Here is a 144,179-nt window from a genome sequence, read left to right as displayed (position 1 = left end):
ACAGAATCTGCCATTCCCTGTGAGTTCTTACCAATTCTCGTTGCAAATATTTATCAATATTCTGACAGTAAATTAGAAAACAAAATTGAACCTCCTTGCAATTCCTGCAGCAATTTACACAGCATATGCTCTCCTGTCAGGCTCACAAGCTGAACCGATATCCTACTCCTGGCACGCCATCTAGTTTCCTCCGCAGTTCTGACTAGAAATCTACCCAGAATAGACCCACCCCCTTGGGGACCTCTATCTCTCTCTGGTATTCAACATAAACTGGGAATGTCCAGAATCCCAGCTCTGTGCAAAAGCGGAGCAGCCTGCAGAAAGCCACTAGGCTGCCCTGGCTGCCCTGCTGCCCAGCTGTATCCTGCAGCAAGCCATTAGGCTGCCCTGGCTGGGACAGCAGCTGTGAGGAGCTAAAGCCCCCGTCTCTGGCCCAGGCTCAGTGTGTGTGCTGTGAGCATGCTCCTGAATATCCCTTGTTCCTACTTGTCTTTGAGACAGCCGACTAACTCTTGAGACTACAGTGTCTGGCACTATTTTAAAAATAGCTAACAAATAGATAGCATTTTTCTATTATAATAAATAGTTTTCTTGTATTTTTTTTGGTGTAGCCTTCAATCAGTTCTAGTTTCCTACGATGTTTTGTTGTCTCATTGACACTTACACATTTAGTCTCTTTACAGTTTCAGTTTAAAGCCAAAATGTATGAACAGCCTATGCTGGTCTTCCTCATTGTGAGCTGTTTCTTCTCTTAGGATACATCTAAAAATGAATAATCCATTTGTTTTTAAAAGTGCTAAAATTATTTCCTTATACAGCAGAAGAATAGTGAAAGAATGTTCTGGTGTTAAAAGCTTGGAATGCAATAAGATTTCATAGTGCATTATATAAAGTACTGAATACTTTTATGAAGATAACAGCATTCACTAATTATTGAGAGGCTGGTTTTGAACTACTGACCTGCAAGATAAAAAGAAGATGGGATCATTCTCTGGAGATACGTAATGTACTGTCTAGTTTTTAATGTAAAAAAAATTATTGATCCTTGGAAGAAGATCCTGCATGTTTAATTGTTTTGGGAGATTTATTTTGTTTTAGTTACTTATTTATTTTGGAGTGGAGAGGACTAGAGTCAGGTGAGACTAATTGCGGCAAATAAGATCATGGTCATAACAAGAATGTTCATAATAACTGAATTTTACTGATATTACAAAGTTTCTGATGGGTCAGTTTTCTCTGAGTTGCATTATAATGCTCTGCTGAGTATGACTTGAAACTGCTGAAGCTATGATGGAGTATAAAAGACATTTTTAAAATAAGTATTGAATAGATAGTCTAAAAGGAGTTGTAGAAGTAGAGTTTGCAGTCAAATCTGAGGTGAAGGCTAGAATAAGAAAGGAGATGTGTGTGTTTTTATAGGGGTCTTTTAGGGCTAGATCTGACTGCAATTTCTGTATTGATTACTTCCACAGTGAGCTTCAGTAAAGAAACAGAAATGGCAGAGAGTTTTGAAGAAACAACAGATATTTCACAGTCATGGAGAGGAGCTAGTATCATCATGAACAAACAAAGTAATTGTTGTTGAACAAAGTGTTTTCAGCAAAACGTGAAAAGGTGGATGGATTTTCAATTGTCAGTAAATAATGGGTCATACCCTTGCATTTTTTTCATCCTGAAACATGGACATTGTAAGGTATCTTTCTTTTGGATAGTAAGCTGTAAGATTATAAATATTGATCATATGACTAGAGAAAGAAGTAAATGTTCTAACACAGTTTGTGTGATCTTTTTGCTGTTGTTTCTGACAGTGCTTAGATCAATTACAATTTTACAAGAATTATTCATCATCTATCACAACAGTAAGTTGGACTATGACTTTGTTTTATGTCCTTAGATATCTGAGGCAATGCTGAATAGTGTCTGATGGCAAAGAGTTCTTTCTGTAGCAATCAATCGAGAATGAGGAGGTGGTCTTGGAAGTGATTCCTTTACTCCATGATTGCAGTGTTTTACCCTTTTCCATTCACAGTGAGAAAAACTGTGACTTGAGAAAGTCATGCCTCAGACTAAGAATCAAGTCCTTTTACTCTGTCTTAGCTTGCACTGTGTTCTTTCTCTGTCTACAATTCAAATGTTTTTCTATATTTTATCTCAATCACTTATTTTTTTGGATCAAGGAAATTCATGTACATGTACTCCAGCACAAGGCAATCTGCTCACCTACCTTCATGCTGAATTTAAAACTGCCTATTTAGTACTTTAGTGCTACATGTTTTCATGCATGCAGTCTGCCATCATTTGTATTTTCTCAGGGTACCCATGCCCCCACCTCTCACTAAGGAGCTGTCATTTCTCTTCCTCGTCCCTCAGACTTGTCCTGACATTCTGAAGAGCTCTGTTTTCTTAAAACAAACAAACAAACAAACAAACAAACAAACAAACAAGCAGATTCCCATCTGACTCAGGTCCACGAATGAAGACAGTGCTCTAATTTTGTAACTATTTGGCATTCTTTGTGATTTTAATTGCTTTCTAGGTATGCTTGTACAGGCACTTCAGAATATGTTAATTTCCTTAAAGAAGAATGTAAAGCATATCTGTTTTTGTGTCTTTCACAGTACTAAAAGTACATAAAGAGGTACTGCAAGCTATTTGTCAAGGCAAGAGTTACTGATACCAACATCTCACTACATCAAACTTACTACATTTATAATTAAAACCACTGTAGAGACCTGTCTATCTCAGGGGCTGACCCTGCCCAGAACTGGTTGATGAATGAGAAATTGTGAAATTAAAGCATCTCAGTATCCAGAGTGGGATAAAATCCCCTTGTCAAAAGGGCACTGAGAGAAGACACACCTTTCCCTGGGGAGCCCTCCAGCCTAATGCTCCCTATTCCTGGAACGCTCTCTGCCCCTCTGCCATCACTTCCTTTTATCACAGCATAATTAAAGATTAATTAGGAAAAAGAGACAGATTGAAAGGGAGTACAAATCTGTGGCTATGCAGTCAGACACTCACTGGGGAGTGACTGAAGGTACTTTTAAGTCCTATTTATGTACTTTGTTCAGTAACTGTTCTTGAGAAAGTGTTGGGAGTCCAATTTTTCATTTCATTTTTACTCCAAATTTTCACTTAAATGAATGCTGAATGCTATACAGGAGATATCAAATCGTGTTTGTCCTGTACTGAAAGATGTCCAGTCATCAGAAGCAGCCCTGGTGGAGGAGAAGGTGCTGATCCCCACCCCGGAGGTGTGCATGGCACCCTCAGTAAACCAGGCAGCTGTGAGCACAGATTTAAAAATAAGCACTTCTGTGCAGGTCAGAAAGCAGAAGGAAGTGGAATATAGAGGTGGAGGCATGCCTTTCTCTTCCAACATGAGACCCATCGCATCACATGGGGCAGAGTCCCTCACTGCTGTTTTGCTCTCTCACTGGCTCTGGCAGGAATGGGGCTTGTTCGTAGCAGTACTAAAGGAAACTCCAACACACTGGAACACTTGCATGGGTTACAGTGGAGTCTGGCCTGGGGATCTGAGCACATCAGTCTGTCAAAACTAAAGGATGATCTGCAGAACTGGCACCCGTGACACTGGTGCATTTCCAAGGTAAGGTGCCAGCTCAATGGTACTTTCAGGCTAAGTAGTTAATACTTTTCTAACACTTAAATACAGGACATCTCAATTCCTTGGATCATACCAGGTTCATTAGCTAACATTTGATTGTTATGTACCTCCTTGTGTGTTCTCTAAAAAACTCTACAATAATAAGTTAAGAAAAAATAGTCTTTCATTGCATCGAGACAGGCAAATACTTTGTTGTCATTGTGAATCTCATCAAAACCACAGCGTGTTTTATTTAGTTTTATACTGTTCATTTTCGTTCTCATTCAGAGATAGCTAGATTTAGATTTAGATTTAGTATCACTCCAGGATTTTGTTATTTTATCTAAGGAAAAAATGGTAAAGGACTAGCATGATAGTTTTTATTCCTTTAATTAAGATTTTCTTCTATGAAGTAGAGCAATAAATTCTTACACCTGACATATAATTGTCTGAAATAAAATCTTACCTATGCTTTTATTGATTTAACAATTCTTGGAGTAAAAATATACCTATATATACAATTTTGCACACCTCCCACACTTAAGCTTCTGTAGGAGCTGCATATGTTGTACAAGTCAGCATTTTCTCTTTATTTTTATGCGTGCAGTTTGTGATCGGATTATACCCCTTTAAGGCTTGGCAATTATTTCAATAGTGGTCTCTTCTAGTTGCAGTTTTCCTTTCAAATGACACTTTTCCTTCTTGAGGCTTGTTAGAAATACCAGAAAGGTGTAGAGGCAAAAGTGTTATAAACCAAAACAGATGGCATTTCAGTTTCAGAGGATATAGTGCAGTTTGAACGTAATGTTAATTGTCTTGTAACCCAGTGCATGCATTTCATATGCTATGTTGAAAATCAGCCAGATGCTTCCAGGAGGAAGGATTTTAATGCCATTTAGGAAGGTATCAGAAAAGTAACATACAAATAACAGAATAGTTGGAGAGGTTGATCAGGGCTAATATCAGGACTTTGGGCTAGCTGCTGCTTTTGAAGACATCCAGTCTTTTCCAATGACTGTATTTAGTCATTTAAAAGTACTTAAATACTTGAAAAGAGTATTACCTCCAAGAAGGTAACAAGTCCAGCTGAAGTGTTACTACACCAAGCACACAGCTTGGGGAACAAACAGAAGGAGCTGGAAAGCAATGTGTTACTGGAAAACTACGATGTCGTTGCCAGCGCTGACACCTTGTGGTTTTAACACAACTGGAAAGAATGGACAGGTGAAGAAGGAGGGAAGGAGGTGATTCCATCTGAATCAAGAAAGGAATGCAGTGTGAAGAGCTATCGCTGAAGAATGGCCCTGAGCAAGTCAGAATGCTATGGGTAAGAGTTAGAGACAGAGGCAAAAAAGGAAGCCTTGTGATTGGTGTTTGCTACTGCTTGTCTGATCAAGCAGAACTTTTGATGAAGCCTTCTTCCACCAGGTACAGGATCTTTAAAGATGCTTTCCTTATGGCACATGAGCTCTCCATTCTCAGGTGGAGGAAATCATGAAAGGAAGGTAAAAGACTGGCATGACTGAACCAAGCCCTGCTGGTCAAACTGTATAACAAAAAAAAAAAAAAAAAAAAAAAAAGGATAAATGAATGCACAGGCAGTGGAAGCATGGATTTAACTGGAAATAGTATAGGGATGCTGCTAGGTTGTGTAGGGACGGGATCAGGAAGGCCAAGGCCTAACTGAAACTGGACTTGGCAAGGTGTGCAAAGAATGAAAAGAAAGGCTTCTGTAGGCACATCAACCGGAAAAGGAAAGTCCAGAAGGGCGTACCCCCTAGGTGAGCAATATAAGCAGTCTTGTAATAACAGAAAGGAGAAGGCTGAGGTACTCAACAACTTTTTTGCCTCAGTCTTCATGAGCAACTGCTCTACACACAGTGAATGGTTCAGAAGGTGGGAACTGGGGAAGTGATGCCCCTTGCACTGTAAGCAAAGATCAGGTTCACGGCTGACTGAGGAACCTGAAAGTCTATGGGTCCTGATGAAGTGCATCCCAGAGTCCTGAGTGAATCGGCTGACGTAGTCGCCAAGCCATTCTCAGTGATATTGGAAAAGCTGTGGGCACGTGAAGTCCCTGGTGATAAGAGAAAAAGGCCATGTCACACACATTTTTAAGAAGGGTAGAAAGGATGACCCAAGGAACTACTGACCGGTCAGCCTTACCTCTGTGCTGGGGAAGATCATGGAGCAGATCATCCTGGAAGCTATGCAAAGGCACATAGATGAGAGGAAGGTGATATGGGATAACCAGTGTAGCTTCTCCAAGGGCAGGTCTTGACAGACCAACCTTGTTGCTTTTTTCTGATGTATAACTGCATCAGTAGACAAGGGAAGAGCCACTGCTGCCATCTATCTGGACTTCAACAAAGCCTTCAAAATGATCTCTCATATCCTTCTCTCCAGTTTGAAAGATATAAATTTGATGGGTGGAGTGTTAGACGAACAAGGAACTGGTTACAATATCGTACCCAGAGAGTGGTGGCCAATGGCTCAATGTCCAGATGGAAATCAGTATCAAGAGGTGTTCCTTGCGGTTCAGTACTGGGACTGATGTTCTTCAGAATCTTGATTGATTATATCAACAGTGAGATTGAGCGTACCCTCAGCAAATCTGTGAATGACACCAAGATGTGGGCTGTGGTCAACATACCTGAGGGACGGAATGCCATCCAGAGAGATCTAGGCAGATTTGAGCAGTGGGCCCAGGTGAACTGCTTGAAGTTTGACAAATCCAACTGCAAAGTCTTGCACCTAGGTAGTGGCAACCTCCACCAATACAAGCTGTATGTAAAGATAGAATGCAGCTCTTCTGAAAACAGTCTGGGGGTACCAGTGGATGGCAAGCTGGACATGCAGCATGCCCTTCCAGCCCAGAAAGCTAACCATATCCTGGGCTACATCAAAAGAAGTGTGGTACCAGGTTAAGGGAGCTGATCCTGCCCTTCTACTCTATGCTGGCGAGATCTCACCTGGAATACTGCATTCAGATGTGAACTCCTCAGTACAAGAGAGATGTAGATCTATTGGAGCTCAACCAGAGGAGGGCCACAAAAATGGTGCGAGGGATGGAACATATTCCCTACAAGGACAGGCTGAGGCAGATGGGGCTGTTCAGCTTGGAGAAGAGAAGGCTCCAGAGAGACCTGATAGCAGCCTTTCAGTATCTGAAGAGGGGCTGGAAGTAAGGGGACAAAATCTTTAGCAGGGTCTGGTGTGACAGGACAACAGCAAATGGTTTCAGACTAAAAGAGGGGAGATTTAGGTTGGATATAAAGAAGTTTTTTACTATAAAAGTAGAAAAGCACTGGAATAGGTTGCTCAGAGTGGTGGTGGATGCCCTGTCTCTGGAGACATTAAAGGTTAGGATGGACCAGGCTCTAAGCAACCTGATCCAGCTGGGGATGTCACTTTGCAGCAACTAGATGATCTTTAAGGGTCTTTTCCAACTCTATATTCTATAATTCTATCATTTAGAATTCTCACATAACTTGACAGCCCAGAGTAATTCCAATACTGAAACATCAGGATACTAAGAGTTGAGCTAGTGCATACCTCCCAAGCATAGCTTCAGCATTGTTGTGTTTTACCAGAAAAAAAACAAACAAACAACAAAAAAAGCTGCTTGTAATTCATTTTGGAGAAGGAATAAAGTATATGCTATTGTGACAAATTCACTAACTTTGGTGAGCTGATTACTTGGCATAATGAGTTGTATTTTCAGATAATATGATGATAATAGAGTTGAGATTCCAATTTCCTGAACAGATATGAAAGCATGTTAATATAACCTTAGAGGCAAAATCTGTGTCTTCAAGGTAAAACAATAAACAAGCAAGCTACCCTTGTTTACAATTTTGTGTGCTCTAACTACTTTCTGATCTGGCTTTTCCTTTGCACTCTTTCCCTTCTTTTTTCTGACATCACATTCATTTTTCATTCTTTCCTTAAGACTGTTTTGCTAAATTGCATGCAACAGACGCTATCGACCTTATATGAAACAGAAGGTGCTGGTGATAATCTTGCACGTACTTCTAAATTGGATAAAGGGTTTCCATCTTTTTATAGCTCTCCCTTGCAGTATTATTAAGTAGAAGTAATAAAAAGTAATAAAAAGTAGAATTAAGAAGATATCACAATGCAGTACAGTACAATTTGTATATATGGGTGGCTGTTTATTAACCAGAAGATGATAGTTTAATAGAAATACCTCCTACCTGGTTTTGCTTAAACAAGTGTTCATGTTTCCTCAGAAACCCAAAAGTGATTTTTCTCTTCTTCAGAATGAAAAATAACTGTATTAATCTAATTCAGAAAAAAAAATCGCTCATATTATGAAAACATAAGCTAGTATTGCCTTAGAATGAAAGCTATATGACATGAATTTAATGAATTTGAAAATATATTTGGAAAAAAAGTTATCACAGGTATTTACTTGCATTGAGCTATTTAACCATAATATTTTTGAAAGATATATATTTGAAACACTATCATATGAATTGCAACATTGGACTATAGCATCAAGGTTAAACTATGATTGTGGTAAAAGAGGATCGGAATCCATCTGGTCCTATATCCTATACAGGATCCATAGGAGAGAATTGCGTCCATAACCTCAAAGCACTGTGTTTCAGTTCTGTGAATATGTTATATATATATATAATATATATAATATATAATATATATATATATATAATAATATAATATATTAATAATAATATATATTATAATATATATTATAATATATGTATACATATGATTATATGCCTCTCAATGAAGATGTCACTGCGTTTTTGTTTCCCCCTCCTTCCTGATTTTGATGGAAATGTCTTTGCACAGCAGAGTTTAAGCCATCTGTACAACTGCTTGCAGAGCTTAGAGCTTGGCTGATAACAGGAAGGAGAACAGTAAGGAGCTTAAGAAACTGCAGGCAATGGCAAGCAGAAATGAGAAGGTGGTCAGGGTGCACCTACAGCTCACCTGGAGGCTCTGAGGAAGTTGTGGTTATCTCTGGATTTTTGTCACTTGTTGGACAGGGGAGGTAGGTTTCAGAGCACATGTACACTCTTTGGTAGGACAGACAACTCACCTCTGATTATTGGAGAAGCTAAGGGATGTACAGAAGCCTTATTTTCTGCAATCAGCTGTCCCCCGCCTTCTTTGAATGCTGCAATATTTGCTATGTTCTCTTACCAATAACAATAATCAGTACAGTGAGACAAAACGATTTGGAAGAAATTATTTTGAACTCAGCTTCGGCTACAGAATCATAATTGCTTAGAATAATAGTAATTTTTTAAAAAGTCTAATGAGAGGCAGCTTTTTAGTTAAAACCAAACCTTCCACTTCTGTTGTCCTTATATACTTAGCACACTTCCTTTCCTGCTCACTTCTTATTTTATACATCTTAGCTATTGCTTTCCCAAGACCTGAGTCCCACCTGTCTTCCAGAAAATTGCAAACAAAACAAAACTGCACAGATTGACTTAATAGGCAGTTGTAGAACACAAAGAATCTGTATAACCAAAAGGCAGCTTTCAAATAACCAAAATTTTTTGTACATGAGAATGTACAGAGCATCAGCTGTCTAAATGAACAGTTCTGGTTATATACAGTTAGAGGGCAGTGGTACACACCCTACACAGTTCCTTTCTCACTTGGCTGTGTATTATTTGTTATGATCTCAGAGAAAATAAGACAGCAAGGTGGGATTTAGCAAATCTTATCACTGTAAATCATTTTTATATTGTGTAGCATGAAGTTACAAAGAATATATCCCTTTTATCTCTGTTATTTTTGGAGATATATCTGGAAGTAAATGCACAAAATCTTTTAGAAAAGCCACAAGGCCACATACTATATTTTATTCTTTGAACTCACTGGAAGAAACCTGATTCCATATAACTGATACGCAATTATTATGAGTACAAAATATTTCAGGATATGTGGATTGACAAAAAAAGCAAAAAAAAAGCAAAAAAAAAAAAGCTTAATACAGCATCAGACAAAGAGTAAATACAAGGATATAGGTCTCCACACTCATTTCTTGCTGAAGAATTAGGAATGCTACATTACTTTCTGAAGAGGTAATGCAGCCATTGGATAATACATCATTTTAAATTGTGAAAGGATTTAATGGACCATATGCTACAAAAGGAAATGAATTTCTGAACTTGTGATCAAAAGCTTCTATGCCTTCTTTTTTTTTTTTTTTTTTTTTTTTTTTTTTTTTTTTTTGCTGCTGCTTTTTTTCTGAATTCTATTTCTCATAAGTATTGTTTAAAATAATTTATTGGGTAGTATCCTGCTGCTTCTCCCTTTCTAAGAGGACAGAAGTGATGATCTGAACAAGGACTGCTTCTGTGGTTTATACAGTCAGGGAGCTTGCCTTGGCCAAAATGCTGATGCTTATTTAGATAGAAGGGTCACCATGAGAAGACAACTACTTTACTTGGGGCTCTGTTCTCACACACCAGTTTTGAGGCTGCCATTTGGAACATATGAGCCAGCAGTGTGTCCTGATGGTCAAGAAGGCCAATGCTGAGGCGCATTAAAAAGAGCCTCACCTGGAGTACTGTGTCCTGTTCTGGGCTCCCCAGCGCAAAAAGACAGATCTCCTGGAGAGAGTCCAGCAGAAGGCCACAAAAATTATAAAGGGCCTGAAGAATATTCTCTCTGAGGAAAGGCTGAGCAACCTGGCTGTTCAGCCTTGAGAAGACTGACAGGGCATCTTATTAATTGCTATAAATACCTAAGAGAGGCAAAGGGATGAGGCCAGACGCTTTTCAGCAGTGAGTGGCAATAGTACAAGGGGAAAGGCCACAAACTAAAGCATAGAAAGCTCCTCAAAATGTGCACGAGAACTTCTTCACAGTGAGGGTAACGGAGCACTGGAACAGGCTGCTCAGAGGGGCTGTGGAATTTCCTCTGGAGACATTCAAGACCAACCTGGATGCCTACCTGTGCAGCCTGCTGTATGGAGCCTGCTTTGCAGGGGGTTGGACTTGATGATCTCTGGCAGTCCCTTCCAGCCCCTACAATTCTGTGATTCTGTGATATTCTTTCTTGCTCAGTTTGTGTCCTTACAATGGGGCAACTGCCCACCCTGTAGATCTGAGCCAATCTCATCATCACTGGAGTGAATGAGGTAATTACATCACAGTATTTGGCCTTCTGTTCTCTAAGACTCCATTTTGTGATGAATTTTTGTGTCTTATATGCAGAGTTTCATGTAGTAAAGCTCAACTGGCATTCTTTCTGTACTTCAGTAGCTTTATGTTTTAGAACATAAGGTTTATATACCTGTACAAGGGGTACTTAGACTATTTGACTCTAATCAGTATATAGGCGACCAGATTCAAGCTTGAGAAACTTCTCAGAGTAGCTGCAATCTATCAGCAGGGTCTGCTGTGGTCCTGCCCTCTCTCCTGAACCAACAATATGCTAGAACTAGTTAATATGCTCTAATAAGACACAATTCTCTTGAAATTGCTTTTTCTAGATACTTGATTTTTTGTTTCATTCTCTGAACAAGCTCATTATGGGATTGCACAATATCTATGCTGGTCTAAGAAAGGCGTGTCAATCACAACCCGAACTAGAAAGTAAGTGGACTGTGGAAGAATGAACTTAATTTCTGAAATTTCAGCTTTATTCTGGGGGTGGAAAAGTGGTGGGAAATAAAGGAGACATATCTTCAGTATCCACAGAACAGTACTGTCCAGCGGCTGTTATTTGACTTCACAAAGAAACATGTATTCAATTTATTTTGACCCTAGACTGCTAATTTAGAAACTTGGCCTTAGATAATTCTAATGATTGTCAATTAAATATTTTTCTCAGAGACAAGTATTTCAGAGCTCCAGAGACACTCAAACTACACATTATTTTCTTGGAAACTCCTCTTAGGTGAGTGTCACAGTGATACACAAACAATTGATCTTTCTGTTAAGCAACAAAAATGCCTACTAAGGGAGGTCTTGAATTATTTATTCTTGTTAATTGCATTGATAGATTCTTTATTCCCAGCTGAAAATAATATTCTCCTTCACTGAGTAATGTGGTTAGTGCATTCATTCCAGAAATAGGAAAGTTGAACTGAGCTCCTTTCTCTTCAGGAGACTTAGATATTACACCTCTAAACAGAGTGCCCTAAATACACTGCTATCAGATGAGTGCTGTCACTCTGTGCTTGTAAAGCTATTTCTCTTTGACTAATCCATAAGTTAGTTTAGGAAAAGCCTGTTCACAGGTCTCATTGAAAGGGCTTTAAATTAGGGTGGAAGGGCACAGGAGATAAAACCAAGTTTGCTAGAAATCAGCCTAGGGACAGAATTCCAGGGCTGGGAGTGAGACTGATAGCCTGGCTGAGCTGTATCTGTACTAATGCATGCAGCATGGGAGCTAGAAGCCACTGTGCAGCAGGAAAAATATGACAATCACCAGCTCCAAAACACGGTGGGATCATCCTCACAACTGCAGTGCTACAAATGGATGGCTATAAACTCTTCAGAAGAGATGGGGATAGGCAACGAAGGAAGGGCAGTGGCTCTCTATGTTAGGGAGAGTTTTGGTGTTGTAGATCTCAGCACTGGTAGTAACAATGTCAGGTACTTATGGGTAAGGATCTGGGGAAGGTCAGTAAGGCTGACATCCTGGTTGGAGTCTGTTACAGACCATCCAAGCAGGATGAATAGAACAGATAAAGCATTCTGTGACTAACTGGCAGAAGTTACATAATCACCAGCCCTTGTTCTTATGGAGGACTTCAACTTTCCTGATGTTTGCTGGAAACACAGTATAGCAGAGAGAAAGCAGTACGGGAGGTTCCTGGAGCGTGTGGCAGATAACTTCCTGACACAGCAGCTGAGAGAGCATACCAGAGGAGTTGTCCCATTAGATCCACTGTTTACAAACAGAGAAGGAAGGGTGAGAGATGTGGTCGTTAGAAGCCATCTTGGGCATAGCAACAGTAAAATGGTTGAGTTCTCAATTCTTGGTCAACTCAGGAAGTTCGGGGGGTGGGGTGGAGGGGAGGTCCACAAAACTGCTACCTTAGACTGTTCAGAACATTGTCTGGGAGAGTCCCTCTGGAGGCAGTCCTAAAGGGCAAAAGGCTGGGCAGGCATAGGAACAGGCCATCCCTTTGTGCCATAAGACAGTGGGAAGAAGGCCTGGATGAGCAGGGAGCTTTTACTGAGATTTGGGGAAAAAAAAGTTTACCACCTTTGGAAGAAGGGGCAGGTAACTCAGGGAGAGTACAGGGATGTTGCTATGAAATGCAGAGAGATTAACAGTTGAAACCCAGCAAGAACTTAATCTGGCCTCTACTCAGAGAATGGTAGTGAATAGAGTGATGCCAACTGGCGATCAGTCATGAGTGGTGTTCCCCAGGGTTCAGTACGGGGGCCTCTCCTATTTAATGTCTTTATTTATCTGGGCAAAGGAATTGAGTGCATCCTCACTAAGTTTGCAGATGACACTGAGTTGGGAGGAAACATTGATCTGCTGGAGCATGGGAAGGCCCTAAAGAGGGATCTGGACAGGCTGTATAGCTGGGCCCAGTCCAATCGTATGAGCTTCAAGAAGTCCAAGTGCTGGATCGTGCACTTTGGTCACAGCAACTCCATGGTTGGAAAAGTGGAAAAGGATCTGGGGGTATTAGTTGGAAGCTGATGAACACGAGCCAGCAGTGTGCACAGGTGGCCAAGAAAGCTAATGGCATCCTTGCTTTTATCAGAAATACTGTAGTCAGCAGGACTAGATAAATTATTTTCCCCCACTGGTGAAGTTGCACCTGAGATACTGTGTTCAAATTTGGGCTCCTCACTACAAGAAAACACTGAGTGCCTCAGTGTACAAAGAGGGGCAATGAAGCTGCATGTCTTATGAGGAATGACTGAGGGAACTGCTATTATTTAGTCTGGAGAAGAGAAAGCTCAGGAGAGACTTTATTTGTCTCCACAATGACCAGAAAAGAGGTTGCAGAGAGGTGAGAGTTGGTCTCTTCTCCCAGATAACTAGTGATACCTGGCAATAAATTCAGAGTCTTTAGTGATTAATTCAGAATCTCTAGAAAGCTGAAATTCTGTCCAGGGAAAGTTGTTTTTTTTTCTAGATAGGCAGGATATCTGGCACCTAAAAGTGGAGTCTTAGCATTCCACAAGCTACACAGAAGGTACACTGTGCCCTGTTAGGGTTGACAGTATAGGCACCATAACAAAGTTGATGTGCTGTTTAGAAACTTAGTCAACAGCCAATTTTTTGAAAATAACTTCTTGACTAATTATGAGACCTGGCTGAAGTAACACAGGAGAATTTGCCTGGATAATGCCTTACAATGGAACCCCATGACCACCAAAGACCCCTTGCAAAAACCTCACATTAACACAGCACTTTGTAGTATTAGATTAAATTTTAATATATATAGCAGTTCTTGGAATATGCAGAAACTGCACAAATTACATGAATATTCATGTGATGTGTATACATTCGTATTATTTAGCTCCTGGATGTACATATTAGGAAGAGAGATCTCCAGAGTACCCAGTGCTATAGTAAAATAATGTCAGCTTTATAACATGTCATTCAGGTGGTTGAGCTTCATTCCCAGATTTTGATAACAATAAGAGCAATAATGGCTTTAAGTTGCACTAGGGGAGGTTCAGGTCAAATATTAGGAAAAAAATTTATTTGAAAGAGTCCTCAAGCATTGGAACAGACTGTCCAGGGAGGTGGTGGAGTCTTGATCTCTGGAGGAGTTTCAGAAGTGTGTAGATGTGGCTCTGAAGGACATAATTTAGCAGGCATGGTAGTAATGCATTGAAGGTTGGACTTGATGATCTTAAAGGCCTTTTTCAATGTTAATGATTCTATGATTCTAACTACTCTCCCTTCATATGTAACTCAAATGAAGGCTCTGTTCCATGCAAGGCAGGAACAAATTAAACTTAATTTCTAGTAAGTATCCTAACTAGTGGCTGGATTAATTTTCTGGAGTGAGGTGCTCTTTTTGAAGCTGTTTCAGCTGCTAGAAAATATTTCAGTAAAGGCAAAGTGGTGAAACAAACAATCCACAGTCTCCTCAGGCCTTGTAAGACAGTGAATAGAGTGTTTCTTCAAAGTGTAGTTTTGTTCTTTTTCTTTTTTTTTTTCCTAAAATGAGTGTCCCCAAATGAAACTTTTTTATTTGAAGCTGAAAAGAACAATTCTTTGTTGTATGGACCAGAATTTCTTGTCTTCTATCTCAGTGACATTAAAAAAAAAAAAAAAAAAAAAAAAAAGTTTAGCTTAATACAATCCAAATATGATTTTCCTTTTTCTTTGACACAGCAGCATGAATTGCATTTTAAAGGACCTCAGAATGCTGAACAGCTTTGCCCTATCACTTCTAGGAATACGTATGTCACACCTCTGTTATTTAGAAATATTTATGTGAAACATCAGTGTGAATACAGCCATCCTGTATTGCTTGAAAGTGCTTCAGTCTAATCACAGCTTAACCAATTACAATACTTCGTCTATAAGTGTGGAACTTCTGTTACACGATATCCTGTTTATTTCTTGGTTGTGTAAAAAGAAGAGTTTTAAGGATCAAATGTAAATATTAATATATGTACAAAAATTATCACGGCTACATACTGATACCATCCAATAAAAGTCTTTGTGAATATTTTGAAAAGAGGCAAATATAAGTAATAGGATAATAGCCAAATTATAAGGGATTTGTGAATGTCTCCATGAATATTTTTTCCTAATATTTGCCCATTTCTTCTCTTGTGCCTAAGTTTACCAAAGTACATAAATCAGTATTGAGCATTTTAGGGCTCTATCCAGCTGCATTTTTCTTTCAGCATTCTCTTTCTAGTATAAAATATTTTGCCAAGAGCTGTATCCATGTAGTTTGCAGAATTTAGATAATTATGTGGGAAGAACAAAAAACTAATTAAAAGAAATGAAAATAGGGTTTCTAAGTATAGAACACTCTGTAGCTGCATAGAAAATCACCAGGACACAACAACAACTATGGTATATCTTCTTATCTAAGATCTTATCATTGTTTTGCACAACAAAACACTATGGAGCATCTCTGTAAAACTGAAATAGTTTAACTGCCATAGTAATTATTGGTTTAGGGAAACTGCAAATGTATAAATAAAAATTTGTTGAAATACTATCAACTAATTATTTTACTAGAAGTTTATTTCCAACTTTGAAATAATTCCGAAGATATGAGTGTTGTCCTTGTGATTTTCATGAATTTGGAAGAAAAAAAGAAGACCATTAGACATTAAATAATATATAGAAAAACTTATAATAACAAATGTTCCCATCTGGAAATCTGTAGTAATGACCTAGTTATAATTGTGACTGTTTTTCTATTCTATTCTATTCCTATAGAGGAATGTTAGTCATGTAACATTCTGTTTGTCTGTTTATCTATTTGTCTGTTTATGCTATTTTATATTGCTCCCAAACTTTTTATTTATTTATTTATTTATTTTTACATTTGTTTCTTTATTAATTTTGTGATTTTAAACAAACGTGGCATCCCTCTTAGATCAGTTAGAGGACTTGCTCAAGAGAGAGGGTATCATTATCTTACTTTTAGCATATAACCTTATCTTGCTGCATGTTTTGTATATCAGAGAAGGAAAAGAGAAGAAAATACCACTGTGAGAGCTCACGCGCTTACGTCAAAAGAGAATTTTCTCACAAAGAGAATTCTGAATATTTTCAATAATGATGGTAAATTATTTTGACATTGTTTTCAAGAAGACTTATTCACAGTACTTACCTAAATAATATTACCAGAAATATATAGGAATAATACTGTTAGAATTATGTTATCAGACTAAGTGGAGCTTCACCAGGCTTATAGACAGTGCCTCTTTTTGTGTATGCTTCAAATAAATATATGGGTTTTAACAGTCAGAGTAAGGATGGATCACAGACAACTAAGACCTGTGCTTAAAAAATAATTCATTTCTTCATTTTAATTCATAACTTGTCTTGCTCACCTCATTGTGACTACTTATGCTGAAAGCTTAGATGAAATTTGTAAAAGCAAGATCTGACTGAATTCATAATTTCAGCAAAGGAAATCTTTGCAGAAATATATCTTCAATATAAACTGTTAATAAGCGTTGACTTTTTTTTTTCTTCTTTTTTGTAAGAAGCAAGAATACTGACATGATCTTTAAGAAATCAAGTTAAGTATTTGACTGTGCTTTTTCTTCCCAGTAAAAGAAATCTTACTTCTTTTCTTCCAGTTATTTCAGGATGCTTTTTCATGAACTCCTCTCATTTTTTCTTCCCTTCCTTCCCTTACTCAATACCTTCACCAGCTGTAGATTTACTTTTCTATAGGAGTACTGCACACTTTCTCTTACATTTGATCTTTGTCTTTGATGGGGCATCAGGTTTTCTTTCACTGACACTTGTTCTGTTTCATCCATTTCCTGTCTTGTAGACAGTTAGCAGTATACTCATTGGACATCAGAAGCTGATAATCTGCTGAAAAGAATTGAGAAAACAATATGTAATTTTAGAAGGAACGACGTCTAGTTGAGATGTTGCAAGCAAGCTTTTATACATTAACTGTACAAAGTGCCTCAAAATACATGTAAAGGAGTTGATTTGTTTCTACTGTTATTCTGATAGTTCAGATTTATGGCTCTAAAATCACAGAATCACAGAACTGTAGGGGCTGGAAGGGACCTACAGAGATCATCAAGTCCAACCCCCTGCAAAGCAGGCTCCCTACAGCAGGCTGCACAGGTAGGCATCCAGGTGGGTCTTGAATGTCTCCAGAGAAGGGAGTCTCCACAGCCCCCCTGGGCAGCTTGTTTCAGTGCTCTGTCATCCTCATTGTGAATCAGTTATTACATACATTTGTGCAGAACTTTCTGTGCTTTAGTTTGTGGCTATTTCCCCTTGTCATGTTGTCACACACCACTGAAAAGTCTGGCCTCGTCCCTTGCCTCCCACGCCTTAGATATTTATTAACACTGATCAGATCCCCTCTCAGTCTTCTTTTCTCAGCAGACCCAGATTACTCATCCCTTCCTCAGATGGGAGATGCTCCAGGCTCTTTGCTGGACTGTCTCCAGCAGATCTCTGTCTTTTTTGTACCCCGGAGCCCAGAACTGGACACAGTACTTTAGGTGAGGCCTGACCAGGGCAGAATAGCGAGGGAGGATCACCTCCCTCAACCTGCTGGCCACATGCCTTTTAATGCACCCTATGATCCATGATCCTTCTTGAAGGACAAAACTGTTCTTTGTCTCAAAGCATGCTTTGTGAGGCCTTCCGGTGATAAGACTATAACAGACAACTAAAAATTTAAAAAGTTTCCTGGCTGTCTTCCATCCCCCACGGTGACGAGTTCCTGAAATCAACGGATGTATTATGAACCATGCTCGGACCCATGGTGGTGACTGTCTCTCTCTTGCTCTCTGCAAAGACTCCTTGCTTTTATTTCCTCTCTCTTTTCTTTTGCCCTTCTTTCCTTCTCCATCTCCCTAAATGACTAGAATTTGTAATAAAATGGTCAGGCTAACATTTGACTCGTGTCTTAATCTTGCTGCCGGATATACATATACTAAAAAAACTCCTCTCCCTCCTATAAATTGGAGCAAGACACCTTCTTGGCCACCAAGATACACTGCTGGCTTATGACCAACCTGCTGTCCATCAGGTCCCCCTCTGTAGAGCTTCTCACCAGCAGGTCATGTCCCAGTCTGTACTGATTGTTTTAGAGTAACAATTTTTTAATGGTTCTAGTTTCTTTGGGAGACAAGAAAGGCAGCGGATTTTTATTAGTTTAGACTATGTAGTTACTTGGTTTTTAGTTAAGTTTTAGCTTAGTTTAGTTTAATTTTTAGTTTAGTTTAGTTTTTAGTAGTGACTTCTGTGTTCTGGATACTGTTGTTTCCTACAGGGTTAGAGTACCAGGGAAATAAGGCAAAAGGCTGACTTAATCACAAATAATCATGAACATGGCTTGCGAACAAATTATCTGGATGAATACCGAAATGTATGATGAATGGTATTAATATTGTACATATTTGGTTGGATTTCATATTACCTAAAGAGATAAAGAAAACACTATAGAATGTATTCTCTTGTACATATTTAATGTTAAATACAATGTTTGAGCTATTATTTATGAAGAATAAAACCTACTCTGGCTCCTGACAGGTTATGCAACTATTTTGCCAGGCATAAAAGATGACTTATAAACAGATAAAAAAACCAATCTGCTTTTTTGACCACTGATGTTCTGTATACAGTACTGTGGGAAAGTGACTAAAGACAACACCCATGCAGAATTTGAAAGCTAGGCTGTTGTGTGCAAGCTGGGGATGCCTTTGGTAAGAGATGCACACACTCATTAATTTTTGTAAATGTCACTTTCTTTTATGTTTAGTTCCTTAAGATTAAAGAGTGCTTTGGTTTAGGAAAACTAACTGAACATTGCATTAACCCCTGGTCCCAGTCTTCTGAATAGATGAAATGCAAGCACCCAAATCTAATTACTTCTGTGGGTTTCAGCACAGTTGGGCAGCAGTAGCCAAGCAAATGGTTACAAGAAGCAATGTAAATGGCAACAGCATGAAACTCTGTGTGTGCTAATTTCCCCATTCTTGTCCTCTCATTTAGAGTTAGGTCAGAGATCAAAACAGTACACCACAGGTCACAGTAAGAATGAGACATGGTCTACTGATGGAATTAGTCTAATTTCTACAGGCTAATATCACAAGGTATTGAGTTCTTCTCACCCTATCAGTTTCAGCTGAACTGAGAGTACTTTGCAACTCCTTTTAAGTTTCGGTTACAAGTTCTTGGTTAACATGAGGCACCAGTTGGTGACAATTGAGGTTTGTATAGCAGGAGAACATCAGATGGTGACATGATGAATCATATTTACTGTTGCAGAAAATGAACTATATGGAATATTTTTAGAAAGGTAAGTATTTTGCAGTTTGATTACTTCTGGCAGGGCAGTTTGCAATTAAGAAATTGCAATCTGGATATAGGCAACAAAGCATTTTTTTAACAATGCATCTGCTCACTAATTGAGAATTTTGCCAGGTAGTAAGTTCAGCTGTAGTAAATGACGCCAGTTATCCTATGGATTTTAGGAATAGTCTGTGTACCCTAGAGCTATTCTGTAAATATTACTGCCTATGACTAAATGTGAATAGGGAGAGAGCTGCTTCTGTGCTGCTGGCTCAGTAAATGAAGGCATTTTTCTGGAGTGCATTAAAAGGCATGTGGCCAGCAGGTCAAGGGAGGTGATCCTCCCCCTCTACTCTGCCCTGGTCAGGCCTCACCTAAAGTACCGTGTCCAGTTCTGGGCTCATAGGTACAAAAAAAGACAGGGATTTCCTGTGAGGAGTCCAGAGGAGGGCCACAAAGATGATAAAGGGCCTGGAGCATCTCCCCTATGTGGAAAGGTTGAGCAATCTGGGTCTGTTCAGCCTTGAGAAAAGAAGACTGAGAAGGGACCTGATCCAGGTCTATAAATATCTGAGGTGGGGGAGGCAAAGAGACAAGGCCAGACTCCTTTCAGCAATGTGTGGAGACAGGACAAGGGGGAAATAGCCACAAACTGAAGCATAGGAAGCATAAGAACTGCTTCACAGTGAGGGTGACGGAGCACTGGAACAGGCTGCCCAGAGGGGCTGTGGAGTTCCCTCTGGAGACATTCAAGACCCACCTGGATGCCTACCTGTGCAGCCTGCTGTAGGGAGCCTGCTTTGCAGGGGGTTGGACTCACTGATGTTTGTAGGTCCCTTCCAGCCCCTACAGTTCTGTGATTCTGTGATTAAAGTTCTTGGAAAGGGAATGTAGAATAGTTGTAATGCTGGAAAGGCAGCATGGTGCACAGCCAAGTGAGAAATGGATTTGAAATTCTGCCTCTCCTCTGGGTGTCTATCTGCATCTGAGCCTCTTGACCCTGATTTGGAAACCAGTTCTTAAGCTCAGTCAGGATGGTGTACTTTCGGGACTTATTGCTGTTTAAGTTGAGGGCATAGATGGTTACAGTTAATTATGTTATTGTCAGTTTATGAGAACAAATTCACAACTCTTGTCTCCTTGAGCAGTATTCTAGCTACTGCGCTACTGAGTAATCAAGAAGAAGGCCTTTTTACTTGCTGTACACAGCACTGTCTGTGTGTAGGCAGATGTGTCTACAATTCATTAAAACAATGGTGATGCTGGCAAGAGGCAACTCACTGCAAGAACTGGCAGGACGTACAGGGTTCCCTTTCTGGATTTGCTTGTGATTAACATAAAATAATGAATAAAAGGTTTAGAAATATTCCTGCGTGCGTTTATTGTAAAATTTTGTATCTATAGACAAAACACCATTTTAGCTCTCTTCTTTCATCTGCTCATGAAGTGACCTGCTAAGGGGCACTCCTGTTCACCTATTGATGGCATATTTAAATGAATGTAATGACACATTTAAAAGGAAAAAAAAAAATCTTAATGGTGTAAGAGTTAATGAGGAAAGGGAAAAGGAACAGGAGAAATGAGGGTTACTGGCAGACACTGAAAAATGGGATTACATTAGTGAAGGAGGAAAAGCAAGTTAAAACCATCAACAGAAAGACCAATGATAGGAACTATAATAAACTGTGGTGCTATTTGGGACTCTGATTGCATTATTTATTTAACATTACTGAGGCCATTTATCATGCCATCAGCAATAGCTTTAGCTATTATGGGTTTCAGTGACAACTAAAATGATGAGTACTTGGTCTTTGATTGAAAGTTAGAGGATGCTAACAGCAATCCATACATCTGTGTGTAACATCTGTATATCCTTTTGTTTGAGATAGTTCTTGCTGCTGTTTAAAATGGATTGGAAAAAAAAAAAAAAAAACAAACTACTTTTGAAATTCCAACACATTTAAAATACAAGCCTCAGTACTTTGGAACATGACTGTGATGCTTTCTTACCCCCTCCATTGCTACTCCAGAACAAAATATCATAAAATCACGGAATGGTTTGGGTTAGAAGGGACTTTAAGGATCACTCTGTTTCAACCCAGGCTGTTTCAACCCCTTGCTGTTTCAACCTCTTGCCTCCCACCAGATCAGGTTGCCCAGAGCCCAATTCAACTCAGCCTTGAACACCTCCAGGGATTGGGCATCCACAACTTCTCTGGGCAACCTGTGCCAGTTCCTTACCATCCTTTGAGTAAAGAATTTCCTCCTAACATCTAACTTATATCTCTCTTTTTTCAGTTTGAGACTGTTCTTCCTTGTCCTATCACTATCAGCCTGTGTAAAAAGTTGGTCTCCCTTTTGTTTATAAGCTCCCTTTTGAATACTGAGGGGCTGCTATATATGCTCACCCCAGAACCTTCCCCAAACTGAACAAGCCCAGCTCCCTCAGCCTTTCTTTGCAGGAAAGATGCACCAGACCTCTGGTCATCTTCATGGCCCTCCTCTGGACATGCTCTAACAGCTCCACATCTTTCCTGTACTGAGGGCCCCTGACCTGGACACAATACTCCAGATGGGGCCTCATGAAATGGACAGAGGAGGACAAGCCCCTCCCTCTCCCTGCTGGCCAACACTCTTTTGATTCAGCCCAGAACATAGTTGGCTTTCCAAGCTGCAAGCACGCACTGCTGGCTCATGTCCAGCTTTTCATCCAACGGTACCCACAAGTTCTTCTCCACAGAGCTGCTCTCAAGGAGTTCTCCCCCTAGTATGTACACATACTGGGACTGTCCTGGCCCAAATGCAGCACCTTGAACTTAGCCTTATTCAATCTTATTAGATTCACATGGGCCCACGTTTCAAGCGTCCCTCCAGATGGCTTCCCTTTTTGTATTATATCAACTGCATCATCTGCAAAGTTGCTGAGGGAGCAATCCCTTCAGTCCCACTGTCCAGGTCACTGATAAAGATGCTGAAGAGTCCTGGTCCCAAGACAGACTCCTGGAGGATTTGTCACTGCCCTTCACTTGGACATAGAGCCATTGGTCAAAACTTCATGCCTGTGACCATCCAAACCATTCCTTATTCACTGAAGAGTTCACTCTCCCAATCTGTATCCCTATTCTCTTTGGCTAGAGGAGAAGGTCTAAAACTTGTGATGAACTAGACTGGTGACAGTTTGAGATACTGTTTCATAACTTAATGTAAGACATTACTTCACTTTTCACCATATAAAAATATTTAAAGCTTTAATGTATCATGTATTTGAAATCATGTTATTGATGTTATTTTATCTGGCTTTAAAAAAAAAAAAAAATAGCTATGGCCTTTTATTAATGGACCTGTGCTAAACTACCCCAAATTTTTATCTAGGTAAACACCATACTAATGTCTTCTTCATCCAAGTCATGGCACACTCGGAGTGTTGACCTCATAAGCAAATGTATTAATATTCATTTAACAACTTTATAATATCACCATGATTTGAGTGGCTTCAGATGATTTGAGCACTTCGGATACCCATGGATTGTGGCTATGTAGCGTGGCAGTGTCTATTTGGAAGAGCAGATGAAGGTAATGTACAAGACAGCTGCCTTGAAATCTGTCTAGAAGGGGAACAGGCTTAAAGAGAAGTAAGTGTGAGCTCAGCATTTTCTTGCATATTGCATCAAAATTTTAGATTGAAACTGCTAATATTAGAGTTATGGTGAAAATTACACCAAAGTTCAAAACAAAACAAAGGGTTTTATGCTTTATGGCACTTCTCTGTTGGTGGGAATAACAAAGTTACTCTTATAAATCTCACAACTGAGTGCCTATGTTTCCAGAATTCTGCACACCTACTTATTCCGAAATGTCTGTCATTCTGAGGAAGCTTACTGTAAGGCCAGCACTGAGTTTTTGTGCTGTAAGAGTTAGATGGTATTTTTTTTTACATGTTTCACCTCTCAGAGCTCAGTGTCTGCAGAAATCACTGAGCTTTGCCCTATTGGTGACTGGCAAGTTGTGATTGAAATTGGAGAAAAAGCTCAAGTGTATGTAGAACAGTTCTGGCTGGTGCATGTAGGGTGTTGTTGTTTTGTGTTGTTGTGTTTTGTTTTGGAGGGCTGATGGTGATTTTGTGTTCTGGAGGATTTTGGATTATGTTCAGTATTCCTGCTCTTTGGAACACTCTCCTATATTACGAATACACTACAGCTGCTAAATTATCATACTGCTTTGCATATTGCATACATGGCTAAGTCTTAGTATTTTTATTTTTTCTTAAGATTTATAATGTTTAAATGTAAGACGAACATGATCAGGAAAAAAAAAACTTTTAAAGAAATACTTCGGGGCAGGACAAGGTATCTTAATGCTCACTGATCCATTTCCAACAGCTTTACTAGTAAGTGGAAAATTTTTTTGTTTGTTTGTTTTTTGTACTTTTTTGCAAAAAAACAAAAAAGAAATCTTAGTCTAAAGGAGGCAGAACCCATCCATGAAAAGAAATTGGCTGAACTGTGCATTAACCTTTTCAGCCACTGCTCTTATGTTATTTTAATACATTCAGGGTTTGGTTTCTATTTCTCTAGGTCTTTCTGCCATTGTATATTGAAACAATCTTTTCATATAGATATTATACTGATGTAAATTCTCATATTCCCATTTATTTTTTACCTCTATAAACATTATTAGCCTCCTGGGAATGCAAATATAAAATTTTCTTATGTTTCCCTTTTACTTAATTGATGTAATCAGTTCAATATAGCCAAGAGCTAAGCTAAACTTGAGATGGATCTGAAAATGACAAGAATTGATTTTCAATACTGAAAAAGTAATTAGACATACACTGAATTCCCTTAAGCCAAAATCATTACTTTCCAGACCAACTGTCCTATTGTTCATGAAATTACTTGTAAAACTCTTCAGAAAGTTTCTTTGGGAGGGTGATATAATGTACACCGCTGTAGGGATTACAGCACACTTACAGATATCAACTGCAATTGAGGTTAAGTACATGGTCAACAGCCTGACAGTCTTTACAAATTTAAGGATAAATTCTAACTCTAAAAATTCACTCTGATTTTCCAACATGCTCACTTTTCAGTAGTTATATCAATAGAACAGTCTCAATATATAATGTAGCTTGTCCTCACTAGAAGCAACCATCTCTGCAATAGTGGTACTGGAACCAAATTGGTTAAGAATCTTGGAAGTTTAAAGCAACTTCCAATAAATAATAATAATAAACATTTAGCTAACTATATTTCTAGCCCTCTTGTTCTATTCAGTTGATGCTCTGAAACCAGCCACCAGCCATGTTAGTTTTCCAGAAGATTGGAGTGTTTCTCTGTGGATGACTTTTTAATGCACTGTTACCAAGCCTATGAAAATAGTCTGAGGCTTAAAAAGGCAATCAGGAATTATGTTAACTGGTATGATTATGAGAATAACCCTGCAGTCAGAATCAGCTGTAAGTGGAATTGCCAGCATAAATACCCTGTAAAGATCCAATAACCCTCCTCTTATTCCACATCCAAGTGGGAAGGATAACAGAGATCCTTCTCTGCAAGGCTCAGGACAAAAAAGCAAAAAACAAAAAACAAATAAATGAAGTTCTGATTACATTTCTTAATTAAGGTTAAGGAGAAGGCCACAAATATGGCTGCCGAGGTACCAGCTTGGGAGAAAAACTGAAACAGTCAATATCCAGGAAAAACTCTAGAAAAGCATTGCTCGTTGACCATGCTAGCTGAACTTGACAGAATGATAAAGACTCACTGTATTACAGTGACAAGTTCTGTAACCTACCTTGGAAAAGACTTGCTGCAGTACTAGAGAATTTACTGAACAGCATTGAGAAGTAGTCTGGAAATCTCTCTTCAAAGATAAATCATTTTATTAGGGGCGGAGAGTTGTGTGTCACATGGTGCTTTTTTGTGCTCCTTAAACACTACCTGCATTCTCTTATAGTTTCCCTTCTCCCTCCATCAGATAAGAGATCTTAGGAAGACAGGCATAAGTGTGGAATTTTTTATTCTTATTGTAGTCTTTTCACTTAAGAATGAATGAATAGCGAAATTATTATTGTTTGCCTCCCGTGCTTGAAATCAACATGATATATGATTAATACAAAATAACTAGGTAAAATAACTGGGTTCAGTAACACAGAAGCTGTGTGGAGGCGGACGGATACATAAAAGCAATTCGTTGTCAATATGCTTTTGAATTTCGTAATCAAATTTGTTTCCTCTGTGTCGTCGCGCATTTATTCATTAATTATTCAGCTCACACTCCGGCTGATGACAAACGCTGGGTTTGGCAGACCTGACCGTTCCCCGCGCTGTACTGCAGCTACTACCTGCCTCGCAATAGGGCGGGCCGCCGGGCACCGTACTGACAGCCGGAGTCCTTCCCCGAAGCCCTTAGGTCTGAGAGACAGCTTTGCTGAAGGCTGACAGCGGAGGCCGGAGCCGGACGACAGACGCGGCCGTTTGCTCCGTGCCGTGCGGATGGACGCGCAGCCCCGCAGGGCCGGCACGGCTCCCCTCCCCGCTGCCCGCGGTGCCCCTCGGCCGCTGTCGGGCGCGCAGCCCGCGGCGCCCGGCCGCTCTCCCCGCCGCCGGCGCAGCGCGGCGCCGCCCGCTTCCTCCTGCCCGTCGCCGACTCGGCAGCCGCCCCAGCGTTTGCCGTTTGCATTCCTCCGCCTATCGGGAGGAGGCGGAAGCCTTTGCCCCCCCTCCCCCCCTTATCCGGGCTGGGGGGAGCGGGAGGAGAGGCGACGGCCGGAGGCGGCCGGGGCCATCAAACCCTCCGCCGGGCTGCCCCGGCGCGGCTCCGCGCACCCGCCTCTTCCTTCCCGCGCGCCACCTCCGCCGGGGGAGCCGGCGGGGGCTGTACGTGCCGGGTCGGCGGCGAGGGGAGGGTCTGCGGCTCGTCGTTGCTGCGGCAGCGCCGGCCCCGCCGCGCCGCCAGGGACAGGGTGCGGGCGCCGCCGCCACCGGGCTCTGTGCGCTGCTGCTTCGCGGCGATCGCCGCTGCCGGCAGGAGGGGCAGGGATGTGAGCGGCCGGGCCGGGTTGGCCCCCCCTTCCCTTTTTTCTTTTTTTTTTTTTTCTTTTCTCAGGAGGAAAAAAAAATCCCCCAAAAAATCAAGAAAAAAAAAAAAAAAAAAAAAAAAAAAGCCAACCACCCAAACCAGCCGACCAACCCAAAAAAACCCTGAGGGCGTGGGGGGTGGGGGGGGATCCCGTGTCGCCGCCGCCACCCTCCACTGGATCTATTGTCAGGGAAGGAGGAAATTGCCATCCGCCGGCAGCGGCGGCACATCTGGGCGGGCACATCTGGGCATGCAACATCGGCTGCCGGCGCCCGCCTGCTCCGTCCTCCTGCCGGCCGCGCGGATCGCTGCGGGGCGCGGAAAGGCTGCCACTCGCCCGCCGCCGGGTCCATCTTCGGGACCGAACGTAGAACCGGGGGGTGGGGGGGGGCTGGGGATAAAGGCTGCTTTTTTCTTCTTCCCCTGGGATCTATTCCATGGGGATGTGTTCAAGACAAGAGAGGATTCAGAAGGATATTGACGTTGTGATCCAAAAGTGCAAGGCGGAGAAGGACTGCCTGTTTGCAGGTGAGTTTCCCCCACGGGCGCCGGTTCGGCGGTTACGAGGCTGCCGCTGCCCGACCCAGACCCGCGGTGCCGCGGCCCGGACCGGGCCGTGCCCTTCGCTGACGCCCCCAGGAGCGGGGCCGCCGTGTGTCTGCCCGGAGCCCCCTTCCTCCTCCTCCTCTCCTTCCGAGGGCATGTGAGGGCAGAGGAGTCCAGGGCCGGCTGGGAAGGGGGGGGGGGAAGGAGGGCATCCCGGGCCGGGCAGCGTGGCAGCGGCCGCACGCCGAGCCGTGCGGTGTGCGGCTGTGCGTGTGCCCGTGCCCGCCTGGCGCAGCCCGCAGCTGCTGGGCGAGCCGCTCCCCGCTGCTCCTCGGCCCGGCGGCGGCCGCGCGGCTGTTGGGGTCCCGCCAGTGCGGGCGTTCAGTCCCGCGCGGCGGGGGACGGGGCCGGACCCCTCCAAGCCCCAGCGCCGGGGCTCGGCCGGCTGCCGCCTCCGGGAGCGGTTGCCTGTTGCCTTTACGGACGTGGAAATCCCTGCCGTTGCCATAGTACCGGGCACTTGTTGCGAGGGGCTGGGGGAGCTGCCGCCTTCTCGCTGATGCACACCTACCCCAACCCCGTGTCGGTGTGCGAAACCCTGGTGATTTCAGCCCAAATAGAGAACCAGCGGGAAACCAAGCGCTAATAACGCGGCCCTTTGTGTTTTCAGATTTCAGGTACTCAGACTCCACCTTTACCTTCACCTACATTGGAGGCTCCAAAAGGTACCTTATTTTTAGTCGTTACACCCTTGTTCCCGGCTCGCAGCATTGTTTCAGCCCCTTTTGCTGCCTTGCCTTGTGCAAGGAGGATCGATCAGTAAATCATCCGCGTTCGCACAAACGTGCACTGAGGAGGAGGTGTGGAGGGAGGTGACCAGAACGGTGATCCTCGCCTGAGCGCTGCTCAGAGGCGCTTCGCTGCTTCTGTTTGTTCATGTGTGTGCATAAGCTTAATTTCTGCCATATGTAAGATTAGCTTAATTTCTGCCGTATGTAGGATAAATTGCAGGGTGTCAGCATATCAGATACAGAATGAATTCATCCAAAAAAAAAAAAAAAAAAAAAAGAATGAAAAAGTTATGATTTTAGTAAAAGATAGTCTATATCTCACATCAGCATCTCATTCTCTTGCATCTGATAGCCATGTTTGGTCCCACAACAGAAGCAGGGCTGCCTGTAGTTAGCCAAATTAAACTCCTGAGAGCTCAGTGAAGCATCAGTGTAGCTTGCAGGGTTACAACATTGCTTTAACTAAGTGCTAGTTTAAATACTGTTGCTAAATGGCTCTGAGTTTTTGATTATAAACCGGATTAGGTTTTATTATTATTTTTTGCCATTTATTGTCTTCCTCTGTTTTCAAAAGGAAATGTTAATTGCACTGACAAAAGCCCACATTGGTCAATCACACATCATTTTTGTCGCCCTGGCTCTGAGTTGCCATTTCCTTGATAGAGTATTTACAGTATATACTAGCTTGTTATCTTTTAGTTGAATTTTATTAGACTTGGCAATGTCTTGACTTTTTCTTTCTTTCTTTCTTCTTCTTCTTCTCCTTATTATTATTGTTATTATTATTATTATTTCCTCAGCTTATCTCTGGGAGCTGTTTCTCCTTCCCGGGGTATGTCAGGTTACAGTGCTCCGGAGTTGCTCTTTGCAAGGAAGCGCTGGGTGCCCCACAGCCTCCGTTCTGCTCCATGCACACTTTGAGCAGGATGGGCACCCAGATAGTCTCTGGGCTGTTAGGCTGTTAGGCTGCTCAGAAAATGCATTCCTGACCTCAGTGCCCCATATTCTCTGACTGGAGGAAGAACTACATGTGTCATTTTCAATGGAACAGAGTAGTTCCCCTACCAGAGAATCAGATGTGCCTTCAGGTTGCTTGAAGTATACTCTTTAATTTAGGGTTTTAGTGTACATTTTGTTTTGTTCTTGTTTTAAAAGACAATATACAGTAAAAATGATCTTATAGAAAATACTACTGTTTAGTTAAAGTAATTGAATTTGAAAGTTACTTTGCACTGTTTTCTGAACCACATACTGCAGCAAGAAACCAGGAAGTGAAACCTGTATATTGTTTCTGTTTCCCAAGCTGAATAAAATAAAAGGCCTAAGGGCTTAGCTGGTGAAAAGCAAACAGGTTTATAAATGCTGGAACAAAATGTTTTCACATCTGCAAGGGAAGACGGAAGATCGCCATGCATCCCACAGCCCTGAGTTTTACCTGGGGTCAGGATTTATGTGGGAAGCTGTTGACTGAAAAGGATCTTGAAAATTCAGCTGAACCAGAGAAACTGCTAGGCTTAGTGAAGGTGATGAAAGTGGGCTGTTACAGGGAGGATACCCAGTTTTCACTTTCCATTTGGTATTTAAAGACATTTTAAAAAGCATCTTTAGGGCTAAGAGTTTCACGTTCTCTGCTTGTTTGTGTTTTGATGTAGGAAGGTGTGCTGCACACAGCTTACTGAGAGGCCAGGTTGTGGCAGTGAGCTCTCCTTTGAGGTACATAAAATGGAAACTCCAGGTCTTCACAGTCAAAGGTGCAACTGTTGTTCTCATATCACAGAGGCGCAGTGGTTTCTAAGGGGAGCTGCTGGCCAAGCTGCATTTGGTCTGAGCCGTATGTGGCATCAAGGCAGGCCTCCAGCATCATCTTGGTGAGGACCTGCAGTCAGTGGTGGATTACTCTTTAAGGATCTTTTCCGTGCATTTGACTGTGACTTTTTTTCCTACTGATATTGCTGCAGCTGTGGACTTCCTGAGTAGTGAGGCCTTTTTTTGGAATATTGCTCTCAGGAATTGTCCCCAGATGACAAAAATGATTTCCTCATGATCAAAGGCTGAGGGGCAGCTGGTAGGCCTCATTCTACTTCTTCAGATACTCAGTCTTTGATGACTTTGTTCTTCAAACTGACCTGAACAAGATTTTCAAGTCATAGATAAAGGGTGTATGCTGAGTTCTCAAAACAAGAAGTAGGTTCACGCAAATAAGTGTTGAAATTGTATTTTTGGAACATTACAGTACTTTGGCACTTTCCTGCTTTTGCTTGGAATTACTTCTTTTCTATACTTTATATTCTCTGGATGTTCCTTTAGGTCAGTATCATAATGCCTGCTATTAATTATATGGAAACTACACCAAATACAAACAGCACAATAACACTGTGAATTCCCAGCTACAAAACATTCTTTTTTAACCTAGTCACCACTATTGGCTATGCATGTTCACCAGTGATGAACAAGAGCTTGAATACCACTTTTGTAAAAATCTGCACCAGCAGAAGTGGACCCCATCTCGCTGTCACCTGCTGAAAAGCACCTCACTGCTTCACTATCCTCACATCCATTCTTTGGTCTCCATAAGTGTTCAGCAGGCACTGATGAATGTCAGTGGGTGCCATTTTTTCCACATGGAGGAATTTGGTGACACACCTTTGCTTAATATATACTTCCATGTGTCAGGCTGCTCCTCTGCTGCCATCTCTCACATGGCAACAGCATGTAATATTGGAATATTGGTGGGAAGGTTCAACATCTACTGCCATACCACCAGCATCTGCCTCTGATGCTGTGGGCCAACATCATAAAATGGAAGGCATTGCTTTTGGAGCAGTCCTAATATGATAGCAGAAACCCCTGAAACATTTATTTTCTGTTTGAGATGGAAGATTATCTTGTGCCTTAACTTATGTGTAGGCAGATTGTAATGCTCCTGAGTTTGACATCACTAGAGGCTTCTTCCTCATCCTGTTGTTAACTCTGCACTCTTCTGCATATTAAGTCCTTTTGTCTGTCTTAACTTGCTCAGAGACAATTCCTTGGTAACTGGTATACTGACACAACCATAGAACTCACTGAACAGTATTATTATTTCAGGTACATGGAGGAGCTGATACTTGTGTAAGTTCTTTAATTTTTTAAGCTTCAATGTGTGATGTTTTTCTTCTTGGAACTGGCTTCTCTACCTGATTTTTTACTGTTGCTTGGGTTGACTGCTTGGCCCCTTCCTTTATTAGTCCTGTTCAGATACAGAGGTGATACAAAAGCGCCTTACAGATCAAGTCACGAAGATAGGTCTGATCTGAAGTATATTTATCATAGCTTCAGTGGAGTGGATTTGTATTCCCATAGCAGAGCTCTGAACCAAACCTGAAGGGCATGACTTAGCTATCGTTCAAGTTCTAGGGGAACCAACTGTGAACAGTTATTATTTTATTCACTGCATAGATCTGTTCCAATACTTGACCTTTAGGCTGTATTAAGCTATTAAATTTCGTAAATAACATATGTAAATGATCACTGGATGAGCATAAATACACCTAGAGGAGGTTTTACATTTGTACTTAGAAGGGAAAAATATCTCTAAGTACAAACATACATGTATTATATGAATTATCATGAAAAATCTTTTACCTGTGTATTTCATTTAATCCTTTTGGATTGTATTTCATGTTCAGACACTACTTTTTCCTTTCTTTCTTCTCTTTAAATGCATTATTTTCACACCTCCAAATTTTTGGAGTTGTTGGACACTGCACTGTGAACATGCTTCATGGATTGGGAGGGTTACAATCAGTAATTTATTAGTGGAGCACATAATGTGGGCACTAAATAGGAGGCAAATTGTTTATTACTTTGATAATTTTTAATTTCACTGTCAGAAGGCCATAGTTAGGGTGAAGGATACCTTTTAAAGTAAGGTGTTCATCTGGGTACTGTGTGCAAGATTTACTCTTCTTTAACTACAGCTGGCGGGATATCAGAAACGACTGGATTCTTTATGCTTTTTACTGCAGGATCTAAACAGGATATTAAAGCATGGAAACATTGAGGTGTTTTCTTTTCTTTAAGAATCTCTTGTTTCCTTTGTCCTATTATCTGCCCCTCAGTGAAGCATTCCTTCTCCACAAGCCCCGCAGACTGAATTGCAGATCTGTCATCTCTCAAATAAAAATGTGTGATGTCCTGAGATTGTTTTTACTTCATGTGTTGTTTGACATGGTTTACATAAAAACAGTGCTTGGCTACACTGAAGAAAATATTTTTTTTTCATATTTTTTTTCTCACCACAACCACCTCTTTGCCCTGTTATTTATTTATTTATTTATTTATTTATTTGAGGCTAACCGAGGACATCACATCAATCTAAAATATCTCTTTATTCAAACATGTACTTAGCTTCCACTGGTATTGAGGGAGAGTGACAGTAAGCTGTTTATGAAATTAGATCTTTCATTGCAGCATATACCGTAAAGAAACTAGGTAAGACATATAAAACCCAAGCACAAAAACTAATTTTGTCAAAAAAAATTCCCATCTCCTATTTGCACAGTGGACTGTTGTGGTCTGCTTTTCATACACGAGCAGAATGATCACACTAATGGCAATTCTGCAGTTGCAAGAGAAGCTGAATTTTGGTCTGAAGTAATTGCTTTTATTTGCTTAAAACTGTAGACTTGTATTATTTTCATTTTGAAAGTTGTTTTTTGTGTTTTTCAATTCAGGGATTTATACGTAGCATTTAGTACTGCAGCATCAAAGATTCTCATGTAAACACAATGAGTTAATTCTCACCTCAAGTAGCAGTGAAATATTTCATAGCTGCGGCATTGAAAGAGTGACTGAATTCCTTGTGGCTATCTACAGCCAGAGACTAAACCCACTTATCTGAAGTCCTAGTACATTTTATGCAGTACATGTTTGAACGACTCAGTGACAAATAGTTCAGATTATTGTAATTTTCCCTTTTAGTAGTATGTCTTCTTATTTTTATTTTTTTATTTTTATATTTTTGCTTATATCCTACTGGTACTAATATGAGCTCAGTAAGACTGCCTACATCAGAAGATGCAGTTTGGTGAATAGTTTTGAAATTCTGGTGTCACTGGTAATGTTGAAAGTCTTCAGCATTAAAAAAAAAATCAAAACAACAACCCAGTGAAAAAAATTATTTCAGGCTAACTGATTTGTGTTTTTATTTATAACTTACATTTCGCTTACATACTATTGAAAAAAAAGAAGAAATGGAATTGAAAAACATTTTTTAAACCATGATATTAAAAAACTGTGTATGTGAAAATATCAGAATGGCACACTTTTCTGAACATTGTAATTTTCTTCGTTCATTTCCACTGCGATCTAGTTTAAGATGGGCCTTTTTCGGATAGGTTAGTTTTAGCCTATCTCCTTTGTCTGGTTCAGCATTTACCAGCTTAAGGAAGAGAGCTATGCCAAGGAAGAGACTGTGGATTGCTCCTTTTGGAGCCCCTGGTGGCTTGCATCAGATGCAAGTGTTGCTGAAAGCATGACCTGAGACAAAAAAATAGTTCTGATGGAACCTATTGTTCTGACTGAGACTAGTTTAGTTGGACTCGTTTTTATAAAGGCCTTCAGAAGGGTTGGTGCAGGTACGGTTCATCTGTTACTGATGGCTGCACTTAACTGTGATCAGGTTATTAAATACGTAATTACATTCCTAAAATCTGTCTCTACTGCAGTAAGGTAGGTATGAAAACCAGACAAACAACTTGTTCTTAATGCTGTTTATTACTATTTCTAAATAGCTGGAAGGTTGTACAATGTCTTTGAGTTTTAACTTCATCAAATATGACTTAACTTTTTTGCTGGGACCATAGTATTTCCTGGAAAGATAAATCTGTGATATGAGTTGGGATTCTAATTTAGATATAGCATGGCATATCTTGAGATTTTCATTTCTTCATTAAAAATTCTGTAGATGAATTAATGTTGAATACTGCCTTGAGTACTTTTGTAAAACAATTTTCTGTCAGGTATTAATGAAGTTTCAGTTTTTAAATCTCCCTTTAGGACAAGCATTTTCCATCCTTTAAATTCCAACTAACACTAACCTACTTATTTTTGTACTGATACTGACTGTGTAATATATATATGGAGTCTATTGGTACATTTCTATAGATATTATTTTTTATAGTTTCCAGAGGAGATTCAGTAGGTGTGTTTTAGCAAATGATTCAACCTAAAAAAAATCTAGTAGAATAATGTAGTAGAAACGTCATTAAACGTGACACTGAAGATTTGTGAAAAGAAATATCCATTCAACTCACATTTTCATTGAGCTTGTTTTCATTTGGTGGTCTTGTTTCTGACAGGTCTTTCTTGCTTTACTGTTAAGAGTCTGAAATGAACCCAATCCCCATCACTGCATATGGTAAAAATTATTTTCTTCAGGGAGATTGCAGTCCTGCAGAGATCTGTTTCTAGTCTGGTGAAGCTGGGCTCTCCCAGCTCTGCTATGTACTGTAGTGATATGAAAAACAATGCATTCAAATTGTGATTGTCTGTCTTTCTGTCATGAAAATGTGTTTTCAGGCACATGAATGTATGGCCTAATTTTCAGAATTGCTGAACTCCCACAGCATGTAATGGTCTCAGTGTTACTGTGCATTACATTACACTGCTTAGCACTTTTAAAAAGCATTAGGTTCTTTATGCAGCTGTACTTGTATGCGCTAGTGCTTAAATGTTGCACCAGCACAGAGCTGGGAAAAGCGCTGGAATTTCTTTACAGAAAACGTTTTCAGCAACTACTTCTTTCTTTTCACTACATACTTTAACACAATTAGTATCTAAAAATATACCTGCAGGCCTATTATTAGAGCAGCTGTTAATGTCTTAATGTGACAGAACAAATAAATTGAAAAGCGGAGTTCACTGTAACAACGATTTAGATCATTTTGTCTGTATTGGGATTAATGACATTGCTGATTTCTCTATTAGTCTATAATAATTTCCCGTATTTTTCATCACTTATAAATAAAGAGCTGAAGATAACTGTTGGCCTCTTTTTTTTTTTTTTTTTCAATTTTTTTTTCATGGATTACTTATTGCACAGAATATTAATTCTTATTTGAATCAGTGTCAAATCACTGAATCAAAACATCTACTTTAATAAGCTTCAACAGCTAGAGGGAAAGAAAATTTTAAACTGCTGCCATAGCTCAGTTTAGCTAAAGTTAAAAGTTAGAAAGGAATGAAATGTGAATAAATCTAGAAAAAGTCCAATTTACAGTTCCACCTGGGCTTTAAATAAGTCTCACTTAAGAGTACAGCTTTTAAGATTTAATGTCCTCTGTCATATAGGAGCGAAGATTTTTACAGATGCTTCACTGGACTGGCATCATCTGAGGAAAAAGAGCTCCTTTAAACAGAGTAAATTGTTCATAAAGATAAACCTGCTATTCTTTGCAGCAGTAGCTGGAAAAATCTCACTTAAAAAAAAAAGACTAAACAAGGTACAGAAATACATCTCCTTTCCAGACAGCCTTCTGCATACGAAGATCTAAATGCCAGATTGCACTCAGTCTATTTGTATGGGAATAAGAACAGGAAAGAGCCTTGCATAGGGACCGTGAACAATTGTTGCTTTATGAGTCAGACTTCTCCTGAGGATCCATTATCTCTAGGGAGCTTTATATCAGACTGTGTTCACCTGCTAGAAGGACTAAGCAACATCATATACACTTTTGGCATTATCTAATCCAGTGGGATTAAATCACAGTTTTGCACATGCTCACATAAGGTACCAAGGAGAAAGCAATCGTGGGTAACGGTTGGAGGTTGAGCATCTTTCCATGACTGATTTGAAGGCTGGATACCTGTATAAACCCTGTAGAAGGGCTTTGGATTCTCTCAGCTGTTTCTGGAGACCATACCCTGTCCCAGCAATTAGCGCTGAGCTGAATCCCTTTGATGGAGTCGTTCCGTAGAGTTTAGCAGGAGCCTGTCTGAAGCAAATAATTAAGGACAAAGAGGAAGCTCAAAGAAGCCAGCCATCCCTCTTGATGTCACCTTCCAACTTCAAGGCAGTGATCAGAAATAAAAGGAGAAACAGCACGTCTCCGTGTAGTGAAATTTACTATTTGCCAAAGAGCGTGCAAAGAATGGTGATACACCATCTGTAAAATGGTTTATATAATTAAAGAAGATCATTTTGAACTGTGTACAAGTCTACATTTTATCTCATATATTACAGCTTGTCATCTTGAAATCTTGTTGCTTTAAATGAATGTTCCATTTTATGTTTATAGATAAGAATATTTTAAGAGCAAAGCTAAATGGTAGGGTATCTTAGCACTGCTCTCCCCTGTCTTGTTTCTACCCAATTAAGGTATTTGTGACAGACATTTGCTCTCACCTAGAAAAAGCAGCTTATGGGTCAGAAATGGTATTCCAGGTCATTAGCTTTTCGACAAATGATGTAACATTTTATTTGACAGTTTTGTTTGTGTTTTTTTTGTTTGTTTGTTTTTTTTCTCATGCCTGCTCATTCTTTTTCTTTAATGATGTAAAAAACCTTTGATGGAGAATTCTCACCCAATAATAATCAGGCAGGAAATATGACAGGAAAATAATTAGGGTGCTCTTCTGTCAAATTAGGACCCGTGTAAGCACTGCCTGTACTAGGCATCTCTTCCTTGTTGTAAAGTACTCACTGATGGTCAACTGCTTGGTCTTAGTTACAACTGGGTAAATATAGAGTAATTCCTCTCTTGTGAAGGGGCTTTCTTAGGTCTGCATTAATACTGTCAAATTTTTAAATCGATCTTGACATTAGTCCTAGTGAATGGCAAGTCAAGTCATTTTTGCCCTGGTGGAGTCAGGAAGACCAGAGCTGTGCTTTAATGTTACTGTTTTTGCAATGTATTCTCATTTTTGAGTACTTTCCTGGATGACGGAAAAGAGGCAGTTTATTCAAGGAAGAAAGGCTTTATTTCATGCATTTTTATCAAGCCACTGTCATTGCAAAGGGCAAAGATAGAAGGCCAATTGTCAAAATAAAACTAGTCTTTTTTTTTTTTTTTTAGCCTCAGTATCTGGAAAGCAGGTTGACAGAGAGCCCTTTTTTAACAACTTGCTAGGCCACATGAAAACCTTTTTACTTGCCACTTGCTCAGAATCAGTATTAAATCTTATTGATTAAATTTAAAATGAATTCCAGAGTGGCTTCATAGCTTTTTGTAGCTATAACCATTAGCTGAAACAGAAATGCTAATTAAGGAATTAGTTTGTTAAGGAAAACTATTCTGTGAATGCACCTGAAAGGATCATTCTAACTTGGCCCACATAAAAAATATGTGAAATCACTAGTGTGAAATCCAGTCATTTCACTTTATAGTTGTACAAAATCTAGTGGAAATATATAATGATTAAAAAAAAAAATTAACAGTAATTTATCCTAAAAGATAAAACCTGTGAATATTAAAAACTTTTGGAAGGCATGCATTTAGTTAATGTCTTAGTATGGAAGTTAATGGCTATATGAACAGCATTCCTTTCTAGATATACAACTACATAAATTAACATAGCATCCTGGCTTAATATGGTTTTATGAATATGTGTGTTTAGATGGCAACATGAGGAACATAATCCTCTGCAATTATCTCCCTGGACATGCAGTAGTTTTGAGAACTCAGGCCAACAGAAATTTTAGTATTAATCTCTTGTGTATGAAATGAAGAGTCACAATCACCAGTTTACCAAAGATGCAAGCTCTCTTTCCTTAAACTGCCCTGTGTTCACATGCTACTTCTAATATATATATATATCTAATGTTATATATGTATATGTATAACACAAGTGCAGCAGAGCATCTGGCATATCATAGTGCTTCCTAGATGTTCCCTATGCCAAATTTAGCTTTTGAAGGAACTTCTACAGCAAACTTTAGTCTTGGTTAAGGCAGCACAGCCTTCATTAAAGAAAGAAAATTGCATGAGATGAGGAGTTTACTGGTTTAGTTCTTGTTAAGGAATGAGGCTAGGTAGCCTCATTCCGAAAGGACATTTACAATTCCATATTTTGGCTTGTTAACATTTTGTTTGTTTGTTTTGACATTTCTGTTTGGTATTTTTATTCTACTTAAAAATTCTTGTTTGGGTTTAACTAGAATAATAAATCAAAAGAAACACATTCTCCCTATGTACTACACTACAGGGAGTAGATTAATGGAAGAAGACTCCAGGCTTCTTCTGTATCTGAATTTATATTTTACTGATAAGCTTTTTATTTGTTTTAGGTTATGCGTCTTGTTATAAACAATTACATACTGTATTGTTTCTGTGTTTAAACAACAGTAAATAGACGTTTAAAAATACCACTTCATAAAAATGTTACCATTTACTTAAGGTGTGAAAAAACACATTCATCCTGTAGTTCAGCAAAACCCAGCCTTAATCAAGGACAGCAAACACAGAGATACAGAGTGTAAATACCTTGTACATCTAGCACTGCCTGTCTTCAAGGCAGGCATGGATGTGCAGCTCCAAGTGTGCTAATAAGTTTTAGGCATTTGCTGTCCATGAAAAGAACAAGAACTACAGCTACGTGAGTCAGGATAAAAATTTCAAAGGCTATTGATTTTTCTTGTGGAGGACATAAACTGATGATCATTTAGGGTCAAGGAAAGCTTTTACACTGGCTACCAAGTCTTTCTGTACCTCTTCTGTTAGTAATGGCGCTGTCGGTTAAGAGCAGTGGGTTAGGTCTTTGACTCAAGTATCAAATGAAACCATGGTGGAAGGTGGACCATGCCACAGGGTGGCATGTCTTATCTGACATGGCTATTTCTAACACATCTGTAGCATTTTTTAGAGTTTTGTAAAGCTTTTGACATGAATTCTGAGTAAATTTGTCTGAGCAGATATTGCTATTTACTGTATATTTCCATCTATATCATAGAACGAATCATAGAATTGCCTAGGTTGAAAAGGATCACAATGATCATCTAGTTTCAACCCCCCTGCTATGTGCAGGGTTGCCAACCACTAGACCAGGCTGACCAGAGCTACATCCAGCCTGAATCTTATATATAAGATCTATAAGTTCTTTCTTGTACTTCATGTGAGGTATTGTTATCCATATTCTCAGCTAATTTAAATTGACAAATTTCCATGGAATTCAGTAAAGTCATGCTTACTTTGAGTACTGAGGAGCTGTCTATATCCATCTTGTTAAAGAAGCTTAGATAGAACAAAGCTAAATATAAGTGCAGTATGTTATCTTCACTGATTTCTAATAGAAAAGATTAATAGGTTCCATAGCAAAGTGAAATTACACATTGTTTGTCTTTGCAGTTTAGTAGGTAAGGGAAAGTCTCATGGAAGCTGATGAAATGAGATATCAATTACCTGACCTGGAGATGGCTCGTATCAAAGCAGCGGCAGAATCATTATGGGACAGAGATGCCTGAACTGATAGGGAGATTCCTCCATGTAGTGGAAGCATTCTTAGAAGTGTGGAATGAGAGTCTTGGTTCTGCATATGATGCAGCCATATTAGCAAAGGCACTGGCCAAGGCTTTTCACTTCAGCGTTAGGGAAAGCAGTACAGAGCCCTTTCCTGTCTGTGTGCAGTGAAGAAGTTAGCACAGAACAAGGCTGTCCCAGAGAATGTCCCAGAGAATGCCCATAAAGTGTCACATCTGGACATTGGTTTAAGTGATTATGGTTACATGTATCTGCAGAAGTTGGAGTTTTCACATCAGTCTTGGGCATGCTATTTCCATGTCCCAAAGCACGGGCTTTGCACAGTTGTCTTTGCTTGTGTCCTTAGCTTTTCCCACCCTTTTTGCTCTTCGCTTTTTGCTATCTAGAAGTGTAAAAAAATAGTATCTTGATTTTTTTTGACAACTGATATTCATTGTGTTGATACTATTGGAGCAGACAGTCATGAAATAATTGCTATTAAATAATTGTAAGCAAGTTAACAATATAGACCAAATATAGATCACGTATCTCTCACTTCTCATCAGATTATATGTATATCCTGAAATGCTTGTTATAGTTTTCAGGAAGTTTCACCAGAACAACAGTGAATGCTCAAACTGTTAATCAAAGAGATCACATGTTCACTGCTATTCGTTATTCTGTTTTTGGTATCTAATATGTGGGTGGCTAGAAAAAAAATGACTATTGAAATAATTGCAACTGCAGCTCAATGTGTTTGCCAATTAGGTTTTAAAATCTTTTTTGACAGTGATTTCTACTGTACGTGAGTAACACTCAACATAGATGTTTAGAAATAATATGTATTTCACATCTTTCACTGTAGATGTTGTAGATGTGTAAGAATGCATTTTAATTTGAACCAATAAAAGTGCATGCTCTCAGGCAGTACAGAAAATGTTCTAAATAGGATTGCAAAGTAAATAAGAAAATAGATGTTACTTTCTACCATGTCCCAATTCTCTGTTTACAAGTTACTTTCATTTTAAAAAGCAGTCTTTCTCAACCTTTCAGATTCTCTCACCAGTAACTATATTTCTGTTATTTCCCCCTGAATATGTTCTGATATTTCCATAAATAATACTTCACATTTTGTTGAATGCTGTTGTTGCTCTGAACTTTGGGGAGCTGAGTGTTTGATTTTGGAATCGTTACAGCATTCTTTAATGTATTTGTCCAGTAATATAACTGATGAAGGGCAACTTCTTGCCCTTTGCGGTGTTGTTTTAAGTTTTCCTTGGTTGGCTTCTGCTTTGTTTTGTACTGATTTATTTGACAGATGAAAGCTGTTCCTTCTTCATGTTGCAAACTAGTTGGCAGAGTTTCACTAGCGTGAGCTTTTTTGTGAGAGTTTGTCAGTGCTTTGCAAGGGTGAGCCTTGACAGCCAGGTGTGCCTGCTGTGCTGGTGACCAGCCCTGAGGGCATGAGACACATATGGCTAAGCAAATCTAGGGGGTGGTGTGCCAGTAGATGCAGCTGGAAGAACAGGCTACAGGCTATGACGGCTTGGGTGAATAGATGGAGGTTGACATTCTTGTTCAGGCACCTGCTCTACAGGCAGCCAGTTGGAGATAGGTGGAAGTGGCACTGCAATCTGCCTTTGATAAGAGGTGATGGAACAAGAACAGTGCTGCCCAGGGATGCCCCATGGTGCCTGCAGGCCTTGGTGCCTCCTTGTGCTGCCTGCAGGCCTCACGCCCATCCTTGCATAGCAGAGGGGCTGTGCTCTCTCTCTCAGCAGAGGGGTGTTGGACAGGCATGAGTCATGGCCAGCTGACACAGCAGTGCAGCTCCAGGCACTCCTCGGCAGGAGTTGGGTGAAATAAGTAATGAACCACTTAAATGAAATAATGGGGGGGAAGTCACTGCCTTGCCTGCTGGAAAATTGAAGGAGTAATGTGAATTCAGCATTGGTAAAATTTGGAAGAAAAAGTGGATTGAAGACGGATCACAGATCTTACTTACTGCCTCTTATTTGGTTCTTTAGGTCAAGCTTAAAATGTTTTCTCCTGGAAAAAAGCTGAGTGGAGAGTATTTTTCTATAATTATTAATTTTATAAAGCAGTGTAGCATGCTCAAACCTACAGCACATGCAGCTGCGCCTCACCAAATCAAAAACCCGCATGCGAGCTGGGTCAGTCCTTTGTCACATGTATTGTAGCTCTGAGAACATTTTTAGTGCTCCATAATAAGAAATTTTCTCTCCTTGATTCAAATCTTTGCACATCTTTAAAATATGCATGCAAATGACTTGAGCCCCTCAAGTTCCTGGTAAGTTGCCACAATGGCCAGGAGCATGGCAGAGGTTCTGCACCAGTGCCCTATGGTGCACTAAGTGTGACCGCATGTGGCAGAGCCATGCTGCAGGAAGGGGTCTGTGCTTCCTCTTCATCGTTGCTGCTGTTGCATGAAGCACTGTAGAAGAGAAATTTAGAGTGAATGGTAAAGGACAAAAAAAACAAAACAAAAAAGAAAAGAAAAAACAAAAGGCAGGGGTATGGATTCAGCAGGGTTACATCCATGCAAAGTAGAAGCAGTGTCGTTCACTTCTATTGGGCTGCAGGTGAAAAGGCATCCTCATTAAAAAGATTAACAGAGAGGATAGGGAGGATAGGATGGCTTTTGTTGACATCTACTTTCACCTAAAATTAAAATACTTTAAAAGGTAATAAGCAGAATGTAGATATCAGGGTTTTTTTTTCATTATTGGTTTATATCTACTTTCTCTTAGAGTAGTTCATTTGTTTTTAATGCTAAAAAATAATTCTCGCAGGAGGTCAAATCTGGGCATGTTATGTACTATGGTACTGTTATTTCCTTCAGAGTTCTATTGCAAGGTTTTGCTTTATTTTTAAGAGCTGAGGATGATCATTGCCACGTCTTATTCTAATATTTTGGAATATATATATATTTAAATTAATCAATTTACGTATCTACTGACATGCATTCAAGCCTCAGATAGATAAAACAGAAAAGCTGTTCTGTTCCTAGTAGTTTGATGCCCCTTGTTGCATTGCTACATGTGGCACTGCAATGGCACTACATTGGCTGGGACATCAGTGGCTACTAAATAAGTATTCTTTACTGCTTTCAAACTTGAGTTAATGTCTAATGATTTCAATATGCTTGTTATCAACTAGGTAATAATGTTCTCTAATGAGAAATTACTGAATTGTGAGGTGGAGGCTGAGTGGCCTGGAGTGATACAGGGACTTTTCTGCATAGATTAATTCTATTTTGAACCACTGTTTTTTTTATTGTTGTACTTGATAAATTTCAGTAGATCATCACATAAACATTTTCATTTTGCAGTTGATTGATATTTTGACTGAAATAAATTACAGAAAGAGTTTCTACATTTAGCCTGTTCCTCTTCACCTCAAGACTATGTAAATTGATGAGATGATGTGAGGCTAATTAAAGAGAAAATGCAGTATAATTTCCTTTATATTGTTAGATTTAGCCCCTATTCACTATTTTCAGTTTGAGATTACTGGAGTAGCTGAGAAAAATATTTAACATTTGACCAAATTTTACTCTGAAGTAATTCCATTTATACTTTGAATTGCTTTGATGTCTTTTATTGTTTTAATACCTGTAGCTGCAGCCATCTGCATAAAGATGAAGCAATTACACTGTTTTTACTTAAATATTAAGAATTTAACCATATTTTCTCTCTGGCTACGTCTAGCTGAAAACCCTCTTTGTGCTTATGTTTTGATTCCTTTGTTAATATAACTTTCATGAACATTCACCCTCTCACATGGTCAGTGTCACGATTAATAGAATTTTTAAAGAAGAACTAATGATCGTTGCTCAATCCATCAACTAGACTTCTGAGGGATTCTATTTATCTGAGATTTTCTTTAGTGTGTAATATGCAATGTTTATCTTCATGATGTTTCTGATGATGGCAAGTTGGGTTGCCAAACTACCATCTTTCCTTATTTCCTAACCAACTGCTTTACACACAGTTACAGTAATAAAACATTAAATTGCACTGCAAAGGTATCCTGAGAAACATCTTTAAGAATAAAATGTGGAACTTTATTTTCTGTTGAAAGTGAAGATGGATGAAGATACTGTACCAGCGTACTGGTAAGAATGCTGTGCAGTGTCCACATCAGAGAAAATAATACTTACTAGCTTTTTGAGTTGTTCTCAGTTTTTCTGTGAAATGGAGTTTGTTCATTTCTTACAGCACATGCCTCACAACACGTACTGGCATTGTGTCTGGTTTCCTGTGTAGCGGAACTACCAGTGTTGAAAGCCAGCTCCCAGGCTGCTGAGAAGAGGCTTTTCTAAGTTGCAGCAAATGAGGGGGGAATTTCCTAGGGTGGATGGGAGAAAAAGCTGCCAGGTTTATGATGGGACATGCTCTCAGGGAATTTAGATACTTGCCTCCTATACACAGTTTTGAAGAATTAGATACCTGCACCAGCCCTTCTGTTCCAAAATGTAGCTGAATGCTTGGTGGCAGTGGTTCCTTTTCCTTAGCAGCAGCAGTGGGGCAGGCAGGCCCCCTCTGAGGTGTGTTCCTGCTCTGGAGCCCTATCAAGATATTCAACTTGATGTTCACAGCCCTTCCACCACTGCAACTGGACTGTTCTGCCTAAAAACAGAACAATATCTACCAGAGAAACCTAGTGCCTTAAAGTTACTTAAAACACCAGTGTGTCCAAGCTCCTTCATTTGCCATTTTACCTCTGGAAGTTTCTAAAATTCTGCTTATCTCTAAACCTTTTTGCTTGCCTGTGACTAGTTGTGTAAGATTGCTTGGATGCAGGCAGCTCTGGTCAGACTGTAGAGCAGAAATGCAAGTGCTTAGGAGACATGACTGGTTAGCAGCGTCAGTGTCAAAAGACTCTTTAATGAGCATTCAATCTTCTGTCTCCTGGGTCAACTAATGAGCTCCTTTTGTGAAGTGAAACTCATCTGATGTCAGTTGACATAGCATCATGTATTTTTCAATGGAATTTTGCTCTAAATCCATCTTTTAATGCAAAGCAGTAGTGAGATTTGTGTTCCACCGTGGTCTTCTGAGCAAAATAACAGTTGCAGCTCTTGTGTGCCATCTGTGCAAGATTTGGTACCACTGAAATGTGAAGTGCTAACATTAGGATGCATTTCATCAGTAAAAATAACAGCTTAATTTATTTCACTAGTAAAGTTGGTGTATTCTGATCCTCAAATAAACACATATTGGTCTTACAACTTGACCTCAAACAGCCTTAGTGCAGCGTGGTGTATAACCTATTTCTGCTCTCACATGTTCTCCTTCACAGATGGTAGTCTTAAAAAAACCGAGATAATGGAGATGTTCTACATTATCTTTCACAGATGGGTGTATGAAATGGTGTAAGGATATATGAAAAAATGTAATCAAGTCATGAGCATTAACCTCAGAAGCTATATAGTATGAATGCATATACTTGCATTCAGCTATTTGAAATCATATTTAAGGTATCATCTGCGGCATAGGACAAAATATTGTAGTTGCATCTGCATGGACATCTGCAGATTTTAGCAATGAGAAATACTCTTAGGTCAATTTTAAACAATTTGATGATGCAAATTCTGCCCTGATGTAGCTTTGCTGGATGTCAGATAACTAAACAAATGCTGTTGCATTACAAAGTCTAAAATTCAAAATTTTAATGACATTAGATGTCACTGGCTTTGCTAATGTGCTCTGGGACGCTAAATGTGCAATGCCCTCCCACCACCCCACATCCAGCTTCATGCTTTCCTAACTTGGGCCACAGGTCATCCTATATCCATGAAAACAGTCCTTAGCTGAGCGTACTGCAGGTTCTGGCTGCAGATTGAGCCAGAACTTGCGTATGGAAGGGCATGATGAGAAGAGATGGTGCTAGAGAAACAGCGACAGTAGGGAACAGAATGGTGCTGGATATGATGGAAGGACAGAAGGAGCTGCAGAGATAGACACACGTACATTGGAATGAGAAATGGGAAGACAGGTGCTTGATAAGAAAGAAAATGCTGCCAGTAGGAGCATGTGAGAAAAAATCGGAAAAAAGAAAAAGAAGCCCTTTTGAGAAAGATGTAGGAATTTTAAAATGTGTTATATTCTAAATAAATGTACTGCACATCAAAATAATTAACATAGCCTAGGAAAAAGAGTCGAGGCAAAAGTGCATTTTTTTGCTATATTCATGGGACAAAATAGACGAGGAAAAAAAATAAAAAGAGCAAAAACCCTCAGAGCAGTATGTAATTGTGTATGTATTCTGTTCAGCTATGTAGAATAAGGTCTATTTTCTCAGTGGGCATTACAGACAAAAACCATATACTTCCCTATTATACGTAATAAGATGATATTGGCAGGACAGTTTCTGTCTTGCCAACCATTAGGATCTTGATTTCAAGATGTCTCCTCGTCTTACAAAGGCATGTATATCTTTTTCTGGGTAAAGAACATATTTTCTCGGCGTTATTGTATGAAATAATTAACCCATTCTACATTTTACTTCTCTCTCCCTCTCTTTTTTTTTAAAAAAAAAAGAAAAAAGAAAAAAAAAGAAAACTTAGGATGGGTCCCCTGTCTGAGAAACAGAATTATAGAGTGGTTTTAATGGTGCCCATGCAAGGTACCCTGATCAGGTTCAGATTTGGCTTTAAAATCATTTATGACTACAGAACATGTGAATTTGATTGCAAAGTGTAACAGCAATCACTGGCAGAGGCAGTATTTTCTTTACAGGAAAACAAAACTAGTGTTAAGTGGGGAGGTTGGTGGCCCTGCATGTGGGAGAGGGGTTGGAGATTCATGATCCTTGCGGTCCCTTCCAACCCTGGCCATTCTGTGATTCTGTGAAAATGGTGTTAATTATGGAATACCTTTAGAACAGACATGGTCTAAGTTTCTTATTGAAATACTTCTGGCTGCAGACAGAAAACTAAACTTGCACATTTGAATGCAAAAAGATGAAGATGAGGTTTGTAACATCTGCCTAATTGTCAATGGGATTTCAAGAATGGATTGCAATCCCCACTCACAGAAATTTACACATAGAAAAATGTTTGAGTGAAGGATGTAGAGTTAAGGAGTCAGACAATAAAGCCTGTCTGTGTAAGTACATGGGGATTGTAGTAGGTGCAGCTGCTGACAGAAGATGGAGAGAGATAGGGGATATGCGGTGGTACCATTATGTATATTTTAAAAGCAGGTCCCATTGTACACCAAAAGCAAAAACTTGAGACAGTACTTGGCATCACTGCATAAAACCCTTGATGCGTTTCAAAGTTCCTCTTAAACTAGGGAAGTACGGTCTGCTGGGAATTGTGTAAGTTCACATGGAGAACGGAGAGAAGAAATGTGGGATGTGGGTAGATTTGGAGATTTACAGAAATATTTGAACTGAGAGACATAGCTATGAGAAATCAGAGCATGCAGCAAGAAATGCAAGCTCCCAGCATGTATTGTTATGTCCTGCTTCCTAACATTGCACTATACTTTCATACTGGTAACTCGAACAATAACAAACATAAAATCTAATAGTGTGTCAGTCTACAATGACACTGGCATTTGCATGACTTTTCCTCCACATGAAGAAGAAAATAAGTTGCTCGTTATTTTGCAGCTCAGTCCCCTTCTCCCATCACTAATGGCATTTAAATTGGGAACAATTTCTTTTGAAATTAATGAAGTTTAATGGAAATATAACCAAGCAAAAAAAGATGAATCTCATTCTTTTTTAATTTTTTGTATACTTCCTTTCCCACATCTCAGACTTTAGATCACTTTGATCCTGTTAGAACAATTTCCACCTGCTTGCATTTGCATAGAATCCATAAAAGTTTAATTGAAGCATATTAAATATTTGTATGTCTTCCTAAGGTTTCTTTAATTTGAGTATCAAGTGTTTTGCACCGGTGTAGCTCCTATATCTACATGAAGAAAGGTTGCCATTGTGAGACTGGTAAACCCCAGGAGCGTTTTCCATGGTTTAGGGAAATGAAGTCAGGTCAGGATAGCATTCTGCATTTTAAGCTGCAGTGGGTTTATTTATCTGACCCAAAGGTATTTTACCTCTGCTGATTAAATTTAAAACAAACCTTCAAGCGCATCTGTCGGACAGATACAGAGAAAATATGTCTGAGGGGGAATCCGATTTAGTTCAGATCTTCCTTTTTAATTTAAGAGTTCTGGTGGTAATGGCAACTCAGAGATATTCATGGACTTGGAAGAAAGATGAATGACATTTTTATGGTGTCGTTTATTTAATCTATCAATGCTGAGACTCTTCAGAATTAAAATATATGGTCCCTTTAACTGTTTTTTACTGTGTACATTCCTTAAATAAGAACGTCAGATGTGCACTTTTTGAACATCACAAGGCTGTGGATTACAGCCTGATGTCTGTGCGTTCTCTGAAGGCAGTGGTGGGAACATCAGACATCTAACTCCCATTCTTTGAAGAGCTTCTTGTTTTCTGAAAGAGGAATTTATGTAGGTGGCTGCTGCCAGTGTTTTTCTCAATTGCATTCCTCCAAGGTGTTGATTAAAATCTGCTGCTGTGTTTCTGCTGCGAAGATCTAGTACATCTGTGTGGTGCGATGGTCAGCACTGAGACTCCTCTTTGCTGTCTTGCATGGAAAACCTGTATGTGTAACCAAATATTCTCTGTATTAAAGTTTAGACTCTCTTATCTTGCTCCCATTTGAGCATAAGGGCTCTGATTATGTTGTGTGTCCTTTGTCTACCTGTGGATACGTAATATCAATAGATACACAATACAGTAAGCTGTAGATATTTTTCTGAGGGACCTGGACTCTTTCATTAGACATCACTATTCATCATCAGTAGGTTCTGGTGATGAATAATTCTCCGTATGTGAGAAGTTGTTTTGTGTTTTCTTTTTGCATAAAAAACATTCTGTGTTGTGAATATTCATTAACGTGTACTAGAAATGCCTTATCCTACAGGAAATGGTTATAATGTGCCCTTAAAATGAACATTTACACTTTAACAGGTACCTACTGATTTAGAGGGTAGGTGAGCAGGGGTTTTTGTTGTCTCAGTTTTGCGTAACTTGGCCTATATTATAAATGAAACTTCCTTGGCTTGTTTTCTCACTGCTGCGAAACATGTGTTAAGGTCTTCTGTGCTGGCTACACTTCCTCAGAGCCCATGCTAACCATAGATTTGAGGTTTGCCTGCCTGCCAGGAAAACCCTACTTCTCACGATTTCTGAGAGTTGGCACTGCCCTGTGTGTGTCCTCCTCAGTTCCTTGAAGACTGCAAAATGCACAGTTGGAGCCTGGGTTCCTTTTTTGTTGCTAGGGAAGTTTTTTATCCCCTCTCTTTAACACCTGCACCAGAGAAAACAGGAAAGCCATTACTGCGCTGAAGTATTCATTACTTACTAGTTCTAAATTATTGAATTGGCTTTTTTTTTTGTGTTGTTTTGTGGTTTTTTTTTTCCCCTGACAAATTGGTAGGTGTTATTGCTAATGTTTTCAGTGGGAGGAATGCTGCTCAATACATTGTGAAAGTGAAAAGCAGCTGTTACACACAAAAATAGAGGCAGTTCATAAAAGCAGTACAGAATTCATGTTTTGTATATACAGATTCACCCATGGCAATACAGACAGCATTTTCAAGTTTTGCTTGTTCCGTCTCCTTTTTGTATTGGTTGTCAGTCTTTTAGTTATACATGCTTTTTTTTTTTTTTTTTTTTTTTAATCTGGAAAAACACAGTTTACGCATGCCTGATGAAAATACTCTTTTGTTCTAAGCCCTTCTCTCTTACACCTTGCTTTCTGCTGTCCTTATTTTCTTTCGGTATTTTTGTGTCTCGGCGTGGATTTGAAACCTGGTAGGGGAGAAATGCATCTAGCATTACTCAACATACATCTCCTCCAGTATCAGCTGCTGCACCCTGCCTAGAATCACACAGTTTCTTTATGTGTGAAGACAGAAAGGGAGATAGACATATTTGTGAGGGAAGATGTTACCTTTACATGCTCAGTGCAGTCTTAGAAAAGGAAATTTCAATTTCAGGGGAATTACTGTTTGGGTTCAACCTCTTAGTATGCTGCCAGAATTAATCTGATAAGCATATGAAGTCTTTTGAAAGGTTTGTTCTTCCGTATGCATAGCTGTTTGTACAGTGATTTTTCTGTAGAGATTTGACAGAAAGGTTAATATGTCTGAAGCAGCAGAGAGTTCTGATTTGTATAGTGTTCAACTGCATGCAAAAATTGAAAATTCTAATTATTTTTAATTTTTTGTGTCTCTCAGCTGTCACGTCCTTAATCTTTGTATAGTAACGGAAGAAATGATTGGTGTGTTGAATTCAGCTTATTTCAATAAGCTTGATTTTTCTGCCTGTGAAAGCAAGGATGCAGTACATGCCTGAAAGCCACAATGCAGTGTTTTTTAACTATCAATTCTTCTAGAACCTCAATTTCACCAGTACTGCATGGGAATTGTTATTACTTCACAGTGATACTCTCGGATTAATTAATTCATAGTGCTTTATCAGTATGAAATCAGAACTGTCGAAGTTCATCACCATTATGATAAGCAAAGTTCAGGCAGCAGGAGTAGGGGCTATTCCAACAGTGGATGACTTCTGCTCCCTCTGCTGAACTTTGTGTATTTGCATGCCAAAGCTATCCAAAGTACTGTATGGTAGGCCACTTATGTACGTAGCAAACTGCACTGTATTTTTCTTTTATTGCCTTCGCTAATAGAGCATTTACATTTCCTCCTTCCTTGAACTGCCTGTACTTTAAGTCTCTGTAGGTATATACCTTAGGATTTGACATTTCATTGCTTAGCTTCTGCATTCTGTGCAAGAGGAGAATTTCACAGTTTATGCTTGTGGCCCCACTAGTTCTTTCCTTGGGGGCTTTGACATCCTGTAATGTATCTGAAATGTCTCCATAGCCAATGTATTCTCTCATGTCCATTCCAATCTGGAAATTACGGTCAGGTGATACAAATTCAAGGTTGAAATTGGTGAAACCTGTTTAATCAATTCCAGGGTATTGTTCCTCCTTGTACTTAATGTAATCTAGCTGCAGACTGCTGCCCACAGGCAGCTTTTGATTGCCCTCTGGTAAAGAGGGATATGTTGCTATATTAATATCCCTCCCTTCCATCAGTGAGTTGATTTGTTGGCAGACAGATGATTGTAACTTGCATAATCTTTAGATGACAGTGTAAGAGGGAGTGCAATGGTTTGCTGGGTCTTGAGAGAGAAGAGAGGCACGTCTTTCTTTTTTTTGTCTCGAATGTTTACGTTGAGCTAAGCATATTATAATGCTACTATCTCAGGGGTACAGTACTTAGTTAATTGTGAGGTCTTTCAGCAGCCCTGGAGCTCACCATCCTTGTTCCTACTGATCTCTCTGTCAGACTGTTTCACTCTCCTCTGGCTTCAGCTTGTTTTGCACCATGCCTTGTATTTATACATTTGTCATCTCAGACATATCTGTATGCCATTCACATTCTGAATAGGAAGCCATAAGCATCTAGCTTTATTTCCCTGTGGTCTGATTTGGATTGCATTAGTCTTGCACTTCAGGTGTTTCATTCCTCTGACGCCTGAGAAGAGGTGATGAATGCTGTAACATTTGCTCCTTCAGACTTGTGTTTTTGTGCAGAGAGCACGTTGAGACAATCTCTCACTGTCTTGCTGCAGTGGCAGGAGCAGGCACATCCTTACTGCATGCAGACCATTTAAGCATTCAGGAGTAGTTTTATTCACACTAGGCTCCGGTTATAGCTGGCAGGTTGAGAATAAGCTATTAGGAAATTTCCTTAGCCTTAGTATTAATCACTATACAGCAGCATTGAAATGAATTCTATCAGTATATTTCTGCTAAAGCAGATAGTTGTGATAGCTAGATAGCAAATGAAGTTAAAAACTAGGAAAGGGGCCAGCACTTTTGAAGTGTCAGGGTTTGGGACTTCCCTACCTTACAATGGAGCTGAGGTTGAGGTGGATTTACGTAGGATGGTGTATTCTGTATCAAAGTATTCTGGTGATAGACCTGGCTGAAGCTTTGTGTATAAAATTGATAGACTCTGTAGCATTGTACCTATTTCTGGGCAACTCTGTCAAGAAATCCACTTAGATGTATAAAACTCCATACAAGGCAAATTGCATTGAGAGACATATTCAGACACCTTTTGTTTATTAAAAACATTTCACACTCTGACCTCAGTGTAGGTAATGAACAAGTACTCACCCACTTGTTCTTGCATGAATGTTTTCCTATACTTTAAACAGTTGCTATTTTTTTCAGTTTTATCAGAGATGTGTCACACTCTACTCAGCTTTGTTTTTCCTTGGCCTTATGTAAGGATAATTCTCCCTCTGCCTAATCGCTTAGTTCAGGAACAGCTGCTAAGAACCTGTGAAATGAGGACTGATTTCTGACCACAAAATAAGCATCACTTTCATCTTTGCACTCCAGCTTATTGTGCTAGGTGGGACCTGTTAAATCAGTATTAAAATTTCATTAGCTGCACCATCTTTAACAATTATTTCTGATTAAAAGAAGGCTTCTAACTGAAGGCAATAGCTTGTTGAAGAAAACTGGATGTATTCAGAACAGCTGTTTTTCATTTATTCTGCTCACCTGGAAAGGTTTTCAACCATTGAAAAAGTGGCCATTAACCTGGCATCTCATAAGGGAATGTTTGAGTTCTCTTTCAAGCCATCTGTTCTTATTAAAAGACAATACTATAAATTAAGGAACTTAGTGTTCCCCAGTGTTATCTAACAATCTCATTTGTTAGCTGGCTGTTCTATCATAAAAGCTTACAGTGTTGTTTGATAAGTTGTACACTCACATGTGAGGGAGGTGGAAAGGTGATCTTGTGAAGTTTCTCAGGACTTTAAGCTTATGTTACACAGAATTACGCTAGTAAAAGCTGTATCTGAAAAATCTATTGTAATGATTAATGGGATGGCTTTTTTTATGCCAATTAAAAAAAAAGAGGGAGGTATTAAAATGAATTTAAGGCAAATTCACGTGTGTGTGTGTACACACGCATATACATATGAGTACTTTGTATTTCACCTAATTGGTTTTCTGACCCTGATGGAGAGTCTCAATACATGGCATTCTGACATGTCTCAAAAATGAGTTAAACTGTTTTTTAACCCAGAAGCTAAAAAGAAAAAAAATAAAATAAAATTCTACCATTATTTTTTCATTGGTTATGTATTTCATGCTTGCACTCGATATTCTGTACGACAAAATAATACTCGTGTTTATATTCACAGGCTTCTACTTGGCATATTAAAAACTGGACTATTCCCCAGCATAAGCTTGTTCTGTGTGTTTTGCTAGAGCCACATCAGTGTATGAGCTGCAGGCTGGGCCCTTAACCAAGATTAATTTCATACATGTACTTCTTTGTGCAAGAGCCTTGCCTTCATTTCTCAGTGCATATCAGATTTCTTGACACTGACTCAGATATACCCCACTTAACTTTAGGTACTTACCTGGAATGATGCTTCAGCTGTTAACAGATGGAATTGCAGACAAGTCTTTCGCACATTAATACAGCATCCTATTCCTTCTTACATTTACTCTGTTTTTGCCTTCTGGCTTTGAACCTTTTTTGTATGATGTTTGATGTGTGAAGGGTGAATGATCAAAATAAGCTGTTTTTCTTTATGCATTTGCTCTTCAGCTGTTCTGTTTACCTCAGGGGAAAAATCTGTTTCCTGCATTTCAGAGAAAGCAAGAAGGTATAAATCTCTCTTTTTGTATGAGCTTTCTAGATTCCTGTATTAAATCAATAGGTTCTCTTCTCTTTGTAATCCTTGATTTCTGGACAATTTACTGGAGTCGGACCATTGGGCCAGGCACGCTGTATTAAATGTTGCAATCCTGTAGCTTTTCTTTCAGTTCTGCATTGTTGTGTAATGAAGATAATTGAGCATTGTTGACGTAGCATATACTTGTGTTTGAGTTGTGTCAATAATATGTTTCCATGGGTGGAAAGATTCATTAGGAAAGGAATTTTAATAATGCGTGCAGAAGGTAGGGGTTCTGCTAACGAGCAGGCTCCAAAGCAACCAAAACAATAATTCAGCTAGGATCCATTTCAATGTATTTGTAAGGAGGCAAAATGTGAAACAGTTGTTTGGAACTCTAGAAGGATCATATTAAATGGTCTTAATAGCTTTACACTAACTATTATAATTTAGTCATCATGGGGACAGTGGGATTTGGGTTTTGTGCTCTATTTCCTTACTTGACCAATATAGCCTATGTGGCAAGTGTCAAGGGAATAATAAAAATACTTTTTACACCCTCAGGTTGAGGAGAATTTCCTATGATTGCACTGTTATTATTATTATTTTCTATTATTTATTACAATTGCCTTGTAGATGACAGTTGCTAGTTCTGTGCCATAATGTAAATGGAAGAAAGAAGGGGAATATTAATTTATTAAAGAAGTTTGTGTACTCTCTAATGAGGCGTATGCATCTCATCCCCTTTAGTGCTTTTGAGTAAATACTCTATAATAATAAGTATAGCTCAGGGAGAATTTTAATTGTAAAGTGCAATTTTCAGCTGAAGTTTGTTTTTCTCTCCCACCAAGGGGCAAAAAAAAAATGTCCCTGGTGGAAGTGGTGCTGGGAACCATTTTAGGAGGCTGAATAAACAGGAGGGAAAGTGTTTCACAGCGTATGTGAAACTTGCTTTGTAATATATATTGTTTCTCTGCTGTGTGTTAAGAACTTGGGGAGGACTGGTCCTAGTTGCACATCAGTTTTTATTATGTTCAGAGAATACTCACTGAAAGTTACTGGGGCATTGGAACATGATGCTCTTCAAGGTCCCTACCAACCCAAGCCATTCTATACTTTTATCACACTTATTTCACTGCTTAGTCTCTTACTATTTACCTGTGGATTTCTGTGTGAGTTTGAGAAGATCATCTTGATGCCTCTTACCAGTGAACAGGAGTTTCATAAGGAGACTCACTGCTGAGTCTTCTGATTGTCACTATCAGGTCTCTGTCCTGCTAGGCATGAAAATAATTGGAAAGTCTGGGTCCGTCATCTGTGCTACACACATGGGTAAACCTACATTAATGTCAGAAAAGTCACACTGTCCTCTCCGTTATGTATTTGCAAAGCCCTGGTGTGGACATTCCCTCCAAGCTTATATGCAGGATCTCACATCCAAATCATGAGTTTTAATCACATTTTGTTGTCTGTTTTTGTGTGTCTGTGGTATGAAATCATAAAACTGTGATTGACATGAGACTGTAGATTTGCTTGTTTAGGCATTCTCTTAATATATATCTGTGAAGGGCGCAGGGGACAGAGCTCTTTCTTGAGATATCAGATGTTAATGTTGTACAAGTAATTAATTCAAGCTGTTCATAATTAAGCTCAGTTAGTGGTTTTTCTTAATAAATGAACTGATTGTAGAAGTTTGCAAACAGCTCAGCTTAGATACTGGCCTCATATTATTTCCTTATTGTATTATTGGCAAGGAAACCGCAAAACAAACGAGCATTGCTGTTCCCTGTGACCCCTGAGCCGTTCCTGCATTCTTTGTACTTGTGTCATCTGGCAGCTCAATGGGCAAAGCAGCCACAGAGCGAACTCCTTCCTACAACTTGAGACATTTTGTACGTTGGCTATCATGGAGCCAATGCTTCTGTTTTCCCTCTGGAGTTTCTCTTATTATCTCTTTGCAATGAAATGTGTGTTTAGTTGGTTGGGTACTTGCCATTAGCGGTAGACCAAGTCTGTGAGGTTCTGCTACTGCATTAAATATGGGATATTTACCCTGTTCAGACCACAGAAGACATGAAGTTCCTCAGCTACAATTTTGAAGGTGATCTGAGGCCATATAAAAAATTTTACTTGGAAGATATTCAGCATTTTTATTGAAAACTCATCTGTAGGAAATATATTCTTCATGTTGAATTTTTTGTTTAGTAAAGACATGATTTTTGGTGTTTACAATAAATAATGAAGAATTTTTAAACCATTTGTGTTTAACATAATGAATTGTAGCCCTTTCAGAACTCTCTGTGGACCAAGAAAGTAGAAATGGATGTGAAGAAGAGGAAAAAATGCAGAGGATAATTTAGATGGAGGCAAATTAGAACTGAACTTAGTGTTACATATATATTGGTCAAAGGAGAGTGCACCCCCTCTGATAAATGAGGAACGAGAACTAGTTTCAACAGAGACAGCTGAGGTACTCAGTAAGTTCTTTGCCTCAGTATTCACTGGCAGTCAGTCAGGCTTACCATGCATCTCATGTCTCTGAACCTCTAGGCAGTGGTCAAGGGAGCAAAATTGCTCCTACTGTAAGAAGAGAACTAGTCTGAGACCAGCCTTATGAGACTGAATGTGGACAAGTGAGATCACGTGCATGCCAGGGTCCTGAAAGAACTATCTGATGTAGTTGCCGAACCACTCTACATCATATTTAAAAATTCATGGTTGTCAGGCAAAGTACCTGGGGACCAGAGAAAGGAAAACATCACTCCAGCTTTTAAGAAATAGAGATCTGGAGAACTACAGGCCTGTGTGCCTGACCACTGTGCCTGGGAAGATCATAGAGCAGATTTTCCTGGAAGCTGTTTTAAGGTACATGCAAGATATGGAGATGGTCTGAGACAGCTGGAATGGCTTGACCAGTGGGAGAACATTGCCTGGCCAGTCTTGTGGCCTTCTATGTTGTAGTGATGACATTGGTAGACAAAAAAAGTTGTGTGATCAGTGGTGCAGTCTAGTTGGAGGCTAGTGATGTTCCCAGTGGTAAGTAGTGGGTCTGGTCTTTATGAATATTAATAAAAACTTTGCTTAGCTTTCCAGTGAACCTGTAGACTTCTACTTCCATGGGCAACAATGTTCTGCTAGTGTTATTTTTCTTTTTTCTTTTTTTTTTATATATATTTTTTTGAAATATAGATTTTAGAAACTGTTATAATAAATGCAACCAGATTTGTGTGAGTGTGTGTGTGTGTGTGTGTGCTGAAAAATAGTATCATACACATTTTTCTCTCATAAATGTTCCTGAATTATTGTTACATAGATAGGGATAGTGAGATAGGGAAGCAAGTTGTCATGTGTTATGAATAACGTTTTTTCAGGTTGTTTAGCCTTAACAATTAGATGAAGTGAGATTGTGGAGAATAAGAGTTATTCCTTTCTGCTGGTAGTGTTAGAGCCTTGTGTCTCCTGGCATACCTCTGCTGATATTCTTCTCAAACAGCCAAGGGTTGCAGTTTATCCAAACAAGATGATTTGGTCTGGGGAAATGGGAGGAGGTTGTTTTTATTTGTTTGTTTTGTGTTTTTGTCGGCTTATTTTAAATAAAAATCTCTGAGACATCTGTAGAGTTGTTTCCGTACTTGTCATTGACTTTCTTCTATTTTTATTCCAGTGCCTTTATTTCCTTTCCATTTCTCACATTGATCACTGTGAAATACGAGTATAGAGATTTCTGCCTGATTCTGACCTCAGCATACCTAAATGAAGTGCTGAGGGTGAAAAGTTTATCTGGCTGTGAAGAAGTTAGCATGCTATCATGGGAAGTACAAGAAGTCATTTAGATCAGCCTGAAATCAAGGGAAAGAGAAATAAACCATCCCCTGTTCCTGTTTGTGTTATGTTATGGGTGCTAACGACTTGAGATCAGCATTTGCAGGTCTTTCATGTTTTGCCTAAGGGCTTTGTTCTGACCTGTGCTTAATGAAGTATAATACAATGCCTTGAAAGGCAGATGAATCTTTAGCCCTGTAAATAATTCTTGTATTCTTCACTTATATATTGCTTTGGAGGTTCACTTCTAAGGAAAGATTTGATAAGCCTGAAGATATCTTAAATGAATTATGAGTACTCGTGACTAGGAATTTGGATCTTGATTGAAGATATTATTCTTGGATAATGGTCCTGTGAAACCTGGGCACTCTCATGGAGTGAGAAAGGAAAAATGTTCTCTCTTGTTTTGGCCGACGACGTTCTGTGTTCAGATGGTATTTCTGTAGCACAGATACAGATAGGGCCAGTATACAGCCCACATTTATGACCATAAGCTTACACAGGAAATGTACTATGTTGCTACTCCATTCCTAATCTTGGTAGATATGTTTACAGTATTTTCTTCACCGAGCTCAATATAAAGTTGTAGTTCCTACCAGATTTTCTTGGCCTAGCCCCTGCATATGTCAAGATTTCAGAAGTGAAAAGGTTCCCCAGGAGAAATAACTGCATATGTATGACAGCTGTCAGCTCTTTGACTGTCTGCATGAGCAGGTTTCAAGGAAACTATCTTGTGTTTGAGTTCAAAAGGCAGTGAGTAGAAAACCCCAGTGCTTCATAGCTCTGTTTTGGTATTTTCTTTTTCTTCACCGTATGGTACAAGTGTTAGTGAAACTGTGTGGTGTTACCCACCCCTGGATCTGAGATAAAAAGTGTCTGGGTTAATGTCCTTATTCTCATGTTGGGAAATCGGATAAATAAATCTACAGATGTTTATTTGGGACTGGCTTGATCAATGAAAAGTGATAGTAGACATCTTCAGATCTGCTCTCAGATGAACTGCTGTTGGTTTGAGGTTTTCATACTCACAGGTGACTGATTATTCTTCCTGTGCCTCTAGGGAGGCTCACACTAATGCTCTGTGAAAGCACAATGCTTTTGAGTGTAGCTGTGGTTGCTTGTGAGAACTTTTGTCCATGTCTGATAGCACCTGTCCTTCTTTGTGTGAGTAAACTTTGATCTTTTCCCCTTTATAAATGTACTATCAAAGATTGCACTATTTCAGATAAAGATCTATGAAGCAAGTCAAATATTTGTTATTGGGCAGGTTAAATTGGGCACCTGCATTTTTTAACTGGCTGAGTATGTGCCTGGTGCTATGCAGTGTTTAAACCTGCAAATTTTCTAGATAAATAAGTTTGTCTAGAAAATAGGAAAAGAACATGGGAAGAAATCCCTCTTGTCACAGGCAACCCTGTAGTGTAATGGCTTTTACAACACAGCAAAATGTTAAACAAAATGATCTTAGCAAGAGACACCTAAGTTTCAACTAACACACACTGATATTTCACTGGAAACAGAATCACCTTCTGTCTTAAGCTAAGAACAATGCAGCTCTTTATTTACTTTTATTTACGACACGTAGGGGCTGTCAAGACAACCTGTGTTTCATTTTTCTCATGTATGTAGAGTGTTCCTTGGACTCTTTCCCCATGCAGAAACATTTTCTCTCAGTTTTCCCACATTACTAATCTCAGTAGCAATGCTTTTTCTCCTTCACTGATGTGACCAAAGTGTGCTGACTTCTCTCTAATGTAGGTTCAGTCTCTTCCCTTCTTAGCAGACAGGGAGGCACATGAAGATAAAGGGAAGCGTGGATATCCATAAAGGGAAGTGTTTATATCCAGTGCCTGGGAGGCAGAAGGGCTCTTCAGCTGGCAGAAGACATGTGGGTCGGGAACCCTGTCTCCCTGCTGGAAGTATTTAACGCAGTGTCAGGTACCAGAGAGCAGAAGGTGCCTACTTCTACTTGCTACTTCATCAGATCTTTCTGATCCTGATTGAGACTAGTTCCTCCAAACCTACTTCTCAAAAAAACCTTCTCATTTTCTCTCAGCCCCCTAGAGTTTTGTTACCAACATTCCAAGATGCATTCAGTGCTGTTGCTGGGAAAGACTCAGTACGCCCATCTGCTGAGAAACCGTGAGTCAGCTTACTCAAGGGACGGAGGAGGCAAGGAAATCTCTTTTTTATTATGTCTTCCCACGCTTCCTGGTATTTCTGTTTCAGGCACACTGACTCCGGAAGCCGCGGACTATGTTTTGCCCACCTTCTGATTATGTGAAAATTGTTCTGCTCATATGAAGATGCCGGGATCACCTCCTTCTCCTAATACAAGGTGTCAATATCTGAGATGCCTTTCTCCATCTATAACAAAAAGAGGACGTTATCATCTTTTAAATGTATTGCAACAGAGGTGCTGGGACAGGAGGCTGAAAGCCTTTGCTGATGTCAGCAGAGTTTGAATACAGCTGTGTTATAGGGATCTTACAGGTTATGTTTAATCAGAGAGGCTAATGTTTAGCATCTAACAGTTTGGGATAAATCTATTTAAATTCATAGGAATTGGGGTCCTTACTTAATTAAAGCATAACTACACTGACAGCACTAAGAAATGAATAAGTTATGTTCTTGCAAATGTTGCACCATTTATTTTGAGCATTTAATACAATAAAAAAAATCACTTTTACGTCTGTATTCAGGTCTAATTCTGAGTGCAAGCATAAGAGCACTGAAATGATTTGAACATATTAAGCATCTTGATAAAAGTGATTACAGGAGGGGCAAATAGCCATGTTCAGTTGCTGAAAAAATCTTGTGCTTCATTTCTATTTTGTGATAGAATTTAGAACTGCTACAATAGTTACAGAAATAAAGAAATAGAATTGTTTCAGCTCTGTTCTTACACCCACAGATGTTCTTTAGTGTGGAAAATGAGTCATCAAGAAAAGATATTTTTACTTTGCAACAGACATTAGAGAAATGTTGATCTTCAAACAAAGCATGTATCAATTGATTTGCCAGTCGAAAGGTTTGACCTTGCTTGCATTTCCTTATACAAATCTTTCTTTGAAACTGAGAAGTCATAGCCAGAAGTGACCAACTTCAGCTGCCCAGAATTGTACGTAGTTCTCCCTTTGATAGTTTTATGACATGACTTCTGTGAGAGATCTGGTGAGTTGTCTGAATCTCTGAGTTTGGAAGAATGTGGGGCAAAACATTAGCAGAGGTTGATTGTCCTGGACTCTTCTGACATCATGGCAGCAAGGTGTGGCTGCTGGCATAGAGCTCATTTGCCATTTCTGCTTCTGCAGGTTCAGGTTGGGTATTAAGAAAAATTTCTTTGCAGAAAGATTTGAAACTGTCTGTTCAGGGAAGTGGTGGAATCACCATCCCTGCAGATTTTCAAGGAAAGGACAGACATCACACTGAATGACATGGTTTAGTGATATTGGGGTGATGAGTTGATGGTTGTACTGGATGATCTTAGTGGTCTTTCCAACCTTAATGATTCTATGATTCTGTGCTCTGCTGGATGCAGCCATGGATGTTTGTTTCTTTATGAGGTGAGACTTTGACATAGCTTCACAAAGTTTAGTTTTAGTAGAGTCTCCTGTTACAGGTAAAAATCAAAATAAGAACTGATTTGAAACCTATCCTTTTGGTTTGAGAACACTACCAACCAGGAATGGAGAATTACTGCTGTTTACCATCTGAGAATGCAGCCATTAATTTATTTTTAGTTTGTATCTTATTTAGAATTATAAAGCCTCATTTTAATGTGTAATAAGCATAAACTTTTCATCTGTAGTTTTAAAGCATTTTGCAGAGAGGAACAGGAAGCATTATCCTCAAAGCCACATAAAGGATTTTGTTTGTCACCAGGTCCAAAGCTCAGAATTCATCATTTTTACTTGACCACACCTTTGTCATTATCAACTTTTGAAAGATGCTGATGTCTAAACTCAATATAAAGGTGCAAATCTACAACCACAAGCTGATGTTCATCACTCCAGACTTGTTTCAGGCAAGATAACAATGTTTTTAGTTAGCTTATTTCCCCAGTCAAAATGCAGAGCTTTTATTAGAGATTCTATAGCATTAACATGTCTGTTATTGAGTCTGTCAGTATTTACTCTGATATCACAAATTTGCACAGATAGAACATCTGGAAAACTTTCTGCATTGTTCCATTATAATTGACCCTCGCGAGTTTGTGAGCTGTGAGGATTCTTCTTAGGATATCTTTAACCATACTTTAACCATACTTGAATATAGTTCTTCCTATACAGAAATCAGACAAGGCGTTTACAATTATTTATGCAAATCCTGCATGGAGATGGTATCTGCTAGGAGCTGCTGACCGTGGTTGCATGCCAGAAGGAGGCTGTCACAGCTCCATGTACTCCAGTCCAGCTGGTATTGAGGCTGAGCATGTATTCACAGACTGAGCATTCACACTTAGCCTGGCAGTACATATGGCCTAATCCTGTCCCCCTCTGGCAGATCAGAATGAAGGTCTGTTAGTGGGAAGTGCCTATGCTGTGGGTCCTCCAGTCTCTGAACACAGGTGAACTTAGAGGCCCTGTGTCCCTGGTCCCTTCTCTAGTTTCTGCACTCAGTCCCTGGCACATACACAGAGCAGAGTGCCTCATTCAGGGAAAGAGCTAGAAATAGTTCCCTGAGCAGACAGACCAGCACACTCTGACCAAGGCCAAGGGCAGGGCTAGGAAAGCATACTGCCCAGCAGAACTAATATTTTCTTTTTTCCTTCTGTTCTTCCATGCATATTCCCCCAAACCACCTTTTCCCACTTTTTGTCCTTCCTCTAAACAACCCATCATAAATACTGGGTACTTCCAAACTTCACTTTCCCAACATCCCATAATGTGTTGTAGGTCTCCTGACCGTACCCCTTCTGTAAGGTGCTGTGAGGAGCTTCCCCCTTTGGTCCCATGTTGGATGCCATTCTCAACCTATTGGACTGATGGCTCCCTTGGGGCTCCCTTGCTCTGACCACACTGCAGGGATCCCTCTGCCTGCCTTCGTGCTCCTCTGCTCCAGCATGTATTTGACAATGTTGGTCTCGGCGGTAACTCCAGTAAAGTGTATAGGGTCCCAGTTTTCCTTACAGTTGTGTAAAATGTTCATCTGCCAATTCCAGAGGCTTGCTTCTGCTGGCAGATCCAGCTAAAGGCCTTGTCATCACAGGCACCCATCATATCTAAATGCCGTGGAGATCTCTCTCAGCTGCTGCATTCTACTGAGTCATCGGGTTCTTTCCTGAGGGCTTTATCTGGCTATTAATAAACTGACTTGTATTACTTTCACTTGTGCCTAGGCAGACATGAACTTCTTGAACTCTTTTCCTGCCTATTTTAATTAAATACAGTTTGAGAGCAAACTGATTGAAATAATCCTTTTTCTCCTTTTTTTTCCCCCCTATATATCTAAGCCTCTTAATGGGTTGTAAAACAAAGAGCCACTTGACTTTTATCTCTCATAATGGATGCTTACCTGATGAAACCTCTGCTTGCCTGATTCTGTGTGTAGTTTTTTAAATTCATAGCAGCAATTCTCCTCCTATGGAAATGAATGTATGAATGTGAGAATTCCATTGTTTCTACTGGCGTATTAATTTAGAAATGTAATCACAACACTTTCATATTCCTATCATCTTTTCAATTCCACACATTCCTTGAATTAAAACATCCTTGCCTTCAAACATCTCTTTCCCTGACATCTCCTGTGAAAAAGGGGCTGGCAGGTTGTTTTCAGTTCTTAAAGAACTGAAGGTTCCTTTTTTATGCCTGTGGATTTGAAGGAAGAGGCTGTAAAAGGAGGAACAAGCAACCTTTGGCTTAGAATTTTGTTTTTCTGATGGTGTAAGAGGTCAGCAAGGAGACTGCATGGCCCTGAAAATAATAGGCTCCTAAACTAAACAGTTCACATTCCTAGACTTATCATTGCCCGAATGAGCTGTTGGCTTTTGTTTTTTGTTCTTTTTTTTTGTTTGGTTGTTTTTGTTTTATTGGTTGTTGTTTGTAGATTAAGGCTATAGGTTCTGCTTGCACAAATACCATAATGAAATCAAATATAGCTTTCTGGAAATACATTGTATAAGTTGCTGATGCCTATGTTTGCTTACTTTGTTAGACATTTATAGTATGCTACTTCACTTCCGCTTCTTTCCTGATCTAATAAAGTAAATATAGTATCTCAAGTGAAATTAGCTTCATTTCACACTTAACAGTTGATCCAGCATCCTGCTGGATCTTCTTTTTATTTTTAAAACAAATCTCATGAACAAAAAGCAGTTATTTCTGTACAATTTCATTTATTTCTAATTATCATTTTTTGAGGCAAGTAGTTTTGATGTTAGGAAGATGTAGAGCGCATTACACTGATGTTCATTAGGTTAGAATGACATGGTGAATTCACAGAAGGTGAGGTATAACAAATTGCTTAAGAGATTGAATTTGAATTATAGTGATTTCTTATTAAAGCTAAGATTCATTAGTGCTGTGAAGTATATTGTGTGAGAGCAGTTTTATTTCCCAAGTTTAAATTAGAATAGCACTGAGCTGGTATTTCAAATGATCTGTAGTGCAAAGAAGGTTTTTAAAAATATAACATTGAAAAGGAGAGAAGTCAATCAGTGTGAAAAACTCGTAGCCTGCAGAGGACAGCAGTTTTGCTGGTGTTGAAAAACTTTATGAGAAAGGATGGCCTGCCAGCTAGTGCATGTGTACAGAAGATCTCTTGATACCTATCCCTGACTATCTTTGTGAGCAGAAACATTTTGGTGTCCTTCATGTATGTTTCCTGCCTATAAAACAAAAAAAGTATCAATTGCTTTCCCACCAGAGCTTCATCCTAGCACTTTTGGTGGCAGTCCCCCACTGCAGATGACCAGAGAGAGCAGTAAGTGTGCCTACTGGTGGTCCAGCAAAGAGAGAAACTGGGGGAAGGAGGGGAGAAAGGCTTATTTCTATTTTCTCCAGCTGACAGTGTATTTTGCTGCTGAATAATACAGGAATTGAATTAGTCAGTGTTTAGTCATGTTTTTTCTTTGTCTTAAAAAACCAAGAGCTTGAAATTTGTTTACCTTGCTAGCTGTGGTGATCTTGTTAAATGCTGTTAGTTAGTACTTGATCTGATTATGTCATGTAGGTAGCTGTTAGGTTAGATTTTCTTTTATGCATCAAAGGCCCTATTCTGCAAGGTGCTAAGTAGCTTCTGTTTCCACAGACTTCTCACAGGAGCTGGGAACACAGCATGTCTTGGGAGGTGGTAGGTCCTCCTGAAACTGGATTGCATGCAGTCTAATGCAATTTAAAAACATGATGAAGCTTTTCAAATGCTTTGATTAATACATCATGAACTCTCCCACAGTAATAATTTCAGCGCTTTAATATATCACTGAAAGTATTTCATTAAGTAGTAAAATAGTGCTATATTTTTCAGACCCTCTGCTATACACGTCCTGATGTGAAAGGAGACTGTTATTTTCCCCTTAATTTCTCTGGTGCAAATAAGTGCTACAGCTTTACTGTTCCATTTCACCCCAGGCAATAATTTTGAACAGTTATCCCACTTCTCTTGGGCTTAATGACGCTATCAGATGATGGAAAGTGAGTGACCTTTCAAAATGGAGTGAACCATAATCACTCTGCCTCTGGCCTTCTAGTTTGCTGTAGCACCTGATGAGGCAGTAGAAGATATTTATTGATCTAGGTACTCGTATGACTCACATCACTGATGTGTCTGGTGATAAACAATTGTATAAGCAGGCGAACAGTTTGACCCACATCTGCGGATAAATGTTTAGAGGGAATTTTTTTGAGCATATTAAAATGCAGTGTAGCCAAACACCTGGGGACCTGCATCTGTGTGACTCAAGGAAAGCTCCAACCCTCAAACTAAGAAAATACACCCAAGTGTTCATATTTACGTTGTTTTATGTCTTTATTCTTTGAATGATAAACAGTTCACTTACCAGTGCTGTGTTTGTCTTATATCATGACATGCGCAGGAAGACACTTCGAAAATTTGTGAAACTGGCCCAAATTTTAAGATGTACATGTCTGAATAAGACTTCTGTTTCTCTATATTTAGGTGCCTGAGAATAGTGGCTTCAGTAAGCAGGGTGACACACATTTGCAGCTGCATTGCTGCTTCCATTGCTGCTTTCTCTGCAGCCTAGTGCTCTGCTAGCTGTGCAGTTCTTCAAGGCACTGCAGAGCATGTTAGCAAAGCATCAAGAAGGGAGGCATTTTTCTTTGATCTTTTTTCTTTTAATAGGTTAAATTTTGCTGTTCATGTGATATTTTGTGATAATTTTCATCAATATTTATATTTCTGCCTTTATTAAGGTGCAATTCAGATTAAGAGTTCTGCATTAGTGAAAGACTTACTGGTGGTTTAGTCTTACATTAGCAGAAGACTGAAGTTTCCTGACCGTGGTTATTCTTCATTCTTTAGTCTTAGTGGAAGTACTTCACACACTGACTGCTTACAGACTTTTTAACTCACAGATTGTTTCCAGTCTTCAGCAGACTTTCCAGATTCTGATGGCAGTGGAGTATGCTAAACGGTACAAACAGACCAGGGAGTAAAGAAGGGATGAAGTCGATACATTTTCTCTGTGCTTTTGTTTTGTTTTGTTTTGTTTTGTTTTGTTTTACTGTAGATTAGCTGATGAAGAAGATGGAGATGAAGGGTAAACTATTTTGAAGTTTGTGAGAGTTTTGCTTATTGAATTTCATAGGGCCAAGACTGTTGTCTGTATGAGAAAAGTGTGTAGCAATTTTGAGAACCTTCACCTGAGTCATATTTTATCAAATTTTTATCAATTTCTCAAACAATTTTACTGTCAGGCCTTGTAGAAAGTGTCTAGTAGCCAACTCCCTGAATTTATCAACTCTTTGTATACCTAATTAGATATTGAATTATCTAAAATAGTAGATATATACTGATGAGATTTTGAAGGGAACATAAATAGCTCTGCATGAATTTTATTGCTTAATTATTTTTTAAATGTAGACTTGTTTTCAAAACTGCAAATGATTCCCACTGATTTCTGTTAGTGAAGTAGAGGTTTAGCACGTGTGAGAGGCAAACCAGTGTGTGAACACTTTGCAGTTACTGATCACCTTTTAAGAACGTGTGCACTTTTCTTTCTCACAGGCGTGTGGCAAATCACAGCAACAGCACTGAGAACAGACCAGCCTCTTCCTTTGCAAAAATACAGGGGCTTCCTAATCAGTATTTCACCTGACACGTAATTAGTTCTTGGAGATGATAAAGATCTAATTAAGACCAGGGGAGGGATTTTTTGAATTATATCTTTACAAATTAAAATAGTATTCGAAATCTACCTATGTGATGGTATAGTGCACTAAAATTTGATTATTCTTTTTTGTTTTGTAGTTTACTAGGCATCTTCTATAGGGATATCTGCCAGAGAATATTCATACGTGTTTGTGTATGGCATGAAATGTAATTTTATTAGAGTAGTCATGTGTCTAGAAGTGTTCTGTGACCCAAATACAGTATGTATATTTAGGAATTATTCCATATTAGATGTGCTGACACTAAATGATGAGTTGATGCACAAAAAAAAAAAAAAAAAAAAAAAAAGGTGCAATGTGCATTCTGTTGCATTGTCATGAAGAGTGCAAGTGAATTTCAAAAACAGCTAAAATCGTGATCCTTAGGCAGAAAAGCTGCTTCAGAACTTAGATGATGCTGCCTCTTCAAATGTATAAAAAATTCTCCATCTGAAATTCCCTGCTGCTGTTATTCCGCACACTACTGAAATACTGTACAGGCAGCATACTTTGATTTTTTTGTGTGTGAGTCACATTGAGAGTCATCAGTGTCATAGTCAACCTAGAACTTTGTTCTCAGAGCTACTCTTCAGAAGACAAGTAACTTTCTACTCATTCAGGGCTCTTTGAAACTAGCAGTGGGAAATGCATTGGTTAGTATCCTTGCCAGTACAAAATTGTTCCATAAATTTTAGTTAAGCTCTTTCTCCCGGCTGACTTTAAATGGCTATGTGATTAGCTTGCCACCACTTCCCCAGGAAACTAATTTACTGTTTAATGGGGTTCACCATTTCTGATTTATGTTTGAATTATACTTTTCTCTCTAATTTCACCCGAATATGGCTTGTCATTTTCCCTTGGGTAATCATATAAATATGATACTCATCTTCCTGTTTGCCTTCTGGAAAATATGTCTCAGTGACTATGGTATTTCCTACCACACTTGCTCATCGATTTGCCACAGTGTATACCTAGCTGTCTGAAACAATTCACATTTTATTCCTTGTCAACCTGTTCCACCTGTTTGGCAATTGTTTCTTGATGAATCCTGAGCCCCCTCCCATTTGCTGACATCTTTCTAATGCTCAGGACAACCTGTACTCAGTGTTATATTTGAAGGGTTATTTCACCTGTGTCCTCAAACTGTACCTGTCATAACTGAAAAGGAGAGGAAAAAAGGTTGTTTTTTCCCATTGTCATCTCATTGTGAATCCTCTGTTTTGTTTCCTGTTCATGAGTGCATACTCTTCATGAATGTGATATGGTGGCAGAGATGTCACAGACATCCTTGACCACTTGACCACTCCTGATTCATGTCGCTTCTGGCACCACTCTTGTTCTTGGGTCTATTAGTTAAGGATGCAAAGCCTGCCTCTGCCCATAACACATCCCTGTGGGTCTGTGGTACACAAATGCAATATTTCAGCAATACCGAAAAGTTTTGGGGAATTCGTTTGTGGGGAAACTAGAATATTTTTGATTCTGTCATGTATGACAAACAACTGCATATTATTATTGTGTTATCTCTTCCTTGCACAGTTGTTGTGGCTGTTGTGCGCCTCACTAGATAAACAAGCAAAATACTAACTGATTAGGGAGTGGTCTAAGAATGTTGCCTGTGACATTCCTCCTTTGCTGAATGTTGTATGTAGAGGAATGCAGCTGCTCTCCTTGCTAGGGGCACAGTGACATTAAACAATGAATATGTTGAGGGATTTACAGATGATTCATTTATGTATTTAATTATTATCAAGAAGCTGGATTATCTGTTAAAAAGGTTGGCTCTGACATGACTTCCTCACTTCTGTTGCTTGGCACATTGGTATGCTGTACTTCTTCAGTCTGCAGTTTACCCTGCTTCTCTGCCATGAGATCATAGTAAATTCTTTTCTTGTCCCTTTCTTTCTTGTTCTGGAAGATCTCAACACAGTGGCTTTGTAGAGGGGATGGAAAGGTTTCTTCTGTTCAGTTGATGTAAGTTGATAACTGAGTTAGTAGAAGTACAGGCAAAAGAATAAGTCTCAGAAAAGCCTTCCAAAAGAACAGTGTAGACCAAAACCTCAAGGCTTTGAGATAACTCCTAACTGATTCCAAAACACCATGTTGCTGCTTCTTACAGCAATGCCCCAAAAAGACAAGAAGTATGATGAAAGTGGAAAAATTTATTCTGCTGAGCAAAACTTATTTGAATTGGAAAAAGCACAACACTGAAAGTAAGGTGACCAAAGGCTATGATTTTATATGCTGAGTTTGATGTCCAAAGATTCTTTTGCATTCTGTATTCTGGGGAAGACTGAACTTGGTTGGAGAACTAATGGGGAGGACTGAGAGAGAGAATGCAAGCCAGTGGGACCAGTGGAGAGAAAGAGCACAAAGGATAGATTTAAAGAGATCAGTGTTAATCTGGTGATGGTCAGACAGGGTGACTGCAAGAGGACACCAGAGGCACTGCTTATGTATTCCTGGGTGCAATAATCCACTTCTTATGTAGTCCGATTGTGGACAATCTGACATTGAATACACAGTCATATTTTTGGGTAATTTTATGTAGAAAGCAAATCACGGAACCATAGAATTCTGAGAGTTGGAAAAGACCTCTGAGAGCTATCTAGTCCAATTCTCCTGCAATGAACAAGGACACCACAACTAGATCAGGTTGCCCAGGGCCTTATCCAGCCTCAAAGTGATACATGGCACATGCTTTTTTATCTTTTTCCAAGTGTCCTTGGTATTCTTCATGTTTGCTGAAGTGGTGACTAATCCCATAGATTATGCGTATTTACTAGAAGTTATGCATTTTTTCACTGGAAGCTTTGCACAAGGGAAATGGTTGAGCTGCTGTCTTTTGTGTCCTCTTTATTTAAATAACGTGCTAAATCAGGCAGCTCTTTATGAATAATGTTCACCATTTGATTCAGATATGCTTTGGTTGTATGAAAGGGTCAGCAGTATAATTATTCTTAGTGACAAATGCAAATATGTAGTAGTTTTGACTCAGGACCGCTTTTCCTCCCGGTTGTCAATAGATGAAAGCAGTGCCATCTTTTATATATTGACATTGCCTGTATCTCTTTGAAACAGTTTTCATTTGTCATCAAAAGAAATGGTAGATTTGCCTGGAATCTCTTATACGTGATCACACGTGCACATTCTCCAGAGGAAAAGATAACAGTCACTTGTTGTTCTCTCCCATATAACTGCAAATGTGCCGTAGGGAGATTTGATGCATAGGGGTGTTATGCACAAATCCAATTCTTTGCTATCAGCCTGGCTCTGTAATAGCAGCAAGACCAGATCTGCCTGATGCTGGGTTGTCAATTATTGGACGGCAGGGGATGTGAAAACTCAAGAAAGTAATGTGCTTCAGAAGGAGATTTAACATGGCCTGTGTATGTGAAAAAAAATTGCTGGCATGCACACATGCGCATTCAAAATGACTTAAAGAGTAATTAAAAAGTTGTTTAGAAGCCCAAAGGCATTTTTCTTATTTCAATCAGGAATCCAGAAAATGGCAGAGATTTAAAATGATTCACAGTCCAGTTGTATAGGAAGTTGCAAATGTGTAAAACAAACAAAAAATCAACAAAACTTGTAGCCTGTGAAATACAACTGGAAATTTTTAGCAAAATAATTTACTTCTTTATAGACATACCAGGAGTGTCAGTGGCCAGAAAATTTGTATTTTCAGTGCAACTTACCTGCAATCTCGTCATATTCTAAGAACTCTGTTGGACTTCAGTGGGATTTAATTCAAATTCCAAGTCCCCTTATATAAAAAGAAATAAATTTTATTATAATTAGAAGATTCTTCCATAGCTGGGTTAAGCGCAACAGAACATCACCTTTTATTTTTTATCTTATTTATGGATATTTAATCATCTTTTCTAGATAATAATGATGGATTTTAGTAACTGTTATTTTATTTAATGGTATCAGTTTTTACTTCACTTTTGTTTTAAAAAAATACGTAAACCTTCTGCTTATGTGACTTTGAACTTTATGTACTTTGACTTTATGTACTTTGTTGAATGAGTAAAATGCATGCATATTTACTTGTGTTTTTAAAAGCCTTATGCAAACTTTTATCTTCAGAAATATAGAGGTCACATGATTAAAACTTGCATGAGTCTTTCTGCTGTCCCATTTAAAGATGGGTGTAGCTTTGTTTTTAATATTTTATGCAACTGAATTTTTTTCACTTCTATTCATGTTTTTGTCCCATTTATCCATACATTTTAGAGGACCCATGAATGAAATACAGTACTCGTTGATCTCGTGTGTGCTAACAGCACTTACTTCACTCACAAATGTGATTTGCCATACATTAAAATACATTATATTATAAATGTGTGCTTATAGCTATATTTTTAAAGTTTCACATGTGTTTTTATTAAAGACACTGTAGTTGTTTAAATAACATACCAACAAGAACAACTAGAATGTTGCCATCATTTTCTGTTTATTTCTGAAAATTGGCATCAGTGGAACCATTCCTCTGCTTATAGTGTCCTGAGTGGGATGGGCTCTTTAATTAGCTTCAGCATGGAAGAGCAGGATTGTTTTTTGTTGTTGTTGTTTTGCTTGTTTGTTTTGCTTTTTTTTTTTTTTTTTTTAATTCACTTGCTCATAGTGGAAAAAAACTAACATCATTTACTTTGGCTGTGACAGTTAAATGTTGAGAGGGATTTTGCTTTGAGTTTCTTCGGTCTAGCCATAGGTCTACAGGCCTTTATCTGTAGGCCTAAGGATTACTATAGTTTTCATTTTACAGTTCCTTTTATTAAAAGGAGTAGTTAAATTTGTACTGATTTCAGCATAAAGCAAAATCATTGTATCCTATCTCTGATACTGGAAAGTCTGTCTTTTGGCAGAGTCCATTAAGCAGAAGAGATTTTTGATGCTGAAAATTACTGCTTGTGACTGCTGGGTCTCTTTTGCTCTTATTTGCGTGCTTGTCATCTTCATACAAATTGGAAGAAGAACTTGACATTGAATCCTTTTGCAGCACCTTTAACTTTTGGATTTTAATTCTCTTTAGAGAATTTGCCAATTCTAATAAGGCCAGCTATTTAAAAAAGAAGAAAAAAAAAAAAGAAAGAATTTTGTTTTTTCTTAAATATTCTAGATTCTCTCGGGCCAACCTAGTTTTTCAGTCAGTACCTGAATGCCTCATCTCAGACCAGTTCCTAGAAAAAAGAATTACATTTGTTTGTTTTAGAATTCATTTTGAACTGCTTTTCTTTCATTTGATCAAATAGAGTGGTCATAAGTAAAATTATGGGAAGAGTCCGACTTCAGGGTCAAATTGTGGTTTTATGTAAAGAAGGGTAACAAAGCTCATGTGTGGTCTGCAGCACAAGTCTTAAGAGGAGTGGCTGAGGGAGCTGGGATTGTTTAGTCTGGAGAAGAGGAGGCTCAGGTGAGGCCTTATCACTCCCTACAGTGACCTGAAAGAAGGTTGTAGCATTGTGGGTATTGTCCACTACAGGTAGTGGCCTTAAGTTGTGCCTGGGGAGGATCAGGTTGAATGTTAGAAAAATTTCTTCTCAGAAAGAGTGGTGTGCTATTGGAACAGGCTGCCCAGGGACATGGCAGTCACTGATGCTGGAGATGTTCAAGAAACATGTGGATGTGGTACTTAGGGAAATGGTTCATTGGGCATGGTTATGATGGGCTGGTGGTTGGACTAGATGGTCTTAGTAGTCTTTTCCAACCTTAGTGATTCTATGATTCTATTATTCTGTAAGTAGAAAAGAAGGCTAAAGGGCACAAAAGAAATAGAAATCCACAGAAAGATTTGGAAGCATTTTCAAAGATTAGGAAATGAAGCAAGATGAGAATGGAAATATTTTTTTTATAGGTAGTGGACATTTGTGAAATGTTGTTCTTCTGTTACATGTCATGTGTAGATACTGATGATAAGTTAAAAAAAAAAAAAAAAAAAAAAGAGTACTTATAGCCAGAAATTGGTAAAAAATTACAATTTCTGTTGTATCTATTCAGTTGGACTTTGTTCATCTTCCTTCCTATTGCTTCATCCAGAGTGGAAAGTGAAAACATCACATTTGTGTCATGATGAATTTTCACAAATATTATATAGGATCTCAAACCAAAATTTTCACCAGTACGATTTTATTTTTCTTGAAAGTATTTCACTAACCTTTCTTTCAGCTTGCTAACTTGTTCAGAAGGCACATAATCAATCCCAAAGCAGAATTTAATATTCCGTATTTGTTCATAACTTACTCTGCTGAGTCTTAGTATTGCTTTGCTTGTACAGAGCTTTGTGCATCCTCTTCTTCCATTACTTCACTGATGAACTAGATTGTGGATTTTGACCATCAAATGAAAAGTAACCTATGAGTTCTGTAGCTCTCGATGCATAAAGATGAAGAAAGTCTTATTTACTCTTCTTACACTTTGTTATAGATTGGCTTTAGATTATCATAAGTTCCACATGCCAAAAAATCTTGTTTCTGCAAGCTTGTTAGCCGCACATGGAGCTCTGGCTCTAGTAGAAAGAGCTAAAACTGGAATAGAAACTACATCACAATTTCCACACTTAATAAGGCAGTAAGTCAGCTGTTGCCATGGGACAGAGATGGTTGAATTGTCAGAACTGTTCCATAGGCATAAATCTTAGACTTGTACCAGATGCTGTGAAAAGCAGTTGGAAATTCAGCTTGAAGGATTTCTTTCCTAGAGAGAAACTGCAGGTGGCATAAAGTAGAGATAAAGTGAATGTGATGGGAAGATACGTCATACACTTCTGCTACGGTGTCACTATTGTGCCTTCAGGATGCATGTCTGACCGTATGGTTTATGCCATGATAGGTAATAAACACAGTTCGCGGCATGGAAAACAATCCTATAAATCCTATAAATTGATTTAGAGAGATACAGCTTGGCAAAATGACGGGTACAAGTTTCTCAGGAAACCTTTATTTTCAAAAAACCTTGCTGTCTCCAGATTTTTTATTTTTTTGTACTAATCCTCTAGAAACAAGACCACTGTTATACGTAAGGGAATAAATGGGTGCAGTACCTTTCGCTTTTCTGCCTGTTGCAGTTTACATGATTCTGTTTTATTTATTTATTTATTTTCTTTGCTCAGGATCTTACATTTTTGTGTATTGTATTCCTGGTAGCATGTTCAGTTTGGGCCCCAAAACACATGTCTTACACACAACTCCTGTGCAGGAGTGTGGTTCACTGTCTCAAAAATCTTGCTTGGTTGGGACAACTGCAGGCAATTTAGGCCTACCTTTCTCAGATCCAAGTGCTAGAGGCTGGTACTTATGTCTGCATATACTTCTTCTGCTCACTAAGTAACGTGGGTTTGGATCCTGCCTCTGGAAATGGCTCTGTGAATCTGCAAAGACCGTCCTGTTTAACTTTTGGAAATTATAGTAATAATAAATGTGGGTGAATGTGCTTGTTCTGTATCAAAATGGGGCAGACATATGAAAAACAGCAATTATGTTTTGGCTCTTAATCTAAGTTATGACTTAATTCATGAAGGCAGATAGATTTTTGCAGGACAGTCTCTCTGAATAAGGAGCAGATACGGTTAAAACACATTACAAAACGCTTGCAAGAAGTGCTTTGTGAATAGAATTGTTTCTAAGGCTGTAGCACTGACTGTTCATATTATTTCAAGCAGTAAGAAGTTTACATTAAAATCTCAAGGGAAACATGACATCTCTCACTAATTTCATATGGTGCTTTACTGTTTGTTAAATAACAAAAATCTTACAAGACCATTTATAGACTGAAGGTTGTTCTGAGCTTATAGGGTGAGAAATACATGTTCTGTGGGATGCCCTCCGGAGAGGGTCTGAGCTCAATAAAGCAGAAATAAAATGATCATTGAGGCTTTGTTTACAGCGAAGTTTGACTGTGCTCATGAAGCAATAGAAGCAATAGAATGAAACTAGCAAAGGTGATGGCTGGCTGGTTTGAATGTGTTTATGGGAATGGGCATAAATTATAGTGCTATAAGCTGTATTTATAGCAATGTAACTGTATAGGGTTGTACAGAGGAGCTGCTTTCCAAAAGAAAAAATCACATCCCTCACTGAAATAATCATGTTTTACTTCTGTGCAGTGTGGAGACCAGACCTAAATTCATTCCAGTTGCATTTCTGAGTACTTAAACAAGAGAACTGCTTCAGTGCAGCCTTTCTTTGGCTCTGAAAGGATTTAACGCTGAGAGGTGTGAACATCTGTGCCTTCACTGAAGTCTGTGATTTTTGAAGGTGCTTTAAGCTATCAGTATCTTGTGTTTCTGTTTTGGTTCCAAATCTTATTAAATAACTCAATGGGAAAATGTTTCAGTGCTGCGGGACTGGAACCTCTTAAGAGACCTCTGTTAGCTTGCTGTAGCTGTGTTTCTGACAGCTCAGGTGGACATTTGGTAAGAAGCATTTTATCCTTACTGTAGAAAATGTACCCAAATGTGATCTCATATATGGCAGTCACAGAGGCAGTTTGGAACAGAAAAACAAGTTGTGCTCTGTTCAATAGTTGTGGCTTTTTTTTCCATAGCCCGAACAAAACTAACATAGGCCTACCCAAGCAAAGCACTTCCTCTCTTTGGCAGCTCCAGCAAGCAATTTTTTCTCTCCAAGTAGGATTTCAGGTTTGTGCAAGTGGAGTGACCTATCTGAAAGGCTGTACTTATGGGAGATCTTTCTGATGTGATACTTCTCAACATACAGTGACTTGGGACATTGAAGCTCTCACAGCACAGGGACATCAATGTGCACTGAAAACCAAAATTTAAATAGAAGACAATTTTATACATCCTCCCGCCATTGTTAATTTTTTTAATTTTTTTTTATTTTTTAGAATGGAGAGGCTAACATTGTGATCAGGTTAAACACACCCAACACAGGAAATAAAAAAATGCTGAATTGAGGACTAAGCTATATTTATTCAGTTCCCAATCAAAATCAGTACTATTTCTAATAAAAGCTGCTGTTTTATCTAATTGGAAGTGAATATTCCATTTTCAAGTATTTTGCTCTTTAGGCTTTGGTTCATGTCTCCTTAAAAATCTCTACTTTGAGGTGGCAGTCTTAACAGATGCTATTATTACTCCCAACATGTTATGATTTTGAGTTGGCAGTTAAACTTTCTGTTAATGCTTTTCAAGTTGAAATGACATCATATATTGGTGCAAAATTTTATCTGTGTTAGGATTCTTTATTTAGATTTACAGAAAAAACAAACAAACAAACAAACAAAAAAACCTTCATATAATTTCTACCTTTCCCCTTCCTGGTAATATTCACCACAGTGCTGAGACCACTATGGGAATTTATTGGTCTCTGTACTGGACCCTGAATTTGCTTATAGTCATTGCAAGAGGTGGTTTGAAGTTATTTCTAACCTGCATCTTCATAAATCTTTAAATTTACTTCTATCTTTCAAATATTTTTCCCAGAAGGGTGTTTTTTCATGAGTTTCCATTTAATGTGACCACAGCTGCTGCTGTCACAGCTCCTGTATGAAGAAGAAGGAAGAGAAACACAATTTTACAGGGTTTCTGCACATAGGAGCATAGAGTAACTCACAAGGGGAGCAGCTTGTGCAGGCTATCTGGTCTACTCTCTGTTCAAAGAAGGACCAAGTTGAAAGTACCATCTGTCTTCACGGTTAAGTTAAGTAGCAGAGGGCCCTATCAAATCAGGTTTTGAATATCTTCACTGAAGAGAGTTCTGTAACTACTTGAGCCCCTGTTCCTCTCTTCAACATAGTTTATTTATTTATTTTTTATTTATTTGTCTATTTATTTATTTATTTAATGTAAGTACATGGAATTTCCTTGCTTTGCTTCAGGTTTTAAAATGGATTGAGAAGATTTTTTGTTTGAACATGAGCTATTTGCTTGTTTCTAGAAAGATTTTTCTTTTCTTTGTGATGGAAGCCTACACTTGAACATCATTCTGTTTGACATCAGTCAAACAAACCCATACAAAGCCGACAGCAAAGAGGTACGCAAGCTGCCAGTCTAAAAGAGTGAGGCTGAAGTACTGCTTTGGGTAAAGGTCATGGCTGCAAATGCAGTTTCTCAAAGATATTTTTACTACGAACAGACTCTTCATTAACTTATTGCTGTTTTTGTTGGTTTTGTGCTTTGTGTTTTGTTGTTGTGGTCATTTGTACCAGAGGACAAAACTCTCCACAAATGACTGTACTGGGATTTGTAATATTCCCTTATTTTGAAATATTTCTCCTCTTAAAATAATGGCATTTAATGCCATGAGAGATTAACTACGTTTCAATATCCCCTAGTCCTTAGGGAAAATGCTCTAAGATGGTGAGTTACAGATGATTCCTACCCAAATATCTAGAAAAGAGCTAAAAGAGAAAAGTCACAACATGTTAGCTTTACGCAATGATGGGATTTAATCCTGGAATGACTGCAGCGTCAAGAGTTGTGTGGCTAAATCTGTTGTCAGCTATAATAAACACTCTTTCTGCTTCCACATATGTGAATATGTGCAGCTGTTGAAGAAACAGGCATCTCTGCTTCTTAGTCAAACAACACATAAAACGAATTATGTTAGAAAAGATTATGTGCAAAAACAGGTGACGGAGCTGTTTTGTAATAGATTGATTTACGGAAGAAAGTATGAGATCTATATTTTTTTGTATTGATTACCTCCTACCATCATTGAATTTTGAAAGTAGAACTCATTTAGCTGAAGTCCTTGAGAGAGAGAGAAAAATCATATATGAATTTATTTTATAGTCTACATGGGAGTTGTATTCATGTAATTGAAAAAGATGCACTGAATCTGTTTTCAACAATGCACAATGCACAGTAAAAATTATTAAGAGAACTGTGCCATTCTGTCTTTGTCTGTCTCCTTAATTCACTACAGACATGAACATGCATCATGAATTATTTAAATGTGTACGTTGATACATACAATTTATAGAATTTAGAGATGGGAAGAATATGAATTATACAGCAGAAAGCTTTCAGCATATTGTAGAATTGATTTTTTTTTTTTTTTAATTTAAATGAAGATGTACATTAACCTTAAAAAAAAAGAAAAAAATCAAAGGGGCAGTGAATTTAGTGAGCCTTATGGAAGGCACACATGGACCTAGGTAAGAGATGAGAACAGTCTCTGTGTATCTGTTTTCTGGAGAAACAGATTCAAATAATCTATGTGTGGTGAAGACACTAATGTGACTGAAGCTCTTTTAAATTTGAGTTGAACTCAGCTTGACAGAGAGATATAGGTGTCAAATAGGATTGCCACAAGTCTTATAAATGTGGTGTTTTGTTGAGAGGAAGGAGCCTAAGCAATACAGAGCCTGCTACAGTTCTCTTACTGAGTGTAACAGAAGTGTAAAGAGGTACCCTGATGCACAAAAGGCTTCAGGCTGGGCTTTGAGTAAAGCTCACAAACAACTGCAGAGAAAGCTGGGCTTTTCTATATATGGTGTTCACAGAGCAACTTTTTATTTACTTGTTTATTTAGGCAAACACATATGGTGAAATGTCACTCTGAAGTAAAAATAATACAGTCTTAATATTCTTTTTAAGAAGGTTGAAATCAGGATGTGCCAGTTCAGCAGAGTAAACTTTTAGAATGGGCATGACATTTTTTCTTAGCTGAGCACTTCAAAAGCCATCATAATAGCTGTTAGCTTCTGTTCTGGAAACCATCGGGATTCTATAAATAAACATAGGATAACAGAGGAGCAGGAAAAAAAATCTTACCTCAGCAGTTATTGTAATTATTAATTCTGTTGTTTCTTTCTCCTTTTTTTTTTTTTTTTTTTTTTTTTTTTTTACAGTGTATCCTATTCAGTGCACGTCTCTGAGGACTACCCAGGTACAGTGCAACATTCTTGTTCATGACATATGTATATGTGTTATTATAACTTACAGTATTCATATGAGAATATTTGAAAGAGTGTTAATGTGTTCCAGGTGCATCCTTGGGCTAATCACTTCCCGTTAGTTAGATAATTTTCACAGTCATTTCTCCTTTTCAGGCATCATTTATCAACTGGGTCAGGGTGAGAAAACCTGGTTCACAGGTTCCCTGAGACCAGAGCGTGTGATGCTTCTTGTGTTTGGAGCCAACACTGATAGAGGAGCGAGAAAGTGCCCGACTCTTCTTTGGCATGGTAGATAAAGCTTGATCCTTCAGGAGGCTGAGCAGTCTGGCATGGGGCCAGCAAAGCACTTCAGTGTATTAAACCTTAATGAGACTACTCATGTTCTTAAAGTTAAGCCTGCGAACTGTGCACTGATGCTTCTCAGAGTCTGCTGGAGCCAAGGGCTTATGTGTGGGTATGTCTTTGGTAATGTAAGCTTGCAAAGCTGTTCCCAGCTGCTCGGTCCTGCATCTCTGCTTTACCCTGAGCTGAGCTGGCAAAAGAGTTTGTGTAACCATGTGGCCAGCCTAGACAGGTGAATCACCTGTATAAAACGCAGCTGGCCAAGAGTAGAAGCTGATTGGCAGCTTAATTATTTCCACGATTTCCTTCACAGACAGCCTGCACAGCTACTTTATAGGTAGATTCTCATGGCAGATAATCTACAGAAGCAGCAATTGAAGAGTGAAGCAGGGATGAGGGCAGACAGGCACTGTGCAAGTAGTGGTCCACAGTAATAAGTGCAAGATTGCATCACGTTGTGTATTTTGTACCTGGGAGTATTTAATAACGTTAATACTATGAATGGTATGAAAGCCTGTGTCCTTTTTTGATTATTTTCCATAAAATCTCTGTAATATGCCTAAAAAGAACATTTCTTTTTTCTTTTATCTCTGAAGTAGCAATGTCTTCATCTTCTTCAGTGTTAATCAGCAGCAAACTATGCCTGTTCAAAACACCAGTGTTTGAAGCAGAGGCAGAGAGAAATTACTGTCAGTAGTGATGATAAATACAACAGATTTTGTGTAAGAACACTCATAACCTTTATGAGAGATAATCTTTTCTTTTCACTAGTAACAACTGGAGGAAAAACTGCTACAAATGATGATCTGTTCAGCAGGTGGTGCAGAAAGTTAGATTCATAAATTACACAGTCATGTTCATAAATTAATTGGTCACTTGATTGCTCTGACAATGAAAAGAGACAAATAGTTAATGTTAATGGTTAGTTTTGTTAAGGAATTGATTTATTCATTTCAGTGATTAGGCTGTTTTGAGGTTGCAGAACTTTATTCCTAGGAATTGCTAAACTAAATGACATTCCAGAGCACTGAACCAGCAATTGCTCCCATGGCAAATGAGATTTAATCTCCTGGCAAGCTCTTCTGTTTGACAGACCTCAAACCTCCCTTACCGGATGCTGCTTGCAGTATGCCCCAGTGGTCTACAGGTCTGAATTAGTTTGGCCCTAAAACCTAATAAATATTCTTTACCATTGCCCCCTATATATTAGTGCCAACTGGAATTTGTCCATTTTACACTATAGTTAACTTGGTGAGGAGGACATGAACACTGTGCATGTTTATTGATTGAAATCTAACCTTTCAACCCTTGGGAAGAGCTGATTTTATTTCTATCTCAAGCTTTTGCGATACGTATACCTGCTCTACGATGAAGAGGTGCTTAGTGAATTAGGAATAATAATGACACTTCGCTGTTTTCCAGCTTTGATCCTAAAAATAGGCAATGTGATTTGGTAAGCCAGATTCTCTTCTCTTTGTATTAAATCTTTAAGTTAACATTACAGCTGATCGTGGCTCTCCTCTTTTCTGGTATGTATTTTTAGGGATGTTTCAGAGACACATCTGAATGTGATGGTGTCCACCCTGGGAAGCTCTGTGCTGGTGTCCTCAACTCAAAGATGATTTTAAGCATTGTTACTAGTTGCTGGAGTTCAGAGCAGCATGTGCTCATTAGATTACATTTCTTATAGGATAAGTCTCTGCAGATCAAGGTTTAAGTCCATTAGTGTGTAGCTATATCAAAGTTGTATTATTTGGATATGATTAAAGGTATGTAGTACACAGTGGATTAAGCTTTGAAATCCAGGAGATGAAATCTGGGAGAAAACTGTCAGTTGATCATAAGATAAGTTGCTAATGTATATGATCAATATACGGAAAGAGAAAAAAATTTTGCCTTACAAATGTTCACTCAGCCAAAAGTGACCCCACAAATAAATCTTGGATACTGTAAGACCTGTGGGTACAATGTATAGCTACCTGCATTGCTATTACACATCACCGTGTTGGCATTGATAACAGTGTGTAGCTACCACTGAATTGATTCATAAAGCGTCAAAAGATTACAAACAGCTGAACATTAAATCACACCTGTGGGAACCATAACATGACATGACAACTTTCAATAATGAAAGGTGCTTGAAAGTTTCGTAATTGCGAGTGAAAGCTAAAAATACGCTCACAGAGGCATGCTGAAGAAGTTAATGAGAGTGCTGACACAGTAATGTCTGAGAGTCGTACATTGCTGAAAATGTGAAAATATCACTGAAAACTTCAGAGGTAGGGTAATAACAGTTCCAGCAAAATACCTTGGTAACCGTTTTCTCATAACATTGAAAAAAGTGAGGAAAAATAATGCTCCTTAGGAACAGTTGTAGAATATACTATCAGTGAGAAGACTGAAGTCCCATTAATAAGAGTGGATCATGACTCGTGTGAGAACAATTGCCGCAGCAAGCATTTTGCTAATGAATATGTTTTCTGACTGATACTTGCTGGCTGCCATAAACTTTTAGAACTGATGCAGTCTTTTATCTGAGTTATTTTTGGATTATAGATATGTTAACAGAATCATCCCTTTCTTAGACCATGTTAGACTTTAGCAGAGGTGGAGACAACCCACTTGGTAATGAGTGGTTTGTTGCCTCTCTGAATTAGATTCAGGCAGACACTGCCTATGGGATCCTCTAGAAAGCAAATGAAAACCAGTATCTTAATTTCAAATTTCGTTAGACAAAAGGAAAAAAAAAAAAAACCAAAAAAAAAAAAAAAAAAACAAGACAAAACACAAATGTAAAAAAAAGTAGTAGCGGTTGCCAAGTAGAAAAGAAAAACAAAAGCTTGGCAGTGAGTGAAACATACTATGCAGCTGCCAAGAATGAGTGACAATCAGTGGACATAAAAATGTAATTAAAATCAATACAACTTTAATTGAGTTGTCTTTTTTTTCCATATACGTATATTTTGGTATATTTTCTACAGCACAGATTGTTGTATTACCTACTATTTCATATAGCTATAAATTCTAGCACATGGATTTCCACTCCCCCACCCATCTATACAGTTCTGGGTACATTTATTTAGAATCAAGTGATGATCTCAGTTATTGTTGCTCGTTACACTACACAGCACTAAGTTATTCCCCAGCTTTAGAAAAGAATGGGCAAAAGTTTCATATCCAGAGGTTGTGGTTGGATTTGATGATCTTTAAGGTCTTTTCCAATCTGAGCAATTCTGTGTTCTATGTTTTATGCAGGGACTGAAGCAATGACAGTGAGGTGTGCATGCAGATGGAGGCAAGGCAGTGGGCATGGGGAGGGTAAGGTGCAGCTGCCCTGAACACACAGTTACAACCTGTCCTCCCCATGGACAAAAGCAGCAGGAGTGAAAGCTGACCAGTGGCTGGAGGGGCCCCCTTTTGTGCTCAGTGTGCCGTGCCAACTGCAGAGCAGATGCCGACTGAGCAGATGGAGCAGGTTGCTGTGCCTGCTTGAGTGTGGTGCTCACGGAAAAGTGCCAGCCTCCCGGAGCACTTAGCTGCTCACAGGGTGTATCTGCTGTGCTGTGCTCCAATGACCCACATTACCTCTGATGAACACAAAGTAGAAGCAGGAGAGAGTGTGGGACTGCACCAGATGCAGCAGGTGTGTGAAAGTGGCAGAAAGGCTGATTCACAATCCCACAGAGTGGGAAAGCCCCATCTGCGAGCGGCAGCATGGCAGCTATGGAAACCCCAGAGTCTTAATGCAGGCTTCTAGGAACCACTGTAGTGCAAGGGACAATACTGCTGAATTTACTGATAAATTAATGCTAACATTTCTAGCGTTCCATTGAAAGCACTCCAAGGCTTTGAGACCCAGATTGCAGTAGTATGCTTACAATTGTATGCAAGATTATGCTCTTCACTGATGTGACCAGGGTGTTCAAAGTGATGATAGCTCTTGTTTCAGTTCTGTTACTTCTCTATCTATGATAGTCCTATGATTGTCAATCTTTTTGCAATAAAGTGCAAAGTCTATTTCAACCCATATCATTAGAAAACAAAATCTTAGTTCCTTCATAGGCACTTCAACAATTCTTGCAAAATCAGCTTCTGCAGGTACTACCTGAAACCTTGCTGCTCCTCTTCTGTTTAGTTGGAAATGAAAAAAAACACAGCCTAACCTCACATTTTATGAGGAAGCTTAGAATATAATTTCCATATTCATGTACATACCTAAGACTTTCTTTTCCCTGAATCTTGTAAAGAAGATGTTCTCCATTGATTAGAAGATAATTCAGACATGCTTCTTGAGACTAGCTAACACGAGGCACAGGCATCTGTGAATATTGTGCTCATAAACTCACTCTGCATGTGTGAGTGTTGATGTCAGGCATGATAAAAAGCCCTGAAGAACTCTTCATTTTGGAAAAGCTTCGCTCAAACCCCCATTAGCCTTGATAGAACAGTTCTGAGCATTGCTTGGTACACTTTCTGAAGACTGTGACATTGGAATCCTGGGGTTTGCTTGTATAAAATATGGGTCTCAATCTTCCATCTTTTTTGATATTTTTCTTTTTGTCAGCAATGTCATTAGAGAAAATACACCAGGAGATGTATGCTGGCTTTCTTTAATCACTGGCAAGATGGTACCTTATGACAAAAGGGTGGGATGGATGATGAGGGAATGGATTGGCAAAGCACCGTGGGCCTTCAACATACAAGGTGTTTTTCTTTTATAGATAACACTTACGTTTCCAGTTCTGATAATGATGAAGATGTATTAGTTACAACAGAGCCAATTCCAGTAATTTTCCATCAAATTGCTACAGGTAATCTTACATCCTGATGATTTTACTAAGTTCTTAGTAAAGAAGATGCTTTGTGAAGGAGGACAAGATGTTGCCTCTACTTAAATAGATGGGTTAATGGATGCAGTTGAAGTTTGCTAGTTCCTCATGGGCTTACTGTAGTGAATTGTCCTACATTTCAGAATTTAATAAATTAAAATGCTTCTTTTATGGATCTACACAATTGTGTAGGCAGAATGTATTTTATTCTTTTAGTGTCTTGCAGTCTGTACTAAAGCAATATTCCTTGAATAGTTAGACGTGCCTAATACTTCTCAGTTATATATTTTTATGCTCCCTTGCTTAAAACTCTATGAAATCTTCACCACTGGGAATGAAATAGTCTGTAACTATCATTGCCTCTAGAGAATTACTTCAAAAAATTTCATGCAAAATGGTTGACAAAATGAGACTGTAGAAAAAATATAATTCCAATGAAATTATTTCATTTGAAATTATTTCCATACTTTTCAGAAGTAGCTAACAAATAAAATGGCATTCTTTTCAGAAGTCTAGACACTTACATACTATGTATTAGTAAGATCTGTGCACATTTCTTAGAGGCTTCTTAGGTTTTATCAGCTAAATTCCTTGATGATTTCAGATTGTAAGAGAAATTGTGTAGAGCAGTCTAAATTCTGACAGTTGCTCAGATGGGATTATTATGTTTATTATTATTACATAGCTTATTTTTTGAATAGAAAACAGTCTGATTTAAATTTTGGTAGGGAATTTTGATCTTGCTCCTTTTTACACAAAAGTGTAAATGGATTGAGCAAAACAAATCTTCTGGATAGACTAGCTGAATTTTATTTGATAATTGACATCATAAGATTTCTGAAATGTGTGGGCTTCTTTATTTCAGGCTGTTGTAAGCAATTTGGTGCTCTTTGTGCCCATATCTTTATGTTCCTTATGCACACCATTTATTTCAACTAAGTATTTTGAGTTGGCATATGCAAAATTATTTCACGTTTTTCACAGACGTTCCCTATTTTCCCTTTTCTCTTAAGAATTAAGAAAAACCAGCGATGTCAACTATTGCTTATCCATTAAAGCAAAATTACAGAGGGAGAATGGAGAGGTATGTACTTCTTATATGTGTATTTTAACAGGTATTTTAAGAAATGAGAGAAAACTGGAATGCTTGACTTAGAATTTCTCTCAAATGTATGCTTACTCAGATTGTGGATACATGTATTTTAGAAGTATCTAGTTCACTTAGGCTACTGCTGTGGTGTACAGCACTCCAGCTGGCGTCTCTGGAGCTTTCCCTGACAACATTCACTGTTAATATCTGAAACTGAAGCTGAAGCCTTGTCAGTCAAGCCTCTGGCATGGGCCTCTAACCAATCTCACTGAGATGATATTAAGAAAGAAATGACAGTAGAATGAGGTCTTCAGAGGCTGACAGTGTTAAGGATTCAAAGAAAGTGCCACATAGGCTTCCATGCCAAGCCTGAGAATGAGTACTGTACCAAGAATTCAAGAGCTTAACTTAAATACTTTCTCTGATAAGTTTGGTTTCTGGGTTTGCAATACTTGTTTTCTGACTACCGCTTTAAGACTCTGATCTGTATTTGATCATGGAAAAGGTCAGTTTTGATAATGGGTGTGGTGTTTGGTTTTTTTTGTTTTTGTTTTTGTTTTTCAGTCAATTTAACCTGATTTGATTTCAAAGGCTGCAATGGAAGTTTTTTGCCTGTGTCACTTCATAATTGTTTTCAGTGCTCTGTAAACATTAGAAATTCAAATGCAGTAAGAATTATTAATTTTTTTTTTTAGATTGAACAAAGTAGTTAAGTATGAAAGTACTGAAAGAGCCTTTAAATAAGTCTCTAACACTGACCATTTCTTTTGGCTAGACAGTTAGAGGTTCAGCTTAGGACAGGATGGGTTTGTCATTACTCTCCTATGAGAGTTTCATTTCTCTTTACTTTGTATTGAAGCTTGTTCAGTTGGGTTCTATTTGAATACAGACTTCCCCTTGAGCAAGGGTTATTGTTAAACAAATACAACTGAAGTCACTTTGTTTCTTTTCAGTAAAGCAAAAGCAAATACAATTTTTATGCCTCGTCTCAGAAAATTGCTGTGAAATTGTCTGAAATACAGTTTTTCTTCTATGTGCGTATGCAGTATCCAGAGCAGGAATTTAGAGGTAAAGATAAGGAGATGGGATTAGATTGTCTGACCATAGAAATTGGTGATGTTTACAAATATATGGAATTTAAACATACCTTCTCTACTGTGATTCATAGATCTGATTTCTATTCCATTGTGACAGTTCTGTGTAGGACATAAATACAAAATATGCAATAAGTACATTGTGTTTGGATTTAAATGAGGTGTTGTGGTTTTATCAGGTTTTTTTTAGGGGGTTCTTGTCAACAGAGGGCCTAGAAATAACAAATGGATTGTGGGAAACAGTATTAATAATATATTCAAGTAATTACATAATTATAAATGAGGGCTCCGTTAGTAAGAAGCAGAATACAACACTGTAGCTCATGCTGAGTTGCAGTCTGTACCATGAGCAGTTCTATTTACTTGAGTGCAATTATTCACAGAGAACCCAATTATGGTAAGTTTTACTTGGGTAAGCATATTACTTTTTAATCCTTAATTTTCCAAATCTTGGAGTAGAGCTGGTCAGAAAATTAAGATTTAACTTTCTTGGCAACAGGCTGGTACTTTTGTTAAAAAATACTAACTAAGCAGTAGTGTGTCAGAGCTTTTTACATGAGGGAACTTAAAAAATCTCATGGTTGGGCTTGAATTATTTCCTTAAACTATTAGAATTGATTTACCAGAAAAAAGTAAATTAAAACTTTATTAGATCAGTAAAATGCTAAACGAATTAAGTCCAGAACCTCTATTGATGGGTAAATTATGCTTTGTTTAGCAGAAGCAGAAAGTGAAGTAGCTCTGAATATCCTACTGAATTCACCAGTTCCCTAAAATACCACACTGTGTCTACACTCAGATAAAGTATTGTTTCTCTGATCTATTTCCAGGGTGTTTTTTTGTGCACTGCTAGTACATGCAGGCTTTGTCTGCTATTTCACTGTTCTTAAAATAAGCCCACTGTACACCTTGGGAAAAATGATACTGAAGTGTCTTTTCCTAAAGTTGTGTACAACTTACTTATAAAAACATAATTATTGTACTCAGAACGTTAAATGCAAGACAGACATATTGCTTATGTCATTGTTAACTTTCCTTTTTAATTAAGGAGTCACAGCACAACAGCACACTTGAAGAAGACTCTGAAGGAGATAATGATTCTGAGGAATTTTATTATGGAGGACAGGTAATTGAGGATATTTTTGCAAAAGTTTCAAGAAATGGATACTTGAAACCTTCCGTGGTTCATTCCTTTACAAATCTTTGATAACTGATTTTGTCTGTATATTCAATACAAAATAGAATGTGACTTGTATGTGTACATAGTATTTTAAAGTATTGAATGATATATTGTGTATTTGTGTCAAACTTAAAGTGAGCTCATTTACATCTGTAAAGCTGTAGGAACAGAAAATCCAACTGTTCTTGAGGGTGTTTGAAAATAGAAGCCAGTTGCTTATTTCCAGGAAATAGGTATTTACTCTTTACAGCTTATCCAATTATTTATATAAATGGGAAGTCAGGATGGATCCAAATCTGTTTCCTGCTGGAGGGTTGCCATTTTGTAAAGTCAAGAGCACTGCAATTTAATGGTAAAAATGGTTATTTGAAAACAATTTTGATCTAGGCAACACTCTATCATTTTTTCTTAGCTCTGCGGTTAAATTCACCTCAGAAAATGCTGCATATTTTTAGGTGAATGTACCTTTCTGCCTTTCCTCCTTGTTCCTTTAGTAGAATTAGTTATTATTACATCCTCTGATGTATTGAGAAATAAAATCTCTTTATATCTTTACCTTCTGCACTGTCAACAGAATGCTTCATGCTGCTAGACTCTGTATTCAGATTTTTCTTACCTTTTATTCTAAAGATTACCTCAGAGAAATAATTCCTCCCCTACGTTGTTAGAACTGTTTGTTTCAATGGACATCTTAAGGAATTATGGCCGATATTTGTGAAAGTCATCATTGCCTCTGCCTGAAGGCTGAAGCCATCCATGCCCTCAGAGCAGAGAGGAGAGGCTGCAGGTGTGCGTCAGCAGCGCCGGCTGCTTGGGTTTGGAGCGGACTGTGCAGCATACTGATGAGCAGGGCACCACTGAGCCTGTTCTCCAGGCGAAACGCAAGCTAAGGCTCTGTACGTTTGCTGTAAAGAAAGCTCACCCCTAAAAATCTGTGAAGAGTGATTCTGAAACTGGTAATGAAAGAATGTATTTTTAGTGACAGAAAACAACTATCAGGGGGTGTGGACTCGTGTTCACTTTAGAAATGACTGCAGGAGTTGCCTCACTTCCACTGCCTGTTCCTGCACCCTGCAGAGCACTGGAGAGGGCTGTGTACACGCATTCCTTTGCAGAGGCTGATTTTAATCTGCCTGCGAGGAAGAATCTTCTGATTTTGCCCTGTAGTGATGAGTTATGTATACTAGCTTCATTTTTCAACTTTGCAGAAAGAGCATTAACCTCGGTGAAGGTGAAGTAAAAGCCAGCAAACAGCTGGAAGTGCTCACTTCTTGAACCAGCACAACTACACCTGATATAGGATGACTGCTTGTGCCCAAATAGATGAATGTTAGAACTACCTATGAGATATATACTCAGAAAGCAGTAAATAATTTTGTAAGATGTAAAAGAGCTTTTCAATAGCAACTACTAGTCAGAATTCAGTTGCCTTATGTTATATACATGTAGGTTAGAATTACATTACATTGAATCGTCTGGTATTTATTTAATTGAAGAAATTGCAACAGACCAAAAAAAGCAGTAAAATTACAATTAAATTGGCAATAAAAAAAAGGTAGTAAGTGATTGTGAATGTCTACAGTATAGAAAACTCCAAAAACAATATAAAGAGAACAAAGCGAAAGCAATGACAAGAAACCAAAGACATCATCAAAAATATATTTAAAGAAACCTAAAAAAAGGAAATGTTTAATTTAAAGTTTCTTGGCCAACAAAATGGCATTCTAAGGAAAATCTGTAGACTGAAGTGATTGATGACTTACAAAACAGATAAAAAACCATTACTGAACTAAGTTCCTGGAGAATTAAAAGAGTCCTGTCCAAATGAGGTGAGTTCAGAAAGTTATTAAATGATCATAACAGGTACTGGGATTCAGTAATATGAGGAAAGACTAAGTAATTGACTATGTATTTGGGGAACAAGTAAGGTAACCTCCTTTATTTGAGAGAAGTGGTTGCTGTGGCCATAGAGAGAGGGGACAAAAACATTGACTGCGGCAATCAGAGGGAATAGAAGCCAATGTAAATTGTGTGCAACACAGCTGGAAAAGATTGTTACAGGTTAATTCTAACATTTCTAAGTGGTTTTAGCTGGAAAGACAAGGAGCAACTGATGATGAACCAAGGAGCTTAGAAAATGTGAAATGGCACTTGATGGGCAGTGAAAACATGATACGACCTTTTGGTCATGAATTAAATGCTTGTATCTGCTTCCTAGGCACCTGCATGTAATCCTCCCTAAGGATTTAATGAGTAAAGACTTTAAAGTAGCTAAGTGATTCAATAGCCTAAATCTTATTGATTTTCAATGGGATTTAGGCCTGTAAATCACCTAATCTCCTTTAAAAATGCAACCTTTTGTCATTATATGGGACAAAATAGTCTGAATCAGGTCTCAGATTAAAACTGAGACTTTCTAAACACAGACCCTGCTGACACTGCAAAGTTATCAGATTTTTTTAACCTTTTTTTTCACTTTCTCTGTGACTCTGTTAATTCTCACTTTGAATCTTTAGCTTCTACACTTGCAATAGAGAATAGGAGTTTGGAACAGTAGCACTACTGACTGGTTCTTTTTTTCTCTTTTGTGTTTAGCTACAGAACATACTTGCAAATTTAGATATACTAAACTTTGGCAGTCTCCTCTGCATACATCAGCATGTCGGTAGCACTGATTCAGGGATGGAAAATAACCACACTGTGATCTAACAGTTTGCTAGGACACTTCTTTGTTTTCTTTTGGAATTCATTACCCCTTACTATCAGAAAATAGATGGCAGAAAGCATTATGCTGAGCAGTTCACTGTTCTGCATAGCATTCTGTTTGGATTTCATTACTACTAGTACATTAGAATGGTTAAAAATGTAGGTATTAAGTGCAGTAAAGTGGTAGGTGAGCCACAGTCACAATTTTAGAAATCATTGCTGTGCCCTCTTTGGAAGCAGGACATTATTGATACATCCTGAAAGAATTCATCTTTGGGGAAGAAAAAAAAAAGTTTTGTTCCCTTGCTTGTGTGTGGGGGAAATTGTCCTGACATGTCTTCCCAAACAGAACAAGGATGATTGGCTTAAACCTTTCTGGTTGGGAATATCACTGATATCTGTAAGTAATTGCCTATGCTGTGCTGATGAATTGTGTGCCTTACAGTTGAAGACTACCAGCTCTAATCAAATTATTCAGTTGATCAGTCAATTGTTATTTTAATTCAGTTGAAATTTATTTAATTAGATACGTAATGACAAGTGTGGCTCCAGATATCAGAACTGCGGTGCAAGAGCACTTGGATCTGGGAGAACTGAAGAAACTACTGCAATTAGATAGGATTCTGCGTAGCAGGAATTCTCAGCAGGATTCATATATAAGGATATATTTACGAGTGTGAAGGGCTAAATTACAGATTAGCGCTTTACTCTTTGACTTTGGCAAAGGTACAGACCAAATCCTACTCTCATGTCTGAATCTGTCTATATCTCTAGAGTTCATTAACTTATGTGAAATTATTATCATTCTAACTGGTATAAAGAGATAGCATTAAATTAACAGAAGCAGGCAGATTGATTACCAAGAAAATAGAAGTAGACATTTAGAGGATTTTTATGAGCTTAATAAGGATTTTTGTCCTTATGAAAAAGAATATATATTTTTTTTTATTTCACATAACCTAGCTAGACAGGCTCACAGTTTTTGTTTTATAGTGTAAACACCAATATAACTATATCTCCTTTTCATGTGGAGTTTGAAAAAAATTGGTGCGATATCTAAATATGTGTTACATCAGTTCCTATTTGGTAAAAATTCTTCAAATGAAAATGTGTTCATCAATTATTTTTCTTTTTCAATCTGATCTGACTGCACCAATGGTCTCATATGCAGAAAATGTAATATATGCTAAAAAAATGTAATATATATAATATATGTAATATATTATATATATAAAAATGTAATATATGAAAATGTAATATATGCTAATATATATGTAATATACTGAAAATGTAATATATATGCACTTAATGCATAGAATGGTCTAGTGCTTCTCTTGCTGAGGCTAGGCCATTCTGCCTGTACAATACATGAGAGCATGGCAACAAATGGAGGAAAGCTTGTCCTTTCCTACTCCGCACTGACGAAATGGGGAAATCTGATTCTTCTCCTGCTTTACAGTTTTAAAATTTTGAGAGATCCAGAACAACCCTCAGGACAAGACAGGGCAGTGAAATGAGTTCTTTCCATCTTCTCTTCCACAAATAGGGGTTGGACCCTCTGACATTTTGATACAGAGGTGCCTGCTTTTCTTCTCAGCAATATTATATTATATTATTGCTTTGAAGAGTTATACCACTTCAGTGCTTCAGCTCATCAAGGAAGTTCTTTCTGAGCTTGTTAAGAAATCTCTATGAAAAATATTTTGCAGGGGGAACTTTCAAGAGCCTAGATCAGATGCCAGTAATGAAATGAATAAGAACTCCTAGATTATTTTGTTCCGATAGGTTAGCTATGATGGAGAACTTCATAAACACCCGCAGCTGGAAGCTGATTTGATAGCAGTGAGAGAGATCTATGGACCTAATGCAGTATCTCTCAGGTATGTTATTTACTGTTTTTATTGTGGAACCTTTAAAAATTTGGAAAATGACTTCTATGTACACTTACCCCTACAGCTAAAACTATGATTTCTGTGTATTGTGGCAAAAGAAAGGAGCTCTCATAGCTAACAGTGATGCTGGATTTGGCTTCATTTCATGGCTGAGTACTCTTACAACTGCCTATGTTGAGAGCAGGACCAGGACACCTGTTCTAAAACATTGTCTTTTGCAGTTCAGTAGGTAGCTGATAAGGCTGTTGTAATTTGTTGAAAAATGCTATTCAGCATTACTCTAAACCCTTGTTAAACTCCTTCTCTGTCATATTGTCTTCTGCCCTGGAGGTGGACGAGATGAATGATAAGAGATTTAGTAAATATTGTCCTTAGGGGAAGGGAGAAGGAGTTGGCTTTGTCTAGTCCGGAAAAAAAGTCAGAGGCTGTATATAAACAGGAGTGATCAAATGTTCTCTATTGCTGTAATGAGAAAATAAGGCTAGGTTGTGGGCAACAAACAAGAAATTAGGTAGATTTTAGGAAAGATTTCTACTGTAGTAAAATTGGAAACTGTAGAATTCTACTTAAGCTAATAGAGGAATATTTTGCAGAGCTAGAGAGTTTGCAGAGAGATTATGTTAAGATTTTCAGTACGTGTACAAGTGTGCATGGTTCTGCTCTAGAGCATAGCTGTATGATGTATTGAATTCACTTCAAGTATTTTATAACTTCATTTTCCATTTATGTAATATTAATAATTTCATTAAAATAACAGGCAAGATGTAACACCTGTCAGAAAAATTACAAATAAAATATCAAAACTGACATATAACAAAGTAATGAAATATAGAGAATATTAATATAGAGATAATAAACTTAGGCATACGTGTATTGCAAGTAACAGTTCCCATTAACCTCTAAACAATAATCTCTATTATTTTAGTCTGAGAGATAATATCTACAAATATGGTGTAATGTGTCTTTTGAAATTAAGTGGAAATTCATTACATTTCAGGGATCTATTGAACTGAACATACAGTTGTGTATGGGCTTAGGAAATGAATGAGATAAATGTTTAGTTGCCAAACAGTTAACTATGAAATTGAGAATACCTTGGTATTGTGCTCCCTCAGGCTTCTAAAATTGGAACTTGGTATGTAACCTTTCAAAAACTGTTATGTGTCTAATTTGTTGAATCAGTGTTTCATTACGACCTCCTTAGGCTCACTGTACTAGAAATTGGCATTTGTGGCTTTTGGCATGTAGAAAACTTTCATGCTTCTTGCACTCAATTACGGTGGAAAATACTTTTGAATTCTTGGAAATGATAAACACAGAATTAGGCATTCAGTTTCATCCCTCTCCAACAGCTCCACTTCTCTGATTGCAACAAGCTTATCTAACAGTGAGACCCACAAAAATGCATTTCATAGAGAGCTGACCTTGTTTTTGTGGTCTCCTACTGTCAGAAAGGGAACTTTACGTATTGAAAAACAAAATTCCTGCACCTGCAAGCTTTTCATAGAAAAAGTGTCAACTGATGTTTGAAAAACTGAGAGTGAATGCGCTTTCATACCAGGAGTGCTCCAAAAGCAATGCCTCCTGTTTTGTTATGTTGGCCCATGTTGTCAGAAGTGGATGGTGCTATGGCAGTAGTGGTTGAAACTTCCCGACAGGATTCTGTTAGATTTTGTTGCCATGTGACAGATGAAACATCAATGAGCATAAGTTAAATCTGCACCTTGGGAACTTTAGCAATACTGCACACAGCAGACAAAATAACGTTACCTATTGCCTTGAGCGCATTACGCCGCAATTGGTACCTTTTGACAAGCAAATGCTTGAATGTATGAAGCAATCCCACAGGTATCATACGCCACCTTTTAGTCTGTGTTATATTTATCTTCAGTTGTTTATCTCAAGGCTCTGCTTAGGTTACTGGCTATGAACCTAAAATACCTATGAAACTAGGATTTTCTTTTTTTGTAAATAGCAACAGTGTATGGCCATTATTGTTTCCTTAGTTTGTTTGTGCAATATGTTAGACAAAAATGCATGGCACCAATGGTATAGACTTTGGGAAAATTATTTAAAAAAATAAATTAAGAAGTTGCACCCTTTGATTTGAAAGAAAGTTTTCAGTGCAGCAGACATTCACCCACTGGATTTATTGATCCAATCTGTGTAAAAGTATATTTATACACATTCTGAATTTAAGTCAACATTATGCTTTATCATTATCCTTTATAAAATCTTCCCTTATAAGTACTCCTTAGGCTGAGGCTCAGAAGCATCTTAAAGAGCTTTAATGTAATGTCATTTCTTCCTTTCAGGGAATATGGAGCCATTGATGATGTAGATATTGATTTGCATATTGATGTTAGCTTTCTTGATGTAAGTAATCTAATCACAGAACTGCATAATGAACTTTAATACCCATTTAATTCTGCTACACTTCAGACTCTGAAACAAGTACCGAGACCTTCCTTTTTCAGAGGTTTGATCTTCACAAGTGGCCTTGTTATTGATTACTACCCAGCAGAAACATTTCGTTTTCCTTTTACAATCACAATTTTTAAATGTTTTTTATACTTTTGTTTACTATATATATTTCCTTTAAAACTCTTTTTGTGAATGGCAAATGTTTTAAGTGATATAAAGCGTTTCCTTTTTTGCTATCTTAGACATTAGTTAGCTGAAAGCACTTCATACAGTCCTGAAGGAGGGATGATTGTGGCCATATAGGCTTGTTTAGTAATAGGGGTCAGTATGTTAGTTTAAAGACTTAGCAAAAAGAATCAGTGAGTGCTGGTCATAAAACTTTCCTTTTTAACTTTGCTCGGTGTGTAAACAGCCTTGTTTTTCTCAACGATTCTGCTTCATGGATGCACTGGAGTCACAATAGACTACTTTTATCTTTGCATCCACCGGGTGAAAGGACTTTTTCCTTCGATTTCATGTATGTTGTTTTGGATTATAGTGCACTAATATAGAAAATTGCTCATTATGGCCTAACAAGCAATGGAAGTTTGCCAAGCTGGGGAAAAAGGTCAGCCAAAAGTCACTGTGATTAAGCTGATGATGGAAAAACAGGGATAAAGTAAGTGGTCGAAGACCACCAGAGGCCACTACCGTGCATGCACAGAGAAATATTAGCCTTTATTAATGAGTTCTTGGAAAAGAAAGAATATGTTTGCAAGTGTACTGCATGTGTCTGTCTTAACTGTTTAAATGTATAACTTGAACTTCAAGACTGCAAGCTTGATTTGTCAAGTTGTGTTTTACATATTATAAGGAATAAAGAAATGCTGCTTTCTAACATTACACTGGAATTAGAGTTTTCTTCCCAGATTTCAGATGTCAGCTGGAGATCTCCTCTGTGTTCATCATCACCTGCAGCTGATCAGAGAGAGGCTTGAGTAGCAAAAGAAACACAAGACAGTGGTGCTGTTGATTGACAGCATGGCTTCTGTTATGTTGTCATTAACTTCACGCACACACAGACCTCATTTGTGCAGTAGCTGCCTGTTCTCTAGACAATGAATCAAGATAGTGCTTTTAGGAATGTTGTTAGTTTCAGCACATATATATCATATTCTCAGGTCAGAACAGCACATAAGCTTTTCTTGGGCTCTTGTAAAATTTAAAAGAACTTGGTTGTACTCTAAATTATTTTAGTCACTCATAAGAGGGATCAAATGTTTGCTTTGCCCTATGTTATGGTTTGAGTGTTTTCCATCTTTAATTCCTTCTTCTCAGCTCTTAAGCAATATCTCTTGATAGATGGAAATGTGTCTGCAAACACTGCAAATGCAATGCCCTGTAGAAACCCACGCTCTGTTGAAATGGGCATATTCTGACTTCAGAAACAGTTTAAAACTGCTTTTAAGAGAGTTAGCAAGGAGTAGTTTGTCCTCTTTCACATCTAAATATTCCACGATTGGCTAAATGGATAGATGGTGTTTATACCAACTCTTAATGTAAACTGACAAAATGCAGCTGTTCTTCATGATGTTTAATGGTGTCTCTTCCCTTTTTATTTTGAACTAGGAAGAGATTGCTGTTGCTTGGGATGTAATTCGCACAGAGCCCATAGTGGTGCGATTGCACTGTTCACTTACACAGTACTTAAGTGGTCCAGGTTAGTCATCTGTGTGTTTTTCATGTCCTTTGTGTGATGTCTTGTTCTGAGACGTGTTCTGGGTGCTAGATACTCATTCACTGCCAAATCTTTTGACTGTGCATGTGCTCAAATCTACTGCTGAGGACAGTCCTGCTGGTATGAAATTACGCTTATGTGTATTTGTAAGATAAGGCCCTCCATAATGAGATAGGTGTCTTGTTCTTACAAGGTGAGTCTTGTCAACTGGTTTTCTTGATAAGTTTTGAAATGCCACTGTTTCCATTAGGAATCTGAGGGTTTAGGAATAATTGTCTATACTGTTTCTAACATGAGATTTCCTAACTTTTGAAATTGAGGGATCATCTTTACAGAAGCAGATATCAGTGATTGGGTATACATACACAGATCTGGGAAGCAAGTCAATATGCACTTTTTCATGCAGCTCTGAAGAATCAGACCATAATATTTATTCTGCCAGCTTCTGATTTTTATATGAATGTCTGAACTCTGGGCAATCTGTATAGTTGAATGACAATTTTGAATGTCATGTTTGCATCCTACTCTGGTTGCTGAGTTAAGCTTCCTCATGAGAGTGAAAATGGCCAAACTTATGCAGGATCAACTGAGATTGACGATCTGAATTCATATGCAACAGTCAATTTTATATTTATTTTTAGAGAAGAAAGTCAGAACCAGATGTGTAACTTGTATTGTAACTTGTCTGACTTTGGAGACTTCCAGTACAAGCTGTCAGTTCAGGCTTGTATCTGTGGGAGAATTCTGCCTCTGGAAAATGAGTAGATATTTTTAGTCATAACGTGTTTAGCTGAATCTGTTCCAATAAGCTATTTTTGTAGGATATGTAGTCTGCTGATGCTTACTATAAGCCATGTTCTGTTCATTCAAATGATCGTTTTGTTACATCACTCTTTTTTTGCCTGACTTTGGTCCTTTTGTTTGTACTTTATTTCTTCAATTTTTTCTGTAAGTATGCAAGTTTTAAAATATGTATTTGCCATAGCAAGTAGCAGTGTTAGTATTAACAATATTTCTATCAAAATGTAATTTAAAAAATGCAGCAGATAAAAGAGAGTGAAGCGTGAAGAACTTCATGCAGTAAGAAGTGATATAGTGAAATAAGAGGCAACAAGAATTTGTCTTTTGCACTGTTGACAAGGTTAGAACGGAAAATTTACTCCCAAATCCTGCAACTCACTGATTGTGATAATGCATTGGTATTGAGAAAAGCAAGATCAGGGTCAGAGGCAAATGTTTTGCTGCACTAAATGCTGTTTGTGTCAGGTCAGTTTATTCACCAGAAAAGGACAACGAGACCCATTATTTTTTGTGTTAACAAGATCCTTTTTCTGCATACTCCTTTTCCCCTTGTAAATGGTGCTTAGAGACTGTTAATTTCCTCTATGCTACATAATTTTCTCTTATAATACTTTCTGCTGATAAAATGAATAAGTATCCTTTGTACAGTACACTCCAAAGGAGAAGGAGAAATTTTTATCACCTCATAGCTATTTAATATCTTGATTTTACACAGTCTTTCTTCTAATTAATACCTAGTCTTATTAGTGTACCAGTTTGTCCCAGGTACCTTAGAAACCTGTCCTAGATTAGGATGAATTAGCCCTTGGAGGCTCTGGACTACCTCCTCTGACTCTAGAGCTTAGACAAGAGTTGTAGATTTTAAGATTACTGGAACTAAGAATGGTGATTCTCATTGAAAATAGTTCACCTCCCACCATGTGTCTTAAATTTGACAGTCTAAAGTCACTGATACCCTAATCAAGTAATTTATCCTCTTTAGAAGATGAGGTTATGTTTGAATGAGAATCTTAAGTTAAAATTATCTGCAGTGCTTTGGACCAAGTCAAATTGGGTAGCAGGCTTAGATACATAATGTTTTTTTAATTGTGCATTTATTGATGGGAAATTAAAGAGTAAAATTTGGCCTTTTGAATGAGAGTGATCAAAATAATACAGATTTTAAATTACTGATTTTCTGATTAAATTCGAAACAACCTCAGATTTTTTGCTTTCATTTCATTTTTTATTTTACTATGGTCGTTATCTCTTCTGTTTGCACTTGTAATATGTGTTGGTTGTTGTTCTGTTTCAAGGACCTGAGTCTCTTTTAAGAGGTGCTCAAATTCGCCTGCCACTTCTATCTAGTAAATGTCATTTAATAATTTTAGTAATACCAGGAGCTAATTTCCAGCCTCCATCTCTTATGCTTTCAATTTTCAGACAGATGAGCATATTAATGGTAGGATGGAAAATTCAAGGTAATCCTTGGCAATTGGAATGCATATACCAGGCACTTAGTTGATGAGTTTGGATGATTAAGAATGTTGTATTAAAATGCCCTTAGAAAGAAAACTCAGATACTGGTTAATTTGGTTTGTTCTGCTTTTGTTTTCTTCGTGTTCGTATGAACTGTACCAGTGTGGAGAAATAATTGACTAGATACAGGTTTTCTTCATATGCAGATTCAAGGTCATATCTTTTATACATTTTTATGAGGAACATAAATTAATTTTGCCTTTACTACAGAATTTTCAATTCTGAAGCAGAATAGCCTTCCCCAAAATAAAAAATACTCTTGTACACTGCATCTTTATAAATCTCTGAAAGTCAGATTAGAGGGGAAAACTCTCAGATTTTTTTTGAGAAAACCTGGTATATGTCTGTTGACATACTAAAGAAAGTGTTTCAGATCTTTCTGGGAAAGGGCTTAATTTAATTGTCAGTTACGAAGGAATGAAATCATTGTTTTTTCAGTGACAGCATGTTCACTTTAGTCTACAGACACTGCATTTAGCAGTTCATTCAGGCTGACCCGCAGCAAGTAACAAAAAATGCCATATAGAGGCACCTTGACTTTTCAAGTTAAGATTTTCTATGCATAAATTTACAACTAAGGTATCATAATCTGTGTGTATTAAGAGTACATACTTAAAAGAAAATGTAAAAGATTAGATGAGGTGAATTACCAGCCCAGATACATTTAATCTGGTGTTGCTTTCTAGTAGTAAAGATACATTTTTATGATTAACATCCGTGAGAAGAGATATGTTCTAAGGAATCCAATTTTTAAATTACTAATTTGCAAGATTGCAAATTATATTGGCTGATACTCTGAAAAGGAACATTAATTTCTTCATGGACTCAGGTGACATGACCACTTTTACCATTCGTTCAGTGACATTGCTTGTAGTAAATGTTCAGATAGAATATCCTTACATATGACTTTATTGTTATAAGTTCTTGGTTATTCCTTTAAATTCAACAGTGTCTTGTTTTATCATAGTGCCGACTGTGGATGTATTTCAGATCTCTACTAAAGAAAGATTTGGTCTGGGACATCAGTTGAAAAAGTAAGTCTGAAAAAGTGCTTTTCACTATCCTCTTTCACTTCCTAGGTAAATACTATATATTTTTCAGTTCCCAGTAGAATAAAATCTACAAGGTTGTCAGGTTAGTTAGATCAAAATTCCTTGAGCATGTTTTTTTTTTTAAATAAAAGTTAGAAAATTGGCCTTTTTAAGCTTAATTTTGACATTTGTAGCACAGAACTTGATTTGTGCTCCCTACCAGAGTTTTCTGTCACTTTATTATCATTTAGAAAGTTAGTTATATAAGTTTGAAAAGGCTGTAGCTGAAAATGTTCATTTTCATGTTTCTGCTTCGGTTATAAAGTCTCTGTAGCAGGAGTCTTTTTGAGCATCATCAGTACTTTAAGGGGACGGTACTTTCATGGTGACCTCTAGGATTTACCACAGTAATGAGACCCAGGTTTTGAGGGCGGGAAAGAAGAATGTGAGAGGACAAAGTAGGATTTTCATGTGTTCGGAGTATAATTGAATTTAATACAATTTTTGCTGAGTCGTCTTTTCATATATGCTTGTCTATATGTAATGAAATGATGGGAACATAGACTTTAATGTCTGATCCTTACAGCAGCATGAATTTCTTCAAGGAAAAAAATCTTCTTGCTGTTTGGTGTTTAAAGCAATTCAGTGCTCCCTTTTCATAAATTTACAAATGAAGCAATGTTGTTGAAATCTTTCTGATTCATGACTTTGAAGAAAAAATTTGAAAGCTCCTCAGACATGAAAACTCTCTTCAGCCTCTATTGGGAGCATGTTGTACTTTACTGCTGTTCTTGCGGATGCTTTTTCTTTGTAGTCTCTATGGTGGTTTTTTGTTTTTTGTTTTTTAGCTTCTCTTGGTGCAACATTTGCTGTGCACCTCAGGGAAGTGTCTAGCTCTAGCTTCTCTGTAAGCCCCTCTGGGTAGTGTAATATTCAATATCCTGCCTTCATGTTTGTGCCTTAGAGTGTGCACTTGAGGAGTGTGGCTCCTGGATCTTTCTTCTGCAGTCACTGGCAGGGCAGACACCTAGAGTTGAATGAAATGTCCCTGAATTAGTTTATCTTTAGATCTCCTTGAGAGGCATATGTATGTTAAGTCCTGGAGTGGTTGTTCACACAGATTTTATTCTCAATAAGAGTTCCATGTGAATAAGTTTAACTGGGAGAAAAAGAAAGGATTTTGAGGAATTAAGTTGCCCATTCATCAGTCTACATATGTGACAGAGAAACTCTGCCTATAGAGTGAGGATGTTGCATTATGTAGGCTGCTTTGTTAACAGAGGGATACTAATATTAAAGTGCATTTGACTTGCTTACAATAAGAAAGTCTTTTTTCTTTCCTAATTTGCAGAATAATGCAGACATTTGTAACACAGCAGTGGAAGAATAGCAAAGAGAAATCTAATTGTACGCACAATAAGAAAGTGTCTGACAAAAAGGTGAAATCCCCTCTGCACATCTTTTCTACATTGCGCAGGTAATAGCAAGAAAAATGAGCTTTTATCATTACAACCAGTTCAAAATCCACAGCATATTTCACAAGGCGAAGTGTTGACTTTTCTCGACAGGGAAGTGCTCTATTTATATCTTATCTCATGGGTTTCCAGTCCTTGCCTTGCATGACTTCAAAAGCGAACTAGGCAGTATTGCAGCTACCGTAACTATGTGAAGACAAAATGTGTCAGTGCCTTGCTCTCTGAAACAGCCATGATTCATTTAAAACTGGAAATAATTGATTTTATATCATTTCATTTCATATCATATCATTTAAATTAGTTGTATTTGTATTTTTACTAGCTTGGTAGCATTTGACTGTTACTTGAGTAGCAAGAATTTTTATACGTATTTCTGTGGCTGGCCAGCAGTTCTTTCCACAGCTGTGTGTACTTTTTTAATCTTTTAAAACTCAAGTAGTTATTAATCCAAGACTGAATTTAAGACCTCCTGAATACCTACTCCTCTCTTGTATTTGAGTTAAAGGAGTGTTCACCACTTGTGAAATGCAAGCACAGAATTTCAAAAAACAAAGGTATTAAAAATGTAAGAAAATATTTTATGAATAGTAAATGGAATTCATTATGAGTTCTTCTAGTTACTCATACTCTTAAGTGTCTGTAAAATGAGGCTCTGGTTTTATGTCTTTCAGGAAAATGACTATTTACTCTAGCATGTTTTCCTGCTTATAAAAAGGTCACAGATCATCTCTTTCATGAATATCTGTTGAGTGATTTTCTTTTGAACATTTATTCTTTTTTATGAATTTGGCAATTTTAAATTCTATGAATTTAGAGAGAGAGAGAGGGTACTAATTCATGTTTGAAGAGCAGAGGAATATCAAAGATGACTAAAGATTTGTCTTTTCAAAGATAGTTACCTGTTCAACACATTGTGAAATGCACACTGAAGGTTGGGACTTGGTTTTGATCAAAAAGAGGAGAGAAAAGCTAGCCCAGTCTTTCTCATCTTGCTATGGCAGCTGCTGCTGCAGTTCCGAAGACCACTTTTAGCCCAGATGTGGAGACTTTCCCTCCCTGCCTGCATTCCTACCTCCTTTCTGCCCTAGGGTGGCCATGATTTAACTGCAAAAGTGAGTCAGTGAGCTCCATATGCGTTTTCCACTGTCGCCATTTGATAATATTGTGAGGAAACTTGCCAGCCTCTGGTGAACCCCTTGGAGTTTCAGATCTTTTTTCTTTGATTCAAGACAAAAAAAGATCGGGTTGCTTATAAGCTACAGGAAAACAATTTGGCATACGTGATACTAATTCTTACTTTGCAAGGACAGGTGAATGTGAATGTGAACATTATAGTAATGTAACAGTACCTGTGCATGTTGTTTTGCAAAAGCCTTTTTGTTCTTTAATTCTGTATTTGTAACATGGATCCCTTACATTCTTATTTCTAGAGTTACAGAGCTAGAATCTGTCTAAAGTGTGACAGAAGAGCATCAAGTGGGCTTCCACAAAACATTGAAATTACTGTGAGACTAAAATTAAATAGAAAAAGCTAATTCCAGCTGACTTACACTTCTGCAAGTTTCATTGCTCATTATATCTATCACAGGATCTGCATATAGAATTTGTTAAGTTATGTCTAAAAGATGGTAATGTTAATGGAATCATGCCATTATTACTAAATAGAAAAGAGATATTTTGATAAAAAATGTGTTATAATATTTTATGGTTTTAATTTAAAAAATGATTTCCTGAATGAATGGTTTGCTTAAAGATGTAGGAACCATATCAAACACTGTAAGGATATATCTTTAACTTCTACTTAAAAAGCTACTAGAGTGTTTGTGTAAACATAGGAGTTAAGACATCTATTTGGTATTGGGAAATTGGTTCTGCAGACATTTGCTCTTTCGGGGGGAGGGAGGTGGGGCTCTCTTTATCACTTGTTAAATTCATAAAGACAGGTTGCACTCAAAAATTAGTGTGTAGATCTGAACTTACTTGCTTTTCTCAGTTTTGATTATGCTCCAACTATGTCTTCCTCTTCTGTGTTTTTAAGGTCGCCAAGTTATCCTCCACCTGGCTGTGGTAAAAATAAATCAAAACTGAAGTCAGAACAAGACGGCATCTCCAAAACTCACAAGCTACTGAGAAGGACTTGTTCCAGCACAGTTAAGGCAGAGGATGTGTGTGCCACAAAATCTCATAGAACCTTTGGCCGCTCATTGTCTAGTGACCCCAGAGCTGAACAGACGATGGCTATTAAATCGCACAAACTCTTGAACCGTTCTTGCTCTGCAGCTGTCAAGCAGGAGGAGTGCATTACTTTAAAGCCCCACAAGTTATTAAGTAGATCATGTTCTGGGGATCCTCGATGTGAGCACAACAGCACCTTGAAGCCCCACAAACTTTTAAGCAGGTCTTACTCTAGTAATCTTAGAATGGAAGAATTGGATGGATTGAAGAATCACAAATTACTCAGCAAGACCTACTCCAATGCCCCTAAATCATCCAAAATGGAGCCTTTCAAGGAGTCCAACATAGCAGAGGGCAGGCGGCTCTCTCTTACCTCAGGGCTTATTGGTATCTTAACACCATCTTCATCATCACCTTCACAAGCTGCTGTGCGTAGTAATTTTTAAAATTCCACTCATTTTCTTATTATTTTCCAAACATCCTGTTATGCCTGTTATGCAAAAGTATTAATATTCAGGGGATATGTTAGCAGGTACTTAAATGAAGAACAATGAAGTCAGCTTTTTAAGGTGCATTTAAACAGCTAAGCATACAAATATAAACATCATAAAAATGGAATCTGCCTAGGTGAAGACAGAGACTTCAAATTTCATCTTGAATGCAGCTCAGTGTACAGATATTGGCCACAGGAAATGTTCAGTTGCACACTTCCTTGCTTACCTTCTTTCTTACTGCAGGAGGAGAATGCAGTGTGAGCTGCTACGCAGGAAAATTGTCTTGGTCATACATGTCCTTCCTAACTTCCCCGTGTGCTTCATGGGGAGAGCCATCCATTGGCTCATTCAGGTGCCAAGCCTCCTCTCCTGCTCTTTTCATCTGTGACTAACATTGTAATGAAATAAATGCAGTCATGGTTCAGCTCACCTTTTGCAAATCTGTGTTTTGCAAAATGTTTAACCTTCAAACACGCTGACAACTGGAAGTCAGGAATTAGACCCACACTGCCCATTTATCTTTCACCAGAGAAATGAATGACTGAGAAAAGAAAGAGTAATGCATGTTCTTAATTTAGGAGATAGAGCTTAAACTTAATTAACACATATTCTGCTTCCACCTCTTAAAAGATGTCTATGCTAAGCAGGTCTATGCTCTTTCAGGGAACTGGTCTGTTTTCTGTGCTAAATGTGAGCAGAATTACTTAGGAGACAGTCCTCTCCACTGCCTTAGCTCAGTGGCACCTTGATATTCTCAGCCTGCAGAAATGGTGATCCTGTCTTGAAATGCCATACATATATTTAAATATGTGCAGGCTGAACAGTGAAATTGCAGTGAGTGTGTTATGTACCTTGTGATAAATCAGTTTAATAAACCATGAGCTATACTCATCAAATCTAAAAGCAGTAATGTGCTATCATTAAATCATTTATTTGCATGCCATGTTGTTGATTCCTGTAATATGCACAACAAAATTAATTTAAGGTCATCCAACAGACTTTTTGCCTGTTGCAGTTTAGATACTAATTTTTTTCCTGAATCAGCAGAGGCAGTCTGTACTTATCAGACTTTTATATCCTTAAGTTAATAGGAAAAGTCCCATTGATTTTGATGATATAATGAAGAGTTGACTGAGTGATTTCATTACTGATATTATTGGCTGATCTGGAAAAAATACAAACCTTGCTTGACAGTCTATAAAAACTACCAATAATTTTATTACTATAATGCATTTGCTTTGAGAGAAAATCACCATATACATGGTCAGGTGTCATTTCCCTGTTGTCAGCAAAAGGGCATTAAGAGTCCTTTTCACATCCTACATACAGGCAACAGATATTTGAGTAATTTGGTTATCTGACTCTACGTTAGTGATGAATTAGGACCCTAACTTCTTTTCAGTTCTTACCTAAGATATTTGAATGTCGTATACAGATACAATCGGTGAGATTATTTCCCTGAAGAAAAAAGTGTAAATATTGACAAATCAACAGTTAGAGAATTAAAACAAATAAGCCTATTTAAAAACAGTAACTACAAAACAAGCAAACAAACGAACAACAACAAAAAAAAACACACCAAGAGAAACAACCTGATTTTAACTCAAAACAAGGGCTGATTAGAATAGATGTCAACATAAAGGGAGTGCACCTTACTGATTTATACAGCAAAAGTACCTTCTAATTTACACTGTTTTATATTGAAAGAAAAAGGCAGAAGGAGCCTGAGTGGGATCTCAGCACCTGTTAGCATGGTGTTCTCTGAGGTGAGATTGTTATGAGTATAAAAGAAAAAAGATTTTCTGCACTTCTGTGAATTACATTAGTCATTCAAGCCTAGGTATGTAGTGCATATTTAGACAGACAATACATGGTAAAAATTTAAAGATAGTTACCCAATGTCAGTTCATTTGAATGGAGTGAAGGTGAGGGTGTTTCCATATGGGATTCAAGTTTTCGGGATGCTGAGATAAAAAACTCATCAGGTTTAAGAATGCTAAAAATTCATCCTTCATTCAGTGAACAAGGAAAAGGATTGTTCATTTATAACGGCTTGTCCAAATTAGGCATTTTTTTAAATGCAAATATTAATAATTTAATTAAATTTTTGTATACAAAAATTAAAAATATTTTATCATTTCCTTATCATTAGTTTACCAACATTGAAGTTGCCTGAATTTTTTTTCCTTGCAGCAAAACTATGGTGCAAAATGCATTCCAGTACGAGACCGTGGCTTTCTTGTGCAGGTAGGATGTCATGTCTTACCCATTTTTGAAACACCTTTGAGCATGAGCTGACTGTTAATTTTTTTAAGCAGATGCTGTTATTCTCATTTTCATTGTTCTCAGACTATTGAATTTGCTGAGCAGCGGATACCAGTATTGAATGAATACTGTGTAGTTTGTGATGAACCCCATGTGTTCCAGAATGGTCCTATGCTGAGGGTAAGTTGTACACTTGCTGGGATAAACAATGCATTTTCTAAAGCCTTAAGTAACAGACCATATAAAGCTGTTGAAAACTCCTGAATTATTTAAGATCTGTTTCATCCTAATATTCATTCAAGATGCAGAAATGTAATGCATATTAACTAGATTTTACTGAAATTTTGAAAAAAACATATTGCAAGGGAGATGGAAAGCAGGCTTGTTTGTAACTATAGAAATTTAAAAGAGATATATTTCACTGAATACTGTTATTGTATATGGTTGTAACCAGATAAACTGTAGGAAGTGAGCTGGACTATTTTCACGGTCCCCTGGCATCCTTCTAAAACCTCAGGGTCACCTCAGACTTTGAGCCATCACAGTATTCAGATACTCTGGTGATTATGCTATGAAGTCTTGAAGTGCTTCTGGCCCTCTTTTGCTCATTCACTGTAATGTGATAAAAAAGCCATGAGATGTTCTGTGAAGTGTCTGATGTAGCAGTGACGTAGCTAGGGTAATGTGGTTGTTCAGCATGCCTAAGCTCCATCTAGTTATACAGCTGTTCTTCAGTCCTGTCTGACTGAGAACCAGGAATTTTATAAGCTAAATGGTGCACCCTCTCATACCATTGGGGACAACACAAATTAGAAAAAAATAAGATTAGTCCTGAAAGACACAATTTGCCTGGAGCTACTAGATTAGTGCAGCTTTGTAAAGAAACATATAGGAGAATGATAATAGAATCAAAGAATGGCCCAAGTCGGAAGGGAACTCAAGGATCATCAAGTTCCAACCCCCTGCCACAAGCAGGGCTGCCAGCTGTTAGATCAAGTGCTAGATCAGATTGCCCAGGGCTCCATCCAGCCTGGCCTTAATCTCCTCCAGGGATGGGCATCCACATCCTCCCTGGTCAGCTTGTTTCGACACCTCATCACCCTCTCCATGAAAAACTTCTTCCTGACATCCAATCTAAACCACCCCTCCTTTAGTTTAAAACCATTTCCCCTTGTTCTATCGCTATCTACCCGTGTAAAAAATTGCTTTCCCACATGTTTACAAGCTCCCTTTAAATATTGGAAGGCAGCGATGAGATCTCCCAGCAGCCTTCTGTTTTCCAGGCTGATCAAGTCCAGTTCCCTCAGCCTGTCTTTATAGGAGAGGTGCTCCAGCCCTCTGGTCATTTCTGTGGCCCTCCTATGAACCCTCTCCAAAAGCTTCACATCCCAACCCAACATATTTCCTTTAGGGGCCCAGACCTGGGTGCAGTACTCCTGATGGGGCCTCATGAGGGCAGAATGGTGAGGGACAGTCATCTCCCTCGTACTTTCAGGAAGGACCTTGCAATTTAGAATTCTTGTTTCAATTATATTGTGAAAACTTCTTATCTAAAAAACCATTAAGTCTGTGGAAAACAGTGTTTAGTATCAGTGCGTAAATGATCTAATGTCTCATCTACCAATTTTTTCACAATATTATCAGCAAGTACACAAGAGTTGAAGCAGGCATCATCTATGATAGACCTGTGGAACTAAATTCAGGAACTAAATTACTGCTTACATAGTAGCAAAAGTAATGTCAGAGTCATCCCCGGTGTCACCAAGTGCTGCCAGAGTTAAGTGTTCTGACAATAGCCAGCAAGTAGGCTGCTGTTAGAATTTGCAAAAGCATCTACATTTTTGATTAATACCAATTCAGGACATGTAAAGCCTTCATACTTCTAGCAATGCTATGAGGTATCTATTTGCCTCCTCAAGCTCAAATCTGCTTTTTAAAAACATGGCTTTCTGTCAGATCCTGTCAGATATTAGAAGGCTATGGAAAATGAACCAGTTCCTTGTCTTTTGTCTTCAGATGTGCTATAATGCTTGCTACCTGTGACAGGATAAGACTGAGTGAATTAGATAGAAAGCTTAGATACTCTAATTATTTAAATGACTGGGTTTTATCTATCATCCATAACAAAAAGTAAACAGTAGGATTTCTTCCTGTTCACACAATGAACTATTAAAAAGAAACAAATTGGAAAATCATCTGCTCTAAGTTTTAAAAAAAAAACCCTTGCTTTCCCACCTTAGGAATCAAAATTCCTGAGAATGACTTTTCTCTAGGACATTTTCTTGGCATAAAGAGGGGACATTTTTACCATCCTATTGAGAGTTTGTCAGTGCTTCAAAGCAGTGAAAAGTGAAAACGTGTTTGCAGTAAACACATATTCCTCAGCGCCTTTGCAAGCTGAATAACCTAGCAAGCTTTGCAAAAATGAAAGATGTCCTTATGTAACCCAGAGAGATGAAGATAGCAGGAGGAAATCTAGCATGCTCTGTGCGTGCTTGAATGACTGCAGAAGCAATATAGAGCCTCCATTAATCAGTCTATAGTTCTGTAGAAGGTGAGAAAGGATACTGATTTGAATATAGCTTGAGTTTGCCAAAGGATTCTGAGGAAATTTTTGCTTCTTCAGAAAGCAGTGGGAGAGTAGCCTATAGGCAATTGTGGCTTATATGCATACTTTAGCTGCACATACATATGTGTGTGTATGCACCTTTGTCTTAGTATAGATATAATGTATAAAGAAAATGCATGTAAAAGGAATGAGGAATGACCCAATTGAAAGAATACTCTGCATGCAGTGCTGCTACAACAGCAGATCTCAGAAATATAGTACTTTATTAAACAGAATGCCTGTAGGCGGTCAGTAAAGGAAGGATGCATGGGATCCTTATGTGGATGCCTAATGCCTTATGTCATTTCATGTATCCCATTTCTAGTATTCCCAGCTTTCATAAGGGGCTTTGGAGGGCTTGTGGTTTTGAGGCCATGATATCTTCTTCAGTTGTCATAAAGGTCTGAACCTGACTGCTTTTATTTTTAGATTCTGTGTCTTGCTCCCATTTTCTTCAGATAATCATGTCTTTTTCATTCAGCCTGTCAATTTCATTACATTGACAGGCTTTATCTAAAGCTGGTTGTATTGCAGAAGATGTCACCAACTACATAACTCTGGATGATTTCCTTTTCTCTTCCTTTAAGGAATAGTTCATGTACACAAATGCTTGTGGGGATCATATCTGAGTGTACATGATGAGTTTTCTATCACCCATTTGGACCTTTATTTAATGACAAGACATATGAATTTAAGAAAGCTTAGCAAAGTTATGGCATGAGAAGTTCATTTTAAACATGTTTAGTCTGGATGTTCTGGTGTTTATGCAGTTGCAAAGAAGCAAAACTCATTGATGCCAGTAAATAATTTGATTCTGCAGTACTCCTTGGTGTCAGCCTGACACCTTTCCTGAACTGTAGCATAGCTTAATTAATTGCCTTGAAATGCAGCTTAAAATTTTAACAGTTGCTATCACAAGATAATTACATTCTCTTAATACTTTAATACTTATCTCCTATGCCTTGGTGCAGTCTTTTGTGCTGGTTATTTAGGACTTGTGCAATGTGGTGCCATCCTCAAGACTGGTAAAGATTCCAAGTGAAGCTGTGAGATAAGATTTCCCTTTGTGGAGATTTGTATTACAACCTGTATTTTTACCTTGATTATACACTATCTTTCAGTCAGAATCTCTCAGTGCAAGCTTCCTTCTGAGGACTGTGATTTCTTTCCCTAGATAACATTTTGGGGGAGGTGATTTTTTTTAATATCTGTTTCAATTTACTTCTGCTTTCTTAAAATCTTGACATCTTTCCCACAAGATAAAAGTAACTTGATGACAGTGTGATGGATTTTTTAAATAGTATAATTCAGACACTATACCAACACGGCAGAAGTACCACTATATGGAAGAAGTCTGTTGTAAAACAGTGAATAGCAAAATGGCATACTTTCAAGTTCATACTCATAAAATAGACATGTGTTTTGCTCCAGAGCTCACAGTAACAATGCAAATACTTCCTGCTGGTTCAGGGATCCTGTAATAATACAGGAATTTTTGGTTGTTAGGCTATCTTTCTCTCCTACTGAGGATAAAGAGACTATCATACTCAAGGGAATTAAGAAGAAATTCTTAATATTTCACTTGGGAGCTCCTGTTTGAAACAGATTATGGATCTTGCAGGACTAACAACCATCTACCTCTCGACTCCAAATGTTCCCCAATGTCCAGAAAAATTGCCAGGTAGAGTCCCTGTATGTACTTCACAACTGTATGCATTAGTAGAAACAGAGTATATAGATGAAGTAACTTCAAACCAGATACATAATTTTTTCACAGGGAGCTGTGTTTGAATTAAGGGGATAGGGAGTGGTCAAAGAGTACAATAGCACATCATGAAGTAGTAACACATTTTTATAAAAATCCATGGTTCGTTACTAAATTTCACCCTTTAAAAAAAAAAAAAAAAAAAGCCACTGAAGTTAGCAATTCCTCCATGTAGGTATTCACATCTTTTCTATACAAGATGGGGGTCAATATGCGTTCTCCATATAGCTTCTTTCTTTAGTATCTATTTCAGGAGCATTATTAGATCTAATGATTTTTTGCAGTGCACCCAAATTTATGAACACTTAAATGGATGCATAGAAATACATGCATATATAGAATGCCACTGAAAAATGGAGATTCCCTGAAATCACTTCAGGGTATGTCTTTCTGCAAAAGAACAGAGAAATTCGATGAATATAGGGATTGTAGGTAGGATCCTTTTGCGTACCATAGGCTAGGGTATTTCACGTAGTTATCTGTGATAATAACCTGAGTCCTGCATATTTCACTCTGCAAAAGGATAGAGAAATGGCCTTGAAATAAGCCATGGAGCAGAAGGGCAAAAGCTTGCTTGATTTTTAGTACGAATACAGGCTGTGAAAGCGGGGCCTCACGATCCTTCTGACTTTTTGGGTTTGAGTTTGGAACTCAAGTGAGGTTTGGAACTGCAGACATTATATCCAAATCTCTCTCTCCCATTTTTTCTTTTTTTTTTTTTTTTTTTTTTTTTACCTGGAAAGAATCACAGAGAAACAGGCTGCTTCCATCTGGAAGGCGACCTGTGTTGCACAGCTCTCAGGGGCTCTGCGATCTGTCTTTTCTCAAGTAGCCCTTTGCTTAGCTCTGAAAAACAGTGGGAAGGATGAGGTCAGACATGGGTTTTGTGCTAAGGAGAGATGGAGAAGTTAGACGCAGTAAACATCGTGAAAACGGCAAGTCTACTCACTTGAATCATTCAACAGTGCCTCATGATTCTGTTTCTGAATTTATTTTCAAAACAGTTGTTTAGATCAGTAAGATGAGAACAGTTATTTGTTTATAATTAATTGCCAGATTTTCTTCTTCAGACATGAACTGTTCCAAAAACGAGCAATTGAAGGTGAGTGAGCTCACATAGGTTGTTAAAATAGTTAAATTATCATGATTTCCGGCTGGCTGAAAGCCGGACAGTGCTAGAAACTGACAGGAAATGTGCTTCTGAGAGAAGTAAATCTTTCATCTGTTCCTTTCTATAGTGCTTGAGGGAGAGGGCCCTTCCTGGGTAAAGTGTAAAGATACAAGTGTTTACAAAGAACCGCAGACTGGTTGAGGTTGGCAGCCCTTCTGCATCCATCCAACCCCTCTCAATCAGGGATAGACTGGACCTGCTCAGGATGCCTAGGACCATGTCCAGTCTGCTTTTGGAGATCTTCAAAGAGGAGACCCAATCTCTCTGGGCAACCTGTGCCAGTGTTTGATAAAGCTTTCAATAATGCTATTTTCCTCTTCAGATAAAACTTAAGATAAAGGATAGGTAGAGCTACTCCAGTATGAATGAATAAAAGGGACTAACTGGCCTCCAAAAGTCCTTTAAAACCATATGATTTGGTTCGTCTAAGCAAAAAAGAAGAAATGTAATTTGAAAAGCAGGTGTCATAAGATAGTAAAGAAACTTGAGCATGATTAGGTTTTATATTAAAAGGCTATTAGCTTTTTGTTAATAAAATATGAAATTCTTCATGTTACTCCAGAGCTGTTAATAATATTCTAGGGAAGAAATAAGTATTTTAATTAGGCAACAGTTTTTTCTGACATCTTGTTTTAGAAATTCAGCATGTGATTTAACTACTTTTATTACAAACAAATTTAACTGCAGTGAGATCTCAAGTTATTCACAAAAATGATTATTACACATGAGGATCTGATTTAAATAAGTATAATAAAAATATCTTCTCCAACTTCTTTGTAGTAGATCTATTCTGTATGCCTTCCAGATTTCCTTATCTGCCATTGGAATACAAAAGCTATTGATAAATTGGTGCAAATTAAACATGACCAAAAAAAAAAAAAAAGGAAATTATTCAATAATATTTTTCAAGAGGAAAAAAAAACAAACCTCTGGATATCAATAATTTCTCTTTGACTCAAGAAGTCTCTTTACAGTGCCATCTTGTGTTGAAATTTTAACTAAGATTTCTTTAAAACAAGAGATAGTAATAAAGATAGTAATAACAATTTAAAAAAAACAGCAGAACTAAATACTGAAGCTAATTTGTTTGAAATTTATACTCTGGTGCAGACATTTCTGCTGTTTAAACAACTTTCCATAAAGTATGAATGTAAAACAATTTTTACTGTAAAACAATATTTTAAATACCAGCTGTTTGCATTTACCAGTAAAAATAAGTGCAGTATTTAAATTACAATTTGTATTTGCTTGAATATTAATAACCTTTCAGAATATTTTGAATGAACATTTTTAGAATGTTTTTCACCCCAAAAAATTCAGTTATGATTTTTTATGATGGTTGGTAAGTTCCCATGGACTGGTCTTGAATTACTGTGTCCTTTGAATGTTTGTTTCGTAGCCATGAGTGAAACACAGTGACAATAATGTTACGGAATTAGTATGCCATTTAAGGGTGGGAGGCTTTTGAGGCATCACTGAACTGTGGGGAGAAGTGTAAGTGTACAGACATGTTTGTCTAGACTGGATTTTAACTGAGATGTTGGAGATGTTTTCTTTCCTGTGGAATAATGTGTGATCCTTCTTATCCTTAATCTATAATATAACCTGTTGTTATCTCTTTTTATGAAAAAGCTGCTCCAGTTACAATCATTACTTTAGCAGAACATTCTTCAATCACTTCATTGTTTATTGAGAATAAAATGTATGTCTCATCCTGTAGCCAAGAACTTAGCCACAGCTCATCTTGCCCAGCTAGCACTTTATATTGTTTGCTTATTTGCCACTATATAAGTATTTTGGATGACTGGAGAAAACAAACAAACAAACAAAATGTGGCTAAGGTATCCAAGCATCCAGAAATAAAAAGAAAGTGAGAAATAAAATCTGAATCAACCAGCCTAAACAAACCCAAACAGAACAAGTGGTATTTCTTTTTCAGCCTTTGTCTATTCTCTCATCTTTCAAGAAATTGTATCTGCTTACCACTGTGGTATCTTCAGTGTCTTTCAGCAATGTGTTCCATGTATCACGTGCATATTGTGAGGCTATTCAGTGAGCTTACCTTACGTATTTTTAGCCAGATAGGTTATTCAATAAATTATTCCTGCTCTCTGTCAGTGTGTATGCTGCTGTAGAACTTAGGTTAGTGGTCTGATTTCATTTGACAATTCAGGGCAAAAATGTACTTTTTGGTAATTGTCAAGTTTTAAAGCATTGCCTAGATCAATGCAAGTTTAAGCCACCAAATGCAGTTATATGGTTAAGTATTTAATTTTGAATAAGTTTATTTTAAAATGTATATTTTAGTGTAAATCAGAAGCCTGTTAATAAGGATTATTAAAATAGAAGTCTAAATTTTAATTTTAATAAATCAAAGTATTTAAATTCACTGTGTGTTAGTGTCAGCTGGTTTACTGGGAAGTATAAACCATGGTATAGTAGGAAGATGATTTCACTTATGTTACAAAGTAACCTTGATCATTATTAGTTAAAATTGCTTGAACTGTGAATCTTGATGAAACTTAGTGTAGAGTTAATGGTAATTCTAGATGAGATGGCTTCTGTAATGATTTAATTAAGTACAAAACTCATACAGCTTAGACTCTTAAATCTTTGCCTTGTAATTCTGTGAAAGTGAGTTCTAAGAGATGCATTATCTACAACCTTTTGGCTTATCATTTTTCAGATGTGATAATGGTATCCTTGTGGGCCTGAATGTAATTGGTCTGTAGGTACTGTGGACTCACTCAGGTATTAAAGCATTAGCAACCAGTCTTACTTTGCCTTTCTTCACAAATGTTACTAAATCTAAAAATCCATATCTCACACAAATTGAGAAATAAACCTGAAAATCTTGAGAGCTCCTTTGCAAAAGAAACCTTTACTTACCAATCTTCCTTCCTCACTTCCTACTTTCTTTTGCTCTTCTGTCCTCTTCCCAGCCCCTCTACACATTTTGAATATTGATGCTGCTCTGTTATATCCTCATCCTTTTTTTGAGACTAATGAAGAGGAAGAATTTCCTCCTGCAGAGAAAAACTAACCATTATGTGGTTGAATCTGGGAAACAGAACATGGATGTAAAGATACATTTCATTTCCGCTGCTTATTCTTTTCATTAGGAGACGCGGGATGTTCGCTAATGGTTTCACCTTTACCATCTGTTACACTTACTGATGCTGAGGCTCTAAGTTTTCCCTGAGCTTCTCTTTTTAGATCAGGAGTTTTTAGGTGTGTCAGTCATACTGCAGCCTCATTAGTGTCTGTGTGACTTCCCCTGGGACACAGGAGAAGGTTGCACATTGCTCTTCTGAGAACAGCTGCGGCACACATTAGAAAATAGCGAGATAGATCAATATCCAGAAGGAAGGTTTCACCTTTTTTGAATTGAAGAATGTCAGGAAAACATTTTAAGTAATGTATGAGTTCTTGAATCAGAATATGTCATAGTAGCTGGATAGTTTGCCTGTCTGCCTGTCTTCTTATGTCATCTCATGAAGAAACTCTGAGCCTTTTGTCTTTCTAGCAGCTATGGATGAGTACCACGGAGCATGCAAAAACTGGAGATGACTGAAGAAAATTCTGAAAGCCTTGCTATCATTAAAAAAAGGGCTTTCTGCTTCTGTCAGTACCTTCTGCTTCTGAGCATTTGCAGACTCAGGTTAACTGTCCAGCTATTATTTTCTATTGTCTATTTTCTGTTATTCTCACTGGAATAATTATCCTACTAAGTAATCTTCCAGCACCCTAATCTTCACTTAGATAATAGTTTTGTGGAAGCCAATGGCCTTATTTTAGTTTTCTCACTTCAAATTTAATACGAAGTATGTGTGAAAGCACCTTCTGCTGTTCAAGGAGAAGTAAAACTGCACTCTAGGTATTGGGCATCAAAGTTGCCTAGACAGGCAGCTCTGAGGATCTTCAAAGTGATGGTTGTATTTGGCAAAATTCTACATATCCATAAGACTGCACTGTCAGGCAAGTTCCAAGTTTGGAAATGTATATTTAAGTGTATAAACCATATTTAGGTGTGTATTTCCCCTTTTGAAACTAGTAGTATAATATAGGCTGAGTATTGTGTACCTTTATGTGTATAGGTCCATATCAGCAAGACCTCGTCTTTATTTTCATGTGTGTACGTGAATATTCTTAAAAACTTCGGCCTACTGAGTTACTGCTTCTAGTTACATGGCCTTAAACCAAAGTGAAAGCATCCAAAAATGACAACAGTGTCACATTTATAAATGTATTATTGTTGTAGTTACTGCTTGTGTACTGCAGCCAGGGACATTTCTCATATTTGTGTTACAAAGTCAGAACAAGACTGTTTCTGTCTCATGGGCTCACATCCAGTCATGAGCATAGAGACAAGTGGATGCCACGCACTAGCAGTAGGTGAAATACTAGAAGCATTGTAAGAGCTGCTCTGAATCCCTGTTTTACCATAAAGCTTTTGATTTTCTTTTTTCTTTAAGATTTTTCTTCTAGAATTGATTTATTATCTTCATTTTCATATTTTTTTTAATTGGTTGTAGCATGCACAAGACAAAATCAAAATGTGGTAATGTGTCACTAAAGTCATCACATGCTAAGAGCTGTTGGAAAGTCTGCTTCTTAATTTTAAGCAAATTTTTATTTTGGAGGGAAAGTTTCAATTTTGAGGGAAAGGAAAGAGTTTAAATGCTTGAACCTAATGAGTGGCTGAAGGAAGGTACTTTGAAATAGCCATACCAACATCTCTTGGAACACTCTAGTAACACACTTGTGAAAATTAAGTTAAAAGCTTCTGATTGCGTTAGATTGAGACAACTATCAGAAACAAGACTCAAAAGTGCTCTGAAAATGGCTGCAGTTCAGGCAAAAAGGCATCCAGAGTGGATGGCAGGCCAATGAAGTGTCTGGATAGCTCAAGGATTGTGGTTATTTTCCCCATCAGACTGACAAAGCCCTGACATTTTCATGTAATGTAAAACTGCATATTTGCTCCAGCTTTTAGTTGAAGACAGTATGTAGAATGCAGAGGTTGTATAGAGTCCAGTTTTTCTATGTAGTTCTTTTTTTTTTTCTTTTTTCTTTCAACCAATGCTACTTCAAACAGGGATTTCCTCCATTCTGAAAATAGACATACTTAACCAAGTAAATGCTAGAAAGATGTAGTGAGTAGTGAGTCAAGAAAGATAAATTTAGACTGGAGGTAGCTTACATTCTAATAGTAAGTTTAAGAAATCTGTGAGAATAGTCTGGAAATGCTGTTTATTATTTAATAGACTACTGTGCAAGAAAACCATGGCTTCCAAAAGGATTTGTTTCTCAGATAGAAATGAGTCTGATGAAACTCATTTTCATAACAGGGAAAAGTTGTTCTTTGTTAGTCTTTTGAAAGGGATTGACAAAGTTAATGAAGCAGTTCCTCTGGCTTTATTATCATGTAATTTATATTTATATATATGTAATTCATATTTATATCACACTACACCATGAGGTTTGAGGGAGTGCTTTGGATGAGTTGACTGACTTGAAAGAGATTATGTTCAGCTTTGAGGTATTTTCTGCAATTATATTGTCTAAATATTGAAATACATCCCACTAGATTTTAGCAAACTCTTTTCTCTTTGTGTTTCTGAAAATCTTATTTTGTCAGCATTGCCTTATGAAGTTTTATTCTAAAAATATTCAATAGGCATAAAGGTTTATCAAATACATGAAGTCAAAATAATTATATAATCTATCAGTGATTTCAGTTCTGCTTGAGAAGTCGAATTTTGGTGTGTTTGAAACACACAGTTCTTGAACTTGAGTTCTTAGTCCCATTGTCCACCTGAGCAAAAATGGTCTTTCAAATGTCAGGCAGTGATGATTTTCCTTCCATTCATTGTCTTTAAATCTCAAGGTAACATACTTTGTTGAGGGTTCAAACAAAGCGATAACAATAAGTTAATGCCTTTTTTCATGGCAGGCATGGCTAAATTGATTATCAAGCCTGTGCAATATTACTATTGATTATGATAGTCACAATAACATGTGCCACCATGCCTCCCCAAATAAGCAAGTGATTGAACCACCTTCTGAATGTGAAAACCTTAGAATAATGACAATAATAAATACTTTTTGTCTAGTGTGCAATGGCACAGTGAATTGGATCATGTTAGGCTTCATCTGCTGCCTAATGCAATGTAACAGCAGATAAAATAAATCAAGTGGATGACATTCTGTTGGACTTGAAATACGATAGCTCTTGTAAAGCAATTGATGTGGGAATATGTCACTGCAGTACATCTCAGATGTTTATTGAAGTCTAGAATCTTTGAATATGAACAAATGCATATTTTAACGGCCATGAAACAAGTGACTACAAATACAGCAGTATGCTTATTACTGACAAAGCTTTTTCCTAAGACAGAAATCAACTACATTTTATGTTTATTTGTGTGCTTGATAGCTTTCTTTCCCTGCAAGGGCATCTTAGAGGCGTTGAACTTCGAAGCAAACTGTTGTGAATCACTTTAATGATTATCCTGGTAGCTAGACTTAGATTTTAGTTATGAAAGTCCAGTAGTGCCTTCTAGAGATCATTTGTAAGGTGTTGGTGAGTTAGGATTTAATAACATAATTTCAAGCAAATAGCATTCAAAAATATTGTTTGCATTGTAATAAGCTGTGTTTATTGAACTCAATTTTAAGGAAGGTTTTAATTGATTTTTCTTGCAAATGTTTGCTCATTTTGAATGCTTATTACAATTCACTCCGTATGATTCATTACTTGAGCATTCTAAGAGATGATTTACTAATTATTTTTCAATGAATAAGTGTACAGTTTCTGTAAGAGTTGTTAACAATTAGGAAGCATATTAAGAAATACCCATTCCCTCTACTTAAAACTGTGGGTTTTTTTTATTTCTCTTTCATATGCTTCATGAATGTGGAAAGCTCAAGTCTCACTTAATTTGCAGAGTTTTAAGTATGGTTTTATTTAATCATTGTGATGGAATTATGAATCTTTTTTTTTTTTTTTTTTTTTTAAGATAAGGAAAAGAATGTTTCAACAGGAGCAGGTTTTTGTGTGTGTGATTTTTTTTTTTAATATGTTTAGAAGAGGCTTCATGATCCTTTATTTGAAAAAAACATGCAGCATTCCCTGAATACAGTGTTTATTCAATGAAAATATAATGCATTTTGTTAAAGTTAACAAATAAATTGTTAAATTGGTCAAAATTAAATATTCTGTTAATGATTTTGTCTTTTGGATCAGATCTTTGATTCTCTTCTCAATAGCAGAATAACAAGCTGTAAAGAGTAAAGCTGTGTTTTTAAAGTAGGTATACCACCATTAGTTTCTGGATTTGTTCTCTGTGAGTTCTAATTACATACAACAATTTGAGTCTGATAGAACAGTGTGAGGTGCATTTGAATACTGTCACTGTAGTTTTGATGTTGTAATATGGGTTTAATTCAACTTTAGCCTTCTGGAGTACTTAGAGTTCTTAACACTTATTTTGCTGATTATTAAAATGCTTCTCAAATGTGTTTTCCCAAATAATCAATAGGTACTTATAATTTGAAACTGATGTTGCAGTTAATATCTGGAGAACAGTGTTAACATTAAAAATGTTTGTTCTCTGATGAAGATATTGCATGATAAAACCAATAATCCCAAATTAGAACAAAAATATAATTAATGCTTTTTCTTCTGTGCAGCCCACCGTTTGTGAACGGGAGCTCTGTGTATTTGCTTTCCAAACATTAGGAGTAATGAATGAAGCTGCTGATGAAATTGCAACTGGGGCTCAGGTAGAATTATCTAATCCTTGTTGCACATCTAATTGTCTATAGTATACATAGTGTTTTCAGTCTCTTTTAAAATTTATTTTGACTTGTACTCTTTGGTAAGTATTATTTATTTGTGCAGTCTTACAGCTGTAAATACACTGTTCTATGCATGACATTTTCAAATTTTACTAATGAGGTGCTTCCATTGTTTTCCTTCCTGTAATTAGAGTAACCCTGTTTTCTTCTTCTGTTGCATTCAATTAGGTCACCTGGGTTGTTAATAAAGGTAGCTGTTGTCATCTGCAGATAATTCCCATTTATTTTCACCTAATGAGCCATTACTACTCACATTCAATTAATAAGCAAGTTCCTGTTCATTGGTGTTGGGATATAACTGTTCACTGAGCATCTGTTGTTTTGATCATTAAATAACAGTGGGAAAGTCCTTACTGATGTTGCTACATGGACTTTTTTTTTCCCTTCTCAAGGAATAGAAATTTAACATAGTCTTGCTTCCTGACTCAATTATTCAGTTCAATTATTAATTTATTTTTAACCATGTAATTACTTGACTTTCATGATTTTAAATATGCCCTAAACAAAGTATTTTAAGCTGTGTTTCCAAATCACCTTTAAATTTAGTTTACAGTAGTTGTAGGTTTTCAGTAAATTCAGAAGTTAAAATGACCTTTTAAGTCCTTATGGAAGAACGCATTCCTTTCTAATTACCTAAATATGCATAACTGACTATAACTTTTGCAGTGAGCAGGGTTTTGTTTTTTTTTTTTGGAAGAACAGGGATTCAGTTCAATTAGCTTTAACTAGCACTACTGAGTCTGGCCTCTGGAAATAAACTATTTGGCTAAATGCCTTTAGTCCTTTCCTCAGAAGAAGAAATTTGGATCAGCATACCGCAGCTTCTTCACTTGAGAATGTAACTGTAGGATCTGAATGGCAGCTCATCATAAAAACAGGGAAGTGCACTGATGAAATCCCGCTTCACCAGCCTGAAGTCCTCCGAAGATCTCAGTTATGTCATTCTATGGAGCTGGAATTTTATTTTCTGAATGTACGAATACTTACATTGTACTTATGTACACAAACTAACTCTCGCTTCTCTTCAAATACAGCTGATGGGAGAGATGGTCCTTGTTAATTCTCATTGCATATTTTGGAAGATCTTGCTGCAGACATATGCAGAGTTAGCACTGGATCTCTAGAGAAGCTCTTCATCTACTTTTCCAAAGACTGCTGAATTTTTTCCAGCTTATAACAGTGCTTTATAGAGGTAGAAGGAGGTTTTGTTGATTGTCTTACTGGACTTTGGTGGCTAAATTTTGCTGAGTCTCACTGTAGTGATATCATCACACTCAGTGCATTGCATCTCATCTGGCTGAGCTCGTTTTCCTATTTCCAGAAATAAGTCAGTACTTTTAGGATTTGATTCATCTCAGCTGTTTTTGACATTAGTTTAGGGTGGTGTGAATTGCAGCATAGAGTATCAGCACAGCAGTGATTTCCTCTATGGACTGTGAAGAGAGCCTCATCTGACTAGTGTACAAATCACAGAATCACAGAATCACCCGGGTTGGAAGGGACCTCAAGGATCATGTAGTTCCAACCCCCCTGCCTAGCAGGGCCAGTAAACATACACATTTAGATCAGGTTGCCCAGGACCCCATCCAACCTGGCCTTGAACACGTCCAAGGACGGGGCAACACGTCCAAGGACGGGGCAGATCCAATATATCCAAGAATCCAATATATTTCATCAGACAAATCTTCTTCCAGGTCTCCAAACCATTTTGTGTGGTGAAAATTTCTAAATGCATATTCTCATTATTGGAAATCTCATTCTGATTTTTGTGCTGTGTTTCAAACTAGTTTCCTAAGGAGGACACTGTGTCACTTCCAATATTCTGATGGTTTCTTAATAACAAGAGACTACTTCCCAAAACTTTCAAGCGTGAACTCACCTTGCCTTATTTTAGTCATGGTTGAAATGCCTGAAAATTAAATACCTGACTTTTTTGTTTGGACTTCCTTCAAAGATTCTTGATGGAGAGAGGCACTAAAAGACTTATGTAATACGAGAGATTTGTCATTGTTAACCATCATTTTTTCCTCCTTGAAAATATTTAAATCCTAACTCAAGTTCTTCAGTACCCACTATGAAGCAAGAGGAAGATTATGCCTAACTGTATGGACATTTAGTCAATCCACAGCACATCCTATTACCAGGGAACACATAAGTGCACTTGTATTGTAACTTTTGATTTAGACTTATCTCCAACTTTCACCTACTCCATGTTCCATCACCTCAAAATGATCTCAAAGGAAATCAGGGGATTAATTAGGCCTAATCTATGCAGAGTTTCCCCACATTAAAGCAATCTGATGGTATCATGGTGGGAGAGAAAACAGAAGTCAATACTTGTTTCAAGAAGGGTTTGGGATGCCGTAGAACCTGTAAGAGCTGTGCCAATTTTGAGACAGTGGCCCGCTGTGCAAGTAATAATGCAAGACAACTTTGGATCACTGTGTCTAGGGACTAAGACAACTCTTCACTATTAATGTTTGGCAACTGAAAGCAAAGAAGTGCCTGTGAGAAGCAAGGTGTATGAACTCTGGCTCAGTTTCATGGTAATACATTTACACATTTGCAGGCCTAGCTGCCTGACCTGGCTGTGTATAAAGACTCCCTTTCTCCTTTGCAAATGCTAATACAGATGCTCCATTTTGAATCATCCATCACACTTGTAGATATTATAAACTGAAAAGATATTAGAATAGCATAGAGAAAGGAATGATTATTTAGATAACTTCATTTTTTAATATATCTGAGATATTTTAAAACAGAGAAAATTGTTCATTCATGCAAAAGGAGCAGAGAAGAATGGTGACAGTATGAGTCACTGAAGCAGAGTTGCTTTTTCCTTTCTTTATGATTCTTATTTTCACTCTTCTCTAAAGGGCCATAATTTTTATTTCCTCCAAATGATCAGATACAATGGCAGACATATAATAACTCCTTCAGTGGCTTGTGCTGTGAAATGAGATCTTATCCATTTGGGACTGTAGGAGGAACTGGGGATACCTACTAAGTACAACTCATCTTGGCTTCTTGCTTCTTTCATGAAAAAGTCTGGTTTTACAGAAGGATGTTTTCAGAAGTCACAGAGAAACCAGGGGAAATAAGTCTATTTGCAGATACATTTTTGTGTGGCAACCTTGAATTTCATTATGGATTTAGGTTTCACAGCTGCTAGAAAGCTGCTGCTTCTGTTTTGCTGTGGTCTGTTTTTAACCTCTGAATTACTAATTTTGAAACATTTAAATCACAAATTGTGTATGTGCCTACAGGAACGTATGTGAGTGCATGTCTGTACAGATTACGCGCATGATCTTATATGATTTTGGAAATAAATATTCAAATGGACTTATAGTTACAGAATCACAGAATCACAGAATGGCCATGGTTGGAAGGGACCTCAAAGATTATGAATCTCCAAACCCCCTGCCACATGCAGGGCCACCATCCTCCCCATTTAATACTAGACGAGGCTGCCCAGGGCTCTATCCAATCTGTCCTTGAACACCTCTATGGACAGGGCATCCACAACCTCTCTGGGCAGCCTGTTCCAGCACCTCACCACTCTCGTAGTAAAGACGAGATCAACCTAAATCTTCCCTCCCTCAACTTAAAACCATTTCCCCTTGTCCTGCCGTTATCTACCCTTTCAAAGAGTTGATTCCCCTCCTGTTTGTAGGCTCCCTTTAGGTGCTGAAAGGCTGCTGTGCTTCTTTTCTCCAGGCTGAACAAGCCCAGCTCCCTCAGCCTGTCTTTGTAGGAGAGGTGCTCCCCCTTCCTGGAGGATCATCTTTGTGGCTCTCCTCTGGACCCTCTCCAACAGCTCCCTGTCTTTCTTGTACTGGGGTCTTCAGACCTGGACACAGCACTGCAGATGGGGTCTCACAAGAGCAGAGTAGAGAGGGACAATCACCTCCCTGTCCCTGCTGGCCACTCCTCTTCTGACAGAGGTATCCTGTTCCAGGATACCATTTGCTTTCCAAGCTGCAAGGACACACTGCTGGCTCATTTTAAGCTTTTCATCCATCAGGACCCCCAGGTCCTTCTCAGCAGGGCTGCTCTCAAGGACTGCTCCTTCCAGTCTGTATGGATGCCTGGGATTCCTCCGGCCCAAGTGCAAAACCTTGCACTCTGCTGTGTTGAACCTCATCAGGTTCACCCGGGCCCACCTTTCCAGCTGTCGAGGTCCCTCTGACTAGTATCCCTTCCTTCAACCGTGTCAACTTCACCACTCAGCTTGGTGTCATCAGCAAACTTGCTGAGGGTGCACTCGATTCCATCGTTGATGTCATTGATGAAGATGTTAAAGAGCACCGGTCCCAAGACAGACCCCTGGAGAATGCCGCTCGTTACCGGCCTCCACCTGGACATGGAGCCATTGATGACCACCCTCTGTCTGTGGTCTTTCGACCAGTTTCTTATCCATCGAGTGTTCCACCCATCAAATCCACATCCCTCCAATTTGGAGATAAGGACATGGTGGGGGACCATGTCAAAGGCCTTGCTCAAGTCCAGGTAAATGACATCGGTTGCCTTTCCCTTGTCCACTGATGCCTTCACTCCACCATAGAAGGCCACCACACTGGTTAAGCATGACCTTCCCCTGGTGAAGCCATGCTGGCTGTCTCGGATCACACACTCATTCGTCATGTGATCAAGCATATTGTCCAGGAGGACCTGTTCCATGATCTTCCCAGGCACAGAGGTGAGACTCACCAGTCTGTAGTTCCCCAGGTCCTTCTTGTAAATGGAGTGACGTGACCCTTTCTCCAGTCATCTGGGACTTCACCTGACAGCCATGACTTTTCAAATATAATGGAAGATATGATGATGATATGATAGTTAAGTATTACAGAAAGAAAAAAGAGGAACTGGACTCTCAGTAGGAGTTGTGCAAATGACTTTTAGCACTGTTCTGGATTTAGCAGAAGCAGTGTTTACTAGTGTTTCTATGATTACAGTGTTCAGAAGAACTGAAGGCAGTGGTACAGGTTCACAAACCCTTCCTCTTTCTTGAGCGGCATTCTTCTTTGACGTCTACTACACAAGGCTACACAGATCCAGCATGACTTCATTTCCCCAAAGAATGAATTTAATCCAGGTGTTAGCACATGAACAAGAGAGAAAGCAGGACTACAAGGAATGTATCTGGTACATTTAAGAGCAGGTACTGGTCTTACTAATGCACCTGGAATAATATACCTGGTTTAGACCCAAAGCCTTTTGAGGTCAATGGAAGAATGGCAGTCTTATTTCTTGTTGATGGTGTGGTTTGGATGATATAATTAGTAATGAAATAGAATATTTCTAGAATGTATAGAATAAAGAAGACTGGATGATACAATATAAAAGTAAATATATTAAATAAATTTTTTTCTTCATCTCTAGGTAGTTGATCTATTAGTATCAATGTGTCGGTCTGCGTTAGAGTCACCTAGGAAAGTTGTTATTTTTGAGCCATATCCTTCTGTAGTTGATCCTAATGATCCTCAGATGCTGGCCTTTAACCCTAGGGTAAGTAGTTATCTTTGATTATGTCACAGTTTGGTTTTAATCATTACTTAGGTTACAAAGCAAGCCTTATTCTGGAGGGTCCTTTACTAGAAAAGTGTAACTCCAGCATATAATGTAAGCATGTGATTGTTTTCAGAACTCAATACTTTTTTTTAGTTGTCTCTGAGAAGGTGTTTGCAAATAAACTGTAAGTTCTAGTTAAAGTTATGAAGTCTTGAAGCCAAAAACTTATTTTAAGATACTAATTGTAGATGAGGATTTTTTTGTTGTTGTTTTTGGGTTTTTTTCTTTTGTGTCTTTCTCTCTGTGTACACACTGGACGCAGAGAAAGACTGGTATAACTGTCAAATTTAGAATTGTTTGCTCCTCAAGCTGCAAATGCTGCCTCTCAGGGAAGCACTAGGAAAGCTGTGAACCCCTTATAGATCACCTGAACTCTCCTCAAGGGTGTAATTGGGGACTTTGGATGTCTTACATGGGGATGCATTTCATTTCCTGAACAAAGGCCAACTAGCACTGATTCTTCCTCAGAGGAAGGGGTTATAATCTGTAGCACACAGGAAGAATTGACAAAGAGGCTGATAAGGAGACAGGTAGCTTGGACAGGGCAAGGGTGTAAAGTGGTGTAAGGAAGGTGAAAGCTCATAATAGAATCATTAAAGGTTGGAAAATGTAAAAGACCTGTAAGATGATCTAGTCCAAACATCAGTTCGTCACATCCATGATAGGAGAGGAGCAGGGCAGGCCGAGGAGGTGTGGCCGACTCTGTCTCCTCCCAGCTTCTTGCCAGCATGAATGAGGTGAAAGCCCCTGGGCAGGAGTTGGCTAGAACCAAAGATAAGTGAAGGTACAGTGAGGTTCCCAGAGGTGATGTGGCCTGTGAAGCTGATGAAGCACACAGTGTCAAGCTCACCTGCTCAGAAAAGATGGAATTCCCTGTTGCTTCTTCCCAGGCAGGGTGCACGCAAACGTCAGTCAGGCAAGGCAGAGCAGAGAAACAGCTGAACAACCTCCAATGTTTTATAGAGCTGTTAGCAAAGTAAATGCATCTGCTTATTTAGCATTTTATTTAGCAGTGTTTGTTAATTGCATACTTACTAGCAGCACATTATCTGAATAACTGGCAGTGCCTGTATGCAGCTACAAATATTTCTTTAAAACGTGACCAGATCTTTTAAGTGAGTTTACATTGTTGTATGTTTGAGAGTCTCGTGACATTCAGAGAACAATCATCGTGATAATTTTTTTTTTTTTAATGAAAAAATTTGTGCATGAATAAAGCGGAAGGAAACTTGCTTAAAAAATACAAAATGATTGGTTTGCTGAACATTCATCCTAACTTTGATTTTATACAGAATCAAAAAAATTGAGGGTTTTGTACAACTAAAGACCGATAGTTTTAATGTATTTTCTTATTTTATTTTACATCAGAAGAAGAATTATGACCGAGTCATGAAAGCGTTGGATAGTATAACTTCTATTAGAGAGATGACACAGGTGAGTTTAAAAATGTTTACATAACGTAACAGCTATTTCTAGAACTAGGAGGATACTTATTTGAGTCTGTGATGGGTGGGAAAGGTGATGACTTCTTTTTTTGTAAGGCTAAAATGTGTGCTAAAAATATCAAACTACTGTATCCACAATAGCAATGAAATTAAAGTGATGAAGTAGAATTCAACTATTTTGAAGTTTAAATAAGAGATAACAGCAGATTGGGACTTTATAACAAGATAATCACCAACTGCTGCATTTCTGGGAATATCAAACTGTGTCACTTTGTTTCCAAAGCGAAAGAAATCGATTTTGTGATGATGCTCTGAATTATAGCTTTATTTCTGATACAACAAAACACTTCTTCAGCTCAGTATGGATGAAAACTAGGAACATTGAGTCTCTTGGGATCACTACCATACGATTTCTCAATATTCACAGTAGGACAGAATCTGATAGCTATTCTTATATTTACTGTAACAATTCATTTCCCAAACAGACCCTCTAAGTATAACTGCTTATTGAAATCTCTCACATACATCTTGCTTTTCCAACTGTTTTATAATTGTAATTTCACAAGATTTTATAAATCACATTTTGCACGTATTCGTAAAGTACTTTGGAAATACGGAATACAGAATGATGTATAGAAAGCAGCAAAACACATTGAATATAACAATTGAGGTATTTTTGTTAGTTTTTATAATATCTACTAAAGTAAGCAACATTTTACTACTTTCAACATTAAAATAATTATTGAACTGAAGATTTTTAAATGAGTACTTTGCACTGCAATAGGAATCAAGAAATGTCTTCAGGAGTAATATAAGCTTCTAATAGTGTTTAACATTTTTATCATGAAACAGATTTAAAAAAATGTGGATTAACTTGGGATTTTATGGTATTTTGAGAAACTTGATTTTGTGTGTCCCCATTCAATTTATTAGTCCAAGAGCTGAACATTAGTGCATATGTTTTGCTGTTGTCCCTAAGATCACCAATGTTTTTTATAATATACTCTTTTTGATGCTAATTATATGCTTATTATTTTACTCCAGGGAAAATAATTGCTTTATTCATTCTTCTTGTTGTCAAAACACATTCGTAACTGTACAATGTTAAATGTCATCAAAGCTGTGATTTAAGCCTAAAAACAAGTCCCATGTATTCATTTTTATAGATGAAGTCACAGACGATGTAACATATAACATTTAACTTTATGATTTCAACCAGCATAAAGAATGTAATTACTGTTTTCTAGGCACCTTACTTGGAAATAAAGAAGCAGATGGATAAACAAGACCCACTTGCACATCCTCTTCTACAATGGTATAACATTGACTCACATGGCATGATTATTCACTTGCCAAGATGAATGAATAATTACTTCACCAGTTTAATTTCCTATAAGCTCACCCTAAGAATTAATGCCAGAGTTAATGTTTGCAACTGCTTTGTTCCTGAACTGTTTCTGGATCTCACCTGGAGTTTCTGAAAACAGTGGAAAGACTCTAGCTTATTTTACAGCTTCAGATCTGACTTTGTAGCCAAGATGTAGTCTGCTTTAACCTGATAGGTTCAAAAGCCTGCAGCCTCATGTTTTGTTATGGCTATGCATTATGTTTTTTAGAGGGAAAGTTCTGCTTGTTTGTCATATCTAGTGCATATAATTGTTTCTTCTTTTAGGGTTATTTCTAGTAACAGATCACATATTGTGAAGCTACCAGTGAATAGGGTAAGTGTCTGTGGGTTATTTCCTCATTTCTCATGGTTCACATTAGCATAAATGAGAGCCCTGGCCAAATGTAAATGTCCATGTTTAAACTGGTCTCATGGACTCCATTAATAGACAGTGGAGAGAAATAGACAGTTTTGAGTTATGACTTATAGCATTACATTGTGAATATCTAAAACAGGTGAAACAAATTACAGTCAGAAAAAGACTGTTTTAGATGAGCAGCTCAAATACGAATGTCTGCCTTGCAATCATCTGAGATTGGATGAGAACTTCATTGTTTTTGTTACCATTTGCAATATTGCCATTGCCATTTAGAATAACAGACACAGAATTGTATGAAGAGCAGTGCAGAAAAACTACATCTATCAGAAGAACCACATATGAACATACTATAAACATACATATGAACATATAAACAGCATAGCTCTGACATTTTAGATGGGTGGTGCTGAGATTCATTTCTGAGTATCTTTGGCTCTGATGCTCTGATTAAGGGTGTAGTAATCTGCAGCCTTTCAAATCTGAACCTTAATTCAAAGACAGCTTTGATCGAGATACCATGAGAAACTGTTCAATTTAATTATCTTACAAGAGACATAGCAGGCTGAAATCTGTTTCAGAAACTTCCATATGTTTCATAAACCAAAGACTGTTTTTGTGTTTGTTTTCAGATAAAAGCTATAGTAATTAGACCAATTTCAACTTAGTTCTTGGTATATAAACGTAGTTGAAGTTAGTAGTGTGCAAAACAACTCAGTACATTAAGAACTGCCATTCTGGAAGTACAATGCTATTGTGTTCATCAGCTTCTTTTCACATATGCACTATTATATTTTGCAGCAACTAAAGTTTATGCACACTCCACACCAGTTCCTGCTTCTCAGCAGTCCACCAGCCAAAGAATCCAATTTCCGAGCTGCTAAAAACCTTTATGGAAGTACCTTTGCATTTCAGTGAGTCCATATGTTTGTATTAATCAAAGGTTACCAAAATGTCACACTGTCTTTTTTTTTCTTCTTGCCATTTGAGGTTTCCAGCTGTGAATGTACTGCTTTAAAGGACTAATGATTTCATTTTGAATTTTGCACTGTAGATTTTAACACTTTCTCTTTTACTTTTTCAGTGGTTCACACATTGAAAATTGGCATTCCATCCTGAGAAACGGCTTAGTTGTTGCTTCCAATACGAGGCTGCAGGTGAATAATCTAGATAGACTTTAGCTGACCTGTGTATGTTCGATTACATATTAAAATCAGGTGAATTTTCAATGGGTGTATTTATAGTAGTCATATTGGTGGCAAATATCCTTATGTTTTCTGGAAAAGGTAATTTTATGAAACAATTAAATAATGTGTCTGCTAAAAATGGCTTTAAAAAAGCCATACGTGTGGAATCAAGTGTTTCGTTTTTACACTGCACAGCAGCACCTCCACGAGGCTCGGCTCGGAACTGCTTAAAGGCGATCTCAAAGACTAGAATTTGAGGCACACCCTTTATTATGGGATCCCAGAGCACACTAAATTTACAGATGCCAAGCTTACAGTGTCTCCTTCCCCCCTCTCATTTTCTTGGGAAGGAAATATGAGTGTACTGGCAAGGAGGGATCTATGGAGAAAACTTCATTTTGGTTTCTTAGGCTGAACCATGAGACCAGTACTGCAGGGGAAAGTAGGCAGTACGAGAGGTGCCTAGAGGAATGCGATTCAGTGTGTTTTAACATCAGAGTTTTGGCAGGTGTTCTCCAGAGATAAATCCACAATCCTGATACCTTGGAGGGAGACCTAAGGGTGCTGACTGCAGATTAGGGAGCAGGAAACACTGAAAAAGGGACTGGAAATTTCTGCTATTCTTTCTAGTGCTTTGGGTGTTTTTATTAGCATCTTTCAAATATACATCACCAAGAAAGCACAACTCACACTCAGAAATTCACCAGAGTAAACTCTTTTGTTTGTGCCTATTGTTTGTTCAGACTTAAGATATTGAGAAGAGGAAAAAGCAGTTCATTCAAATCTGTCTCACATACACCATCGTTTTTAAATCTTTCACATGACTAAGCTATACCATTAGTCCAGTTCATTCTGTTTATCCCAATTCTGTTTATCCGGACACCAACCAGTCAGGAAAAGTATCTACTCACCAGGGATCCCATACAAGACCATACAGTCTGGAGAAGTGACAGTGCATACCTATGGGAGCTCTGGTACATTGCAGATGTAGTGTAAATATTGTGGGGTCAGACGAAAGAAATAAGGGTGAAAGTAACTCTGAAGCCCAATGACCATAACATTTGTCTGTGTAGGAGGTGCCCTGGTTTCTCACATGAGCTGCAACAACTACTTTTTGTGTCTTCTTTGAAGGCTTATCTACTTAAGGCAGTCAGAACCTGGATGAAAAACAGAAACTGTATTTCCTACTTCCCTGAAAAGAAAATGGCCAATAAAACATGCTTGTCTTGTTGCTTAGCCCAAGCACTGTGATTTGAGCCAGTTATGCTCGTGAAGAAAAGTCTTCCCTTTCCTCTCATCTTCAGACACATAACTCTGTGGCTAAAGAACTGTTCTGAAGTGATGGGATATGTATGGCTGAATAGGCTTAGGCAAAAGCTTGGTTGAAATCATCCCTCCAGTGCTCAGGCTGAACACAAAAATAATTTTTTATTATTATTATAATATAAATATTAGCAAATAAGCACTTTCCTCACCATTTCTTCATTTCTTAACTTAGGAAAAAAAAATAGCTATTATTAGATTGTTTGCATACCCAGTCCAGCAGGCATAGTTTGGAAAAACCTTCTGGATCTAGTTCCTTCAAAAGTGATTCACAAAGACTCCCAGAGACGGCCTAAAATTGTCTTTGCACCCTTGGACACAGTTTCCAGAATGTGTGATATTTTAGTTGTATATTCATGGCACTTATTTTTTTTTTAGACAACTTCGAGCACCATTTATTACCAATCAACAAATTAATGCTAATGAATGGTAACTCATCTACATCAAGACTTGTGCATATCATTATTTTTTTATCCAGATGCTAAACAATTGTTCTGTTCTCTCTTTCAGCTCCATGGTGCAATGTTTGGAAGTGGCATCTACCTTAGTCCATTGTCAAGCATATCATTTGGTTACTCAGGTGATATTTATAAATCACTCTGGAGTTAAGACATAGGGGGATATCTCAGTCTATTATTTTTCTCACTAGTTTTGCTTCTTATGACACCATAGAAAATTTGGTGTGTAGTAAATTCTGTAGTCCAAGATTAGATTTTCTTTTTTGAATTAACTTGTTTTCCCTTATTAAATACCTGTCCTCATTTTTGAAGGTGACGAGTGTCTTGAAGCTCTAGTTGAAATAAGTAGTAACTAAAGCTGAATGTTGTTTTTAATGGAGCAGGTCTTGACCATACAGTGGAAATCCAATGTAGTGATTTTTTTGTTTTTTGTCAGTATCTACCTAAGTTCATCTATTATTATGGATTTATAGGCTTTTAGGAACTTACCTGACCCAACAAATATTCATCAAAACACATGTTCATCTGTATGTGTTTAAGAATGTTGCCAAGTGTGATACGTCAAACATACATAGAAAATAATGGATCGTGTATTCATTTTAGCATTAGAACAGAAGGGGACAAATTTGTCCCACTCGTGAATCCAGAAGTAAGCCATGCAGAGCTTTCCATCTTAGAATCATAAATAGAAGCATAACAGGTACATTGTCTGCCAATGTCTGTATTAGGAAACTTTTGTGAAGATTTTAAAATGCTGTGACTTTTTTCTTTCCTTATGTTGTGTTTAGCAGCATTTTCTCTCATGTAAAACTGCTGGTATAGTTGAATGTGAGTTTTTCTGCATGTAGATAAATTCTGAAAATGTTAGTTATGCTTTCTGATTTTTTTGTATTTTTAGGTAATGTCACAATTCATTTCTAGAGCTCAGAATTTTTTACTGCTGTTTATTGAGTTTCAGTATCAGTAATTTCTAAATGCACTTTTAGCTTCTCAGAGGTTACACAAGTATGGGAGCTTTTTAGGACTCACTGAAAGTACCGACTGCAGAATTATCATTTTAGAAAGTGACCTCTTTTTTGTACAGCATTGATCTGTGAATTTCAGTGTATCTTCTCCCCTCTCTACATCTTTTGATGCCTTCCATCTAGTCTCTTCCAGAAAGGAAACTTGTGTACCTATTAAATATGTAATATTAATTAAAATATGTAACATTTTGTAACACTAAAAAAACATGGTGGATCCTACACTCATTATCTCACAGGCATAAAGTTCAGCATAATCTGGTGTGTATTTGCAAATTATCAAGAAATATAGAGCAGTGGAAACTAAAGGAAGCCTGTAATAATGTACTATACAGGAATGTTATATAAACTACCAAGAAGAATATAAATGAGATCTAAGGCACAAATATAGGAGTTGAAATTTTCTGAGAAGGAAATTGGATCCAAATTGATTGACCAATACTTTTATGGGTTCACCTGTATATAATTTAACCTAGGGAGACTTTAAAACTACTTTTATATAAACTATTACTGAAAATTATTTAGACTTTTTCTAGAACTAAATAAAATGTTCTAGATGAATATCTGAAGTTCATCTAGGGTAGGATTTTAGTATCCTACTCTCAATAAATGAAACTGTTCCTTCAGCTTCAGTAGGGTCTGTTAGGTTGAAACGTGTTAAAATGCAGTTGAATAACATTCAGTGGCATTTGTAATCATTTTTATCTACTTTCATACATTCTTAGTGCTAACTTGGCATCTTAATGTCTTTGCAACGTATGCAGATATATGGGTAATTTACAGGATTAAATTGAATTATTTTCTGGCAAAGTTGAATAGCTTTCTGCCTGCATGCAAAGGACTGTAATTTTGACCATGCCACCTGTTGCATTATCCATATTTAATTTTGCTTACAGTTGTATTTATATGGCAGAGTATTTCACATTATTTTTGCATCTTAGGGATGAACAAGAAGCAGCAGAAGGTGTCAGCTAAAGATGAACCAGCTTCAAGCAGTAAGGGTAGCAACACATCACAGGTACAGTAGTATATCAATCATCTCTGGAAAATTTATAGTTTTATGTTGGGAACCTGGTATTTGAAAGGAAGCGATATTTCTGTTGTGAAAGCTAATGGTTCTAGTAAATGAAATCAGCAAGTCAAAATACTGCACTCATCACAGACAACCCAACTGCTCTAAGAATTTATGGAGTATACTACAGGTCCCAATGCTCTTCTTTTTCAGCCAGAAGAATTTGGGAAGAGAATGAAAACAAAACACAGATATCATTATGACCTTTAACAAGGCCTTGCTTTCTGAGCTCTGGAATTTTTACTGAACAATGTTGCAAAAGGAGTTAAGAGCAGCTACTTTTGGAAAATGAGCACAGGATTTCAGTGATGGCTAGTCAGATTTTGGTTATATTTTTCCACAGTTTCTACACACTAAACCTTTAGAATTCTGGTTTATTTAAAGCAAGCTTGTAGAAACTGCATGTAGAACTAAATGTTGAGAAAAAAAAAATATGACATCTGTCTCTAATACATAAAAACTACTGAATAATCTGGCTTTTGGTAAAAACTCACATATAAGGGCAGAATCCCTTGGAATTTAGGTGGCCAGTAAAGCATGAAAATAAATCAAGTGGCCGAAGAATCACTGATTAAATCACTTTGGTTTTGCTGTTGTTGTTTTTGTTGTTTTTCTGCTGTCAATTTTTTTATTGGTAATATTGATTCACTGATTGTAATCAGTGTTTATCAGTAAAAGTGATCCTTGCATAATCAGGAATTTTTTTTTCTGGATAAAGGAAATCAAACCTTTCCTATGAAAATCCTCCCTCATAAAAGTTTTAGAAATTCTGATACATTTAGAAATAAGGCAGAAATTTTATAGAAAGACTATCTTGATTTATAATGAATAAATCATTGAAAATAGCAGCTCTCTCCTTTGCTACTTTTCCACTGTTTGTCTTACAGCAATAATTAAGTTTTCTCATGTTTTTACATCTCAGTCACAGAAGAAAGGACAACAGTCACAATTTTTGCAAAGCCGTAACTTAAAATGCATAGCCTTATGCGAAGGTAAGCTGAAAGCCCTTGAAAAACTGTTCTAGTCATGAGCATGGTTATACTGAATGTAAAGCAGTGTGACCTTTAGTGCCAGTATTGGTTGGTTTAAGTAAGGAACTATTGGTAGGCATATGAGTACTTGTTAGCAGCTGACCTTTGTATTTCTGTTGAAAATATTTCCTTCTTCGAACAAGAAGTATAATACATGCTGAATTTTTATGTAATAATCATAATATAGAATCGTAGGATGGCTTAGGTTGGAAGGCATCTTCAGGTCTAGTCAATTCCAGTGCCATGATCAGGCCTGTCATCCACCAGCTCAGGCTACCCAGGGCCCAATGCAACCTGGCCTTGAACCCCTCCAGGGGTGGGGCCTCAGAGTAGAGGACTTGCTATTGACTGTATTGTGACTGATCATCTGGTCTGTCCGGCAAGGTTCTTCATTTGATTCAGTGACTTCTTGTAAGCTTCTAACGGATACATAAAACATGTGACTCTGAGAAACAACAGCTTTCATACTGAATTTTCAAATGATTTTTAACTGCTCAGGTAAATTTGTTCTTCATGTGATAACCAACCTGCTCTTCTGGAGTGCTTCAGAATTTTTTTAAAGTTATAAATCCAGTGCTTATGATTACCATTATTCTTGAGAGACTTGACTATTTTTTGTCACATCATATTAAGGAATTTGAACAATTGATAAGGAATCTCATTAAAAGAAATTACATTGAACTTAACTTGCTCTCCATTTTCAGCATTTGTTTACTTTAAAAAGTTAAAACTAATACACTGTGTCAACGATGTTATTTCAAGATTTAAGCTAATTTTATGCAACTACGTAAAATGCTTTTTTTTTTTTTTTTATAACTTATGATTTAAAAGTTTCCATTCATGGAAGAAATAACGTGAAAATTGGATATGCACTTTTTTTTCCTGGTAGCACTTAGATGTATTTATAGAAAATCTTTAAAGCGTAGATTCATGGAAAGATTCCATATGTGTTGATTTGATTATGCCATTAAGCAGCATAATATTGCTGCTTTCTAAACACTGAAGAAGCTTTGGTGGGATTCACTATCCCTTTGATTATAATTTTACCTTTTAAAAAATGTTTGGTATTACAGCAAATCACTAATATTTGCCAGCTCAGTTTCAGGTGTTTTCAAGTGTTGTCTTTCATGCCTTAGAATTGGCTCAGCCACCATCAAACACAGACATCTCTGTGCCAAAGATGTTAGTTGACTCAAATCCTTCTTAACAGCCCTATGTGCTTCTTAAATCAGTTTTTAATGCATGTACTTTTTCTCTTTTCCTATTTACTGGTCTACAGAGCAGGTCTTGCTCCTTCAAAGAAGTTTATGTAAAGTACCAGATGATCACAAAAGCCAACTTTTGTTTAAAATCAGTGAGTTAAGAACTGCTTCTCATACGTTAAGCATTTGTGTTTTATGGAAAATATAATGTATTTTGGAAAGAAGAATCTTGTTCATGTCCTTTTTTTTTACTAACAGACAACTTGAAGACTACACTTGGCCATAGACATACATACACAAAGCTATGCAAAGTGTGTAAAAAAGCGGACGTTTCAAAACGGTATCTTTCAGATGTGTTTTGATCACTAGAGAATTTATTCTTTTCTTTACAGTGATAACCTCATCCGATCTGCACAAACATGGAGAGATTTGGGTAGTTCCCAACACAGATCACGTGTGTACAAGGTTTTTCTTTGTGTGAGTACAAACATTCTTTTAAAATTCTGTCTTTTCTAGGACTTTTTTTTTCTTCACATTCCTGACAACAGTTGTAAGTGAAAGAGATAGAAGACATTTATTTCTAATTCTTTAAAGCGTCACTCTGGCTTGTATTCATCTCCATATTTTTTTTCAAGTGATGTATTGATACATTAGCAGCAAAGGTTTAATAGGTATTTTTAAGTAAAAGAAAAAAAAATGCAGTGAATCGAAAGTTACTGATTTATCCCCACTCTGTAGCATTACCTTATATTGCTGTACCTTTGACCATCTGTTGCAAAATATCTCTTCTATTCGTATGTATTTTTTAAAGCTAAGAATTATTGAGAAAAGGCTTCTTATCTGTGATGTGAGCGTTCCCCTCTGAGCTATGATTTGTAGTTATATATTGACATGGATTTCAACCCTGCAAGAAGAGTCACGCAAACCAAGGGAGAGGCACACAGACTCCAGATTTGCCATTGTTGGAGGTTTGCAGTGATTAGGACTGCTCTATCCTAAAGAGAAAATCTGTGAAGCCGTCATGGTGTCACCAATAAGCTGAGACCCTTTTGTGACAAGAGTTTAGTTACTGTAGGTGTTGCAGTGGCTTGTGAAATGCTTTGGTGCCAGCCTTGTGCAGTGATTCCTTTATACATGCAGAGGGAGGGGAGCTGCTATCCAAACCTCAGCCCATTAGTGGCACTTCTACTGGTGGCAGCACAGAAGTCCCATTTGGGTCCCAGTGTGTTGTTGCCTCAGGGTTCCAAAGGCAATGGAAGTCCTACCACATTCCTGAGTATGGGGTCTGCTTGTAACAGTGAAGTGCAGCAGAGCATTTTAATAGTAATCTTGTTAACGGCCAGAATGAATACTGGTGATTATTGAATAAAACAGAATTTGGGATGGTTTTAAATGGATTAATAAAGCACTAACTTGATTTTATTTTCTTCACTTTTTTTTTTAGTTACGAAGATGGTCAAGTGGGTGATACAAGTATAAATACACAGGAACCGAGCATTCATAAAGAGATTCTTCGAGTCATTGGCAATCAAACTGCTACTGGTTAAAAGGACCACTCTTATTTAATTGATGTGGTTTGGAAGCCTTCCTCAGTCTCAAAGCTGGATTTTGAACTGAAGAAGATGCAAAAAAACCCTAATTTATTATTATTATTCTAAGCAAATTAACCCTTTGAATACTTACTGTTTTCTTACTTAGTGTTTCTTATCTCATCAAAATACCTGAGATGGTATGAATTAACAACTGTTGGGGTGCAAAGTCGATTAACATACAACAACTAACAATAATTAAACAGGCATTTGGGTTGCTCACAATAAACAGACTTTAAAAAAAGGAGTTTTGTGCTGATATTTTTATATTAAATTATTCAGTTGGAGGTTTTAGTACTGTATACTGGTATTTTAAATTTAGAATGACTGAATTATGTGCAAGTGAGAAGATTTTATAGCGGAGCACTTGTATTATGCAGGATACTTTGCAATAAGTAAAATATTCTCATATATTTAAACACAATAAAGAGTTGTCTGGAAATGTCAAATCAAAGAGATTGGTTACCTGCAGCTATCTTCAATTCATTTCATTTTACACAGGTGCAGCCAGGATTTAGAATCAAAGGCAAAATAGTGCAGTTTTGGCATAGTGTGCGAAACAAAGAAAACTAACGACCCTGAGGATGTATGTTGAAACACCGTCATATCCACTCAGCAGCTCAGTTAAAATTTTTAATTAAGCAAGCTTAGCAAACATCTAGAAATCCACAAGCTGTTAACTTTCTTCTTACAAATTTGTTTTTTATATACTAGATTTGATAAGTATTTTCAAATCAGTAAGGTCCTTTAGCTTTTCCATCTTGACTTCTGTGAGATTACTTTGTGGTTAAATTTAGCCAGATAGGCAAAAGTACCTGCTAAATTATAGCTTTAACATGATTGAGTTAATTGTTATTTCTACCAGGAAACGTAAACACAAAATATACTGATATCACCAAGTGAAAGTCTTTTTATTAATTTATTCCTAAGGAAAAACAAACCAGTTCACATCTTTGGTGTTTGAACTAGCAGCTACTTTTTCCAAGTAAGCACAATGGCAACGTGGGTCGGGGCCTAGCCTCCAAAGCCTAAAGCATATTCTGTGCCCTGGGCAGCTCTCACAGCAGCCATCCTGCAGCATCTCACCTTACATATGGAGAGCAATTCAACTTGCCTATCTGTGCCCTGAGAAAGGGCTGAAGTCTGGGACAACGAAAGATGATCATGAGTAAGACATAATATGATGAGCATAGGCATTACAATTCACTAACGTACCGTTAGCAGCTCAAATCCCCCCATTTGTGGGGTGGGGAAAAGGGATGGGGCTAACAAATCACCAGTATTGTGCCTGGGGGAACTGGGCCATCTGGAAGGCCAATCTCCAAGGACTCAAGCCCAGTATTGCAAGCAAAGCAATGGAATGAAATGACAGTTCACTTGCTACACAGTAACTCAGTCAATTTTTTAATTAGACAAAATGGGAAACCTCTTGGTGTTAGTTCATTTACAGGTGGAAATAAGTCTTCAGATTGTTCCCCTACAGAAGTCTTTGTTCTTATTGTTGTTTTTTTTTTTAAGATTAAGGAAAAGGGAGGGTTCTGTGTGGACTTACTTGTCAGTCACAAATAGATAGCCTCTCTGCAGCAAACTTCAAAATTTAAACAAATAATAATTGAAAAAAATATAGTCTTTTTACAAATAGCTTTTAATCACAGAGAAAAAAGAGCCCCAGACTCTATTACTCTTCTTGGTAGAAATGTCCATGAAGCTGTGACTCTATTCAGCATGGAGCAACTGAAGGAGTTCCTGAGGTGGAACTTTCTAATTTATTTCTACATCCCACACCAAATTAAAAACCCACAAATCTGAGGGTTTGATGGAGAAATTATGTTAATATTTTAATGTTGCACCCTAATTAGAAATTGACATATTTGTACTTCTGTAAGTATTTTAAACATTGAGAAAGGAATCAAAAAAGATGCTTTTAAACCTTTCTTGAAATTCAGTATTTAGCATTCAAGGGGTTAAGCAACTTGGGTTATTTTCTTATATAATATATGATCAGCATAACTATTTTCTTCAGCAGTGCTAAGCTGTTTTGATCACCTAAGTATTTGGCTCTGCATTACTAATAATATAATAGCCAGTTTGTATGATATTCTGCTTAATGTTTTAGAGGAACTAGTTGATCACACCAGAATTGTTTATGCTTGTGTTTTCTCTAAAGCCCTTGAAAAACTGTTACTGATGCTGTATAATTTTAATATTATAGCTGTTGGTACTAAAAATGCATCTGTTGAATAATGCTAAGATTATGCTTTTGTTAATACAAACAGAAGATCACTTCCAAATGAAGACTTTAGGCTTAGATCAATAGTACTATGCTTATAAATAATTTTCTACTTTGGAAATATTTAGCATACTTTCAACATTGATAAGTACAAAGTGGAAAAAAAAAAAAGAAAAAAAAAGTTAACCAAAATAAAGAGAATCATGATTTTGAAAGAAACTAAAAAATTAAACAAATATAGGAAGAGTGTATAGTGACTTTAGCATTATATTAACTAAAACGGATTTCTTCTTGGTTGTAGAAGATAAAAGTCAAATTAAAAGAGTACTTGTTGTGACTGATAGGGTCAGTCAGAGCAAAAGCACTCTGTAATCTTAGCATTTTCAAAGCATGCAGGTTTGGGGTCTGACCTCGCATTGTGCTAAACATCCACTGCAGGTGCTGGGGGTTAGGCCCTTGAACAAATGTAGGTATTTTTTGTACATGTAATTCCTGGCTCTTGTGGTAAGTGTTTTACAGCCCTCTTATGCCAAGGCCTGCGGCTACTGGCACCAGCATGAAAGATCCACGCTTGGGTATGCCTTGGCCTGGCTTCTGCTACCTGAGAGCGGGGCAGCAGCAGAGACCTCGGTGGTGAGCGTGGCAGGGAGAAAAGGGGATGAGAGGTCCCAGAGGTCAGGGCTGAGCCTCGCTGTGCCCCCACGGGGCCTGCACTTGTTTTGTGGAGTGCAGCAGGGTGCAGCACTGTGCAAAGCTGCTGTGTGCAAACTGCAGTGTGGGTCGGGTGTCCTGCTGGCCTCCTTGTTAGTTCTACCATAAGGGCAAAGAGGAGCCCGGGTTAAACGTAGCAAAGCCGTTTGTTGGCAGAGTGGATAAAACAAGCGTAGGGCTGGAAGCGGTTTGAAAAGTATCTCGAGTGCAGTCAGCCAGGGCTGTATTAATAACCAAATTTATTCCTTAAAGCACTGAGGAGTAGAGGTAAGCTCATACCTCAGAGGGGATAAATAAACAAAATTTAAAGCAAGGCAGCTCTCTGCATGCGCAGTGTCACGTACAGTGCATGAGGCTGTCTGTCACAAGGGGATCGAATCTCTGGATTCGGCTTTGGACACTTCGAGTGTGAAGTGCGGGGCTCCAACACCTCATCATGGGGTCAGTTCTGGCCGCTGCCATGAGTGGGTGAGTGAAATACCGAGCTGCTCCCTGGTGTGAGGAACGCCGGATGGTTGGGTGTTCCTGGTCTGCCAGGGAATGGCAATGATGTATATTACAGCCCATTACACTTTGCATTGGGGTTTTGTATGATATACTAGGCATAAGATTTTTGTAATGAGAAAACAAAATAGAATTACAGTAGTAGTTAGTTCAACGTATCTAATGTGTGAAAAAGCTGTTGAAAAGTAGATTACATTTAGTGTTTACCAGCAAGTCAGTAAAAATAGTCCTTATACACATATAATTTAATGTCCTGAAGATAATTTTATATTTACCCAATATGTATTGTATCTTTGAATTTTAAGAAGCATCCACTCCTTTCTGTATACATAAAATATGCCTATGTTTCTTTTAAGTCTACAACCTTTTTTTCTCTGAATAAATATATTAAATTCTGTGCACAAAATAGTACCGCCGCCTGCTATTTAGCCTATGGTGCCTTAGAGTTACTACAAATATTCAACAAAATGTACATAATGTAAATACTGCCAGAAGATCACTAAGGCCAAATATTTTCTCTATTCACTTTTTACTGCACTTGCTTTCTATTGCTATTTAAGCCTCTTTTATCCAGATTTGTAACAGTTACAACATTGTAGCCAATGTAAATGTTTACTTTCAATAAATCAGAATTTGTTCAATAAGCACTGTGCATTTGAGCACTGTTTTAAGAGCTCTGTTCGACGTTTAAAGCAGTCTTTTAGAAATTAAAATAAATTTAATGCCGTTTCTGGACTTCTGCTAGTCTCAACAGCAACTAAATCTTATTCTATGGTTCTACACTTATTACTGGAGTAAAATTTTTCTGCAGTGGTCTTTTTAAAAACAGATGAACAGTAAAAGCAGCCTTTCATGCTGTGTTTATAGGAATGATCTACATGACTCTTCAAATCAGAGAAACTGGAATGGGATACTGTGTGCAGGATATTGTGTGTATAGTACAAAATGCATAAAGATATCTCAAGATGCATTTTATAATTGCTTTTAAAGAAGTTCTCTGTCTTTCTGTAGAACTGTTTCTGTCATGAAAGCAGAAAATATATGAAGAACCTTGTTGTACTTAATGGCAGTTTGTTTAAAATATAAATGCACATCTGCAACTCATAAAATATGCAGACATTTGTGGGACTGTTTATTAATTCAGTGAGTGTACTATTTTTTTTCTCTGCCTATGAGCTCATTTTAATTATAGGGATGGATATTAACTTGCATCTTCTGGAAGTTTGAACTTTTGTTTTGTAAAATTCATTGGTTTGTGACTGCAGATTTTGGACTGTAAATGTTAAAGTGATGCTGCTATTCTGGATGCTGACAAGTATTTTACACTTACATAAATATGGCATAGGGAACAAATAATCATATCATTGCAATTCCAAATGGCTGAGCATTTATTTGCCATTGATTGAGTCCTGTAATAGAGATGATATTCTGTTTTGAGAAGACTTTATATCTGGGAGAAATAACAACTTCCAAGCCCCCAACCTAAGAGTTGAAACAGTGGTGAAATCTCAGACTAACGTCAGTACCCAGAGATAGAAGGAGGGCTGGGATTTGTATCAGTTCCAACTGAACTACTGCTCCATTCCCAAACTGCTGCATCACATGCTTTCTCAATCAATAGTCAGTTGTATTCACCTGTTAGGCAGTTCAGTGTGGGATCCTGCAAGATCAGTAATCCAAACATTAACTGAAAGAAAAACAAAAATATTGCACAGGAGCAGAGCTGCTTTCAAATGTGTGCACTGCCTTTTTGAAAGGAGGAAAAGCAGAGAATCTTATAAGAAAAAAATCAAATGGCTGTTGGAAAGAGTATGTGCTGTATTTCTTGAGCTGTATTTACATGCTTGACCAGCTTCTTTTTTGTGCACTACAGTGCAGTGCAGATTGCAACAAAAAATTTTGTGTAGGTCACAAAGCCAGGACCCTGTCCAAGGGGGATGTGTCCACCTGAAATGTTATTAGGCTGCAGTAACTGAATAAAGTCAGTAGGAGGAGGTGAGGGCCACAATGTGGCTTTGCCCCAGCTCCCGGCACAGTGCAAGCTCTCTGATTGCTAGAGAGCAAAAATCTGAAGGAGTATTACAAGGACATACTTTGGGGCTCAGTGCCTTGCAAAAGCCTGGCAGTAAAACAGGCGAAAAAGAGCAACAACATGAAAACAAAGAAACACCACAGCAGATTTTAAGTTAGAACTCTTTTTAGTCAGTTCACTTAATAGGTCTCTCAGAATGGTTTTCTTAAACATGTTTAACGTTTTCTGTTCCAGTATGAGGGGAAGAAGTGTAATTCAACGCAAGGAAATTAAGCCTCTAGACAGGACTGTTCTAGCAGTAGCATTAGTGTAGCAAGCCCCTGTGCAAGGCATCAATGACTGGATTTCAGCCAGCTCCAGAAAACTGGCATTTTGCAAAACACTGAAGCAGTGGGAATAACACTAGCAGCAGGAACAGTGACTGCTGCAGAAGCAAGAGCAGCATGAGTCTCAAGAGAACATGTCTGGAAAAAAAATACAGGAACTCCTGGCTTAAGGTTTGATCAACAAAAGCCAGAGCTTATCATCAGCAAAGCAATCCTAATTTGTAACCTTAAAAAGAAAGCTTTCCATTGTTTAGGAAAAATGGGGGCAAAGATAGTTTTCTTCAGCCTTCTGTCTTGTAGCTGTTTCTTTCTAATAGCATGTAAACATATGCGCATCTATAATAAGTGAACATTAAAATATTTCTGTTGGTTCAAAATTAAGGACGAGGATATCACTTTGGACAAAAACAGTGAGTTACAAGTGAGTTAACCAATAGTGGTAGATTTTGTTAAATCTGATTTGCTGTCTATTTGGACATGACAAGTAGTGCCAGAATTTTTAAATTCCTTTAAATTTCATAGACCAAGTAGAGCCTTGCCTGTATTTGCTAGTTCTTAGCCGGCATCCTGCTCTTCATGTGCTATTCTGTCTGTGTGAAACTGTATTATTCCACTCTTTGCCTCTTTATTTTTTCTGCAAACTTGGATTTCATTCTTGCTGTGCTAATCAGTAGGGTGTGAGTTCTAGAAAAGTAGAATATGTTCTGTGCTTGCTGAGCTACTCCTGCTTGTAGCATTATTGCTTCATCTTGCTTTATATCTGGCTATCATTCATGAAGGAAACTCCAAAGTCTCCCTTAGCACACTTTCTACTGGCTCCTTCAGACAGTGTGTTCTTTGGACCTGTGCACCTAGGTGTCTTTGTTCAGCAGCATCTCTTAACTGTACCAGTACCAGTAACACCTGAACCATTAGTGCACTGATTACAAAGGTCTCAACAAAGGTTGGGTGGCTTCCAACAGCTCATTAAAGGTGGCACTGCAACTATCTCTAACAAGGTGATTTATCTTTTTGCCCAAGTTTTCTTTTGTTTTGTTTAAAGTCTCCAGTAGTTGCTTCTGAAAAGTTGTATTAAAAAAATGAGAGCTTGTAGAGCTTTTTTTTTACTCTATTGTTCAGTACCTTCACGTTCTGTTTGACTGTGATAATGTGACCTGAATTTCTAATCCATTGCGCTTCTTTTCCCTGTCACTCATTCTTTTGCTCAAACATCTAGCATTCAGAAAGGCATCAGATATTAGCTTTAAAATACAATACTGAGGATATTTTAGTTAAAATGCAAAAATTTTTCACCTATGAATAATAAAAACTGCTGTAATTACAGTCCTGCAGTATAAAAAGCATGCGTGGAAGCTATTAACTTATACATGAGAACAAGACTGTGTAGCTGCAAGAGTGTACAAAGAAGGATGCTATTAAAAAATGAAGTGTTTTTAATAATAAAAAGTGTTTTATCTTCACAAACTCCTCTCATAATTTCCATTCATACATGCAGAATTAGTAGTGTAATTTTAAAATACTCCCTACCTGTTGTTCTTGTATCTTTAAATGCGGTTCAGGTTGGATTACCAGCTTTTCCAGATTCTTCTTTTCCCATCATCTTATTAGAAAAGCTTACTAGAGTCTTAGTTACTTTTAATTCAATGTATGTTATTGGACTCCAAGATTAATCTGCTTTGATAGTTTTTATAAATTAGTTTGAAATGGACTTTTTTATCAATCAGTTGTCACAAACATTTGCTTTCTTCCTGCAGAATCACAGAATCACAGAATGGCCAGGGTTGGAAGGGACCTCATGGATCCTAAGGATCATGAATCTCCAATCCCCTGCCACATGCAAGGCCACCAACCTCCCCATTTAACACTAGACCAGGCTGCCCAGGACCCCATCCAATCTGGCCTTGAACACCTCCAGGGACGGGGCATCCACAGCCTCTCTGGGCAGCCTGTTCCAGCGCCTCACCACTCTCTCTGTAAAGAACAGAGATCTTTTACATTTTAAAACACAAGTTCATTTACTTGAATCAAACTTTTCCTTGGA

General features: G+C 37.9%; 1 protein-coding gene across 2 annotated transcripts; it reads left to right on the top strand.

The window, feature by feature from the left end:
- Positions 1 to 27,081: 27,081 nt before the first annotated feature.
- PARP8 (poly(ADP-ribose) polymerase family member 8) lies at positions 27,082 to 136,293 on the top strand (the record flags this gene model as incomplete). 2 transcript variants are annotated; one of them, XM_079548490.1, is made up of 26 exons in its annotated part: positions 27,082 to 27,178; positions 27,867 to 27,921; positions 78,185 to 78,222; positions 83,296 to 83,385; positions 84,417 to 84,487; positions 86,636 to 86,713; positions 91,259 to 91,353; positions 93,681 to 93,741; positions 95,398 to 95,488; positions 98,793 to 98,859; positions 100,208 to 100,333; positions 102,370 to 102,934; positions 105,194 to 105,247; positions 105,350 to 105,445; positions 118,505 to 118,597; positions 124,055 to 124,180; positions 125,612 to 125,677; positions 126,936 to 127,003; positions 127,361 to 127,409; positions 128,253 to 128,365; positions 128,536 to 128,608; positions 130,472 to 130,541; positions 132,383 to 132,459; positions 133,436 to 133,505; positions 135,139 to 135,223; positions 136,191 to 136,293. In XM_079548490.1, 26 exons carry the CDS (start codon positions 27,088 to 27,090, stop codon positions 136,291 to 136,293), a joined length of 2,571 nt encoding a protein of 856 aa, XP_079404616.1. The 2 variants fall into 2 exon arrangements, with proteins under 2 accessions (XP_079404616.1, XP_079404615.1); XM_079548489.1 differs by lacking the exon at positions 124,055 to 124,180 and having other exon boundaries at positions 27,088 to 27,178.
- Between the last annotated feature and the right edge of the window lie 7,886 nt (positions 136,294 to 144,179).

The sequence above is a fragment of the Tetrao urogallus genome (genome assembly GCF_951394365.1).
Source record: "Tetrao urogallus genome assembly, chromosome: Z".
Classification (NCBI taxonomy): Eukaryota; Metazoa; Chordata; class Aves; order Galliformes; family Phasianidae; genus Tetrao; species Tetrao urogallus.
The sequence above is the reverse complement of the archived record's forward strand: the minus strand, read 5'-3'. Positions and strand labels throughout refer to the sequence as shown.